Source organism: Vanellus vanellus, assembly GCF_965231255.1.
Source record: "Vanellus vanellus genome assembly, chromosome: 4".
NCBI classification, from domain to species: Eukaryota; Metazoa; Chordata; class Aves; order Charadriiformes; family Charadriidae; genus Vanellus; species Vanellus vanellus.
The window spans coordinates 8,724,511-8,834,983 of record NC_138909.1 but is presented as its reverse complement, the minus strand read 5'-3'; the positions used below and the strand labels follow the sequence as shown (position 1 = coordinate 8,834,983).

General features: G+C 37.9%; 3 protein-coding genes across 4 annotated transcripts; all 3 read right to left on the bottom strand.

Annotated features, from left to right (window-relative positions):
* Nucleotides 1-10,416: 10,416 nt before the first annotated feature.
* On the bottom strand, nt 10,417-38,851 carry HSPA4L (heat shock protein family A (Hsp70) member 4 like). Of its 2 annotated transcripts, XM_082481993.1 has the most exons (19): nt 38,625-38,851; nt 34,226-34,283; nt 32,619-32,759; nt 31,154-31,276; nt 29,545-29,644; nt 28,249-28,382; nt 27,517-27,761; nt 27,354-27,430; nt 26,008-26,159; nt 25,396-25,502; nt 24,885-25,018; nt 23,498-23,700; nt 20,804-20,905; nt 20,146-20,283; nt 19,092-19,217; nt 17,834-17,941; nt 16,594-16,713; nt 16,048-16,209; nt 10,417-15,615 (listed from the first exon to the last, which is right to left on the bottom strand). In XM_082481993.1, the coding sequence occupies exons 1-19, from the start codon at nt 38,729-38,731 to the stop codon at nt 15,421-15,423; spliced, it is 2,532 nt and encodes an 843-aa protein (XP_082338119.1). In that variant the 5' UTR covers nt 38,732-38,851; the 3' UTR covers nt 10,417-15,420. The 2 variants fall into 2 exon arrangements, with proteins under 2 accessions (XP_082338119.1, XP_082338120.1); XM_082481994.1 differs by lacking the exon at nt 20,804-20,905.
* A 2,018-nt stretch (nt 38,852-40,869) lies between these two features.
* On the bottom strand, nt 40,870-49,622 carry SLC25A31 (solute carrier family 25 member 31; the record flags this gene model as incomplete). The annotated part of the gene is given in 10 exon segments (XM_082482447.1): nt 40,870-40,915; nt 40,917-41,056; nt 43,860-43,928; nt 43,932-43,963; nt 43,966-43,984; nt 44,233-44,244; nt 44,248-44,337; nt 45,615-45,731; nt 48,221-48,348; nt 49,493-49,622. Coding segments are annotated over 10 exon segments (783 nt in total).
* Nucleotides 49,623-52,888: 3,266 nt separating this feature from the next.
* INTU (inturned planar cell polarity protein) lies at nt 52,889-98,988 on the bottom strand (the record flags this gene model as incomplete). The annotated part of the gene is made up of 16 exons (XM_082482978.1): nt 52,889-53,000; nt 54,588-54,742; nt 58,493-58,682; nt 59,368-59,465; nt 59,995-60,417; nt 60,957-61,178; nt 62,235-62,297; nt 63,673-63,726; nt 68,868-69,057; nt 70,191-70,268; nt 70,828-70,917; nt 73,139-73,257; nt 76,964-77,167; nt 83,406-83,491; nt 93,598-94,184; nt 98,840-98,988. 16 exons carry the CDS (start codon nt 98,986-98,988, stop codon nt 52,889-52,891), a joined length of 2,820 nt encoding a protein of 939 aa, XP_082339104.1.
* Nucleotides 98,989-110,473: the final 11,485 nt, after the last annotated feature.

Sequence of the window (110,473 nt, the reverse complement as noted above, 5' to 3'; positions counted from 1 at the left end):
TCCACGACCCATCACTGTGTACTACTGGATTTCATTTAATCTCTGTTATTGAAATTCTGAGTGTCATCTGATTCATCATCTATGATACCCAGCCCTCTGTTTTTGTGATGACTTCTAATTCTGTGTTACTGTTAAAGCTTATTCTTGCATCCCTCATGCTTTTATAACAGGGACATTGATGGTCTTCTCAGTTTTCAATATTTTACACCTCTGATGAAAAACAGTTCTAAGCCTTCTTAGGTTCCAAAATCTTCATATCAAAGAATTGTATTTTTGCTGAACTGAGACATAAGCAACAGTTCTGTGATTATTTTCTATAAACAGGGGTTTTTAGCGTAGCTTTTCTGCTTGCCAGTCCAAATTTCAATCAGTGCCACCCCTATCTGTCTCGGTGTGTATAAGGCAAGGACTTTCACTGAGCTTCAGTTTCTTCTGATCTGTTGAGTTGTTTTCTCGTGCTGACATTATACTCTGTAATATTTCTCCTTCTAATCATACAAGAACACTTTAGCCTTATCTAAATCTGATTCTCTCTCTTGTGGACTTTTTAGCATACCTCAGTGGAGTATCTGAATCCCAGTTTGGAATCCCCTAATTATCTGACCCTATTTTATTTATAGTAGTCCTTACATCATCAACCTGTTATACGGACTCAACCATAAAATCAGTTGGGTTAGGATTTTTGCATTAAATTATGTTTCTCTTTTGGGATCCAAAGTTTATACCAGCCTTTTTTCAGACATATCTTACTGTAAAATATGTTCAAGAGAGAAAGAAGGAAATCTCTCCATGTTACTCTGCTGCAGCTGCCGTGAGCAGGTATACTCAAACTACATTGTTTTCTACACAGAAGAGAAGGAAGAGTACTGGTAGTGTGTTTGCCTGGGCAGCCCACAGCTCTGCAATTCCATCTCCAGGGATCTGATTTCCATATGAAACATGTCAAAGGACAATGACTCTGTCTTGCCTTTAGCTAGGTTGTCTCAGTGGCTAATTACCTCCACTTTAAATCTATGCATTTATCCTGCAGTGACTTTACCTACCTTTGGCTTCAAGCCATTTAGCTTTGTGTTTCTTTTCTGCTAAAATACAAATCACTACTGTCATCCTGTTTTAACAAAAATGTCAGGTGGTATTAGGTCCAATGCTTTTCAAAAGTCTAAGGATTTGATGTTGTATTTGGTTTGTAATAGGACTTCTGACTAAATCAAGGAGTACACCTGCTGTATTTGGTGCCATTTCTGTGACATTGTGACTGGTATTTGTGGTGCTAATAACCTTTAACTTTTTCATGTCTTCTACGTTGGTCTGCCACTGATGTCAGATTAATCCATCCATATCTCAAGCCATTCCATTAGCCCTTTAAAAATGTAATTACAGTATTAATTTATTAGTAGTTATCTGAGGATTCCCGAAGTTCCAGCAGCTTGGATAACTCCTGCGATAATCTCTGTATATGAAAGAATGGAGAGGTGGAGTCATTTAGATGATAATTTCTGATTATTTTTTTCCCCTCCATTTTATTGCTTCAGAAAAGTGCCAGTCTTTATTCTTTATTTCGCTCCACTTTAAGTCTAGAGCCAAAAGAGATGTGCAGTTTCATTGTAACAATAAATGAAAACCATACGGTCCTCTGGACAGATATTTCCCAGTGAGACAAATACACTGCTTGCAATTTCTAACTTTTGGGTTTTTTTAAATCTGGATTGTGATTTGAGTTAACCTAAAAAACTGTCCAATATTGCATGAATATATACAGGTCGATTTTATTTTATGATGTCTTACTTCCCAGACTAAGAAGAGCATATCATGCAATTAGAAACTAGAGGAGATATCTTTTTTCACAAAAACATTGCACTCTACAGTAGTGAGTGGTACTCTGTTGAAACTGTTCTGATTACTGTATTTATTTATTTAGTGCCGAGTGTTATAGAATAAGATTGCTTTAAAAGTCTAGCTTTTCTGGTGTAATACAGAGATGGTCAGGCTGATGCCTTGCACTTAGTGGAGATTTGCTGGCTATTAACAGTATTCAACTAAATATTATTCTCATACCCAAGAAGGCACAAATGGTTTGAAGAATGATTCAGTCATATCCTCCCTCATCCCCTGAAGAACTGGGAACATGGGTGAGCTTTTAAAGAAAGCTCATTTAGATGACATGGCAAAGTTTGATGAGTTCTTCGTTACTTCAGATTTAATTTTTTTAAGTTTGCATAACTTCTCACTTATGACTGCTTTAATATGCAAGAATGCTAGAAATAACATGTTCATCTTGGGTGAAGGGAAGAAGGAAAGGAATAATGCATCATTCACTTTCTTAAGACAATTAAGGTGTGGCACAGGAAAGTGTTGAAAGGATACCTGTCCGGTTCTGCTTTGATGTGTTAAATTTATATTCTAAATATTAGAATAAACTATGCCTTAGCTTCACAGGCATATGCACAAGAGATTGCTGTGACCTGCCAGGCAGTGAGCTCATCAGCAGCGTGCTTGTGCTGGGAGTGTATTTCATCAGCACTGCAAGCTGTTGAAGCAAAGAAGGGCAAGCAAAGCAGTCCAAGCACCAGGGCTTGTCCTACAAGTCTGCCCGTGTGCGTTAGCAATGTGATAAAGTAAATGCAATTCTGCAAGACTTCTTCACTGGAAGCCAAGTCCAATGACTGTCAAGAAGAAGAATAACTTATTTTCAAAAAATTGAAGTTTGTAATTATACAGTCACCAAACATCACTAGGTTAATTCCTGGCCTAATACCACTGAAATGCGTATTTTGTTTTTGTATTTGTCATGACTTCCCTGTGAATGAAGAGCCCCTTCCGGTTACTGTCTCAGCGACATCACACAGGCAGTTTTCTCCCATATTCTTCATTCTGGGTGGTAATGCTAGAAAAATTGGGGAGGGAAGGACTGATTTACCCAAAACGTAAAAGTGAATCACATCCAACTTATGTTTGCAGTGTTTTTTTGTTGTGTATTTTTTATTCATTTATTTTATTCAAGGGCAAGTATGTGATCATGGAGGCTTGGATGCCTCTCTCTCTTTCGCTAAATAGAATTATGTGTTTCTACAAAGAATATAAAATTTTATCAAACGAAAATTTTCTTTGTTTTGCTGCCCACCCACACAAATGCTTTCAGAGTTAACCTTTCAGTAAGAAAAAGGAGCTTATGAAAACCTTGCTCTTGTTATTTAGAATCATCTGTCTGATGAAAATTTGAGTGGTGAAAAGCAAAGTTTCTGTCAGTAACAATTCATTACCGGGCACTTGTTTCAGTCTGGCATTTCAACAGTTTTATCATTAATTTTGCAACGTACTTGCTGGATGTTTGTTGTTTACAGTGGTCTGCAGTCTTCACATCGTACTTCTTATCTTAAACATAGTAACATAATTGCAATAAGTACATCTTACAGATGAGCATAAAAAAGTCTCGCTACTTCCATGCTTTAGCTTAAAAGGCACCATGCCAAAATTTGTGAGAACAAAACCTCTGTATCTTGATTATACTGAAGTTTGGAGCAAATCTCATTAAAAGTTTTTATCCTGATTGTGCTCGATTAGGAACATATGACCTATTCCTTAGGGTTATTATCCATGCCTTCAGTGTCTGTAAATTTATTTTGTTTTCTAAGTTATAAACCGACAAAAAAATTTAATGTTCTCCTATGACTCAGAAGATAATCTGGGAAAAAAACCAACCCAACCCAAACCAAAAAACTCTTAATTTTTGCCTTATGCAAGGGGCATTCCACCTCAGAGTTTATCTGTGCTTAGTTCAGCCTCCCAAAATGGCTTGAGAAGAATAATGCAGCATCAATTTATTGCAAATGCATTTTATTCATGTAAAGGCTTCAGCCTACAATTTCTTTCTCTTTTCTTCCTGAGCATCCCAATATCCAAAGGTGGCACTAGCCTCCAGTTCATACGCCGGTGGAATTTTGGCTGTCTTCAGGTCTGTGAACCTTTTAATCTCTTGTTTCTTTATCTGTTCTCTTGACAGCTGAGTGACTTGGTACACTGGAGATGCAACTTCATAGATACACGTTGGCTGAAGCATATGCTCAGTGTGCTTTGGTGTCTGAGGATTCACTGGTCTGTTGTTTTTATCCTTGCCCAATGCCAGCATCATTTCCGCCCCCCCTCCAGATATACTGCCTAACATATTAGTTTATTTAGATGTTCACTAGATGTTTCTTTGGTCTTCCTTATTGAATATAGAATTGCCAGCAGTGGGTGTAACTGCCAGTGTTGACAGCTAGTTTTATTTGCAAACCTAGACCTCTCCCTGAGGCACAATTCCTTTGTTAATGATGTTTCCAAGCCATACGGAATTATGCAACAGTCATGAGAGCAACTACTGTCTTATGTCATATTTTAATCCTTTCTTATATATGTTTTCAGAATTCAGATCTTTGCAATTACCTGTACGCTGAGCTTACTGTGACAGATAAAGTTTGCATCTGTTTCATAGAATGCAAAAAGACCCGTGAATAGAAACCAACAGAATTTTGAACTGCACTTTAATGCCTCCATGCAGGATCATAGTAAGCAATGCTTTCGATAATAAACGGACCGTTCATATCTGAGCAGTCTTTTAAAGTTAAAAAAAAATACATCTTATTGAGTATAGATACTTTTAAGACCTCTGGGTAAAATAGAGTTAATCTGCCTTTGTAGAATGTACTGTTTATTTTGCTCTTCTGTCAAAAGAGAATGAATGGATGTACCCCCTGTCTTTGTGCTTCACACTAGCAGTGAAGCCAACTAAATTGTAGGAGGAAATGTGTGCCTGTCATATGCAGCATAGTATTATTAGGTGTATTTATTTGTACTATGAACATTTATGGTCATCCAGTGAGCCACCAAGAATTGCCTTCTGTCACATGAAGCGTAGAAGTTCTCTGAGTGAATAAATGATCTGAAGTGATCATCGCTATATTCCTGCGGTCCAAAACAACCTGTGACGTTCATGTAACTGCAGAGGCTTGCCCAGCTATAACGTCCTCAGCTTCCTCTAAAATAAGAGGGTCTTTGCAAAAAAGAGAATTAGATTTCTGTCAGTTTTAGCAATAGAACTGATCACTAACTAAATTAATGTGGTTGTTTTGCATCATCTTGACTGAAAATAAATGTGAAGTGCCTGCTTAAACCACGCAACTTCTCTGAAGCAAACACAGGACAGCGCTTTCCAAGGGCAGAAACTGTAGTGGACTATTTTTGGCTGTAAACATAAGCAGCTGTAGTTCCACTGAAGTTAGAGAAGTTGTATTGCTTTGTACAAAGGTTCAACTTGATTCCCAGATTGGGGTTTAAAATTTTCAGAAACGGTGAAGTTGCATTTCTTCTGTGACGTTTCTAGCTTAATAGTAAACATCCTTACTCATCATGAGTAGGAGGAAAAATAAGAATAATGTTTTTTTTTTCAACATTAAAATTCACATACTGTCAGGTTATTTTTTTTCCTGTGTGTTCCAGTCTCAGGAATACTTTGACCTAATGGCTTCACATGTGCACCACTTCTCTTAGAACAATGCATGCCTAGTTTTCAGTAAAGTCTGAGGTCGGGCCTGTGTTTCAGGGCCTGTGTTGAGCTTTGTGCTCATGTGGCTGCACTAGTATTTGAACAAGGCAGTTTAAAACTGGCAGGGGTATCTTTACAATATGACTGAAGTTTGGAGGTATGTGAAGCAGTATGTAGGCTTAGCTTTGAATCTCCTTTCTTAAACAAAAGCCTATGCTCAGCTTTAATTATTGAGCTGTTAGTTCTCCTCCCTAATATTCTCTCCTACCATTAAGAGACCAGACTGGTTTTCCTTGGGAACTTTCCACAGCATGTTAATGCCCATGATAGTTTATTGCTTAAGGCTGACAAACTTTAGCTTTGCTCCAGTGCAGTACAGTCTCTGTTTTTCCTTTCAGTAGCCCAAGGTTTGTTTTTGGTTTTTTTTTCCAAACTTTTTCCACTTCAGATTCCACATGTGGCTGCTCAGGAGAATGACATTTCTCTTTTAAGCATGCTCAGAGGGAATATGTGAATTTAGATGTGAGAATGTTTGAGTTGTGAGAGACTAGGATTTGAACAAGTATCTTGAGACCTGTGTAATTTTTGAGGCTTTGCCTCACACAGGAAAGGGCTGTGATTCTCATTTGTCTGTCTGATGCTGAGTTCTCCAGAGGGAATGTCTGTTTCAGAAAGAAAAAAGAGCTGAAAACTTCATCATCCTGTAACTGACTCTGCCACTGCCATGCTAATCAAGAAAAAAAATACAAGAAAAAAATTATTTTCTCACCCTACTTCTGTGCTAGTGAAGGTCCATTTATTTCAGAGAAGGAATTTTTTATTTAAATCTGCATTTTTAAGAAACAAGTCAAACTTGTCAGCCATGTAATTCAGTTTACTCATCTGTACAATTGACGACATGTTTCAACCTTAGCTGAGGAGTGTGGGTGGAGTTATTTGTAATGTAAGTGAAAGAAAAAATAGTTTGTGCAAAGAATGATTGTTTCTGAAATAGTAGTTATTAAATATATTCTGGTTTGAGTAAAATCCTTGGTATGTCATAAGGCTTTGTTTCAGTGACTAATACATTTTTATGGACATTCCAACTTTGAACCTTCCTATCAAGTTACTGGCCCTGCAGCAATGTCCCTAAGTCTATGTTACAGGAATATTATGTTGCTTATTTAAATGCTGTCAAAGCCAGATGGATGTTCTGTTTTTGCTAATTGCGTTGGACTACAATGCCAGCATGTGGTACTCCAGTGATATTACTCAGTGGATTTTCACTGTTTATGCCAGCATAAGCTTTTTTCCCCCTCATATCTTTTGTACATCTTAGTGATGTTACTGTATTTGTAACTTTGTGTGGTATAGTTGAGTCCTGTCTCTGTAGATACTGAGTGTGAGATTCATCCCTGGTTTACCACTAGAGCCAGGCTGATGTCATGCTTATATTGTTATGGCAACAATTAGGTTTTGCTAATTTAGCTGATGCCTTAATTGTAAGTTTCTGCCATATATGTTACTGTATGGAACATAGTACCAGATTGTGCCGTGTTCTTAAGCAGGACATGAATCTCTGTGAAAGTAGCTTTTTAATTGGCTTCTCTGAAAGTTCAGTGTGTGTTCCTCAGTCACCCTCTCAATACGTTAGTCTTCTGTATTTGAAAGTGGTGTCTTCCTCACTCTTGACTATACTTACTTGTTTGCAGCCTTCTTTGTAACTCCATACATCAGTGGATATCACTATGTGATAGATGCATTGACTATGAAATGATCTTTGTGTCATTGCTGTAGAGCAAAGCAATTGCAAAAGCAATTATTATTAGTTGTGATTTACAGTGTAGTTGTGTTTCCCCTTTCTTCCCTGTTCATCGAACTTCTCAATGGCAATCAAGTGACTTATATGCATATCTGCATCTCTTTTGAAAATGAAACAACTTTTCTATTCTTTAACTTTACAACAGTAAAGAATAGAGATTCTAGATGAGTTCAAGATCCAGCCGTGCTCAGTGTTTTGCATGTGCATATTGAGTATTTTCCCTGAGGAACTCGGTCTACATAGACTTGCCAAAAAGGAGGCTTGTTCATAGTCAGATTGGAAATTTGTAGCAGAGCTGTGGGGCTGTATTGCAAGTTCTCACTTTTGACAGTAATAGTTAATGTCACATCCGTTACAATAGCTATAAAATCCATTTAGCAAGAAAACACCTTTAAAAGCTTTTTTTTTTTTTTTTTTTTTTGTGTGTGTGTGTTCTCTGTGAACCCACAAATATATTCTCGCTATAACAGATTATCTCCTGAGATTATGAAGTCTTGCATTTTCAACAAAAGCGAAGCACATGTTTGTTAGGACAAGAATACCTTTTTTATTTTTGTCCTGATGCACTTAGGTGGACTAGATAACCTCTAAAGCTTCTTTCCAGATGCATTTTCTGTGCTTCTTTGGATTGTACAGCACTTGTGATCACTAAGCAATAGTTTCTAATAGAGAAAACTTTTGCAAGTCAAATTCTGTGAGAAAGGGGGGTCTCACTCTTGAACTGTTTCTTAAGAAGACTTAGCTTGGTCTAGAATTATCATTAAATTAATCACACAGTCTTCACAAACCTTGCTTACATCAATGAAAAGAATTCCTTGCACCAAAGTGAAAGTAACAACACAGACGAAGGAGTTCCCAATCAGTGCAGATACTTACGGATTTGCACTTCCATTGTCCCCCCTTAGAAGTGGTGTTCTGCCTTGTAAAGTGATACAAACTAAAACTAGAGGACAGGTTTTTCTGTGCAGCAACACTATTGTTTGGCTACTTAGAGATAATAACCAATTTAAATAAAAATCTATTCAGTATTTCCCTAGGCTATTATGTCAGAAATTTTGATTGACGCCATTTGAAGTTATTTTTGGAAATTTTTAGTTGTAACTAGCACTTAGTTACCAAGCAAGCTGCTGGATTTGCAAAGAAGCTGTATCCCTCGGGCAGTGATATCTGCTTAAGGTCATTCAGGTGGATTTGAAGAGTGTAATAAAGGATGCAGTATGAGATTTGAAAGCTTCCTCAACAAAAGAGCATTTACATTGTAGTATGCCTGACTGAAATCCTAATAATACTTTTTTTTTCCTATTTTTCAATTCATACTTCACCATCAGGGCATGTGTCTGCTCCTTTGGCTTTGAAAATCATTTTATTGACATTATCATGAAAACAAAATGTCACCTGAACATAAAGATGTAATTTATTCATTTGTCCATTTGTTTACAAAAGATTTAGATCAGCAGTTTAGCATACTAAGACAAATGACATTTCTCAGTGGCCTTTTTGTGGCAAACAGATCATTGTGGTGTTTTTTCTGACATGATACTAAAGGAAAGCAAAACAAAAATACTTCTCTAATGGCTTGTTATATCACCAAGATGATGTAGCAAGAAGTTACTTGAAAAATCAGTTTCTGTTGTCAGAGCACAGTTAGTTTGTCTTGGAAAAGCACTGTCATGGTAATTTAGCAAATTGGACTGTGGTTGTTTATTTCTTTGCAAGCAAGGACAAATGTAAATACTGTATTTCTGTCATTTAAAGCTGTAGGAAAATTATTTTAAAAATTTCTATAGTCTTGGCAACTTAGTGAATTTAGATACGTTTTATATTTCTACATGTCAAATTATATTTATAAATGTGTATTTTATACTTTCTGTAATGTGGAAGAAAATGAAACTTTCCCATGATAAACCAGGTCGAATAAATAAATTTGAAATCTACGCCCTTACAATGTATGTCAGTATTTTAATACAACTACCATTAGTGTGACATCATGGCTATGTCTTTAATTCCCTGAGAGTTTCAGCTGGCTACCTTAAGCTTCTTTCCACTTGCACCTAATTTTGCTAGAATAATTGATTTTTCTCTTTTGCAGCATAATGGGAGAATGCATTTCTTGATGATGAGCATCCTTGCACAGCTGGTAAATACTGGAGTGTAAACCAGCTGATTTAGCAGTCCAAGATGCTCACACAGCAAAATAGGTTAAGGGCAATATTTCTCCTGTACTGACTGTTGTTAAACACATGGAGTTAATTTTTAGATCATACATTTTTAAATATGCACATATATATGTGCATACATACGTGTGTATATCTCTTTTTTCTTTTTATAGGAAGGACCTATTTTATTAGTTTATTTATTGAGATCCAAGTATGCAAAGCCTGAAAGAAATGCAGGCTTTGTGAAGCTTTTAAAGTGTATTGAGGAAGATGGGTATAAGCATATTGAGTCATGTTGTGTTGTTACATTTGTATAGGTAACACAGATATTCTACAGTCATTACATACTGGTGGAGGATGGAGGGATGCCCATTGCACTGCTCAGACACGAAAGAACTCCTGGAGAAAGCCCATGGACTGCTGCTTTACTGCTGCACTTCAGCATCTTCTCAGTGAACCAACAATGCCCAAAGCCATCAACTTCCCCAAGTGATTCAAGAAGCAGGAAAACTACTTCAAACTTGTTTGTATGTTGCAATAAATCATTTGTGAGAGACTAATAACTTGAAATTTGGCAATTTATGCTCATCCAACTGCACAAATGTGACTGCAGATGTGAAAATGACTTCAGTTCCCGAGGCAAACCAGTACTGTGTTAGGGCTGCAGTGGGTGAAGACTCATGGTGTTCACTGGTAACTCAGCTGGTGGAGTTTGTTGACAGAAGAGAGACTGCAGCTGGCTGGGACAGAGAAGCACAAGAGAAACCACACCTGACTAAGCAAGCAGGACAGGGTGAGCCACCAAAAATGCCTATTTCTTACCTGTGGTTTTTAGACAAGCATACATTGTATCAACCCATGAGATCAGACAAAGCTTCTTTTAGGAATATTGATGTAAAAATGAGGTCTTGGGTGGTCATTTATGGTTCAAGTAGCAGTTTATATATTTATTACAATTATACACAACCTTGACAATCTATATTGCCATTCAAAAATAAATTGAAGTATTGTCAATTTGCACATGATCTGTCACTAAGAAGAATCCCATTTACATACATAGTAAACATTTTGCATACTTAAAACACTGCTTTAAATTCTAACACTCCCATCTCTTCCCTCCCCCCCTATCCTGTGGAGATATGTTTCAGCTGTGTAAACGAACTTTTCCAACTATGCAACATTCAGGGACTACCACCTTTTTTTTATTAATTTAATTAAACCATTTCAGCACTTTGTAGAGGTGGTTGGTGGATATAGCTCTTAATTGCATTTTTGTTTAGAATGAGTCTTCATAGCTCACGTTGCAGTCATTCCTGCTTTGCTTGATCTATTTTCTTGACCAGGAAGATGGAAAACAGAATTTAGTAACTGTATCAGGTAAGTCACATGAGCACATGCCCCGTTTAGTATTCTGCAGTGCTAATAGTCACATTTAGTTGTTTTCACTGTTATTTACATGTGTAATAAGTAGTTGAAGTCTTCACATACAAACTCTTAGTACGTTAGAGAAAGTATTTATACTCCAAATGTTACCTTGGTAATTGAAATGAAAATTTACGAGGCATTAACTGCCTTTTGTTAAGCAACATGTTTTTTTACTACCTCTTTGACAGACAGCTTCTGTCTTCTGGTGCCTGAAAGGCTAGAAAACTTAGCGCAACAAAAGAAAAAAGTGTAAGAGGCAGCATAATATTCTTCCATCCAGTTAAAGGAAACTCGCAGTTCATGGTAGCTAATGTAAACATCCTTAGAGCATGTGGGCACTAAATTGACCCACAACTGAAGTTTGGGCACCTGGGCTTCAGTTTAGAAGGGCTGACAGAAGTCGGCATATTAAAGTGTGGTAACACAAAATGAAAGCCCTGTTTTGAGTAATGAGGTTCATGAGAACATTCATCTATGGGAATTGAATTTAGCTTCTTTTCCTACAGCAGCTGGCTTGGTGCCTTGAACCCGCAAATGCAGCGCATTTGTAAAACTGATTTGTGTTTTTGGCAGCCAGTGTCGGTTAACTGAAAGGCATGGAGAAGCAGAGCATTGAGAAGTGTAAAGATTCCAAGGTGTCAACAATACTTGGGAAGAAAAGCCTCCTGCCAGCTCCTCACCCACTTCCTGAAATAACACTTAAATATAATCCTTACAGGGAAACCCCCCACTTAAATACGGAGTATCTGAGAACAGTTAGTAACAGGAAAAATCCATAGCAGAGGTTAGAGCCCAGCACACTGAGATGTTTCAAAAAATATGAAATAACTTCAAATGCTGAAGATAGAAAGGAGTCTTGTCAACAGACAGATCGGATGCTTTAGATGATCAACGGCTTTCACTTTTAAGCAGAAGAACAAAAACTTCCCACTGCACAGGACAGCAGCAGTACCCTCCGGCTGCCCACCAGGCATGCAGACTGCTGTATGCACAGGCCTGTGCGCTGCAGAAGTAGCATGGCAGTGACTGCGGTTCCCCTCCAGTGCTGCCATACCTGGCTGAGACAAGGGCACCTTCCCCTTCCTCCTGCCACCTTGTCTGGTGAAGCAGGTTAGGTGCTTCACCCAAACGGGATCCAACTGCCTACTGTAAGTTTTGCAAGCATGCCCCAAAGGCAGTGTTTAAACGGTGAAAGAAGGACACTGCCAGAAGCAAATACGGGAGAGGATTCTTCATTCAAATTCAGACATACATTCAAATTCAGCCCAACAAGGCAGGCAGCTCTACTGGGTTATTTTATCATGTAGCATCCTTCACAGTTTAAAGAAAGAAGAATATAAAAGTTTAACTTTAAGGGATTGTTAGAAAACTGTTTATGTTACATCTGAATGAAGTTCAAAGAAAATCCTGAAGTTTAAACTACTATAATAAGAGATGTGGAAAGGAAGCCATGGATCAGTTGTAAAACAGCTAGTAGCAACTTAGTCTAGTTAAACAAATTCATTTTAAAGCTATTTCTTGAGCAAGTCCATTAATGTTCAAGACAGGAAAGAATGAGCCCTCTTTAAAGGAAAGATGTTACTAGTAAAATAGAACACAGTATGCTGTTTTGTAACTAAACTTTTACATGAAGTTGTAGACTGTGATTAACAAAACTTTTTTTTTTTTATTTTTAAAACAAAACTCTACTACCTTTACAAAGATAGTGTTGCTTCCTGTTTTTTCTTCTTGTGGGATGGCTGGAACATTTTCAAACATTAGAAACACGTCCTTCTCTCAATAGAAAGTCTTAAGTAAGACAGTAGCAACAAATACCTGCTTTTAAAATACACAAGATGCAGAGTAGCGTACTACTGTTGGTTCCCTAACAAAACTATACTCATTCTGGTGCTGCCAGGGTAGCCACAGGGTAACTCACTTGTTGAGTCAAACACACAAAACCTCATCTTCAAGTTAAGCACTGCTTATATAACTACTTGAGAACCTTAAATCTGTGTCCTGGTAAAGTTTCCTCTTTGTAACAGAGAACAGATTACATATTAACAAGTCATATGCTCACGTGTTAATGTGAAGCGCACTGTGGAAAGAACAATTTTGCCCTTCCAAATGGGATTCTTAACATGTACATCAGCAACTAGTTGCTATCAGCAGCCTGTGGGTAGCATTCCTCTTCACCAGGGATCTAGAGACAGAGCAGATGCACAGCAAAATACCCCTATTCTAGTAAGAAAACCTTACTACAATGGTCTTAACCATATGTGCTTTTAAGCTTCCTGTAAAATTATTATAGCCTTTATGTGTAAGAATTGCCTCAGACATTTGTAATATAATATTAAGCATCTGATGACCATGAGCAGAAGACTTTCTGTTCTTACACCTGACCTTTTAGCTACTGGAAAGCTTACACTGGAGATTTTCACTGTTTGAGCTCTTCTGCCAGGTATCAGGAAGTCTACTAGACAAATAAGTGTGTAGATGGGTTTTAGTAAGTCAAAACTTTAGAATGCTACTCACTACACTGCTGTGGTAAAGCCATTAAGATATCCATGATGTTAAAGCCTATGGGACCAAAGCTAGCTCAGTCACATACTGATTTAAACTTAGGACAGCTGACACTGAAGTACAGTTGCCCCCTCAGTGCAAAAGACATGTGACTACAGCAGCAGAATTCAAGACTGAGGTTGCAGTGTAGCTGCAGCTCTCTTCAAGGTCACTCAGTTTTTGTTCAAGGGCTTTAAATATGTAAACTCAAGGTGCCAGACCATCCACAATTGATCGTGTAGAGGAGGAATAGTAGAGCAAAGTACGCACATCTCAGTCAACTGATGTCAGTCATGAAGATACAATTCTAGCATTTGCGCTAGTTTGTATACAGCTATAAATGATGCTTTCTTTTTCTGTGGAGGTATTTTGAGAATATAGTTCACCTCTACCAACTCTAGCTTGGGTCATGGACTACTCTCTTTGTAGCATAAGCAGTGGTGGAACATGAAGGGCACAGTTGGAGATAAAATGGCTGCCAAAGCCAGAAACAAGAGCAGTGACCTTTGTTTACAACCTTGTACAGACAGGAGAACTGCTGCAAGAATGCCTTATGAGCACCTGAACATCTACATGCATTTCTGCGATGGAGTTCAAGTCACCAAAGCGTTACACTGCAACTCATCTCAAGACTCTTATGCTGACTTAAGTACAAAACCACTGTTCATAGAGTAGCCCATTCCTATTCTGGTAATAGAAAGGTTGTTTACAGTCAAAAGAAAAATGACTTGCTCTTGCAAGTGCTGCAGTACCTCTGACTGACAGAAGCATTCAAAATATATGAACATACACTGGACCTTGACAAAGTCTAAGACGCATCATAAGAAATAGTGACTCAACTGTGTAATACATTATAGACACTTTCATTAGATCAAGTAAATGACCAAAGACAGTTGGTAAGCTATGCAAGTTCATCAAGTAGATTCCATCTTTGGGGTAATAATATCCAGTTTGTAAGCTCTTTTGTTTCTATCCTTGACCAGAAGGTTTACGTGCCGAGGACCAAGTCTTAAATAAGCTCTCAGTATTTCTTTCAAGTTTGCAACAAACAGCATTTAAGCAACCTGAAAATCAGGGCGCTAATATCCTGCTCGCATAGCACAATTTCTGTTGTTTCTCCTCCTCAGCATAAGATGTGATCAAGACATAGATTTCATTCAAAACAAAAGAAATGGAAATAGTAACATGTGCAATAAGACATTTTCAAGGGAAAGCTATCCAACAGTCCTTGTATATTCTACCCCTTCATACTATTATCATTAGCATCATCCTATCATAAGCACAGTACATTATGTACAGCGATGTGCACTGAGACCATTCACTTAATTTCAGCACATGGCATAGCCATTATGCTACCATTTTGTAACTAAGATTGTTAGTGGTATGGGAATCTAAAAAGTGTTTAAGCTTGTATTATTTAGTTTATATGAAAAAGACCGTACAATTCTCATGGTACATCAACAAGATGGACTAGTATGCCAGCTAACCTCTATTTTAATATTTAAATTATAACAATACAGTAACTAGAAAAGGTCAGTGCTTCAAGTGACAAGTTTTGCCACTTCGATTCCAATATTTTTCCAAAATAAAGATGCAATTAGATCTACACTTGAGCATCAGTAGTGCAATACAGTATCCTTTCCTGAATAAAGGAGCTGAGGTTTATCCACAATAAAAGCTTTAAATAAGGTAGATTGTTGCCATTTATATATCAATTCTGTATGTTTGATATAAAATATATTGGGAAAGCTTAAACTGACTTATACAATCTACATTTGGCTAAAGCTCCACATAAGCAGCATCAGTGGAAATGAACATCAGAGGTGTACTTAATATAAAACACTTTCAAAACTACTCAGCAACAAATGACAGAAGGTTGGCCAAGAATAACTGAACATCTGAGGTGTGTACCAGACAAAAAGAATGGACCCTGTGGTTTCTTGCACTATTTTAATTAAGTAAAAGAAATGCAAGATTTAGTCCACTTCCATTTCTCCAGGTGGTTTGGTCTGTTGAGAATTGTCCTTCGCTGGTTCAGATTTTGTTTCAGTACCGCTCTGTCCGTTCACTGGTCCATTGTGTTCGCCATTAGCTTTTGACTGCCCATCGTTGGGAGGTTCTATCTTCGGTTTGGGCTTGTATATAATGGGATTACAGAAGTTATCCAATTCCTAGTTGTAACAGAAGCAAGAGAGTGGTGGTAGAGTAATTGCGTTTAACTAGAACGTCTCAAATTTGCTTCAGGCTCATAACAACCTGGAATTCAATTGTCAAGGACTGGACTTCTCAATTCTATAAAGTCTATAAACTTAAAATAAAACCTTTCACTAGCTAAAGAGCTGTTAAAAGTCTATATGATAATCCATTTTCTAGCCAGCCTGGGGCTGTAACACGGGATAGTTTAAAAAGGGTTATTCAGAGGTCCTGCTGTAAATCAAAAGCCAGAAACGAACATCCATAAAATACTGCTCCCTCTCTATGGAACTTTTCATAGCTTTAAAATCTTTGCAGGTGTAATATTCTAGCTCAACTCAGAGGCCAAAATCTTGCTAAAGAAAAACTTACTGGAATGCAACATCTACAATGATTTTTTTTTTTTTTACCTTAGATTTTGTCAGTATTTCTGCCACTTTGACAACTGGATCCTGAGTTAGACTCAGTTTGTTCTGGGCATTCATTTTGCTGTTCAACCAATTCATAGCCTCACTAATGTATTTTTCAACTTTTTCCATCTCAGCAGGATCTAGGTGATCGTATTTTTCATCCTAAGGAGAGAGAGAGAGTTATATCCTCAATTAATTTATGCTTCTCACCCAATTAAGAATTTCATGGACACATAACAGAATAGGATAATGTTGCTACAACCTGATAGAAAGTTTTTAACAAGCATTTTGTATGAAGAATGATGTAGAACAAGATAGATAGGACATTATTTTTAGACATTTGAAATTTTCATCTTAAGCACAGGTTAGTAATAAAGTTACAAGAAAAAAAAAGCATCTGAGATTTACTGTAGTTTGATTAACTAACCCCAATAGATAGTCTTAAAAGTTCTTTGGAGCAGAAGCACAACGGTCATTTTAAAGCAGCTTAACAGGTAATCCTGTAAGACATAGGAACAGTTAATTCCCTAAATAATTTGCTTCTACCTTATTTTTGTATGCTTCTACTGCCTTCATAAGGAGCTGAATCTTCTTTCCCAGTTCATTTAAAACTTTTGGTCTCTCTTCATGTTCCATGTACCTTTCCTGAATAGGCTGTCCAAATTTCTGGAAACACAAGCACAAAGATCTTGACAACATACAAGTTTGCTTTAGTCTGGTCTAAGACTAAAATGTGGCATTGGAAGGAAAGCTGCCTTTATCTCCTTCTCTCACCCATTCAAAAGCTTAACCTTTGTGTTTTGCTTTAGTGCAACAACAACAACAAAAAAAGCCCAGAAGTTTAAACACAGGAGTAGTGCCTTTCCTTATTAGGCTTAGTATTTCACAGTTATTTTCAGCAAAAAGAGCATTTGGAACAACGGATTTGGAAGAGAAACAAGACAGATTTATGTGGATGGTTTAATTTTTAAGTAGTTCATCTGAAAAATTCTAGTTTTAGCCATTGTCTGTTTTTTTCTTCTCTTGGGATACCGGTATCCAGGCAAGACGACAGTTGCCAGGATCTACACTTCTGTTTCCATCAGATATATTGCCCCCCCCCCCCCCCAAGGAAATCTGACTTGAGAGAAAAGAGTTGGAGCCCGAGAGCTAGAGACATACTTAAGTGTGTTACAAACAGAGTAGCTAGTCATTCATCAGAATTTATGTTTTCCCATGAGATCTGAAGAATTTAAGGGTTATTTTTTTTGTCATTACTAATCAAATAATACAGTGGAAGTTACTGTTAAAGCACTCTTCAGCCTTTCTCATTAGAAATTACACCAAAAATTCAGTTTTATGATAGAGCTATAGAAGACCACTGAAAACGTGAAAACCAGAGCATCTATTCTGGAGTGTACTTCTGAATACCCAGAGAGCAGTCAAACTACTCAAATGGCTCTTTCAGACTGTAACAAGACTGACAGAAAATTCACACAGCAATTAATTTTATTGTCACTAGTCAGAGTCTGCTTCGTTTTGACTGTTTTCAAATTAGGAGCACAACTGACATTAAAACAAACTGTTTCTAGTTCTAAGTATTATGTTGATTTCATAACTGAACTATGTCCAGATAACCTGAATGTCTGTATTTAAGTTAATGGATTTACAACACTCACATGTGGGTATGCACACACTCATCCCTCGTTAAGAGTGCTTTGCTTACTTAGCCATATATATTTATATAAATGCCCCCACCGCCAAACACACACACATGATTTTTCTGGAAAGTAACTTAAAACCTTACTCTTAATTCCTGAAGCTTATCCATGTATACTTGTTTTGGCTGGTCTTCTCCATCTTCATAAAGCCAGTTTTCTGTGTCCTCCAACATCAAGGTCAGCTTATTTGAATCCTATGAAGGAAGTTAGGGATACTCCAGTTCAGAAGGGAATGCAACAAATGAGACTTCTCCCCATAGCACAAAGAAACCTCCCTACCCAAAACAGGGTGTGTTATCAGTTTAAAATAATCAAAGTGATAATGAAGGAAAATGGTACATAACAGACTTCACAGCCAAGATTTTACAGAATAAGAGAGGCAGGACAGCCCTACTAATCTGATTTGCAGGTAGGTTTATGGGAGTTACATAGCTTCAAGATTGATTTTGTAAGAAAGCACGTGCATCTCAACATCCTTGCATGTTATCTTTACACGGGAAGTTCTGCTTCTCGGGTTCTCTGATAGCAGGATGGAAGAAGAACAGACAAATTTGGACATCTACATATATACACATAGTTAAGTTACAATTGGTTTAGTTGGACTCTACTGTTTTTTTATCTATCTACTGGATTTTATCTTTAATTATGCAGAAATAAAGTTCTTGCCTATCCCCATAACTTAAGAGGTTGTGTTGAAATTGGTATGGGAAAGACAGCCTCACACCCTTCAGTTTATACTGGAAGGGCACCTGTACTGCACTGCTGGCTTCATGAACAGGTAATCCAGAGAGAAGACCTTAAAACTGCTGCTGGGTTGCTTGTGTACCAGCTGCTTTTATTTAGATGGCTGTTACAGAGAAATGACTGCAGGACAAGTTTTCTTTCAATGCTGCTTTTGCAAAAGCCCAGTGTATAGCTTTCTTCATCACCTTTACTTGGACTTGTAAGCAGGCAAAGCATCACATTTCTAAGTTAATGAATTTAGACAATAAAACAGAGCTACAGACACTTTCTGCTCATTTTCATTTTACTCCTACCCACTCACACCATTTAAAAGCTCATGGTGATCTGTCCTGCTCTCCTACATCCACCATAGGACTTCTGTTTTCCACCTCCATCCCGAATCTTTCCTTGCCACTAAGAAACTTCTCAAAGAACTCTGCATGCTTGCGCATCAAATGTCAGGTGTAAGTGAAGTTCAAACTACACTTCTGTGAAATTAATCTATTTCACATTCCAACACAAGTCCAAAAGACCCCTGCAACCTCCACAAAACCCGCACTCAAAACTTATAAATACAGAGGAATTTTTTTCCAACAGTTGAAACACACAGGTGAGTCTTACTTCTTCAGTGATGAATTTCTCAAAGACTCCACACAGTTTGTCTCTGAAGTCATACACATATTCTTCAACAGCATTCTTAGCATCATTTCTTTCTTTTTCAAGCTTGTCTTGCATCATCATCTTCCCCTACAGTGAAGAAAAGCTTATTTAAAACTAAAAGCATTTTAAGTGTCAAGCTTAATGATTACTCTTTTGAAATTGTACCACAGAACTTTGCGGAAGCCTGCTAATTCACAATTACTGATTAAAATCTTCACCTTTGTGAAGAAAAATCTTCACCTTCACTGCAGCCAGAACTGGAACAGGGGAAAAATGAATTCATATTTGGAAGGTGTTTGGCAAGTGCTTCAACATAAACGGATCAGGTATCAATTACAATCTGACCATCACAGACAGGACTAGAAGTAGAGACAAGTCTTGACTCTGGTTTGGAAATCACTAGGAATCATTCTGCCCTACAAAAATTGTTTTATACTTTATTCTTCAGACTGCCCATCGTTCAATAGAGGAGCATATGCTGGTGGGATCTTCATAGACATATCACCCAGAATGTTCAGAAAGGATCCTCTGAAAGGCCAGTTTTCTACACATTGTAATACTTCCCTGCTGATGGAGAATTTGAAGGGCAAAAACGTGATATAACTAAGGACGCAGCTTCCACAAAGCACCAAAAAACAAGCAAATGCTACTCCTGACCAGTATCAGATCAGACAATAACAACTAGCACTCCTGTAACATGCTGTGCAGCTTCTACTGGCAATCCTAGCCATTTCCTGCCTAAGAACAGAATCAATACTTCAGGTAACGACAGGCTCAGACTTCTGGGTACTTCAGTCTAGTGAAGCCAATTAATTTCTCAAAAAACAAACAAACAAACAAAAAACAACCCTACCCCAAAACCAAAACAAACCCCAACCAAAACAAACCCCCTTAGAATTAAGGACAACCCCCCAAGGAATTCTAAATTAGGTAAGAAGTTTATGGTTGCAAATACCCTCTGGGTAATTACTTACAGTGACATTAATTTGAGTCATCATCTGTTTATGCTGCTTACCTCATTTTCTATGTAACAATTGATAAGATCTTGTCCCAGTTGTCTGTAGAGGCTTGCCTGGATAGGTAGGTCAATACTCTTAACTTTTGCTTTAGCCTTTGGCTGGGCTGGATGATCTTGCTTGTCTCCAGAAGCAGTCTATAAAAAGATTTACACTATTGAGAAACTTGCAAGAATGGAAATACTATTACATTTATGCTCAAAAAGAGAGACAATTGAAAGTAGTATCACAGCTAAAAATTAATGATATGTAAACTAAGCACCTAATTATTCCTCTGCTATTCAGAATCACCACTACCTTGGTTTTGAACCAAACCAATGGAATTTAATTTCTTTGAACATAATGTGAGGAGATGTTGAGGAAACCTGCTCAAAAGCTAAAGGCACCACATATTCTTCATCACGTTTCTTAAGTTTCCCACTAGATTCTACCTTCTCTATAGAACTACGTTAACAGAAACTTACTTCAAAGTCATAGTCATATACTATGTAGAAAACAAAAGTGTTCAGGTAGGATTCCTAACTTAACCATTTCAATACAGCTGCACTCCTCTAAATACAGTTTGCAACTAGTACGATTAGTAACTTTGAGAATACCGGGCAAAATAAAGTCTAAGGGAAGCAACATTACATTTCCTTATCAATACTGAATACGAACTTTTGTTTCGGTTCCTGCATTTTCAGTTTCCTCATCTGCTTGGTTCTGTTGTTCAGCTTGACTTTTCTGAATACCTTCATCTTGATCAACCTGCATTTTATCCTAGAAAAAGAGTTACATAACTGAATGCAAAGGTTTGCTGTACGATTTAAGACTGACATCAATTACAGCAAATTACAAGGACTTAAGAATCAATCTTCAGAAGTTTTGATTCACTATGTTTAAACAGGCATTGATATAGTACTTGTATCTTTCTCTTTCTATTCTGCCTGTCCCCCTTGAAATTATGTCGCCATCTGTCCCCTGTTAAAGAATTACACTAAGCCCTATAAATACTCCCTTTATTTTAAGTTAGAAATAAATACATATAAGATGTATGTGAAGAACATTCTAGAAACACACCACCAACACAGACAATAACAACATGTTCTCTATGGAACAGCCAGAACTTTGACCTCATATCACTTTTCACCTAAACTTTACAGTTTGTAATCCAAAGTAGTAATTTAGTCATCGTAATCGTTACCTGCATCTGTCTCATGGGAACCATAAAAATCAGTTTCTGTAGTAGCCTCTTGGAGCACATGAACAACTGCCTTCCCCCTGTGCCACCCCAAATTAAGGAAGTTTCACTTAAATTTATCTGTAATTCACCTATGCCTTATTCTAAATTTAAAGATCTTAAAGACATCACTAAATACTAGTGCTGATCACTTATTTAGTTTAAGTGATAAAATTCCCTGTTATAATTGCAAACAACTCTTAATAAGATAGTAAATGATACGTCTAAAGTTTTCAGGGTGACTCCAATACTTGGACATCCAGAGCATCAATAAATAAGGATAAATAGTAAGCTAAGGTCAGAAAGGTCTAAGATTACTTCCATTACAGGGAAATTAAGATTTCTGTATTCAAAAACTACATATGCATGTAAAATAATTGACTGTTAAGAGTTCTATGAAGTACAAGAAAAAGTTATTTAAGGATTTCAAACTGTAGCGCAGGTACCTATGTTGCAGTTCAGCCATGTTAATTGATTCAGCAGTTTTTTTATGATAGAAGTTGAAAACAAGAAGGCTACTTTTACCAAATTTAAGTTTTGTAACTTCTGAGTAGAAAAAAAAAAAAATAATCCTTAATTACTGTTCTTACTGTTCACACAGAAAAGGCAACAAATGGAAGGAACTGTTTTGCCTACACAGAAAAGCTAGAGGGGGAAAATAATACATATATACACCACAAACCTCCTCCTCAGAGTCGAGGGTATCATCCTCAATAATGAGAGGTAATTGCTGACAAGCACCATTGTAAAACAGAAGATGCATTAGATGAGTAGAAGTACTACAAATTGAAAGCCTGAGGAGGGAAGTGGTTACTCTGGTACTGAACACACTGTACTCATCACAGCGACCTCCACATGCAGCACGCCTATTACACTAAATGCCAGCTCTGTCACTTTCAACCCCTTTTCACCTGTAGGCAAACATCAGGTACAGAGCACTTGTCCACAAGGAACTGCATCGTGTTTGGCATTTCAAATACACCCCAATTCCTGGAAAGCAATATAATACTTAAGGGGTTGCTTATATCAATTATGTAACGCTAACTGTTTAACCACTTGCTCCAATTCCTGCAGTATATTCAACTGAAGTGGGAAAAGCTGCTAATGACAAATTTTAAAAGATAGTGACAGGAAACGAGTTCAGCCCTTCCCCTAAATAAAGTTGCCCAGTGTTTGCTTTCTGTCCAACCTTGTTCCCCAAGGAAACCTTCCCTCAATACACCTGATGGCCTGTGAGACCAGTCACTGCTGAGCACTTTGCAACCTCAGAAAGACAGCAGGAGTGTGAAGTGGCAGCTTGCCCGCTGCTTTATCCTCTTTTTCTCTACGCCATCATCTCTCTTCCCTGTGAGCTGTGACATAACCAAAATCCCAAGGTATAGAAGGGCACAAGCAAAAAAGAAAGGCTGCTGAGGCCACCACTGCTGTGGCACTCCCAGCTGCAAAGCGCTCCCTGGCACCCACTCCTCAACTCCGCAGTGTCAAATGCAATAGCTGCACCTCGCTGCACTGCACTGCTCTCAGTGATCTGCTTCCAGTATGCAGTGCACCATCAAGAAAGCTGATCCTCCTTCCACTAGGATGAGAGAACGTCATTTTGTTAATTTCTCAGTATTAATCACAAAGCTGTTGCACATTTGTTTCCAGGAATTTTCCCCTAGGGGCAGTTTGTAAGAACTGCCAACACTGAAGTACATAAAAAAATGCCCTTAGTGAAAGAATGTTTATGAAGAACAAGTTTTCCACATATAAAGAAATACCATATATTTTTGAATTAATGAAAATGTAGTACCTGAGGGGGAAAAAAAAACCTTTACAATTTATTCGCCAACAGATCTCATTAAATAGGTTGCCATTTGATAGCAACACTAGATAACACTGAGACTAATAGAGAGATACTAAAGAGCAATGAAAATGATCAAAGTTTTCTTTAGAATCTGGTTTTACATTATTTTTTGCTTTTAGTGCCACATGTCACCATGATAGACATGAAGAAATGTGTTACATAACTGAAGAAATAATCTAAGGGTGGGGAAGTAGTAATTGTCAAAAGCTATACACTATGATTTAATCTCTTAATTACTGGCTCTGTCAAAATTACAAGGAGTGTAGATATTTACAAGTTTACATACCAGCTCATCATCTCTGCCTTGGTTCTTACTTGATGATTCAGTGTCCATGGGTGTGTCATTCTGATCTCCCTCTACGTTCGGCTTCTCTATTATAGAAGCATTAGCCACGCTGAAAAGGCCATGAATATTGACACGCACTTTAACCTTCACTTTTGAATTGTCGCCATCGTGTTGCGGACCAACATTTTGAATAGTGAAACGCCCTTGAAAAAACAAATATGGTTTTAATTGTTGTTCCAAAAAATAGTGGAAAAGGAAAAAGAGATATAAAATACATTCCTTGAAGGGTGTTAATTTAAATAGCAACTTCACGTAACTTAAGTAAACTATTTGGAAGCTTCCTACTTAGCTGTCAATTCTACAATGTAAGCCACAGCTAGATAAACTAAAACCTGGTTCCCCTATCATAATTATAATCAGTTAACTGATAATTAATAAGATGTTTTTGCTTTATCTGTATTTTAAAAAAGTCAAGATTACACTTCGTTAGGTGTTCTACTTCTCTGTTGCCTTCTCTAACTGTCACACTAGAGAAATTATTCATCTTGGATGGTTTCTTCGTGTAACTCAAACTTTGCACTGAAAAATAAAGTGTTAACAGAGATAAAAGATTCTATTTGAATTTGCTAACGTGGATGCACTAGACACTTTGGAGAATGAACAGTGCTTATCAAGGCTTCTGGAAGCAGTGAGGTTGATGATTTATTTTGCAACTTGCTTGAAATTTGAGTGAAAATGATGCAGACCATGCATGTGTAAAGGAGAATGTTCTTTCTTAAAGACGACAGACTTCTTGCATAGACAGCTAAATAGGCAGCACCAAGTTTATATTGGATTCATAAATCAGGAAATAAATTGTTAATCAGTTTAAAGACCTTGAGGAGTCTACTAACTGCAAGTAAGGTGGTATTAGCTACCAGGAAGTTTATTCATACCATCTAATACTTTAGACTCTACGACAGATGCTTAAGTTCAGGAAATTCCTTTCTTCTATGTTCTCCCATTAACAGAAAGAGACATGACAGATAACTATCTAGTGCTTGCAGGTCCTCCAATACAATTTCTTTGAAAAATCCTTATCTATTTTATAGAGGTTGAAAGATCCAGACAATAGAGTACTAAAGTCTTTGTACCTACTTTTTTTAGCATTCAGAAACAGTGAAGACAGACTTCATTTTAAGTACATTTTTTTAGGAACTGCCAAAAGCAGATGTTGATACTGTTTGATCACTGCATTTAAACCAAGACAACTGCGCTCAGCCTTTCTGAACCTAGGCTTTTCTATAACCTAGGAAATATGGAAGTAACATATATCTTAAAAAAGGAGAACCACTTTTCCCATGATCGACAGGAGTTGGGCATGGGCATTTTATTCACATGTCCTTACCTATTCTGGAATCAGGATAAGGCACTTCATGCGGATGGGTATAGTAAGCTTCCAAGTCAAAAGGCTCTTTCTTGTGAAAAGTAATTACTTTTGAGAATGGAGCAGCATGGTTCTTACTGAAGACTTCACACTCCCTGCAGCAGTAAAATATTAAGTAAGGTTAAACCACTGAGCGTAAATGGATAATCAAAATCAAAGTATGTTAAGGATCAGCAACCGTGCTAACCAAGCAGCTAAATAATCTAGTTTAAGTCAGTTTATGACAAGAGTTGCAGGTTGAAGGCCTGCAGGTCTCAAAGCTGGACTACGCATTCTATGTTATGCTTCTCAAAAATTAAGCAACTGCACACCAATGTTTTTTAATTAAATGATTTCCAATTATTAAGCAGTAATCAGAAATCAAGATGTATAACGCAAAACAAGAAAATTAGAACTTGCATAACTCCCATAGCTCAACATTTTTCTTTATATACACAAACACACACTTTTTCGTAGGCACCATACAACTTACCCTGTTCCTTCTTCATAAGATGATTTCCATCTTAATGTTATAGAATAAGGGACAACATCTGTGATGGAAAATTCACGCACTTTAAAAGCTGGGGAAAGAATTGCACACTAGAAAACAAAGACCAAAATTTTATTATATCCCTGTAGTAAAATAAATAGCAAGCACAATAATTAATATTTAAGTGCAAAAAGGCTACAATTCATATAGGTCACATGGAGGTCCTGCTTATCACAGATTTTTTTTAACAAAAACTTCCTATGCTTAGTAGAAAGTTAACTGAACTGAAAGACAACTAAATTAAAGTAGTAACAGATGCTACTTCCCCAGTGATTGTCAGTAAAGATATCCAGATATCCAAACGACTACAAAGAAGCGGAACAGTGCAATTTGGGTCATCAAATTTGACAGATCTCTAACAAGACCATCCTTTTAAACACGACACAGCAGCAAATTAGCAAATGTAATACAGTCATTTCTGACATAGTTACCATCACCAGCTGCTGAAAGAACAGCTATAGTTCTGCTATAGTACCTTTTGCTTTTGATTAGTTGTATTTCATTAGTACGTGATGTTAAAGAAGCAATACTGAAGTTTAATTTCAGTAACTATACCTGCAAGGCACAGCCTCTTGCAACAGCTTCATCAGCATTTAGCGTGGTGCTTATCTCTTTACAGAAAAAGTTAGAGATCTGTTCCTTCACTGCTGGAATTCTAGTAGCCCCACCTACTATTTCTATACTGTAGATATCTTCACGCTGAAGTTCTAGAAAAGAGAGTATATGGCCTTAAGTTATCATCAAGACATCAAAAAGCTGTCTTTCAACAACAAAAAAAGATAAGAGTTCTCTTATTATCTAAGCACAAGCACTCAATATATTCAACGATCGACAAGATCTTTAAAACTGTATTTGTCGTGATGTGTCCTATTCAAACTCTTTGTCCTTCCTGCAGGATACAAAGTTTTCTAGTTGCATAATCCTGGAAAAGGCAGAAGCCAAGCATCAATGAGGACAGCTGTTCCTTAAAATGCATTGTTCATGTGCATCCCCTTTCTGGTGTGCACGAACTCAAGTGTGTGTAACTGGGTTTTCTTTGGCAGCCCTGCGCTACTGGACAATACCTGCCTGCCCCCCCCAAGAGCAAAATGAAACCCAAATATACCTCATTTTATGTTGGTCTAATTTTGGTTGCCAACAAAGAAAAGCGAAAACCTTAACTAAAAATTTGTAATAAATATTAGACTGTGCTTGCAGGGTAACTTTTTAATTCTAAATTCGAAGGCGTGTATAAAGTGATCTCAAACAACTGTCAATCAAACAGCTCTGTTCAGCAGTTATTCAGATTCTTACTCCCTGTACCAGCTAGCTAGTCGAGTCACAAGATAAGCACAATTCTTCCCTTTCTTTTAGTTGGAAGATGCTGGAATTAGGGGTAAAACATTTTCCTGTGAAAGTCTAATTCTCTCCTTCGTACTATGTTAGGCAAAAAAAAAAAAAAAAAAAGTTATTTGCACATGCTTCAGATAATAAATTCTTATTTAAATATACTGCCAAATTCTCAGGTCAGTGAGGACATGTATGTATCACATATGGAACAGGCTGGCCAGACAGTTTCAGTAAAGAATAATAGTTTTTCCCATCATGGTTTTGGTTTGGTTGTTTTGTGTTTTTAAATAAAATAATCTTTCAGAGTGCCAACCTGTTCCATTACACAGGGTGAATGAGGGTCAATAAACCAAGGTTGCAGAGTGACATGTGCACTAAATGAGGCAGGAATTAAATCATGCATACATGACAAGCATATGAATGGAACTTACATTTAACTTTTCAGTACTTAGCTTTGCAATTCTAATAAATACAAAAATATATTAAAAAGATAATCATTAGAGATTTAGGATAACTGGATTACTAGTTACTTTCTTGAACCAAAAGTAGTACCTAAATTAACTCCTACTTACTAGCTTGATCCATGGCTGCTTTTAGAGGAGGTTCCACTCTGGACAGAAGGGCAGCACACATTTGCTCAAACTGAGCTCTGCAGGAACAGGGAAAGTGTTTCACATTGTAAGACAGCTTAGAGAGCACACTTCACTGCACTTCAGCGAGAGTAATGCCCAGTACCTGTTCATCTTACTGGAGACATCAAGGTCATTCATGAAGCACTCAATATTGAGTGGAAGGTCAGAAGCATTTGCACTCATAAGCTTCTTTAGTTTTTCACATTCCTGATACAATCGTAGCAGCGCTCGGGGATTCTCTTTTACATTCAGTTTGTATTTTGTCTTAAATTCTTCAGAAAAGTAGTCTACCAAAGCCTCATCAAAATTCCTACCACCTATGAAAGGGTCAAAGGTAGTAGCCAAGACCTGCACAGAAGTGAAAGGACAAAGATTAAAAGTTGCTGGACAATGTTTTTGTTTGGATATAGGGATAGCTTTCATACAGACACAAGTTTTCTAAGTTAACATTGCTCACCATCTTCTATGCAGTTACCAGACAGAACTTAAAAAGACCACTCCTCAATATATATAATATATATATAAAATATATATACAATATATAGATACACTATATATATTATATATAACAAGGCACAAAAACTATGCAGTATATTTTGAAAATAAAGTACCACACTTTGGGGTACTTTATTTCTGCATTTTATAAAAATTGATTTGCTACAATAACCAAAAAATAACAGAGAGGTTTTGCATTCAGCATTTCAAAAATATTTGATAAAGACATTTACTTAGTTAAAAAACAAAACAAACACATTTCCACAGAACAGTTATTTTGAATATTGCTCATTAAATACTTCAGGAATACGGGATTTTAGTGTATGACCTAAAATATTACCTTCAGTTTTCCCTTGTTAAAAGCACAGATTGAAACCTGATATGCAGAATGCCCCATATCTACAAAGACCACATTTCTTGGCTTCTCTTCCAAGGCTGGCAGATCTTGCTTGTATATTCCATAGGCTAGTGCAACTGAAAAACACCGACCCACAGAAGTTAAGGGAAAGCTGTATGCAACTGTAAAGCACACATTAAAAGCACTATCAAGAGATGCTATTTACTCTTTCTAAACACCTCCACTACTCTGCTCAAATAGAACATAACTTTTGACACCTCTCCTTCGAAATGCCTTACTTTCAGTATCTTTTAGCTCAGCTTTGCAAAATTCAAGCATGCTTAAGAGATAAAAAAATAAAATTACTGGTTTAAACTGCTCCAACTTTAGTTCCTAGAATTCACCAAGACCAGAGGAGGGCAGTAAACAAATTCTAGAAACAACAGTTGTACCAATGCTGCAACCGACAGGATTGCCATAAGTTTAAAATGTCATCCCACAGACTTATACTTGACTTATTTTGGAAAGTTACACAGTTCAAGTCGTTTCTAGATATGATCAGCAAGTCTGCTTTCAGAAAAAGCTCCATAAAATGCAGTTTGTGTAGAAGTAGCTTTTAAAGCATACATATTAAGTAGTTAAAAATCTTTGGATTACACATTTTAAATTTTTCCTTCAATGTATTTAACTTCAAATAAATATTAGCTTACGATAAAAAAGTATCTCTCATACTTCCATGAGATTTATTTTACTCCAGCACACCCATCTCCCAGTGAGCTGGAAACAAAGTTAGAAGACCCCACTACACACCCATCCTGAAGAATGTATTTGCTGTAATCTTTCAGACAGATGCAGGTTACATCTGATAATACTGTACTATACTATTATTTCATACAACAATTGAGAATTTAGGTCAGGTACACACCCCAGCTGGATCATTAAGAGACTCTGAAGCTAGTTCAGGACTTCCTGATACAGCTGCTGCAGCTCCATGGTACAGCAGAGAGGCAAGCGCAGATACCAGCTTTATTCCAGAAGCAGAATAGCTATTTTCAAGTGGTGCTGTATTCAAGTTAGCAAACCCAAGCTCTCATTATGTCTCATAAATGCTGAACACCACGCCATCAAAAGAGTTGCTGTGCTTCCAGTTCCCAAGCTGGATAGGGCAGTACTAGCCTAGATAAATTTTTCTGCAAGTTCCTAATTGTGTAACAGGAGTGTGTCATCGCCCTGACAGATTCAATAGCCTGAATGGGTTAAAAAAAAAAAAAAAAAAAAAAAAGCGTTGCTGCCCTTTACCTGCTGTAGTTTCATTCATCAGCCTCAGACAATTTAATCCTGCGATCTGTGCAGCTGCCATTACCGACCTTCTCTCAGCATCAGTGAAGAAACTGGGTACCTGTTTCCAAAAAATAATTACATAGGCTATTATGAAGCATGGATTTTTTAATTTAAAGAAGTCAGACTTACCCATTAAGCAACCCTACGAATTTTAATACCACAAAAAACTGTTATAAGCTAACCTCAGATTAATAAGGCAGTCTGAATAAAACAGCTAGGGGATTCATTTTAGTGCATATTTTAATTAAAATTTCAAAATATGATAAAAATGAAGGTACATCCAGAGTTGTTTTAAACAAAGTAGATTTAAGCGTCAAAAAAACCCTGAAAATGTTTTCTCAGATTCTTCTGATGAGTCTTTGATGTGAGAATCATTGCCAGTTTCTGAAAACATTTGTGCTGCACAAAGTCAACACAATAAATACTCATACATAGCCCCAAAATAAGTTACTGCAGAAGCACTACAGTGGTGCTGGAACTAAACTTGGTGTTGAACTAAACTTTGTGTTACAACTGAATCTGTATCCGTTCAGTTATCACCTTTGCACAGTGCCAGCTTACAGTGCACTACAATACTCAGTTGCACCAGAAATAGCGGATGCACATTCACAGTCCATTTAGAAACTGGCTGCAATCAGCTGGCATTATCTTCAACTTCAGTCAAGCTTAAGACACACAACTACATTCGTAGTGTATTTTGTTAGCTACCTTTGTGGTGTATTACCAAGGATCCTTGTTTGTGTGGGAGGTATTCTCTGTTAAGTGTCTTAGTATACCATAAGGAAGGAAAAAGATCCAAGCAGATTTCAAACAGCTGAAGTATACAGCTTTCCAGTTCCCATGCCTCTGTCTAACAGAGAGGGAATAACCCCAACACTTCATGCCCAGACTTCTCACCAGTGCAAGAGCAGAAGCGAAGCAGTAAACAAAGACAATGTGAAAAGGAGACATTTAGGACTTTGTATCTGGAACAAAACCTCTTGTCTTCAAGCTCCTCCCTACTCCCCAGCTGTGGGTGAGGACACTAGCTAAAAAAAAAAACAACACAAGTAAACCAGACAAATAAAAAGCCCTTTTCAAACAAATACAGGTAGTTTGGGCTTCTCAAATTGCCAGTATGACCCTCAGAGCCATAAAGTTCAGGCAACTCTTAACTACACTACAACCCAACAGTGTTCAACTAAGTATAAATGAAGAAATTTAAAAATCAACCTGGGAAGGTTCTTTGGAACTGAGGAAGATATGCTTGCACATAGGACGTTCCCATTCCTAACGGGAACTACAGCAATCAGGATTACTATACGTAGCACTTGGAGTTACCCAGTCTGGATCAACTTAAGTAGTATGTTCTTTCTAAAAACACACTCTTGATTTAACAAATTTCTCTTCTCACACATGATTACAAAAGCATTCTCAGTTGGAAAAGTCTATAGTAAAGGCTCATTTCTGGGGTGATGCGATTTCTATCCACTACTTGTATCTCTTACCATTAGCACCATAACATAAATAGTACTAGCTTACATAAAGTTAGCTATAGAAAGATTCTAATCAATATATTACAACTTACTGAAATCACACAGTCTGCCACTGGTTTCTTCAAAGCACTTTCTGAAGTCTCTTTAAGTTTGGCCAATAACATTCCTGTAATCTGTTCAATTGCAAACAGTCTCTCTTCATCTAGGTATCTCACCTGAAATAGAGAATTGCAATTCTGTAATAGATCATCTCAGCTTTTCAGACATTTTTTGTAATTTTGAGCAATAAGACCCAAGTCTAACACCAGATGCAGGACACAAATAACTCTCTGTATTAACTGATGCTATGAATTTGTGCTACCTACAACAAATCGTAACAGTCCAGTTTAGTTAAAAATTGTAACACCTGCATTATCTCAAAGGGTTTTCTGGGGTTTTAATAAAAAAACCCAACCAAAAAATACATAATGAACATAGAATCACACTTGTCCTAACATGAGCTAAACCCAAGGATGTTGGAGCAAACACAAGGAATATTTGCTTCCTGCAAGGGTCACTCAAGCACATGAGGCGGGGAAGGGGCAAATGAGGCAATTCTAACCGCCCTGCCCCGCTCAGGAAACACACCGGCAATTAGTATGACAGGAGCAGGTATATAGAACAAAAGAAACTCACTGCGTGTGGTATAAAGCCCTGCCAGAAAGCAACTCAAGTGGACTAAGTGAGGACAATTGGGAGAGTTGCTTCGGAAGTGCACTCCTGATCCAAACTAAAATGCTAAAAGACAGACACATTCAGAGACTGAAGCCTGAACTTTGAGAAGAGCAGCTTCCACCAATTTAGTTTCGAATCGAATTAAAAATAACTTGTTCGGATTACATCTTCAGAACCTCATCTTGTTTTCCTGAAATTTGGTCTCTGCATGTCTGCAAGATCTAAATTCAAATGAGACTACTAGTCACACACTGTAATTATAAGTATTTGAAGGCAGATCTAGTAAGGTAAGGTGAAAAGCTACTAATGTGACTACAAAAAGCTCATACAATTGTGAGAAACCTCAACAGACATCTCTGAGAAAGTACGATACTTGAGCAGATGTTACTGCAGGGAATAAAATGTTTTTCATCTCTTGGTAACAGCAGATTTATTACACTCAATTTTATTGAACGTGAATGAAACAGAATCTCTTTTAGGGTGACAGCTATTAACGTTTTATAGCACACCTGTATGGGAGACAATGCAATATCATTTTTACACAATGTTATTACTAAAAGACATGAGTGCGAAATACAGAGTAAGTACTCTAGATCTTCCTGAACACTTAAAGAAGCTACTGAATTACAAGGAAAAATGAGAAACATAGCAAAACTATGCTAAGGCAGGCTCTGTAAAAAATAAAAGGTGTCAGTCACCTGACATTTCTTTTCAAAATGAGTAAGAATATATTTAGAGTTTTCTTCAAGAAAACAAAAGTCAATTCAAGTACAAAGTTAAGGGACAAAGGTCCAAGTGCTCATCTCTACCACTAAAGATATTCTGCACAGAGCTTTATCTCACCTTTACTCCTACAGAACCATTAGGCATCTTTTGCAGTTCATAGGGAAGCTTGGCCCTTTCAGCTTGTATGTGAGGATCCTCAAATGCTCGTCCATGCAGCTTTTTGAAGCCATGTAATGTATTTTTTACATTTGTGACAATCTGTGGAAAAAATATTTTACTTTTAATTACCCACGACATGCAGACTATAGAAGACCATCCAGAAAGAAACTCATGTTATGTTGGGCTTAATGCACGCATTGAAGACCCACGTCAAGCCCCACCCATTTACTGGGAAGCAAAGGGTTGGGGGCGAGAAAGAAGCATCTGTTTTTTAATCTATGGTCTCCATGAAAAAAATTCAAATTTATTTCCCTCTTTAATATCCATTAGCTTACTGCCATCAATTTTCACCGTACCTTTTATTTTAGGTGAGCTCTCTGATATAGTATGCCATATTTGAGATCATATTACATATTGTTGTAATGACTGTCTGCAGGCACAAATTAAGTTATTACCTACATTAACTTTAAATGAAGCTCCAACAAATTAAGGCATTTCACTTCCTGTAAAGTTCTCCTTTAATTCAGATCCCATCTGGACATAAAGCCTCCCTACACTTATTCTCTCATCAGTATTTCAACCTAATTACTTTAAGGACAGACTTTTAAGTAAAGAAGGGACTGGAACAACCAAATCCTAACAAGCGCAATATTTAAGCTATTAAAAGAAATTACTCCAGGGTAACCTTCTCCAAAATAAACTCGTCTAGTTTACTAGTCTAAATAGCAAACTCGATAGCTGGGAAGAGTACTGACAGAACACCTCACCAACAAAGTTCAGGGGTTAAGCTCAAGATAAAACGTGTAAAGTTTCTCAGAATGAAAGCGATACAGCCTCTGCATACACTGACTGCTCATGGTATTACTGGTGGGCTCTGTTACCTTTATACCCACCAGGCAAATTTCCAGTTACCCACATTCTACACTGAGGGGAAAGAAGGCCTCAGCATGCTAACACAATGGATGGATGCAAAGAAAGTGGGCAAGACATGATCTATTTTAAATTTGTAGATTCACACTGGCTATTTACAAATTTTCCTTCCAAAGGAAGGTTGTCCTAGGTTGGAAGTGAATTTACAGAGGATTAGAGAAATTTTGCTTCTGTTCAAAGTTCCAAATTGAGATAGAAAATTAATAAGATGTGTTCATTTTGCATTATAAGCAACCACTATTATCTATACCAAACTTCCATGGTTCAACTTCAGTTTCAACTTTCTAAAGTGTAAGCACAGTATTCCTCCACACCCCCGATGCAGATTTAATTATGAACTCTATTCTTGCTCTCACGAGTAAACAAGAAAAAACTAATACTTTACTGGAAAAGAAACAAGGTTTTATGTTTCTTCCCATTTTTTACTCTCAATGACAAAACAATGCAGAAACACTGTTTCTATTTTAATACAGGGAATATACTGTTGAAGCAGTAACTGTAAGTGTGAAATGTACACTTATTGTAGAAAATTTACTTTAAAACAGAAAAATACCAAGTTTATTAATTACTTTTCTTCCCACAGTTCAACAGGAAACAAATCAGGTAAGTAATACGAGAGCTTTTGATCCATTTACCTGGCTCTTTGCTGCATTCCCAATGGCACGGGTCTTGGATCCTAAAGATATACATGCTCTAAGTAAAAACAGAAAACAAAAATAAAGTCAGCTTTAAAAGAAAATATCATAAAATATTTCCATGGTACTTTAAAACACCCACAAAAATTGAAGTAGCAGAATATCGTTGTGGTATTTAACAGCATTATTGCATGAAGCACCAGAACTTGCAGTGGAATTCTAGTTATTTTGTTCTTTGCAAATTAGTTTAGAAAACTGCAAGCAACCACAATTGTTTTCATAACAACTGCATTTAAGGAATTCTTTAGAAGCTTATGTGTTCTATAGATCTTATCATGAAGGTAAGGAATTGATGGCTACTTTTGGGTCACAGCTTATAACCAAAGGATCCTGTGAAACTTGGATTTAAAAACCTGAAATTTACCAGACAGCTTCTCTCAACTCAACAACCCTAAAGTCTGACAGTACATCACACTGTAAAAGCCATTAGCAACAATAACCATAACACAACAATAAAAACCCACCTATGCCCAAGGCAGCCAAACAGCCCAGTCCTACAAACTGCTGAGTACTTCCCATGGCTGAGGACTACCAGGTACACACTGCAAACAAGCAGAAGGGGAGGGAGATGTCTGGGAACAGCTCCCCACCACAAAGGGCTTGGCTTGGGAAGCTCCAGAGTAGTCCACAGCCCCCTGCAGCTTGCTTCTTCGCAGGCTTACACTGAGCACCCCTCTCAGCCTCACCTCTTGGCTCTAGCAAAGGCTGCCCCAGGTCCCCAGCCACCATCTGGCCTCCTCACTACTTACTGCCTCTGGAAACTTTTTTTTTTTTTTTGAAGTTACTAACGCCAGAACTTCACTTTACAGATTTGAACTAGAACTCTGTCCCCAAAAGGGAACTGATCTGGCTAAAACCATTCACTAGGAACTAACAGATACAATCCAGACTTCATACGGTTCAAATTTAATTGCTTAATGAATGCATAAAGGTCACTATAGTCAATTGCTTCCTGCCTCCTCTCCATCACCACTACAATGAGGGCACTGTATGTAATTTGATAGTATTAGGTAGCAACCTCTTCTGCTGTAACACCACACTGAACATGCAAAACCAGATGCAACTGCTGCAGACAATGCATTGCCCTACATTTTCAAAGATGTAGTTCAGTTTTCACCAACAGCTTTTACAATTTTTCATGTTGCTTAACACTACAGTTTCCAATTATACTTTATAATAACTAAGAAGCGTCGGATAAAAGAGTAATTCAGAAAGGATGCAAATGGTTTACAAGATTTATATCACACCTTTTCTGTGTTGGAATTTGACTCTGTTGACAGACAGCATTACTTGCAAATACCCCTATGCAGAGCATGAAGCATCAGGTCAGAAGCTACTTTGCCCACCTGAGTTCCAGCCATGGTTTACTTTAACTACTCAGTTCTAGCACAAGGAGATGGATGGTTTCTCTCCCCCTCCGCTGACAAGCGGAGATGTCAAAAAATAAAACGTGCTCTTTTTGGCTCCAAACACTTCAGTTTTATCTAAGACAGCCCTTTAGGAAGCACATCTCCCACAGGATACAACAAGTGCGGCAACTGAACTGTCTCCCCCATTGCTACCCTCAGCCTGCTTTGAAGGGAGCTTTTGAACACTCCACAGCCTTTTCTAAAGGTAGAAACTCTTCACCAGAAGGATGCTTCAATCCTTTCCACACATTGTTTTGAAGAAGACACTACCTCATCATTTTAATTACAGTTTGTGATTGCACTAATTACACATGGTCTGAAAAAAGTTACTAGAAAATTATGAGCTATCAACAATCAACTGTTTTTCCACAAAACCACAGTGGTGAGGCACAGCACCCGAAAGGGCCATTCGGCATGAGTTTAAGAAGCCTGGCTCACTAGAAATATGTACAGCAGACCTGCTGGACTTCCCAGTTCAGAAAAAGCCAAGTGTCAGTTAACACTCAAAGAGATGCTAAGACCAAAAGCCTTAAAAAGTACAAGTTCTACTGAAACGATGGCTTAATGGCAGAATCTTTTTCCTTTCTTTCCAAAATACTTGTGCTAAGGCTTCAAAGATGATACGCATTTTACAAACACTAACAATCTCATGCTTTACATTGCAGGATGTAGGTTTTAGGCAAAGAATATTAATAAAGGATCACCCAAGTTTTTAACAACTGGGACACTGGATTTACGACTTGACTGTTGTACTAAATTGTGATAATACAGATCTTTCATAAGTCTACATTGCTTTTGCCTGTAGCACCGAAGTGTGCTTACACTAACGCCGTACTGTTCATAGTGGTACTGCACAGATACCTGAACCAGCTCCAAAACTGGAAGCTGGCTGCACTAATTAGCCTTGCCCAGAAAGAGCAATTAGCCCTGTGCTGTACAGCACAGCCAGGACTGTCTTATCTTTAGGACCTAACCCAGTATCTTTACATGGCTTAAGAACATACTGCCCACGAAAGTTTACTAGCTTGTCTAGAGCTATCTCAGATATTTTTATACCTCACTACACAGACACAACAAACATTAAAACTTTGTATTTCTGGGAGTAAGTCCCAAGTATCTGGGACATAGTCAATCAATGTTAAGTAACTTCAAGTATCTAAATGATGTAAGCGCCTCTATAAGAACGTGTAAATAACAAGTTCATTTACTGTGTTGCTATGTATAATAAGCAGAAAAGTTTTGATGATTTAAGAGTCAGATCTGCCTACATCACTCAAACCCTGTTTGAAGGAAGGTTTAGTTACTGTGATAAACTTCCATAACAGTAACAAACCTCGTATATTTCTATTGACTTTCTTGGTTTGCCTCAACACTATAGTATTAGAAAGGGAGTTCTTCATGTTCTCCTACATTACATTTTGGAGAAAGAGAAGAAAAAGCCAGGAAAAACATCACTTTAAGTGAGATAACTACTGCCTTAAGTATCTGTGCACTCCAGATGCTCTCTTGCTAACTGGTTTAAACCCCTTTCGTAATCACTTTGCAAATATCTTGAAAGTACAGTTACTCAGACCTTGATGTGAAATATATTACATGCAGGGAAACCTATGTGAAGTCTACCTGAAAAGAACGCACTCCAAGAACAGCTAAGAACTGGAAGTGCTCTTCACCAGATGGGGGAAGGAAACTGCAGCTGCCTAAGAATTCTCTGGACAATTTCAGTGGATTCCTCGCACAGAATTTGAAAGGTCCCAGAATTTCAGTTCTCAAAGTACGTGCAAGGATAATGCCTTCTTGAAAGTTACCACGAGAAGTATATTTTTATAAGTAATAAAAAGAACTTTAAAGAACGCTCCCGTTAATACAGACAGTACACATTTTAGCACTTAACTTCTTTGTACTTTTAAAAATCTTTTTAGAAAGTAACCCAAAACTTGTGTTTCTCTGAGATCAAAGAGATAACAATGCTAAAGTTACTACGGCCTCACAGAGCAGAGACAGCTTTCCGCTGTTGGCTACAAATTCCTTTTATAACAGGAAGCAGCATCCAAACGCCGATTTTTATGAGTACTATATGAATTCCTGAATCCTCCTTCAAAATCCGCACAGATGGAGCTCTGAAAGTCCTAGATGTATCCCATAGAAACAGAGAAGAATCTCCACCTACTCTTGCGTATCCCATCATCACGGCCGGTGCCCGCTGCCCCCCCTTCCCTGCAGGACCTCGCCGTTCCACGGCCAGCAGATGCAGCGCCGTGCAAGTACGAACAGGTCTGAGAAGAGGGAAACTCATCGCGCCACTTCCCTGTTTCCCTGGTGAATCAACCTCCTCCTCCGTCTCACCACCGCTCCATCCTCAAATTGTTAATGAAAACGTTTCAAGCCCTACCAACCCCTCGAGAGTTGGGGAAACACACGCGCTGAACAGAGATCTTTACTACACCAAATCAAAGCGGTACAAGGACGGAAAAAAGCCCCTCGTTGTGCCTGCGGAGCCGCGCGGCACATCCCGCACGGCGCCCTATTTCAAGGACGCAGGAGAGTCAAAAGCTGGGGGTGGGGGTGTCCCCAGGCGCTTCCCGGAGAGCCTCCTGCCCCACCACACGCGTTTCGGCTCCTACTCGAAAAACGTTTCTCGTGTTCCCGAGACGGAGGCACTCGGCCGGCCAGAGAACGAGCGCCAGGCCTCGGCCGCCGGCCGGTGTCCGGGCGCCGGCCGGCAGAACTCCGCGCCGCTGCCGCCGAGGGAGCCTGAGCAGCGGCCGGGCCGGGGCCTTGGAGAAGGCCCTACGGGGAGCCGCCCGCCCCGGGGAACCCAGCACGCAGGCTGCCGGGGAGGAGGAGAGGGAGAAGGAAGAGAGGGCGGCTGTGCTCGCCGGTGCGGCGGCGAGGTGAAGCGCCGTGAAGGGGTCCGAGCGGCCGGTACTCACGGGGTGCAGCGGTCGCTGTACTCGTTGGCGATGGTCTCGATACCGCCGCTCCGCGCCACACCGATATAGCAGTTGAGGAAGCCGAGGTCGATGCCAACCACGGACATGGCTGCGCTTGGTGCTTCCCGCCGGCCTGCGACTATCAGCGGCGACCGTCTGGGCTGCTGCTATTGCTGCTGCTGCGGGAACCCGGCTCCTCGCCCGTCTCTTCCCCCACTGCGGAGCACCGGCCACCAACCGGCGGCTGCTCTCCTCTGCGCAGGCGCGCTGCGCCCGCTGGCGGGGAACCCGCCAGGCGCCGGCGGCGGCTTCGGCACTTTCCGGCAGGGCTCGGGCCGAGCCGGCTGCGGGCGCCGCGCCTTCCAGAAAGATCTGGAAAGGGGAGGGAAGATGGCGTTATCTAGAACGTCAGAACGTTACCCACACGTCAGAGCCGCCGCGGGCCACGCCCTTCCCCCCTCTTAAAGGAGCCGGCAGGGAGAGGCGCAGATGGGCGCGGTTCCGTATAAAAAGTTGGTTACAACAGGATGTAATTTAATGTGATTATAGCAATCCAGGGCAATTAGCGCTGGGCGGTGATTAGGCCAATTAATACACTTGTCCTCGAAGAGGTCTGAAAAACCGAGTATCTCTCCTGGTTTCTATGGTGTCATTTTAAATATGGAGTACTGGAACTCTACAAACTACACCGACAGGCTGGCAAAGCGCCATTCAGTATTTATTTGCTCCTAAAAATGACTTCTCAATTTCCCCCAGCCCTGTGACATCGTCGTGACGCAGCACGTGACGTTGCGCTCCATGGCTTTGTTCCATGGGAGAGACTAAAAATAAGTGCTAAACCAGCTTGGCGTCCCTGTCCAGAGCAGTGATTTTCTCCCCGTGTTACCGATTCAACCGCCTGCTGAACAACCAGGATTCTCCCAGGGAAGGCAGCAGATGCCTTTTCCTTCCAAAATCTCCTGAAGCCCGAGAAGCCACTGTTAAACAGAGTTATTTGTAACACAACTGCTATTTATTAATACAAGCAATTAACCACCTTGTTTTTCTTGCTGGTGTCAGGAGGGGGAAGGCAAAGGGGGTGCAGCCCCCCTGCCATCAGTGGCCAGGGAGACACATCCCGGCTCGGGGCTCTGCTCAGCTGTTTCAGTCCCTGTTATGGAACCAGCTGTGGGTGATTCAAGGTGTTGCAGTATCCCCCTTTCCCCAGCTCCGCCTGAGGCCCCCTCCTGACTGGAGACACCCTGGACCAAAAGACGATACGCAAATACTCCTGTGGAGCCAGGCGATGCCACAGAGCCAGGCCCAGAAGAAATTGGGCAACCTTGCAGCCACGCGACAAGCCACCTCTGCAGAGGGGTGGGCATGTCTTGCATCTCGGATCTCACGTCCTCGTGCTGCCGCTGCCGTGTTGTTTCCAGCAGCTGGTTCCAAGTTGCAGTCAGGATCGCAGACGTGTGTAGACATCCACAACAGCGATGAGAAAGTGCCAACGTTCTCTGTATTTGCTGTGTCAAGAGTAAGACTGTTAATGAGTTGGAGATGAGATTGTAAGCAGGACAAGCCAAACTCTTACAGCATTTTATGAAAGTCCTGTTTGTGTGCTTCAGTGTCACACTGATTGCCCAATCTGCAAGTATGAACAAAATTCAAGTCAGATTAGCCACAAACTTGCCTGAGCATATCTCCCCCATCACCTGCTGTCACTGCAGCAGTCTGGGAATTGGTGGTGTCCGAGTCTTTCCTGTTCTTGGCCTGTGGATCACATCTGATTTTTAGTGGCTGCTGTCTTGATCTGTGGTTTGAAATACCATGAAAGCATATAAACAGGCTAGAAACAGGTTTTCCTTTTACTGTAGAAGCTGTAGGCAGGCTGGTAAGTACACGTACTTACACCAGGCACTGCTGACAGACTGAGGAAGCAGCTGTTACCAAAATATATTCAGGTACATGGCGTAACTTAAAAGTCAAGATGTGTAACATTTAGTATGAATAAAACTGAAACATTGAGAATTTGAAACAAGAGGTTTCTTGGATTAATTTCTTGAATGAAATGTAAACGGTAGTCTTTAGTTCCCTGAAACAAATTATTTCATTTAGTACATGCTTAGTCACAAAAACATCGAAATAATTTCTTTAAAGTATTGTTTGTATAACATTTAAACTAAAAATAGGCTATGCAAACAATGAGAATTCATGAACACTGTTCAAACAAAATAGATGTTCACTCACTATTTTAACCAGATCTTCAACTCTCTGAAACATTGAGGTTAAAAATGTCCTTAATTTTGTCAGAGAACTAGTACTAAGGCTCCTCCTGTTCCATGGAGGATATTGGAGAATACTCCATGGCAGAAAGCATTAAGCCCCTCTGGCTCATGTGTTTTCATAAAGCAGTCAACGGTTCCTTTATCTTGACATTCCGTCTCCCTGTGCTGCACACAAAATAAGGACAAATCATTATTGCGCTGCACTGAGAAAGAAACTTATATGGCCAGTAAAATTTGTCTTTCTTTAGTGAAGAACACTAAGGAACTTTTTCCTTATGTTTCATTTACTGCAAAGGAATGATCTTTTAACTAATAAATATTTATCTGATGTAATGCTCTGCTGGCTTGTTCCAATAGCTAAATTTAGAAAGGCTGTGATCCTTCTTCTGATGCTTCTTTTAAGCTTTACTGGGCAAGTAGAAAGCTTAGGAATTAAATGAGGTCACTCCAGTCCTAAGGGTGCTCTGAATTGTTTCAATGCTATTAAAACTTCCATGGCTCATTTTTTTCCCCCTTCTTTAGTACCACTGAAATATTTTCATACCAAGTAGATTTCAGTTCATTTGTAATCAATAGAGTCCTCTATAAATGTTAAGGTCTTGACTAGCATGATAATGTAAAAACGTAGGAAGGCTAAGAAAGAGCGCAATCCAGTGTTCACCTAGCCCACCTCCTGTCTGAGCATTAGTTTGCTTGACAAATGAAAACAAAGCAAAAAGGAGGATTTGTTAGAGACCTCAGCACCATGTTCACAAAAACTTGCTTCAAGTGCTTACTGGTATAGGAAATAAAGGATGTACGAGTCAGAGCTGAAGTACTCAACTTTCCCTTCAGCTTTTTCCAAGTGCAGTGTGGCTGAAAATCACGCCAACTCCTTTAAGTTTTGAGTGGAGTAGAGACAGCCCAGAGGAATGTTGTGTAGCCATTCTCTGCACAGCGGAGCACTTGGGAAATACTCTCGCCCACTGTGGAACTCAGCATGATGACGACAGCCCATCCCTCAGATACACTGAGTAACACCCCAGCTCTGACAAAGCCATTTTTTGTAGACGGGCTTGGTGAACTGTCAAACAATTCCTGTTTTGCAACTGCAGTCTCTTCAGGATTTGAGGACTGTATTAGGAACTGACACTGTTTTTTGTCTTCACTAGCAAAAAACGAGTGCCCTTTTTCTGGTGAGATTAATCCCCAAATCCCTATCTTTAGATGAAATTCTACTGGAAAAAAGACCTGCAATACCCAGGTGAGGTTCTAGACTCTCAAGAATAGCAGAAGGATAATCTTGCCTTTGTGATATACTCTGCAGCTAATGAAGTGATGTTTGAATTTTCTGATGAAGACAGGGTTACATGTTGTTACATCTTCTGTTAGGAATCAAGGTAGGAGGTCACTATCGATTTCCTGACCATAATAAATGTAGGAAATACATCTGTGATAAATATTCACATGAATCAATTAAATAAGCATAGTAACATAGCTAAAAAAGCATTTAAAATATTTCTGTTTGAATTGACATGAGTATATGCAAATGAAAGGATATTTGGTAATAGTTATTACTGCTTAGCTGACAGAAATCAACTTTGCTGAAAGCAGTAACTGTACTGTGCTCATCATTTCAAAAAGTTATCCCATCTGACAAATACAATTTAACTGAAGAATTAAAAGGTGATAGATTTAATTCAGGGTTTCCCCTTGGATCAGAGTAAGCATCCTGATAAGAAACTGATGAAAATCATACTATTTAGCTTTATTTGTACCTGAAGCTTCAAAGCTACTTGAATGAAACAAGGACACCACATGAATATATTTATACATCCACGACATATATACGTTCTCTCATTCTCATCCTCTTCTGTGCTAATAAACCCATTACCTCATTGCATATGATTATAATTTATGTTTTTAATCTTGATACTATTCTCTATCCTAGTGGTAAGTTAATTGCCAGAAATACAGGCAATTTTTTGGTAAAGTCTCAAAGAGCACAGTACTTGGGAATAAAGACAGCATTAACTGTAGATCTACTGCTGATTAAGCAGATACACCAGAATCCGAAGACAGTGAAATCATATTTAGTCTGAAAGGAAGAAGTCAGTAGTGCTAATGGTGCTTGCCCACTGTAAGCTTCAAGGATTTCTGTTATTTAGGACAGGTTACCAGAGGTAGGCAGGCATTACCTAAGAATCTAAGTATCCCCTGGGATTTTTTGAAAGCACCCAAGCAAATTCTACTCCAACATTTATTCTGATTTTCTTTTGACTTTCTGGAATACTGTGAGAAAAGGATACTCTTGAAACAAAATGTAGAGACACTTCTTTGGAACTAACAAGTCCTTTCTATTACCAGCTGGCAAAACTTCCTCAGGGATGCAGGGAACAAGGTCCTGATTTTTCAAGAGCAGTTTTGTGTTGTTTTCATTTCGTGTTTGAGGATGATCTTCATATAATAATGTAAATTCTTGCTATGTACTTCAAATGCTACTGAACTACCTAGTAAAATTACCTAATAGCTAGCAACGAGATCCAGCATTAATTACTAATAATACACTATGATACCCATCATATGCTAAGAAATAATTCTCAGTTTGTGCTGAGCTTTGAAGATTACGGATTCTACCTCGCACCTGAAGAACAGCTGTGTGCCACAAAGACTATTTTTCTCACTGCATTAGCTGGGCTAATAAAGGATATTATTCTACCCACAAACCTGTCTTTAAATATCTGGATTCTGAGTAGGAAAAAGACAACAGATTCTGTTTTTCTACTAAAAGCTCTCACCAAGCTGCCAACTTTTACCAGGCTCCCACAATAGTATTATTTTATTTTTTTTCTTGTCTTTCTGGAGATGTTTCCACTTTTTTTCTGAAGAGTCTTGCCTGCTGTAAGGCTATACAGCGCTTCAATTAGCACATCAAACTTCAAAAATCCATTAAGTAATTTTCAGAAAAGGACTGCAAGCTAGACTGTACCTGCATCATCATGCATCTCCTGACAGTGTCAAAAAGATAAGATAGCATTCCTGAGAACAGAGTCACAACTTAAGCAATGAAAAAGGAAAGAATGAATAAAGTTGTTGTGAATTTGGCAATAAACCCTGCAAAATAAAACAGAAATGGAGGCCTCTACACATTCTGTGTAAAGTATGTCAATATCAAGTATAATTTTGATGATTTCTGTTGTTAATCCTACTGTAAAAATACTTGGCTCTTCAGTAATATACTCGATTGAGCACAAATAACTGTAAATATAAAAGCTGTAACTAACCACCTCATTAGTTCATAATAAATATTTAAAATATCATGAGAACGACTGAAAATGTGCATTTTTGTTTGTAAAAGCTACCTCAATGGTATCCTAACATCCAAAATAGGAGGCTCCGTATACAATAATTCCCTGTACTGAAACACAAAAACCTTTGTGCAGGCCAGGAAGTCCATCCAATCGTAGAATGGTTTAGGTTGGAAGGCACCTTACAGATCATCTAGTTCCAACCCCCTCGCCATGGGCAAGGACACCTTCCATCCTTCTTTGCAATTTTAATAGTGCAGTCACGAAGTCCCTGGCTCTGTTGCTCAGCGGCATCTAATAGAAAAGAAATTTGTGGACATTGTTATGCTCCACAGAAGCCCTTCTCTTCAGTACAAACTACTCTGCGTGACTGAAACATTTATCATTATCAAAATTTTATGAAAAACATAGTAGATCGTTGTTTCCTCCACTTATGAACAAAGCATAAAGAAGAAATTGAGACACGTGGATGGATGAACACAGTTTGTTCAAACAGATAGTAGTATCCAGTTGCTGAAACACTTTCAGGTCAAATAACTTCCATTCCAATTTTGTCCCCATTCAGCAGAGTGCTTATGTATGAATTCTCTTACCCTCTCTCTGAAAAGAATTTTTTCTACATAGTACTATGCTTTCACTTCCTCCCCACACATTCATACTCAAATTTATTAGAAGTGTCACTCATTTCAGCCTTTCCTTATAGCGGAACACTAGCCACAAGCTGTGACAAAGTTAAAATATCCACTTTTTATACCTGTAGATCTTCATCTATTTCCACATTCCGCAAGTAACTACTCCCAAGCTCTTAGGATTCCCTACAGGTGAAAAAACAGCAAGCAATAAACAGATCTTTGAAGGAAGATCTTCAAGCTGTGCACCTCCTTATCCTGAAGATATCATGAAAATATTAATTTGTCCCGAGTACAGGGCACAGAAAGCAATAGTTAGAGTCAAGTTGCCAATTCCTGGGACAACCCTGCACAGCAGACAGTAACCAGAGTTAACTTGTCCCATTGCGGCAAATCAGGAAAGCCAACAACAATACAGAAAGCATGTATTTCTTCCTCTCTGCTGCAACGCCTTCCAGACACTGTGTTCGGGAAATTAATTTTATCTATTTGAATGAATGAAACATACATCTAGGGATATATTCTACCCAAAAATCTTCAGTTGATATTCTTGATGTAGAACAAGGATGGTCACTACCATTAGCACTATTTCCAAAGAATCCTCTTTCACTCACCTTCATCCTCTCCTTTTCAACAAAGATCTTACGTTTCTTAATATTTTTAAGTTTGTAATTGTACAATGGTAAATTTTTAAGTAACAGAATTCTACTGCTGTTGGATATTGGTCTACCTCTGAAACGAAGTAAATATAAGAAACCTGAGGCACATCAGATAAAACTGGAACTGCCATTTAAGAGATTTGACTACCTTCCCAGTATCAGCAGCTGAATGAGTTTGTATGAAGTCTAATGGGTACTCTACACACATGGATGTTGCTTCTGCTGCTCCAGCAGAAGCCAGGTTTGCCAAAAACCATTTCCAGAACTGAAATAAAAAAATTGCCATATGCAGTTATGAAAATACAGTATTACAATACTGTAATACTGACCTTTGTTGTAGATACTAAATGAAACTTGAAAGCATGAGGATTAAAATCTATCTAAAACATTGTCTTATTTACAAAATAATGAAGAAACATGCCGGTCTCAGAGTAAGACCTGTACTAGGGTATTTAAACATTTCCACTTGTAAAGATTCCCTGGCTATTCTTAAATTTATTAAAATATATTTAAGTTATTTTCTTTTCTAACTTTTGAATTATGTGGTGCTCTTGTGACCCAGATAGCAGATAACACCTTTCTCATCTACCATCCCCCAGTCCTCCGTAACAATCAGCCTGTGAATCCCCCTGATACAACAATTGTGCATCAACTCTCCATGATACGGGAACGGGGAAACATAAAAATCAACGTACTTACTTTCACTGTGGCCCATACTGTTTACCAAACAAGAAAAACCTAATCACAATACAAGAAACACTTTACATAACATTTTTAGGTGGTGATATCTGACAGAGCACAGGTACATCTAGTGATGTACATGTAGATGTACTCAAAATCACTTTTTATTTGCTGGCTTAGTATCAGCAACACTGTAGCTGTAGTAGTATGGAGTCCAGCATAGCTTAAGTGCCCTAATATTTTATTAAGTTGTACAGAAAGCTTTGCAACCTGCCCTAGCTCGTGTTGCTGCATAAACTGCTGCTAGTTGTAGTAGCAAGCAGGAGAGGGGGCAGCTGCAGTCTGAAGATGTTTGATTGTGCCAGTATTACCGTCAGTACCAAGTGTATGGCACATAGATATACCCTGTCTTCTTTAACAGAAGTTCCTTTGCACTTTACAATCTAAAGGTTTTAGTAATTATTTTTTTTAAAGGTAATCCCGCTAAGCAAAAACTAATGCATGTAACCACATTGTATTCCCCATTTCCTATCCTGCACAAAACATGTAAGAAAGCACCCAAAGACTCTAAGCTTCAACCATGAATACGCTACTTTGCTAAATACTATACTTCTAAAGAAATTAATCCTGAGTGCTATTCATGGAATGTTTCTAAAATTTGAGTCACAAGCTCATACACATGTAAGCCATCTGGAAACACTTCTAGGAGACGGAAAGGAGATTGGAAGAACTATAAACACTGTGTTATTTACATCATGCATGTTTTCCTTTTTCTACTTTAAGAAAAGAAAGAAAACAGCAACCTTAAACTCTTTACATACAAAATGACTGTAATTGAAAAAGGACTGCTTAAGAATTTGCATGCAATACAAGGAGATGATTAATCAGACTTTCATGACTGACAGCATTCCTCCTGGTCAGCACCACCAGAAAAGCCTGTGGCAAGGAAAGTTTCTGGCACTGCAGGAAAAAACTGTCAACAAGAGAAAGCACAGAACATTGGATTTTTGTTTAAATTATCAAAACCTAACCAAAGAAATCCTAAAACAGATAACATGAGACAGACACAAATAAAGTAGATTTTCCAGCTATTTTCACATGAAACAAATTAGATACGAAGAACTTATGTTCCATTCTGCTGATATGAATGATTTTTATGTAAGTTGTCAAATGCCAATGTCAACATTTCACATTCCAAGACCAAGATTTCTTTCAATTAATTCCATGGGTGTAGACCTCTGTGTCTTTCAAGAGTCTGTCCAAGTTAAGGGACTTCTCCCAAGTACACAAAATTGCAAGGTAAGGCAGCGCAGCCCAGATGTTTAATTGCCTTTTTGAGCGATAACCTAAAACTGTTGCTCTTCTAGTGCACTGTACAAAACTAAGTTCTTAAAATGCTTTAACTATTCATAGGTATGTTTCTAGCTTTACATGTAGCAAGAAATCAGTTTTCAGTGGGAAGTATTACTTATCTATCAGCAGTCATATGCACTTTCCTATTTGCAAGTTTTCTGACACATCCTAATGATGATCAAGAAAATAATGTGAAAAAAATTAAAGTGAGAGACTCCTGCTTAATGATGCAACCCAAGAACTTAACCCATTAGAATGAAAGCAGCTGTCATTTCACGTGAGTGAAATTACGAACATAAAAGTTTTTGAGAACAGAGTACAGGTTAATGCAATCTTAACATAATTGGCCCAGAAACATAGGTGTTTGTCCAAGTCCAAAATTTTTAAGATACATCCTAATACTTGCATCAGTTAACTCCAAAATAATTACGCCCTGAACAAAACTTTGGCAATTCTGACTACAGTTATAAGCAGTTATTTACATGCACCTCACAAAGTTATTAATCATTAAAGATCAAACCCCAGATTTCATTACCTTAACAATATGCTCCAGAGTAAGCCATGCTCACTGTTCTCCTCTTGTTATAAAATAAACTCATTACAAAATCTTATCACTATGTCACCACTAAGTACCAACCATGGTGAGAGAAAGAATTGCACAGCTCTTGGCTGGATCTAGTTTGTTTATTAAGCAGAACTAGTATGCAAGAGATTATTTACCTGTTTTTCTTCATCCACTTTGGACATGAAAATCTGTTTGTTTGTGTACTTAAAAGCAAAGTTTAGAGCCTGTGTTGGGAAATACCGCATAACAGTTGCCAAATTGCCACGCCAAAAGCTGAAAAAGCCTACAGAAAAAGAAATGGATCTTTAAAATAACATTTCCAAAGTTTATACTACACCGAGTACATCATACAATATTCCTTCTATTGTATCTACTCTGGTATGAGCTGTAACAAAGGCCAAAGATATTCCTTTGCAGGTCCTTTATTTTTCAAGCATTTGGTATTGAAAATCTGGATTTATTCTGACACTTACCAACAGATGTGTGTGTTCCTTGTTAGCACAAGAAAATGTAAAACTGCCAAGTGAAACATGAATAATGCTGAGAAACAGGTAACATTTCAACGTCCTTACTTCGTACATTTCTAAGACGAGGGATACCTATGTAAACTGCAGTCCACAAACTGCAGAATGGAAGAATATTTCACAGAACCGTGCAACTCTTTTCCTGAAGAAGCCTGCCTATGCATTTTCCCTTCCATAGGGGGTGCTCACACTCCATATTAAAGCAATGACCAACGGCTTATACGGGTATCAGAAATTTCAAACGACTTTTGTAATGATATTCGTCTTCTAAATTAAAGAAAGGATCCCGTTGGACACTAAGATAAATGCGTAAGAAGCTAAACGGAGCTAAGGAGATAGTGCACAAGCAAGTTTTACGTGGATCATGAGAAAGAAAAAATAAACGTGAGGATGTCCACATTGGACTGGCTGGGCACGTTAGACTTTTTGCTAAGCAGTGACAACAAAGTCATTTCTGTAATGCATAGCCACGCTCTTCATTCAGAATTCTTAATTTTCTTGTGTTCCCGTGGATGAAAGGCAAAGCCTCGCCAAGACAAAGAAAACTCAAAACTGCGTTTTCATTTCTCACTTTGATCATGCTTTCCTATGCGTTAACGCGAGGATGCCAAATAAACGCTGCTTTTGTAAAACTGTCACAAGGAAAAGGTTCAGGGTATTTCACGCTGTCCGCAAATAACCAACGAGCATGACCTCGCCACTACCAAATAAACCCCAAAAAATCCTGTAGGGGTGTACCCAGCCGCAACCCCCTCCTCACCACCTCCTCCACCAGTACCCGCACCCCTCTGAATGCCCGTGGTCTACGATGGAGGATCCATTGCCATCGCTTCAAAGGTGTTTCAAAAAGCTTTTGTTTTTTGCAAGGTTTGGGAAAGAGGGGACAAGGCCCAGCGTCCCTACTGGTCTCCCTGGGGACGCGCACCAAGCAGTCCGCCATCCCCTTGTACTGCCGATCCGCCCAGTTCTGCTTGGAGGCGGCCTGCACCTGCAGCAACACCTTCTCCCTCACCACCAGGGGCATAGCTGCCATCTTGGAGATGGCGGCCACCACACCGCAGGCCAGCAGATCCTTCCCGAAGGAGACATGGGGCCACAGAAGTCCTTGCCCCACAGAGCCAACATGACGCACGGCACCACCCGGACATTTCCTCTTCTTCCTGAAAAGCACAGGGACAGCGGGCACCAAACTGGCTTCTTTTCCCTCAAAAGTTGATGCTCTCAGGGTACCCAGGAGCTGAGCCCTGCTCTGTCCCCCACCGTTACCCGGCTGTGAGGGGCGGCTGGGCCCGGAAATGGCGCCATTACCTGGATCCCTCCCAGGGAGTGCTGCCCTCCCACAGCTGCTTCCAGAGACCTCCAGAACTTTCCAGAAGCTTCTGTCAGCTGTGGGGACCAGCCCCTCTCCCCCAAGCAGGAACTAGGGAATGAAAACCTAGGTAACAAAGGGTAGTTGTCGATCATATTGAGTTGTGAGTTAATAAACATTATATATAGCAAGTAAATGAATTTTAATCATGTCATTTATACCCATTCTGCTGCAGGTCAGAAGTACCAATTCCTTCTACATTGCTGATAGCTTTTTTTTTTTTTTAATTGCTTTCCCTCCCCTACATTTCCTGACTTTATGACTAATGAAGGCATGAAACACTTTATTTGCTCAGTCAAAATGTTTTAATTGTTGTTTGTAAATGCTAACTTTTGGTTCTTGCATTCCCTTGACATTAGTAATTTCAACCCTGGTACTCCACTGATTTGTTGTATACCACATTGCTTTGCTAATAGCTTTTGGAAGTAATAATTTAAAGGCAAAGAAATTAATTTATTTTGAGCCTTAATACTACCATTTAAACTCCTTTAGTAGCTTCTCTGTATCTATTCCTTTTAATGTTAATTCTATACACTGATTCATAGCTATAATCTTCCTGAAAACTATAAAGCTACAAGATTTGTATCAAAGAAAAATCTGTGTTCTGTAGGAAATGAAATCCTATCATCCTTTGGGGCTCTTTTTAAACATACTTTTAAAGATCTGTGAAATACAGCCTTTGCTCAGTTGACTAACAAAGTAACCAATAAAAATCTCCTTCGGTGTAGTGTCAACATGATTAATGCAAATTTTGCAATGTGTTCTTGCTGAACCATAGTTGTACCATACCAGGATGCCCTTAATTCTGTTTAAGGTACGGTTTCTTGTGAAGGCGCAAGCCAATCTAAACAGCTCATGGGTACTGAAGGGGTCCCACCTTCTCTCAGTTCTTTTCTCTGCACACATCCACACTGTTTCTTCTGCCTGGACTCAGTTGTGTGTTTGTCCCAGCTGAGTCAACCAAGTTTAACCCACTACACTAGCAGCAGAGTAACCTAGATCTGACTAGGCACAAGGATCTAGATAAAAGTTAGCTGTCCTCTTTTTAAAGCATTCAAATATCTTCTTTTTTAGCATTCAAACCATATAGCCCAGCCTTTAAAAGATTGAAAGAAGAGACAAACATCAGCAAAATTAACCTTTTCCATACACACTTATGTGCACACACACAGGTTCTGTAAAAGCTGTTAAACCTGCTCAAAGCAGCAAAGCAAAGACTGCTTGCTTTTTTATGCGCTTTCTTCCATTACAATGAAATCTCAGGTTCAAACTCCACATATTTTAGACTTTTTAAAAGGTACTGTTCAGATGTCATCCATATTGTTACATATTTTTATTTTTCAGAGTAAATCTCACATCACTTGATTTACAGATGTGGATCAGATCTAAAGCACTATTGATATTACTCAGTTTTGTATGTCTCAAACTGAAACACTCTCTGTTTCTCATCTTCTAGGAACCCTAAATTCTGGACAAGGCTGATTAACAAAATCTTCAATCATATGCTTAAACTTCAGGACTAAGACTTCTACTGCTTGGAACTAAAGCAACTGTTGAGTGATTCACGACAAGTTGTGAATCACACTTGTGAGAGTGGGCAGTTATAAGCATTTGATTGACTGTTTTAGAACTACTCTAAACAGTGTCATTTTGTAGTGAAAACAAGATCTAAAGATTTGATCATGACAGCCTATGGAACTGAAGTTACTTTCCTGAATACTTAAACCTTTTTGATCCCATTGTTTAAAATGCAACGTTAGTCATGCATTTTATGAAAAGCACTCATGAAAAGCAAATAGAAACAGCAGAAAGAAAAAAAGTGCACTGCTGACGTGGAACAAGACTAAATGCTATGCAGATGACCATAAGCGTGCTGGCTGTGGGTAAAAAGAGCCCCCAAAATCTTGCATTTTAAACTAAACTTTAGTAAAAAAAGCTGTAGGAGCAGCTGGTTTGTAGATTACAAACATTTTAACAATTTGTAGGAAAGCTGAATTTTGTAGAAAAATTCTGATTTTGCAAACATCTTGCCTTCTCTTGCCTTATATCCAGCTGTAAATTGTACAAGAGCTAGCTAAAAAAATATTGTTTAAATAAACAGAAGAGAAACTATGTTAAGCGAAAAAAACAGAATACCACTTTACTGGTCTTTGCCAAATATACTTTTTTTATTAAGAAATTATGAATGAAATATAAAACTAGCTGGGTCCATGCATAGGTCTTAAAACCATCACCCCCCTGTCCCCCATCTTCTTCTGTGCCTTCAAAATTGCATTTTAACAAATATAAGTATTATTTATAGTTAAAACTCATGAAGTCAAGTAAAACATCAACCATACTATAGTGCTCGAGTGTGCAGGAGGCCGTACTGGCAAAAATGATAAGCCATTAGTTTTGTGTGGCTAAGTGCCATGAATTGGCTAAAAGATTTCTTTCTGTTTTGATTAATACAATGTCATTGAAAACATGCAGTATTTTTCATGCCCTTAGAGGAACAAAGTTTTAATTAAGTGGAAAACTTTTTTTTTCCCCCTCCATCACCAATTGCCAGATAGTCAGAGAGTACTTTGAGGATATCAGCTTATCATTTTACATCGTATAATATACACTGAACAGCAGTGAACATACAAATTATGTGATGTTTTCATATAATAAAGTTATGACCTGGATAAGTAATCTGACAGTACATAAAAAAAAAAAAAAAAGATTTCAGAGAAACAAAGTTCTTAAGTCTTCAATTGATGAGGTCATTAGAGTCATCACTGAAGTTTTACCTGTGTCATTACCACAAGGTAGATTTGCTTTTTTAAAAGCATTTTGAAGATATGCCATGGGTGAGCACCACAATTGAGCTCACTTCTCTTTATGCTGATAGACTTTAAAGAGATGACAACGCCCCTCAGGATGGCTGAACGTTCAAGGAATCTCATCTACGTAGCTAAGCCGAAGGACAGTTTAAAGGCCAGTTCAACAGCAGCTTCTGTGACTGAGTCATGAAAACAGACATAACACTCCTGAGGTGTCGGATGTAGAATAAGTCTCCTGGAAAAAAAAAAAAAAGAAAGAAAGAAAAAAAGAGGTGTTAGCTTTTTCTCCTCAACTGTGTAATATGTTCTCGTCGTACTCAGATTTCAGTAAGATGTTAAAAACAACCGCTGTGTAAGACAGCTAGCAAGTTTCTGTGGCTCTACTGCATTATCTTACTTCTTTCAATACATTCCATTTTTAAATCAAGTTATTCTTTCATGGAAAAAATTCTTCAGGTTTTCAGGCTCTGTTTGTATGGTAGTGGTGTGTTTTGCAGTGATCCAAGTTTCCAGGCTACAAGCTGCAATCAAGGTACTTGTGAGCAAGCCCCAATATTCACATATTTACTGATTTTTAAACTTAATATGTCTGGATAGGTACATTCCCACACGCCAATCTAATAAGGTCTTTTAGGGAAACAGCTAAAATAGGAACACTGTTAAAACCTGTCATAACTGTGTGCAGAATTATAGTACACCATATAACTGCAAATACTAATAGACTGCCTGTGATTTAACATGTTGTTTGATAATGCAGAGACTGAAAAATGTTTTTGAAAAGATATCATTTATCTTCCTTTCACCCCCTGTCTATACTGAATTTGGTTGTCATATGGTGAAAGCATAGCTTCCATTTAACTGGGTGTTTGCATTTTTCTTTCTATTTATCTAGTAGGAACACCAAATACAGAAGATGAATGTAGAAAAGGAGACATCCCATTGACTGATGGCTCCTAATATGACTGCTTACTGCAGCTAAAATGTACACAGCATAAAATATAGCAGATAGAGGAAAGAATAACATATGAGCAGTAGGGGCTAAAGAATAGGGTTTACTGGCCTGGACTTAAACAATTACAAGATCCGATGCATTCTGAATTGTCAAGAAATGATACATACTACTTTCTCATTACACCTAATTTTAATTACTTCAAAAAATGTATTATTCTTAACATTTAATGCCTAGGGCAGTATGCTGTTCTGTCATGCGAATAAGGCTTAGCTATGTAGCAATAGCTATAGGCATCATTAAGAAAAATCAGTAAAATTAAGTTTCAATAACAAGATAAATGACAATCCATTTGCAATGATAATGGCAGAACTTTGAAAGCACTAAGGAAACTCCTTCTCCAAAACATCTCAAATATACTGGTAGGTTGATTTGATCTTCTAAATGAAAAAAAACCAACACCCAACCCCAAACAACCAACTACAATTGTTCACCTTACTTCCTTGTATCACTGCACAAGCATTATGCACGCAGGCAAGACAGGTGGGAGGGAGAGGTCAGAAGGAGCGTGAGGAGCACAAAGAAAGTGTAGGATATTACGAGTACGATTACAGCACTTTAGCATGTCTGTGTATCACAGTGCGGCACTGCAAAGGGTGTCAGCTCCGTGGTGTTCACATGCTGGCACGGCGCTCACCTGTGTGTTTTACAGCAGGTGAAACTTCATACCAGCACAACTTCCCGGACCCCAGATCAAAGCTACCTCAGTCAGTCAGCTGATGTGCTACAGTTAAATTTATTCTTAAAGAATACAGCTGTATATTCAAAGTGGAAAACATCGGGAGAAATACATTCATTTGTCTTGAAACTCACCCCACAACCCAGTAATTCATTGTTGGTGGTGGTTTCTTCTGATCAGTCCAGTTATCGGGAGAGCACTCAAACAAAACTCCATGTTCTGTTACCAGATCTAGGTCCTCAGCTGCGTTACTAAACTCTGAAATCCCACTACCTGCTTTTTTCTTTTTCTGTAAAACAATTAGTGAAATGTTATTATAGAAGGAAATATTTTTACGTAAACACTACCAAATATAAGCATGTGATTTCTTCAGGAATCTCTGATGCATAATTTTGCTGTCAAAAAGCCAGACTTAGAAGATATAACTAACTTGCTTACATGATTCTTTTCTCCACAGTTTTGTTACTTTGGCATTCAACAGGCTTTTCCATTGTTGTACAACTTAGAGATAGACACATACTCCCTTTTTTGACTTTTTTTTTTTTCCTTCTAGCTGAACACTATTTCTCTAATGAGACATCTGAGATAATACAGCTTCTTTTAACAAGTGTGTTACAAAAGCTAAAGCTCTCATCTTTCTTTCTCTGTGTGCCTCCCTAATTAAGAACTGTGATAGTAAAAGCCTATTGAATAAACTTGGCCAGGCAGGAATTTCTTTTTGTAAATAAACAGTTGAAGCACTTTGCTCAGAGAGTTTTCTTGCTCCTACTCAGTACCAGTGCATAAGATGTATAGAAAATAAAGACATTTTTGTGTTTTGTTGAGTTTTTAGGGCTATGTTTTGCACAGAGCTTTTGAATAAACCTTGTAAAAGTTCCAGGTATTTCTAACGGAACTCCTGGTACCTGTTTGGAGAGGATCAAATTGTATGAACAAATTCTGCTTTTCCCTCTTTGCTCTGTCTTGGTCTTAACAGTCCTATGAGTCCAATAAAGCCATAGTCTCTTTCACCAGAAACACGAGGGGAAAAAGACCAGAATGGATATGGAGTTAAACGCAGGATGAATTTTGAAAGGGCTTGTCACTAGTTTAACTCTTCTCCCATTGAAGTCAAAGGAAGTTTTGTACTCATTTGTAAATGTCTATGTAATAATAAAAAAAACCCCAAGCTTTAATTTTTTTTTTTTTTTTTTTTTAAGTGTGAGAAGTGAGATGAGATTATGGAAACCCCTTTGAAACAAATCTGTTTTAAGAGAGTTGTTAAGCCAGGGCATCTCTGGATCTGCCAGTGAAACTTCTGTTCCAATGACAAGATCTAAGGAGGTGAAAGAAAAGGTTTTCTTGAAAAAAACCCAAAACACCACCTCATGGAACTTCTGTCTGCCATATGCAGAATCATAAACCACACCTTTCAATCTGCATACAATATTGAACATGTGGGGGCTGAAGGTCTAGAAGAAAAAAAGTGTAAGAAAAAGTGAAATGCACCTTAGCATTCGAGAAAATAAAAAAGACTAATATTTGGCTGAGAAAATTTCTTTTACGTTTCCCTAAACTTGCTTTGGGTTAAATTAATAAAGCATATTCTAAATTAATACTAGTACATAGAGTGGAAGAAATGTCACAATAGATGACTTCACTCTTCCTATATCTTAGTACACAAAATTGTTTCAGACCCTGTTCTTGCTAATACTGCTACTTGGAATACTTCAGGAATACTTAAGGAATATGTTAGTACTCAGCCTAATAATCTTCCCCAGCAAAAAAAATAGGGTCCTTATGATGCAATTTCCAAGCCCACATTTGTTTCTCTTTTAGCACATTTTACACCACATTATTCATACTGAAAATACTCAAGAAAAATTATGCACTAAGAGGGGATATTTGATAGAACTATGAGCATCTGTACCTCCACGTGCATTAAAACATTTTTCCTTCTGATTTTATTTAAGAGTAAGGAAATACTAAGATGATGATGAAGAAAATGAGGCCAGGGCTGCTTAATACATAGTGACATATATTTTTAGGGTTTAAAACTACAGATTTTTTTCTCAATTTAAAATTTATTCAAAATTTCTGTACACATTTAGAAGTTAAATTGTGAATTTTCAGTTCTCAAAAAGTAAGGCAAAATTAATGATTGATCGGTTTACAGTAATTTTGCATTATTGGTACAATTCTCCGAATCCTAAACTATTACAATATTTAGCTGATGTCAAAGAATAAGCAGTATAATCATACATTTCTATATTTGAGTTTTTTATCGTGCACTATGAACAAGGAAAACGTCTATCCATTCTTTTACATTTTCCTCATGCCATAAACAACCTGCCAATTTCAGCATTAATTCTAAAAGAGAAACTTTGTTCTGCAGTACATGTTCATCAATTATTTCTGATTTTCAGAGCAGAATGAACCCAGCTGCTGCCTAGTGTTCTCACATCTGAAGAAGCCAGAAAATCATGTGCTGAGGTAGCTGCGGCCAAAACAGAAGTTTTGACTTTGAAGCGTGAGTTTTTCACTTTTTATGAGCTACAACCTAATGGTTGAATCGTTTCTTTCTTTATTTTTTTTTGGTTGAACTATAAACTATCTATTTAACAGTTGTAACCAAAGGCAATTTGATGATAAGAAGTGTTTGTGTATTCTCTCTGCTTGCTTTTGGGTTTCTACATTTCCCAACAGAAGTGCCCAAAGTATGTGACTCATTGCCAAAGTCCTACTCAGCTAAACCTAAGTGCCATATAAAGTTGACAGAACAATCCAGCAAATGAACCTATTTTTCTAGCACTTAAAAATTCCTAGATGACTTACAAGGCACATCGGTCTAACCAGAAGTGACTTCTTTGGTAACTTCAAGAAAACATTAAGAAAAAATATACTATTATCTGCAAACTGCATTCATTCAATTTTGCATTCATTCAATTTGTAATTTCCCATTTCTCATTTAATTCACTTGGATTGTCACTTTAGGATCTGAAAAATGCAATTGATAGACAGGTTTATAGTTAATTATTTCTCTTTTCCAAAAGGACTAAACAGGTCACAAAATTACCAGAGATTAAATGTTATCCTAATGTGGTTTGTGTCAATAAAAATCAACTATGCAATTAACAAACCAGACTTTTAGCAAAATGAAGTGTGCATTGAACACAAAATGTCTGATCTGAAGGGACTATCTCATAAATTGTTTTTTTTTATACCTATTGTTTAGATTTCTGCATTACTACTACTACCACCGTTTTACTCCAGAGGGATCATTTAGAGTAAACAGAAATTTTGAATCAAACACAAGGTGGTACAGTTGCTGACATCAGATTGGTCCATGTTTAAGTCTAATCTAAATACCACGTACCCACATAAAGCTCTGGGAGCTGGGATCAGGCTTCAGCCCAAGTCTAGAGCAAGGCTTGAACCGGTATCTTTGTAAAGGGAAGAAGCCTTACCTATTCTGGCATCCCACCTAATCTAAAATCCAAGAGAGCTGGCAGCATAATTAAAAGGAATTGATCATTAAAGCCAGTCTTATTCTAGACAGGTATCCCTGTGAACAAACGATTACAGACATTAGAGGATGGCAAATGCATAAGCACGTTTCACTGCTCATATGAAACATTTTATGTTAAAAAAGAGGGCCCAAATTTCCTTTTGCTGCCAATCTGAAATCCCTTCCCAGCATTCAAATGGCTAAAACTCCCTCTTTTGCTACTTAAAGTTCTTGAACCCAGGGTGTGAAACTTTTTGCTAAATTACAAACAAGAATCCTAATATGAAACAGAATAAGAAAATACTATACTGGAGACATGGAGTATTTATTTTGAAGGCATTTTTGGTGGGAGAATGAGCCATAATTGCATGCGTACTTGGTTGGAAGGTCAGAAAAAGAACCTGCACATAACAGTAAAAATATCAGGAGCTTTAAAAACACCACACGTGCAAATACACCTGCTAGTGAGCTATTTAAATAATGAAGTGAAAACAGTCTTGAAATACCGAGTTGAGAATGTAAATAGAAAAACAGAAGACAAAGCTTCCATACTTGTTTCCTCATGGACTGTTGAAAAACAGAACGAATTGAAAGACAGCAACGATAGAAATTCTCAATTAACTGAGGGTGGATGGAGCCACCGAGCTGTGCTACTTCTTTGTGAGTTGGAGTAATAAAGATTCCTTGCATCGTTTCCAAAGATAGATAGTGGAAGAGGGTATTCTCTGGACCAGATGTCAACCTTAAAAAATAGGAGAATTCATTTAATATTCAAATAACTTTGACATAACTTTCAGTTAAACAACATGTACTTGTGTTTCTTAAGACAAGATTGTTTTTCTGGTAACTATAATAGAATACAGAAGTGGATACAGACATTCAAAAGGTTTCTATTTCTACATCAAAGTAATCTCAATTAAAAAAAAAAAACCAAACAACCCAAAAAACTATGGAACTAGTTAGGTATTGCACTTCTGTTCTCAAAAATTCTCACCAAAAAAAGAAAAAGGAAAAGAGAAATAAAAGCTTTGGGGGGGAAAGAAAAAAAAAACAACTTTCTTTAGAGCTCAAACAAAACACCAGAGTAGACTGTGCTGTCACAGGCAACAAGTGGGAACTACGAAGATTACGACTTTTTTGTCCTTTGTACAGCTACTTCGATACCAGGGAGGCACAGGTATCCTCTTTATTTGAACTTCCAAGGTCACATATACGGGGGACACCTGCATACATTTTACTGTCATATTCTTGGGAAACAGCCATATTTTCTAATTAAGCTCTCCATTTAAGAGCTTCACTTTTGAGATCCCTTGCATAACAAAGTTTTGGTTAGAATAAAATTATACAGGAACTTCAGTGATCTGTGCATATTCAATCCAAGTATGGGCTTAGAAATGAAATGCTGAATAAAAAAAATCATTTCTTACTTGATAGTGTTAAGAAGTTCTGTCTCTTTCTCTGAAAGGTTCTTTTTGAGGTTTCCTACATGAAATGGATTTGGTAGGGTATGTTTTTTTCTAGTGGCCTGAAAAACAAGCAGGTAGATGAACTAACAGAGAAAACAAAGCTAACAAAAGAACAGAATCAAACCAAGAAATCACCTACTTCGAAGAATATAATTTAAAAGGCCCAAACACTTGCATCAACTTATATAAATGTATTTTATAGCCTATTTAAGACTAAACCAGGTTAGAAGCAGTTGTACAAATATACAGCAATTTGTTCTGATAACTTATGTTCACACCATTATTATTTTGGGAATATTCATCAATTATTTCTGCTGATACCAATGCACCTGTGCCCACTTTAATAATAGGAAAACCCCAAATATTTGCAAGCAATGATAAAATAAAAAAATGCGATGGTTCTGAGGCTGACCCAAAGCTTCCCATGGCAACAGAAGTATTTTCCACTGAATTCAGGGGATCTTAGATTTATTCTTTTATAGTATGCTTTATTTTTTTAAAAATTACTTAAGTGAGTTTTTAAAAGAATTGCCACCTCCCCCAAGCCCACCAGAACCTTATCAATTCTCTTTGTCTTTGTTCTCAGACCTGATCCACTACAGATTGTGGATTATTGCTTTCATGTTCTGCGGGAACTTCGTTACCGCGGTCAGGTCCTCCATTGTTTCCTGTAGGGCTCGGCTTACGCGTCGTTACGGAAGAGTCACCAAACAGGGTCCTTTTGCTTGCTGGAGTGGTTACTGATTTGGAAGTATTTTGTAGCTTGCTTAGGATGGGTGAAGTGGTCAAGCTCTCCAGTTTGTCACGTGTTGTGGGAAGGAACCAGTCAGCACAAGCTAAAGGTGGAATGGAAGGAGAATCTAGCCGTTCCTCTATGCTGGCATCTATTCCTTCCAGTTGAAGTATAGTGGCTTTGACCTGATCTACATATATACAGTCTGGTCCTGGATTCCCAATAGCTTTTGATGCACAGCCTCCTGCCTCAAGCAGGACACACAGCATAAAGTGCCTCTGTAAACACGGAGGTAGCAACATTAGCCTTTGGTTTAATACACAGTAAGGGCTATATTATATTTATATCTCGTCTGATACTTAAGCAAAATACAGCACTATATTCAACACTCCTTCCTCATCTCCAGAGGAATTATTTTTTTCTGATCAAATAATGTCCAAGGAGATCTGTTATCACATTATTTAACATAATCAAGGTATTATTTACATATTCATTAGTTGTTTGCTTTAAAAAAATCCACATTTAAAACCCCCCACATTTCTGAAATGAGTTGTCTGAAAACAGAAAATCATGAAAGTAAAAGACATTTTCAACCAAAGTGAAAAGGCATAAAAATAATGAGAATTTATACTTAAACTTGCAAGCTTTACAAATGTATAAAAAATGCTACTCTGAGAAATTCTATCCCTACAATGTGAATATTTTGTAATATTACTAAATAAAATGCACGGAAAGTGTTGATCTTACTGAACAATAGACAACACACAGCAGCAAAACAGAGCACTGGAGAACGAGCATACTGCAAATGTTAACTTACCAAGCCAACTATCAGTAAGAAGTATCTTGCTTCAGGTTCCCTGTATCCTGTAAAACTTGAAACTTCACATGGCTGGATGTGATGATGTGGAAATACTTCTCTCCATATCACTAACTGACCAATCTTCTGTTCTGCTGCCAAGGGTAACAGACAATAGTGCCGACAATATAAACCTATATCAATAAGATCTTCCTTTGGCAAGTGATTACCAATCAAGTAACCCTTAATTAAACACAGAAAAGGAAGTATATTCAGTAAGAAATACAACACCACCGCTTATCACTTAAGAGTACTATTCATATAGAGATATCCATGCTCCACATGCATTGAGAGTGTTAAGCATTCTGGACAGAGACTGTCTTTTTGGTATACAGTTGTACAACAGATAACACTGAGTTTTTGCACCACATCTGAAGAATCAAAATACTGAAATATAAACAACAAAACATCAGCGTATATGCACGTTATCAAAACTGAGCTGGGAAATGCAGAGCTTTAACAGCTTGCAAAACATCTACAGAGTTAAGGTACTTTAATTCTCATTTAATACTCTCTCTAGTGAAAGATCGGTATTTCTGGAATGAATGCAATTTCCAAAGAAGATACATACTACAACAGTATTTCTAGCACTAAGGGCATTATAGTTAAGGTGCTGTCAGGGTAGATACTGCGCAGTTCCATTTGTGCTAACAGTTTAGTCTCATAACACTACCAGCATAAAAACAACTGCATGATAAAATCCTTAAAATGTAAGTTTCCTTAAAGCAAAGACTGTTATCTTCCTCTTTATACTGCTCAATACACTGTCTACATTTAATAAAGATAAGTAAATTTACAAATGAGGCCAAAGTGAAAAAAGCTGTCAATCCAAGATATAAAGATAAGATATATCTGTCTTAGATATAAAGACAGATGAAAGACAGATCACCTGTTCCCTTTGTTAAAAAATGGCAATGAACAAAAAATAGTCCTACTAGAATATCATACAGCCTCACTTGAATTTACTCTTATTACTTTCTTATTACTACCTCCAATCCTTGGATCATATGCCGCAAAATTCCCATAAGACAGTTTCAAACAAGTATTTTGTTTTACTGATCTACATGATCAATTTTTTCTATTATGGTGTTTGAGTTTTAGGTCTGTTACTAGAAATACACCTTTAAAGCAATTGTATATTTTTTCATATTTGTGAGATTCTGGAAAGAGTTACTTGATGACTGAGTTAGATTTCCAGATGGATTTTTGTAATCTTTAGGCCCTAATCACTAATACTACCTTGTAGAAGAGACAAGAGCCCATAATCGTATATAATCTTCTCATGTCATAATAATCTTCAGACTGTAGAAAAAAAAGCATAGTATCATTTTTAATTCAGAATTTTTATTTTATTTACCAAATGCAAGTCAACTAATTCCAGTCAATTGTAGTCAATATCTTATTTAATACTTTCATTGTTGACCACTTATTATCAGTAAGGCAGTTAATACTGAACGCTTAAGTGAAATACCAAGTTTTTATTGATTTTCATGTCACTACATTTTTCTCTTAACAATTTTCAGCTAAAAATAGCAGATTTCCTATTTAGTTCTTATCTGTCCATAAACTATTTTTGTTAGGATATGCTAATTCTCAGAGTTCTTAACAGCAAAGTAGCTTAAGCATAACTATCGACAGCAGAGGCCATCCTAGACTAAAACTTCTAAGTCAAAGCATTTTTTCCCCCAGTATTTCACATTTTACTGAGAATGTACCCATCCATTGATCTTTTAATCTAGATACCCAGTGTTCTCAGATTTGTAACACTACCTTTAGGTGGATATAGTGTATTTTAAATTAAGTGGATGAAATAAATTTCTGCACAATAAACTACAATTATAAACATTGTTTTCTGTAAATAATCATCCAGGTTGTTCTAGTACAGCGATTTATTTATTTTGTTCTTTTACAAGACAGACTATGTGTCTGCCTACCTTGTATTTTAGGTTTTAAGAGTCATCTTTTGTAATTAAGAATATGTATGTTCCAAATTATTATGCTAACTATGTGATCAAACAAGTTATATTTATGCTCAATTACACTATACCTATAGCAAAAATAATTTAAAAATAACTGTTCTGGAACATGAGTTGAAGAAAGCTAAGATCAGAAAGTAAAAGTGAAATTTCAATATGATTACAGTTTACTGTCCTATACAGCACAGCAAAGAGTATGCACAGTGATACTTAAGTAAATTACTATCTTCTCCTTTAAAGGTCTGAAAAATGTGTGTAACAAGTAATTGCTTTCTGTGAATTGGAAAATTAAGTTCTTGGTGCTCCATAGAAGTTTTCAGGTTTATTCACAATTGCTTGGAAAGGAGACAGTTATCTATATAAAAAATGAAACGTAACAACAATCAGCTATGTTAAAATTATACTGTCCTTGTAGATATCCCATGGACTTAAATTATAGTAAATGATAGGTTTTCAGTGACTACTCCTATAGGATGATAATACAGTTATTATGTTAACCATGGAGAGAAATTCAGGGTAAACAGAATGGGTAAAATTGAGCTATCTGAAAACAAGGATAATGTGGTATAACTTTGCTTTGACTCCCACTTGATTAAAAAAAGTGGATGAGTTTGGAATTAGTGCTTTTTTTAAACTACTGAATATGACATCAGGGCAAAGAGATACCGTGCAATGCAAACAACAAAAATAAAATGTTTTACCAGCTCTGCAAAGTCAGCTGCTTCCAGATCACTCAGTGCTGTGTCGATTTCCATCTGGAATGTTTAAACAGTACATTTTAGCAGAGATTTCCAACACATTAACTTACAATAATAGCATAGTTCGCTCTATCTTGCTAGTCTCAGAAGATTAGGATTCACAAGTACAACGTGAACAGATAAAAACTTGCACATACTTTTCAGTAGCAATATCAAATATCAAGAACGCCTCAATTCGTCAGATTAAAGAAAAATCCTTCTTAATTGCTGTGTATTTCCCTCTTCTTTGAAACTGTAAAATTTCTCTGCTTGTGTGCCTGCTGAACCCACTGTTCAGTATAAAGGAGATGTCACTCTTCCTCTCAGCGTGCTTTAAAACATGAGGTCTAGGGACTATCCCTTGAAGGCTAGAGACAACTCTGAAATCTGGCAAGCTATTGTATCCAACTGAGTTATTAGAAAAATCTTTTTCACAATGGATTTAGTTTTTGTCTCTATGGAAATTGCCAAAACTTTCTCACACATCATCTTTGTTCTACTGAAACCGCTTTAAGCTCACTTATTTCTCTAACTATAAAAGCTGGTGGTTAATCTAAGTTTTACTAAAAATACTTTCCTTTAAAGAACGTGGTACTAGGCACTGAAGTTCACGACATAAATGTGCTTCTTAATGAAAAGAACCTAAACCCCATCATTACAAACTTCTTGGGCTGTATTAAGAGGCTGCCTCTAATTGAAATACAGCCAGTTCTTCAAACAGAGAAATGTCAGCAAGGCTGTTGGCAGTCGACAACTAACCAGTCTCTCAGCTTTTCCCCAGTTAAAATTTAAATGGCTTTCTGCCCAATGAAGAACTGACATTTTTAGTTTTATATTCCTCATGGTATATAAAGATTTTCATCCAAACTTAACTGGAAATTTCATCTTCTGCAACAACAACATTTTTCTGGAAAATGTGGATGATCCCAGACAATTTTGGAAAGCGACGTCTGTATCATAAATACAAACTAAGTTGTTTTCTAAATCTCTTTAAAACCTATAATTTGACAAGAAACAAACACCCTGAAAGCTAAACTACAGAACAAAGCATAAGAGTCTCTCAACAGAAACTTGAGAGAAAAGAAAAAAGCATGGAGGGGAAAAAAACAACCCTGATCACCAAATAGGACAAGGAAAAGTGTCATTTCTTGAAAAGGAAAAAAAAAAAAAAAGTGTGACAACAATTAGAAGTGCACTAAGTTGCATTTCAAATATATATTAGGTTGCTGACTGACCATATTCTACCACTACGTGTTGCATAAATGTTTTATTCCCTTCAGTTACGGAGCATGTATTTAGCAAGAGAGTAGATGGGCGTGTTACAGGACTATGCGCACACCTCTACATTTTTCACCTGGATAGTAGATTTATCTCTGGAGTTACAACATGGAAGAAACTTTTCTGAGACACTCCATAAATATGTACTTCTGTACTAAAACATAAATAACAGGGTGTTCGTACATACATATTATAAAAGCAGAAGTCTGACTAAAATAGTCGCAAATGCAATGGCCTCAAGCACATTTAGCAAAAATGTATTTAGACACATAGTACGGGGCAAGGTGGAAAGAACTAAATCATTATCAGTCTGTTAATAAAGATAAAGGAGAAGACAATTCATATTAGAGAGAAAAGAGAGAGAAGGCCACACGAGCAAACAAATCTGTTTGGTAACAAACAGCATTGACTGAAGCATAGCTTGCAATGTCCATGGCAACTTCTATTACTGAATAGTAGCAAACCTGAAATAATTCTGCAAACCCTGTCAATAGGTTCCCTTCCCCTTCAAACACACTTTTATGAATGTTCTACATGAGGTCTTACTAAACATAAAAATCAGAAAACCAAGAAAGTTCTAGTTAATATTATCCTCAAATAAAGACCCGATAAATGAAAGAATATGCCACTGCAGAAGTATGGTCATTTTGAACATCCAAACTCAGTCCTTTTGCAAAGCCATTCTGAGAAGCACTTTCAATTTTCCATAGTACAGCCTCTTTACTTTCAGTGAGTACAATATTTCATCAGCAACAACAAAAGACATGAACAAGTTTGGATAATGGAGTTTATGGTCAGCTCAGATTAGAATAATTGCCTAATAATTAGAACCAGCCTTAACTATGTTATCTACAAGCTTACAAGTATTTGGTGTCTATCCATCAAAGAAAACTCTCAGTTTAAAGTTTCCTGGCTGTTTCATTTGCATTAAATCATGGCAAATACTCATTAAAAAACAAACTCTACCATGACAAGACTAACATATTCTAAAGATCATTATCATTCCATCTTCTTTTTTTTTCCTGTGAAATTTTGTAAAAACCGCCATGCACGTATTGACTCAAATATGATATGCAAACAACTCTTCACATGATAAAGAAAATATCTTCCTAGTTGTAGAGTTGAAAATATTTAAAAATCAAAGGTACATGTGAATCCTAGATTCACTAATGTTCAAGAGGATGAAAAATGAAAATACAGTGAATCTTTCTTTTATCCACTTTAGGCCCTGAAGTGAAATGGCTGATAATCTAAGGGGTTCACTGTGCCTTACATCTAACACTTCTTGAATGAAGGACAATATAGACAATATTACCAAACTGCAATTTAAGTATATGCGCTGTATGGAAAGTTACCTTCTTAACTGGAATCATAGCTAGTAGAGTTTTTATGTCAAATAAAGAAAAAGAGGTCCAATTTTAAAATACGTCTGTCCCATTAAAGGCTGGCAGATTGAAATAGTAATTAGCTACTTAGTCATATGTTTAGTTCCTTGAATAAGACTGCATTTCATTATATACCTACAGTGTAGATACTCTCTATTTGAGCTAATCCTTTCACTTCAGGTTAATGTTAATGAAGATGAAGCCAGAGGAGTCCCAAGACATGATTCATCTAATACTAAACGGCTGAAGTCGAGCAGTTGAATTACTATTAAAGTGCCAGATTTTCCCCATTAAATAATAGGGAGAGTTCAGGATTAACACCTCAACTGTAGTCATTTACATCATAGCTCTAAAAGAAAGCAAGATGGATGCTACTGCAAGTTGCTGCAAATTCAATAATGTGAAGCTGCCTCATTTTTAGCCTTGTTTTGCTATGGGGCTAAAAACCTAACTAGGAAAAAACCCCAACTTCTATAGGATTAAAATAAGAAACACTAATAATACCTACAAGAGAATAACAACTATTCATACTGATGAGACTACAGAAATTGGATGGAAAAAAAAAACAAAACCAGGAAAGCACCAGCGTACTTGTAATATCTTTAGCCCTGTTTAAATTTTTGTTTAGTGCACTACAAAATAATTACTTTTGGATGCTTTATTTATCCAAGTGGACAGCGCTGTCTTCCAAGAATAGAGCTTTTCATTCAAGAAAACAGAGGAAAAAAAGGGAAGGGGGGGGGGGGGGAGAAGGAAAGAAATAAAAATGGGGGGGAAAAAAAAAAAAAAAAGGAGAGCTTTCATCTACTGTGTGCCACACAAAAGTCCCAGAAGGTCTTTCTGATGAGAAACTTAAAAGCAATCCTTTCATGATCACCATGCCTTAAAAGTACACATGGATTTATGCACTTCCAGTATAACTGAAAATAAAGCAGCAAACCGCACCTAGCGAGACCCAGTTATTTACAACTGAACCTATGGTCAGATCAAAACACGTTCTAGCAGTGCTTTACATGGAACACAACCCTTAGGCAGTGATGCTAAATCACTTCATAACAAACAGTAACATGAAAACAGAGAAAAAAATTGGAACCTACAAGCCCTTTGAAGGAGTAAGGGAAGTCTTCTGGTTTGTTTCTAAACAAATGCATACACAGTTGTGATAAAGAATACATTTGACACCATAATTAACAAAAAAGTATCCACAGGTGCTTAAAAAATACAAATAAAAGACTGAAAGATGATCTGGACACACAACAGAAAAAAAAATCCCACAAGAACAAACATTTCAGAGGAACTTTCCGTACATAAACCACAATTATCAGGTTTTGTCCTAAATGTAATTTCATAAAGGTTTTCCTCTACATTCTCTGAGGATTGCATCTTGTTCACTTTGCAGAACTTACTACGTTCATAAAAGGCATTATAATAAGCTTATCTGCCAACTACTGTACAACACGTCAAAGACTTGCTTATCTATGCAGAGCCAAACGATGCTGGAATTGTGTTATAGAATCTGCCACCCAGTAAGACAAAGTTTTTCTAGTTGCAACACCTGTCGCAGACTTATTTTTGCATAATTCAAACGAAATTCAATAGTCACTTTGTGTAATTGAAATGAGTATGTAATTCCAAATAATACCGTAAGTGTCTGAATAAATTAAATATGTGTTGGTCTTACAACTCCACTGCTGAAATCTCCTTGGGATTGTTCTCTCTTGTACAAAAATTATTACAATTGTTTCAAATTGGAGAAATATCACCTTTATGTATTTTGGTCTATTAACATCAGTTCTACAGAGTATATGAAAAACCAGAGTTACGTATCACATATATATAAACTCTATTATGCATCACACATATAAAATCTATTATTTTTATTTAAAAATATTACTTTACTACTAATTAACCTAATGATCCCCACGTTAACTTTTTAAAGTCATGAAAATGAGGTTTAATACTGAAAGGGGTAATACTATTTCCTGTGATCTGGCTTTTGTCTTACTACTGCTTAAAGCACAACTCAATTTCTAATTGGGAGGTAACCAGACACAGTGAAATGGTGCAGAAAAGCTGTACCTGTATGGTGTCAAACAAATGATGTATGAATATTTATTTTGATTCTGCAACCGCCATTTATAACTCTCCTAAATTACAAGTTACACATGGGCTTCTGGAGTAATATTTTCTACCTGGAAAAATACTTAAATGGTCTAAATCAAACATAAAGCTACATACCAGGGGCTGCTTTCCCTACTGCATATGCTAGTTGTTAGGTGCCTGTATATATATATATATTTTTTTTTTTTTTTAAATAAAATTTAATTCATTTGTCATTATGTTCTCTTCCTAGATAACTCTAAAGTTACCAAACTACACTCATAACAGCAATCTGTTTCCTGTGGGAATGATTGCATAGTTCCAAACTCAAATAAAGGATCCTGTAGGAAAAAGGGTGGTCTGGGATGGGCAAAGCACACCTGAAAGTGACATTACCTTGATTTCCTGAGGCAACGTCAGCCAGCGCAAGCCTGGGAGATTGTCTAAGAATAAGGCACTGCAGGTATCATAGTGTTGAGCGCTGGGGTCGGCATTTGACTTGAGCCTTGCAGGCTGAAGCGCACGCTGGAAGAACAGGTTGAAAAAATGATCCAGGCGAGAAACATTTTCCACCTGGCAAAAAGCACTGAACAAACATGAACTCCAAGTTAGAATAACACTGAGAAACTTGTAGCTTGTTTATATAACCCTCTGTGCTACAGAAGTCTCTTTACAGTGTGATACGACATTTGGATTTTTTTTAACATTCATTTTTAACACGAAAAACCCCACTATGCTAGTATCTACGCAGTACTTGCAAACAAAGGAAAAACTGCCTTGCTGAAAGCAGCATAGCATTATAGTAGACGTCTTAGAGCAACTTAAGATGAGACAACGAGCAGCTTCATCCTTTTGGAAATTAAGATTATTCTTTTTCTTTATTTTAGTAATTTAGTTAACTATTTTTGATGTGTAAAAGATCTTATTTTCTTCAGAAGACACAAAAAAGCACTTTCAAATCGCCTCCAATACTTCTATCAAAATCGAGTACTTTACACCTCAGATTTGAAGGTAAGCTTTTTCTGAGATGCATTTAAACAGTTGCAGGGATTAGAAGTAAAAGTTGCTCCTCATCATGAAGTGACATTCAAAACGTCATAAGAAAAAGATGCGGCCTGACACTATGCAAGATTGTTCTTTCTAGAACAATCTTTCTGTGCTGTTCAACACAGAAAAATGAAGACAAATATTAGGCTTTTCTCTACGGCACACACACTTTAACCCTGAATTGAATGCAAGCATATGAATAGCCTACCTTGGCAATTTTATTTAGGTTACAGTCAGACTGAAAATTTTCTGGGTGTTTTCCAAATGCACAGAAAGACAGTCACTCTGCCAAATAAAGTTGAGAAGTCTGGAGCGTTTACTTTATTAAAAATATAACACTGATTCATATGTATGTTTTACAGACGGTGCTTTAACACAAAGGATAACATTTGCAGAGCGCTGTTGACATCCACAGTGCCTTAGATTATGTGAAGGATTTAACCTAATCAAGGACAAAACTTTCTGAAGTAACAAAGACTGTTTAAAAAAGTGTCTAACTAGTGTTAAGACAAACTAAAAGGCAAGGAGAACATAATCCTGTTGTATTGTGCAAGTGTAAAAGAACATGCAAAGAAATTCCATGTAGTGTTAAAAATGAACGCGACTAGCTTTTTCAGTGAGCATCAATGAAAAGTTAGTGACTGAAAAGAAAAAGTTTTTGAAAGAACTGACCTGTCTAAAGAACTGTACATGAATTTCAAGGTCCTGACAACATCTTCAATCATGTTCCTCAGCTGAGAAAGTGGCACGCTAAAAAATAAAATTCAAATGCACACCTATAGCATCTTTACTATGAATAAGCACAGGCATCTTCTGAAGAGCTGTATTCTTAACTAGTGATATATTGCAAACAAAAATTTATTCATCGGACTGTATGAAATACATCCTTTGAGTGACTCGCCCATGATGACAGAGACAGTAGTAAAGGGCTGGGGCGTGGGGGGAGAGTCCTCCTAGAACACATAAATATATAATATTACTGCTGTTATTCAGTAGTCTCTAATCAGGACTTGACTTTGTCAGATGCAGAAAATGGCTGTTTTATAGCCTACACATATTTCTGAGATCTAATGAGACCTTATTCCCTTTAGAGGAAATTAAAAAGAAGCTGTAACAACAGATATATAAAAGATATAAACAAAGTAAATAAAAAAAATGGAATCACCGGTATAGGAAGTACTTATAGTAAAAAAAGTACATTGTCAGCCCTCCCTTTCTTGCTTTTTTGACAGAAGAGTACAAATTGAGGACACAGAATAGGAAACAAAATAAAATTAAAAGGAAAACAAAGCTTTTATTTGCAACTCACTTTTCTTCAGGAAGGCCAATTACAAGCAACTTGTCAGATTCTTTCCAGTAAACGACTTGAACCAGTTTTTCGCATAAGAAAAGCGAGGAACTAGAAAAATGAAGTACTTCTGTTAACACTATGATGTTACAAAAAGACCTCCTTTATAAGCCAGAATTATTTATATTTATATGTTCATGCATAATCACATGCATGCAGCTGCGCTAGGTACTTATATTCTTCATCGCAGAACTCAAAGACTTTCTGATTTCTGCTCCAAACAGATCACACCAGTAGTAACAACGCTTTCAAGTATACAAATAAAAAGGATGAACAACTGCTACTGAAGCGCCACAGTCATCTTCTAAATGATTCAGATTTTCTTTAAAGGTCTTCCTGGCATATATCTCCCTAGCTTTTAACAAAATCAACTCAGAAAATCAATGCCATTTCAGTGAGGTAACCGGAGGAACCAATGAATGTTCTGAACATAGTTGCTCACAAAATCATTTAAAAAGTCCCCACACTTTTTGAAAACAAGCCCAAGAGGTGTTTGAATGTGTTACCTCAGTGATAAACATAAGCTTGAACTCTCATGCTATCTCCTTGGACAGAAAATTGCTCCACAAAGCTCAGCTCTGCAGGTCACGAGAAAATTTTTATCCTTCATGTAACCAAAAGTGCTTTCCAAACAAAACAAGTTATATATTTATAATGCAGTTAACTACAAAGAAATAAACATCCCCATCCCAAAAGATACACAATACATGAGCAGGCACAATAATCATAATTTACTCTTCTGACACGAAAAGCTTCATAGCAGAGCTGGGCATTATCTGTTCTATTTTTTGAAGAGATGAGACAGCCCACAGAGACCAGCGGAAGTGCTTTTATATTTTTAGAACTCAAAAATGGGAAATTGAAAACCTTAACAGGAAAGGTGAATCTACATTATCATGGATTTCTGTATTGTTTTTCTGATGGTACTGTAGGTATAGAACATCAAACAATGGACTGATTTGTCTTTTGGATGTGTTTGAAAATCTGGACATGTTCAAAAATGCTTCTATACGGGAGACTTGCCATTAATAATGCAGAAGCATTTAAGAGGAGTTAACATACCCTCAGTGCTAATTGAAGTGGCACTGCATTACAATACTAGCATATGCAAAAGATCAAAAGCCTGTGTTTGATGCCTGCTGCTAAAGGAGTCAATCCACATTCCTACTGATCACTACATCAGTAACGCAACTTTTAGAAATCAACTAGAAAGTTAGAAGCATGGTTAAAGTACAGTGTTAAAACTTCTTACTCAAAATAGCAGGATACCAACGAGCCTAAGAAAAAAATAAATGAAGAGAAACAAATGCAAATAAAAGTAAATTACCCAGTATTAATTTTCTGGTAAGCAAAAATATTCAAAAGCACATCAAGAACTCCTTTTAAGGAAAAAATTATCAGTGGAAAACCCAACTCAAATATATCAAGTAGGCTTTTTGCCTTTTGAGGAATTCCTTATTATTGCCAATGTCGTTCGCTACTGCTTGCACTCTATTCTCAGGCCTGAAATCCCACTTACATTTGGCTTTTTTATACTAATCCAGGTCTTGTGTCTCACAGAACAGGTACTGATGTGCAGAAGAAAGTCCTGCCTAAGACTCCCAAGAGATGTAAATTCATATATTAATGGGAAGAAGTGTGACACTGAAAAGCAGTACCTGCTATCTCACTTCTAATTATTCTATCAGAAAAAAATAATCTACCTTTAAATATTCAATAATCTCTTGACATATCTCCACCACCCCTATGCCGCTCCAAAAACTCAGAAGTCATTTTTATTAGACTTCTAACTTGAGTCCTGGTCTGTGGATACAAAAATCTTTCAGGTGTTACAAGCTGAATGTGAAATAAAATTAATTGAAAAGTAGCAGGCACTCATGAATTTAACAGAATTACATTTTATCTTTAAAAAAAATTTTTAAAATATGATTGAAGCTGTTGTAGAATTTCCAGTCTGCCACAGTACAGTGCCACAGAAGCCCGGTTTAGATGGGGATGTTTTAAGAGATCTAAGGAGGGATCTAAAAACAACTACAATGAACTAAAAATCCTAGTCACTGCTATCCATGACAAAGAAATTCCCCCAAATCAATGTACATCCAGGCTGAGCAGTCCAACTTCCGTCACGCTGTTCTAGTTAAAACATTACTGTCTAACAGGGAGAGTCACTCTTGTTTTGTCTAGACTTGATGCATGACCCATGTGTGTCTTTCTGTAGATATATGTATCATATAATAAAAGTAGTAATATATTACATTTCAAATACTTTTACCTGATAATCTGGGTCCCAGTAACACTTTCCAGTATGTCAGACAGTGTGAGAAATATTCCTCTCACACTTTTCAGTTTTTGGGATGCTTCTGATATGGGGTACTGATAAAGAATTTCTTGCTGTGAAGAAAGTTAGATGTTAGTTAAGCAAAGCAAAAACCAAAACCAAAATCACAAAAAAACCCACCCACAGAAAGCAAGATAACAAATTTTTGTCTTGGCATCAATTGTTTCTTTTTTTTTTTTTTTTTTAACATGAAAACTTTTATCATATACTTTCACATGGTATCAGAACAAGCGGTTGACTGCACAGGCATACTGGAAATTTCTAAAATGCAGATGAATGACAGTTTTGACTTTTCTATTTTACAGAAAAGTAGGACTTATTTAGAATCATTATCATATGAAGAAATAGAAAATGACAAACAATATTGCCACTGCATTTTACAGCTTAAAGTGCTCTGTATGATTCTTTCAATATTTAAACTGTGAATTAAATCATCAAACATACAGTTGTTTGAAACCAACAATGAGGCTATGAAAACTACCCACTTGCTTTACATGTATAGCACAAAATATAACTGAGGTATATACTCATATAACTTATACACCAGTAACAATTTTATCACCAAACCTTTGACCATCTGTGTCAGCATACTCTTAAAGACGTGATCTTGAAACTGAACATCAGATAAATATTTGTGACAATTATTTTTCTCTTTTTAACCAGTCCTTTAAAAGAAATGTGTTATGGAATCATTAAAAAAATTATATTAATTATTTCAGCAGCCATAACAATATAGTAATAAGCAAACATGATTCCCCACATTTATTGCTTTCTGCCAAATCATGATGGGCTAGAAATAATGCGGGTAGTATTGAGCATATCCAATACAAAGAGCATACTAAATTATCTTTCTACACAAACAAAAGAAACACAGACGTGATTAACTTTCCTATTTATGTCACTAACCACATCCAGTCAGTGCCAATACCCATTAGAAAGTTTTCCTTCATCAGATTATAAGAATGTAAAAGCTTCATTGCAGAAGGACCTGGTAAACTCTTTATTCTTATCCAATTTATTTAGCTCTATTTTCAAATACTCATTAGTGACAAGGATTTTTTCTTCCTTGAATCAATCTCAGCTGGAAAAAAACTGCCATTTTCTAATTACAGCACTACAAAGGGCAGAAAGAGCCTTTTTATTCCTCCTCGCTATGAACCAGGGCCTTCACACAAAATTCATTTGAGAATTATCTGCACACTTTCCCAGGGAAAGAAAAGACAACTGTAACAAAAGGTCATAGCTGCATCTTATGTATATATTAATGAGTTAGCAAAGTTCAGCACATACCACCATACAAGATGAGCTGTCTTCAAAGCAAGGCAAAAGTTCATAGGCCCATGACAATGGAATTAATAAATGAGAAGTAGCTCAGTTCTTAAAAAGTGTAAACCCTCCCTCAACCCAAAACCCGAAACCTGGACAGAGTATCTAAACAAATGGCTTATTCAAACAGCTTCCCTTTTTTATTTTTCTTTAACTAATTTCTCAAACTGAGCCTAAATAACATGTAAAAAAACCCAAATTAGTGCAGTCTTGACAACATACGAAAGGGCTAGAAAAAATTTTGTCAAAATGGTGCCGACCAGCTAAAAACCTCCTATAATCTTCAAACACAGTGCACTGACAATAGATGCTTTAAATTGCATCTCATGTAAGATCAACAAAGAAACAACAGATGAAGAGACAACTATGAATTCTTAAAGATTAATTCAGAAATTATAAAACCAGAGAAATGCTACAGGAAGTATACGTCAGTGTCTGTATGACCAAGCTATCTCAACAGCTATTCAGTAATACCTACTTTGCATGTATGCTAAACACATGCTTCCAGTAACACTATCATGTAGGAGGAATATGAACATTTCTTCTTTTAAAACACAGTAGCACCAAAATTAATTCAATCACATAGAGCTGTTTCAGTGTATGCTGGCACAAATAAGGTATCATTGTAATACCTACCTTGAACTAAACCATAAAAAAGACAAGATCAACCTTACTCACTGAAACCACTATCATGGGACACTCCCCACACGCATGCTCACATGCTAAATTATTTTTAATACTGCTTTCCTTTACAGTTGAGTAGTAGAGTAGGTAGAGCTTATAAGTCTTGGAGCTCATTAATTCTATTTTTGTGTGCCAAAAGCTCACAAGTGGAAGAATTAGTTCCTAGTTCTAGTTGCCATTGTTTACATGGATGTGATCTGCATACCACACCTCCTTTGGCTATGGGTAAAGCAGCTTAGTAAAAGATCATTATATTTTTATTGTGCAATATGGCATAGGTGTATATAACGGCAGTGCTAATTTGTAGTACCACTGGAAATTAAATCTGGAACAGTACATCTACAGGATAAATGTCACTTACTGTTCACCAAATGAAATTATAGACAAACGCCTTGAAGAAGGCTACATTCTTTTGGGTAGAAATGTTATAATGATCTGGATTACACCAGCAAAGCATGTCTCAACATTGGAGACTATTTGGGGCTGTACAACTGCCAAGACTTCGAGGAAGCAATTCTTCCATGGTATGAAGGGAGAACAAGTGCATTACAATCCCTCCTTTACCTCTGCTCAACATTCAGGGTTAATCCTGTTTCTTGGGAGAGTATAAAGACATAATGGGGCAAGAAAGCAGTACTCCATTTACTCTGAAGTGCAGGAATCACAATTAGGCATTTGCATATCTATTCACCTACCAACAGAGGAGCCAGAGGCCCTGAAATAAGTTATTGTGGTGATATTTCATAAAGTTTGTGTGAGCGATCAGGAAAACATTGGTCTTTAAGTCTACAACAACGGTCCATAGTTGTTATGTCCACACAACATAGCAGTCTTGTACTACAAACTTAAAATTTGAAGAAAAAAAAAAGAACAATTTGCAATATGTAAGTGAACCTTGATAAAGCACTGACTGGATCTAAGGATTAATTTCAGGGGAGAGAAAGCAAAATGTCTTTCTTTTGGTCCTCACTCCATCACTGTCCCACAATCCCAGTGCCTGGGGACTGGCAAAACTTGTGCTTCATGTTATGTCTCCACATCAGAGTTAATATATATCATTGGGGCACTACGCTAAATCTAAGGAGAATTTACAGAAGAGAAGAGTCTTTTTCCAAACGTCTGTTCCTAAAAAGTCCACTTTTTCCATTTGTCATTTTTAGATCAGGCAAGAGGCCAAACTCAGTCCTCCACCCTGTTCCGGGTCTTCCCTGCAGTCTGAGTGGAGCATTTGTTCATGGTGTAGCCATAGCTACAACATCTACGCAAGCTTACAATGGGTTATACGGACACTGGCAAAACTCTTCTGAGGAACACAAAACCAAAAGAGATGTGAAAGAAAGCTTTATGGGACAAAGGAAAAGTACTTATGTATGAGGACTGCCAACAGCTCCTGCTGGGGAAAATTTTTTTGACTAGGTGGATTTCATAGTTGAAGTTTGAGAGGCACATTAAAAACATCAGAGTGAGCATCTGAGAGACAATAACGAACCACAAAGTTTCTCTCTCCTTTGTCTGTTAACACCTCTAGTCTGCTCTTTACATAAAGACATTCAGCAGTGCTGAAGTGATTTCAAGTCCAATTAGAGTTTGCCAGCAGTGACGCTAACTTCCCCCCCCCCCCCGAATTTCAGGCCTTATTTCTGTCAAAATGGATGTTAGCAAGGTTTTTTATTCTTGTTTGGTTTTACATCAAAAGGCATAGCAGTTGCTGTTGGCACCTTTCATCTTCAGTTTTGTTTAGCCGCATACCTCATCCTTAGATGTTTCAGAGTCCAGTTTCGTTGCGAGGAACATAACAATATGAGGCACGTCTTGTATAGCCTGTTGAAGGTCCGTACTATCTTCTCCCCACAAGAGCCGAACCAGATTGTTCATACTTGACTGCGCCTGTTTATACCTTTGCTGAGAAGTTCCTTCAGGCTCAAATATCGATGTTTCAAATGTCAGTTTAACCTATTGAGAGAATTAATTATTGTGAAAATGAGGCTGTACTTACAGTTATGTTCTCATATCGGATGAAATGGATGCTGTTTCAGCCCTTTAAAAGATTACGTTTTCTTAGCTTTACTGACAAAGATGTAAGCATTCAAGAATTCCTGCTGTTTCAAGAAAACCAATTATATATTCAGCATTACACAACCAGCTATTATTAAGGACAAAGCCAGCTATTACATGCTCCGTGAACTATGTGAGTAAGCATGTGGTTTGGTGTGTTTTCATACCTAATTCTTATGGTTTTGAGACTGGAAAAATATACTTACTGCTCTGGGTTTGTTTGAATACAAAACCTATTACCATGCTTTTGAAACACACACAATATCTGACTTCTTTCAGAACGTCAGCACTTTCATAAGTATGTATCCTCAAAGCTCTTTCACCAGCATTTCTTTGCTATTTTGACTGCACCGACAGTTTGCACAGGAAAGTCAATTTACATTAGACTACAAAAGTCTGTAAATTTGTAATACTCATAGCAATTCTTTAAATCTGTTCTTTTTAAACTGTAAAGTCAGCAAATAATAGTTTTGTTGCCCTATTTAACAATTGTACACAACTAGCAAGAAGCTTAAAATTGTTTACATCACTTGCTGCAGTCTTCAGAAGAAAAAAAAATAAGATCAAAGTACACAGCATTATCTCAAAAAAATTCTTGAATTTTAGATGATCAAGCTTACTTTGTCAAAAAATTACATGATGTTTACTTTTTTTTTTTCCTAAATAAAGTAAAACCCAGGAATTTTAGAATAAATGCGCATTTCCTGGCTCAAAAGCAACACAAAATCCAAACTTGAATGTGGAAATATGTTTCACAATTTGTTTTATAGACGTCCTTTTTATGAGGACTGTCTCACAAAAAATGTATTTTTTAGTTATGCCAGCAGTGGTGGAATGAAAGAATAATTTTTTTTTGTGAATGAACACTTCATCCTAAGTATGAATGGAGGATATATGAGAAATGCGTAGCTCCTGACTGAGCATAAAATGGTAATTTCCGAGAAGAATAAATGTATTTATTTTCTTGGATGATACCTGAGTTTTCATCATTGTTCAAAGTGACTGAAAATATATCTGTTTGGACTAAGTAGGCACACTCTCAGTTCCCTCTTTCATATGTTTTTACTCAAGATTGTTTGCCTGCCTTAAAAGTATCCTTAACATGCCTATTGACTGGGAATTTTTAAACATAATACATCAGACCAAATCCTGCCCCTCTTTAAAGTCAGTGACAGCTTAGCTTAATGATTGATGCAACAAAAAAGGTTTATATTCTCCCAGTTGCAATCAATTTGAAAAGTCGAAGCAGAGGTAATTTATATATTTAAATGCAGATAATTTACATTTTCGTACTTGTGTATGTGTAATATACATACTTAAAGAGAGGAGTGCCAGCAAGAAATAATGATGCTTTAAAACACCCACTGCCTGTCAAAGTAGATCAGACAGAAGTGCCATCGTCGGCTCTTCCAGCTACAACATTTATGTTGCTGGCTGCCACCTTCCCATTCTACTCTATTCCCTCCTAACACTTCTCATTAATCTTTTCCTCTCCTATTTGGCTGCTGTCAGCTCTTTTCACTTCTCTCTTCCCATTCTCTGGAACAGCACTGCAGTCGATCCTGCTCTCCTGGCATGTGCTACCACTTCCTTTTCTGAAAGTAACTCATCCCTCGCTCTCTCCTCATCATTTCAGTTTTAATTCATTACACTGCATATTAACGGGACTCGAGGAGCACAAACATCCAGCGAAGAAGCAGCGGCTTTTTAAGACCCAGTAACTTGATCATTCACAGTTTTATACATGCATGTTTTCTTTCCTGGCATTCTGTGACTCAGTTCTCTTTCTTTGTCACACCATCTGCATGTATTTCAGAGGGTTTTTCTCATACCCTGTTTAACTTCTTGCAGATTTCCTCAAGGGTCAATAGTTATTTCTTTTAACTTCTACTACATCTTGTCTGTGGACACTTTTTCACAACACTTAGGCTACAGTCTCTACACTAATGACAAACAGATGTAATTCTTGCTGCAGCCTTTAGTCTCTCAATTTAAAAAACAAACAAACAAACAAACCCAAGACAAGTCAGTTTGTCTTGTCTTAGAGACACAACCACACAGCCCTCTAAGCAAGAGCTCGTAACAAATAGGACCAAACAACTTTAACTCTCCCTCCTGCTGCAGGTATCTGTGCTGCCTCCCACATCACTGTGGGCAATACCACACCGCTCAGATGCGGTCACTATTTTGAGAAAAGTGTCTCTGCACAATTTGACTACAAGTTCCCTTCCAAATCTTCTTGATTCTACCTGAGAGCTTGAAACATGACATTGTCTGTTCATCTTTACTTCTATCCAAGTTCTAATCTATTCCCTGACTTTAAAAAAAAAATGCTGTGAAAAATACTATGTAGGCTGGAAAATGCTGTAATAAAAAATGACCAAGAGACATTTCTACATACCCTAAAAACTATTGTTTTTTTTGTGGAGGAGAAATGTATCATCATCCCGAGCAGTGCACAGGATCTGATTAAATATGTGACTACTGAAGTACCTTTTTATAAATACTGACTATGACATCTTTCACAACTGATTCAATTTCTCCTAAAGAGAATCAGTTCAATGCACAGCAGATAACAGAAAAGGAAATGAAATGAAGAATGGGAAGAGCACAGAAATATTAGTATTCCACTCTAAATATATAGCATGAACACATTCGCAATATTTAGAGCAGTTCTCAAAAAGAATTTAATCGAACTGCAAGGAGGCACTGATGAAGGCGACAGGAACAACAAGCTATGAGGTACATAGATGGGGATTTTTCCACTAAGAAAATAGTGACAACAGTGGAACATGACAGAGCTCTCCAAAGTTATGCAATGATACGAAGAATAAAACATGGACAGTTAACTACTACTCATAATACAGGAAGCTGGGGGTATGAAACGCACCTAATTCGATGGCAGTTTAAAGACCAGAAAAATGAACACAACACACAAATCAGTTATGTAAATTGTTGCTACAGGATGCTGTGGAAGGCAAAGGAATTTCAAGAACTATATTAAAAAAAGAAGGTGGTACAAACCTGTAAGTGATCCAACAAGTCCCTAACTATTGACTGCTAAAAGCTGGAAAAGTATGATGGGAAGGTCACTCTGTATTTAATTTGTTTCTTAATACTCTTAAACGTTTGTCAGTGTCAGAAACAGAAAATGCAGCTGTTAAACTGTTGGTCTGACCCAGTAAGGCATGCTTTCTGTTTATCTGCAAGCAAGCTGTGCGTCTTAGAATATGGATTTTATTATAGACAGAGCTGGTGGCATCGCCTGCCTTTTAAGATTGCCTGCCATTTCCTGTTCTGTTTTCCACGTGCTTATGGTTTGCGCAACTGTAACTCAAAATTTCAGGCTGAAATTTCTGATTCTGAATGTCTGCCTCAGGCTGAATATTTTTAGAAAGTTTTGGGTAAAGTGGTTCTGCAACTTCCGAGTATCAGGATAAGGAAAAGTATATACTTTTAGCATATCGTTCCCTTCCTATTCTGTCTTCTCTTGCTTGTGGTGATAGGAAACGGCAGCTATTTTGATTACAGAAATGTGAAATTGTATAGACTGCAGAATATAACTTTATCATATTATCTCAAGCATGGATTGAGGGGTATGCTTTGTCCTGTCACATTCAGTGACTGCTATAGAACTTCTAAACGGGGTATCCAACGCTGATGCAGCATTTGGACTTCTATTGCTCAATAAATACACTAAACTAGCCCTTATATGCCTAGAAGCTCGTTTGCCTAAACTGAGGTAAGGAAAACAAAATTCTGGAAATATAATAATGAGAGATGTTATGCGACATGCTGCAGCTGAGAGAATCTAGGTGATTAGTTTTTGAAATTACTTCCAGTAATTTGTAACACTGAACCCAGAAAAGCAGTGATTTTGCTTATAACTACAGTAAAATGGCTTTAAAATGCATTTTTTTTATATTTTGCAATATATGATGAAAAAGAATACATTAACAATTTTGCTTGTGTAACAACTGCCTTTATTACTAAATCTCAGAAACAACAACCCTTAGTTTCTTCAGCACCATGAACACAGCGTTCTACACTGCAAAAACCCCACAACTGTATTTAAATTCTCCACTGGTCTATTTCAGCAATCACTCTTCTGGCTTGACTCAAGCTGCACAGTAAAAAAGGAATAATTGCACTTTAATAAAAGGTTTTGGAAAGCCAACACAACAAACAGTTATACATTTCAAGCAATCGCTGTCTATTTGACAGATTTACTGACAATGTAAACTTTAATGTTGCATTAGAAGTAACTACTATATAAAGGGTTGCATTGCATTTTAGCAACTAGTCATATGTATACTCTAATCTAACAAGGATACAATTAAATAAACTACATAATCTCTGCTTTTTTAATCATTCTGTATTTAATAACAGTTACAGCAACTCCGTATTTGGTCAAAGACAGGCAAGACAAGGCTTTTCTACCATGGAGCTCTGCCAATGCCTGACCACAACTCTGGTAGCTTAAGCAAGCTTCATACTGTCAAGTATCTTGGAAAGCTTCCTAAACTGACATGCTAGTACTCAATCTTACTGCAGTTGCAGATGTAGTTCTATAGGCACTTATACTATGTAAGTTGCCAACAGAAGCATGTTTAACAAAATGTAAAGTTTCCACTTCTTTTTATCTCTGGACAATAAAACCGTTCTATTATTATAAACTCATATAGTCTACCTCAAGAAAAACTACCAAGAGGTTACAGACACACTGTAAGAGACACTATAATTTTAACCTGCCCCATCTTGTACGTACAAGTTGCAACTTTTACCTTGTGTTCCTGTCTATCAGGAATTGGATTTAAGTAGAGTAACTCAAAATTCTTAATTTTACACTATCAACAGCATAGGTAATGAACATTCTCCTCGTTTAATCCTGAAATAACTACCTAAGTCTTTGTTAGTTATTCAGTTCTTCATTATGGCTCCAAAATTACTATTCAGCTAGAAGAGAAGTAGGTTTTGGGTCGGAAAGACACATTATTCATCAGGTCAGTTTTGGGTTTTTTTTGATATCACTTTTTATTACTGACTTCTATGAATCTTCATCACTATTCAGTTTTGAAAGATCTTAAAAGTATTTAAAAGCTCTTAAATACTCAAGAATTTATTTTCCTATTTAAATATTAAAGCAGTATCAATCTCTCCATGTAAATAGTTTTAAATATCTCTAATAGCTCTACTTGTTAATTTAGGCTTCTTTTTACTCCCTTGTGTTTGTGAGTCTTTTATATTGATGAAGAGATCCTTATGTTATTCAACTATTTCTGTATCAGTTGTTGCTGTCTTAAGAATAGTCACTGACAAAAAAAAAGCCACTACTATTCTGCAATTGAAATATTTATTTTTAAGCTAGACATCTTGCTGCATATGTGCTATTGCCAGTTTGCACATCTCCAGCCGTACCACCCACCAGGAACAGGCATCGCGATATTACAAACCTTGTCCTTCATTTGCTGAGATCAGAGTATTCAAAGTAACAACTCTCAAAGGAACCATAATTGCCATCTTCGCCCATAACTACAACTATCGCTAGCTAAAAGTTTGTGCATGTCTGAAAGGACTTACTTCCCTTTATTCAACAAGTAGTAATTAATTTTGATGCCACCCGTAACATAATAAAGTTGTTTTCTGAGCAGGAAAAGTAATGAAACTTGATTTTCCATATGTGTATGTACTAGTTCTCACAGAGAAACATGAATACTCAGAATTCTGCAAGCACAGAATACCTTGATTCTCACACTGGGAAAAAAAATCAGGTGTTATGGTTAGTCTAAACCTACAAGTATGCTGCTACCTCTTGCACTATGTTGCATATGCTTTCTAACTCTGACTGATGACAAACAGAATACGCAACAGCTGGAGCATGCCTAACGTCCCTTAATGGAACATTAGCTTGAGTCACTTACTTGTACCTACCTATTTTCACAAAACTTACCAGAATTGAACTCTGAAATTTCTACTCAAAGTTTCACTGAAGTCAACTAACGTGTCAAAAAATTAGATGGGGAAGTTGTAAGAAAAAGATTGTCTAAGTCCTGTTTCCTGAGGAAAAAAGGCTAGAAACAATATTAATTTTTACAGAGGACATTGGACATTGGGAATAAATGTTCAACGACTGTACCTGCATAGGACCTGGAATACAAGACAAAACCCTTTCTATGTTTTCAGAATTCACATCAACATCATTTACAGCAACTAGAGCATCTCCTGGAGAGAAAACAGACAAAAGCATGAGAAAGTTAGATGGTATTACATCACAGTACAAAGCCAAACAGTTTTTTGTTTTAAAAATGAATACAACATTCAAATAATCATAAATGTATTTTTGTTACATTTAAGTAGATTTTTTCTACATGCAACATTTACTATGTTTAGAAACATCAGTCTATTACCTCAATGTTCTTAAAACCTTACTGCCATGCTTGTATCATTTTACAAAAATAACTGTTGAAGCCTCTCCCCTCCATCCAGGCTTATATCACTTTTGTTACTGGACCAGAAAACCCAACAACTTCACCAATCAAGTTATGCCCAAGAAATATTTTTTTCCCCTCTGAAACCACCTCTGTTCACCTGCCAATCCTTCTCCACTGCTACCTCTATTGATATAAACACTACTGTTTCTAAAACCAGTCCAAAACTCACCCTTCCTGTAGCAGCTTACAAGTTCTTGGCCATCACTTATAGCAGAGGTTGAGTGTTCGCTGAGCCTAACTATAGGAGAATCCCACCACCCCTCTCTTTGAAGCAGCCCTGGCAGTCACCATAGTAACTCAGCTCAGTTCACTACACTGGCAGAAAACCATTCGCTTTTCTGGCAGGTGATTTTTGTAACCCAGATGCTTGCTTAAGTAAGCGCTAGAGAATGCATTTCCTTTGAATGTAGGTGAGTATTAATAGGACCTGACAGGATCCCATCCAGAGTACTCTTTACAATTCCATCTACTCGAGCTCAAGAAAAACAAAATCAAATAAGATCAGATACACAGAAGTAATACTGCAGTGACCACGGGAAACAGAGAACCCGTTTCTGTTGGTTAAAAAGGAGGTGAGTAAAGGCTACGCGTGAAAGCAGCTACAGTAGAAATCAAAAGGCTCTGTAGTCTCAAGATAGAGAATTTCTAGAAAGGTTTCCAATAAGGCTATCTAGGGTAAAATACCTAAGATGAGGCAACATAAATTTGTGAAACAAACAATATGAAGTGACTGCCAGTAGCACCAGGATATAGGACTTCACAGTTCATTAGGTCCTTTCCAGTGCCAAACATTCAATTTCAGAGTAACAAACCAGGCCGTATTTTCTATGTGGTACTTAGGGACAAGGTTTAGTGGTGGTTTTGGCAGTGTTAGGTTAATGGTTGGACTCCACGATTTTAAAGGTCCCTTCCAACCTAGACAATTCTATGACTATCTGATTTTCTTTGGTGGCACTTTCAGTGGTCTCTGCTTTCTGCCCTACCAGGTGAAAAACTTGGTTAGTTTACAGCTTGTATCATCTTCTGTCTGTGGAAATGGAAGTAAAAAAAAGAAATTAGCTTCTTACTTAACATTGAAAGTGACTTGATTCCACGGTCATTCTTATTCCTTACAGGTGTGAAGTAAAAATACTGAGAGCTGCTCTGGAAGAGCAGATTGAAAACCAAACCAAATTTTGCTTGAGCTGCACAAAGACTCCCTCAAAAAGTACCTCCACATCCTCTCCAAGATTATTAATATTAGCATTTAAAAGTGTAGCATGTAACATGAGACATTTAAAACACAACTGAAAAAAACAAGAAAGTTTTGACTGAGGTACTGTGTTTTCTTTCAAACGAGGTGCTCTTGAGCTGTGTTTTCTAAGGAAATGAGGCTTCTACAATTGTACTATTAATAGCTTTGATTCCATTACTAAATTTTAACCAAAGCTAGAAGAGAAGGCACAAATCACATTACATTCTATGAGTTCTCTTAATGGACTACTTGGATAGAGAAGCCCCCCTCCTTTTCCTTCCTTCTCCTGCCCTAGGTCAGGACAGGCTCATCACCTGTCCTGTCTGTGCTCCAGGCTGGCCAGTCCCTACAAGGGCAGTTCAGAATCAGCCACCACAAACACTGACTTACCCAAAAAGCTGTTAGAGGGCAGGAGAGGGAATGGTATTGTAAGAGCAGTACGAGGTATCCCCATCAGTGGGGAAAGGTACGAGGGCAGGAGTTTTCTGACCAGCATAGCATTTCTGATGGGATGTGGATATAATGTAAATCCAAAGACAGTTGGACAGTTCATTATTTCCTCTATTCAGTTTTATTTATTATTTGTATCTACAATTATATCTCATCACACTTAGGTGAGTCTTAATGAAAAAGGTGAAATAAACCAACAGGTCCCTCACAACCAGTGTTGCTATGCTTGCAACGTTCAGGGAATTACATGAATTCCACAACACCCTGAGCAGATCAGCAGCTGCAATCGTGACAACCCATCCTTTTCTTCTGCACCAGGACACATGAAAAGCCAGAGGCAGCATTACAGCAGTATTCAACTACACCTGCAATAGAGAAAACCTCAGCCAGCTAGTAGCCGCAATACTCATTGCTCTTCCAGGCAGTGTAAAGGGATTAGGAAAAAAAATACGGATTCATAGCATATGTGCTACAAAGCCTTGACTTGTCAACAAAAATGTGCACAACTGCAGAAATAAAGCACTGAAAAACTGTAAGGTTAAGTACATATTTCAAGTTTTCTGGGGAGAAGACTTGCTCAGCTCAAAGTAACACAGTGATGATAATGACGTGCATACTAAGGAAAAGCAGAACCTGTCTCTAGGGTGTCTCTATTTCCTGAGAATCTACTAAAGTCAACAGAATCCGGAAGTTTAGAAGAATTCTGACAGTTTATCATTATTTCTGTCTTCTACCTTGTTGTTAAATACTATCAAATACAACTGAAATTCTTCACAGGTACTAGGTCGATTGCTCAAAATCAGTGCAAAACACAAGGCCAATGGGGAAAGAACATTCTTCTTAACTAACCATCAGTAAGGAAATACAGAATTCTCTCAAAATGCAAGCAATATTCCTCTTTAATATACTAGACAACAACCAACTGCTGTTATTTTACATTAAAACAAAAATCATTCCTACTCTTTCCTACAGCAAAACCAAGAAAAGATTACATTTTATTATACATACAAAAATGTTATAATTCCTTGGAATGAATTGTTTTTTATTTTTTCTATTTCAAGTAATAGTAGCTCTCTCCCTAACCTCTATGTTTCTTGATGTGCAGCACAATAAAAGTTTTAGCCTATCAAACCTTCAATACAACAACAATTCAAAGACAGGAAAGTTGAAAGTTAAACAGCATCTAAAAGCAACTCAGTAAATCCATGCCAGAGCCTCAGGACTTGAAAATTAGTAATCAAAAGCAGAGCATTCAGGCTACTCTAATATAACAAGAAGTTAAAAACGGAATTACTACATTCTTTGTTGAAAACACTGTAGTACCATGTATTAAAGATTATCATTCACAAATACAAGAGAACACATAAATTGCTCTTGTACTAATCTGGAATGCTGTTTAAACAGAAGTTGTTTGTGTTCTGTTTGTTTTACTAGAGACATTACAAATTCTGCTGTAAAGACAACAGTAGAGTCATCTACTCCACAAAGACATTCAAGCCAGCTGCACACATTTTGCGAACACTTACACACCTTCGCATGTAAGGGAATATTTTTGAACCACATCTCCCAGGGTGGAATATACAAAGACACTTTGAAAGGAAAAGATCCATCAGTATTTACATGCTACATACTCAAAGTGTTTTATTTATTCGACACCTAAGGTACATATGTAAAACTTTAAATGCATCAGTAAATATTTATTCCATTCAATTTGTAAAAATGTAATCATGCACCATAAATGGAACAGCTGTCCAAAAGACACAGCCAAAGCAGTCTTGTAAGGCTGCCTTCATTTTGCCAGAAAATACTCTGTCACTGTTCAAGAACTGCAACTTGATGCACAACTCAGAAAATCTACATTGATCAGTGTGGACTTTCCAGAATCAGGGGTGCATATGGCAGGGTGTTTGCCTTTTTTCCTTCTTTTCTTTTTGCCAAACACAACAGCATTCGAAGAGTAGACACTATGAAGGAACAGAATGAGACACATCACTGGCACAATAGGAAGTATGTAAAATTATGAACACAGAATATCTTAAAGCAGAACACGACCACAAGATCTACCCAGTGTGATAATTAATGCCAGCAAAAGAGTTTATATATGCAAGTGTTTTTTTGTTAGAATTTCATATCTACACATTCTTTGAGAATTGTTTCCTCCCCTTTAGCAGTGTAAAAAACTTAAAGAAAGTGAGACTGACTTAGGTCTTCAGACATTAAGGCCATCAAAAAAATAGTGCAAATGTATAACGTTTTATCTAATTACACTTAATGCTTCATCAATTTAGGTTAAATGAAATAAAATGGTAAATGGTGTTTGCAATTGTTTAAGATGATCTAACTTGGTGGTTTGCACAGGTAAATAAAATTTTCCCAAACGAAAATATTGCTGAATTTCAGATCTAGAGAGGCACTTCAGTAGCAGAGAGAAAATAGTTGTACAGATGATACTGCAATACATTTTTCCATCATTCCTGTGCTCTATGAAGTGGGTGAAAAACCCCTTCAACTGACTTTTCTGAAGTACAGAGATCAGAGCGAACTTCTTCCTTTTTGCTGCAGTAGATCTATATACTTACATAAACAAGAAGCAGACATTTGCATGAAATGTTGTTTTCAAACTTGATATAACATAATGTAAAATTTTGCTTTGTTTTGTTTTAGCTTTTTCAACAATATGGTTGCATGCAAAACTTTTACTGGATAATACTATATAGAATAGTACATAACCTGCTCTTATTGCCCTGCAGTTCTACCAGCCAGTAAGATCACTATTGTCTGTCATGAAAGTCACCAGCCTGTATGTTAAAAGATGAAGAATGTTAGAACAAAGTCTCACTCAGTTCCAGTTTTAGAGACACTGAGCAACTGCAACAGAATAAATAAATTTTCTTCAGGCAGCTCCAGAATATCAGACCTTGAGTCAATAAGTTTATCTTTAGAAAAATACATTCTTCTTTAAGGAATAAAGTAAGCTTTTCTTTTTTTTTAATGCCATAATAATGAATAATCAAGCTTTTGAGTTCTATCACTTATTATAAAAAGATTCTCAGTCCACAAAACTAAGATATCCATGTCCTCCACACAATGCCAAGCAGAACTTTATTTTATTAGAGTGATGGAACAGAGAGAGAAGAGAGGCAGAAATTCTTTCCTATTTTCTTTGTTCTGTCTTTCCATCTTCTCGTTACAAAAGACTTCTCACATCCAGTTAGTATTAGCTAAGAACAGTGTATCTTGACCTCAAACACCTAGTTTGCATACAGCTGATGAAATTATTCCTGCTTTTTTAAAGACGAAGTTTAGAAAAGTCTTTGGGACTGCTGACATCCTCAAAATGTTTATTTCAAAACTGCCTATCACTTTGCCATATGAGGCACAGGTCTATTACTTTTGTTAAACATCCACTCCCTAGAAATAAACCTGCAAGCACCATTTCTAAAAGTAGATCTTCTTTGCGTTTAGCCAGGGGACCCTCATGGGTAAGCGAATACAACTTCCATACTGTAATAGGAAGTGAACATTTTTGGCTGAATTAAAATCAGAACCATGTTGTTCACATGGGAGAGGACGGAGGACACTTTTCATGAAATCCTGATATTTAGTTTCCTCTGTTCTTGGTAATGACTTGGTGGAAGTACTTATAAATGTTCACATATTCCTTTCCAAAAAAGGCAAAGTATGGAACACATTCTACTGAAGAAAGCCAGATCAATTACTTGCTTTATATGTTAGCAGGCTGCTTTTACCCAAACCAATGCTGTTAGGCTTCAAGAGGAGATTAAAGGAACATAAACGACATCCCAAACTCCACAGTGAGAGCACAGCAAAGCTTATGCAAGCTCTGCATTTCTATCTTGCGTGCCCAGCATCTCTACTTTGGAGAGCCTTTTCAAAAAGTACACCGTATATGGTGATTCCTCATGAAAATCTCAAACTCTCACAGTATTTTGGTCCTTTCAAGGACATTTTTCTGACAGGACTCTTAGTTCCATGGTCTGCAAATGACAAAAACAGCACTTATTTTGACTGTCAGAAGATGAATGCAAGTTGCTTCTTTTTACGTAAATGGATTACTGTTTTAAACAACTCATCTATGCTATAGAAATTTAACAGATATACTTGGCTTTCTAGCAATGATGGCCTCTTTTACTAAAATTTCAGAACACCAACAGCGGTATCTGCATTTTTACTACTAAAATGAGCAATGATTACTACTTAAACATTTCTTTATTCAGGGAAAACAAAGAAATAATCCTCCCACATAACATCAAGAGAATTATTGTATTAGAAAGCCATAGAAAACCATTTGTCAGTAAATGGGATTGGGACCCGGACCTTTCAACTGAAGCTTGCAACAGCAGCCTGCATCTTTTGCATACCTGTTCAAAACTGGATTATTATAGCCATTCTTTAATATCATCCAAGATTAATCCCTGTCTCAAGGTAATTTTCACCTTTTTTTTTGAGAATTGTGCCTACTGATCAGGTGATTCATGCAAACCGTTCAGATATTCGGTGATGAGAGCAGTAAGAACAGAAGATAATTTCAAAGAGGGTAACAATGGTATGCTCTGCTAGTGAAAAGAGCTTTCCTGTGTTTTCAGTGTCATTGGAATTACTTCTCCATTTTGACTAAAGATGATAATCATCAGCATTTATAAGAAGTATCCCCTGCTGTGAATCGGATAGGTTTCAATTTGAAGAGAGGAAAAAAAAATATCAAATTATAATGGTATTTCCTGTCACAACCCTTATTTGCCCGGATCTAAAAGTGAATATTTAGCAGAGCTTGTTATCTTTGAAGATACACTCAAAGATGAGACTAGTAAGTTCTACACAGGAGAACAAGCTTTGCATATTGTTAATAATAAACTCAGGCAAGAAAAACAATTTGCCAAAAAAACAAAAGACATTTAAGAAACATGAGATAAAAGCAACTCTATTTCATCTTAACTAAAATGAAAGTGACAGCAAGAATATAAAAATCAATGAGGGCTTTTTTGTTTTGAAAATTTAAGATGGATGCCGAACGGCTAAATATAAAAATAAAATAAATGAACTGATAAACAACACATGGATAGAATGGCATCTTTTTACAGAGTTACAAAGCAGCAGGGTTTTTTTTAGCTCACAAAACTGTTGTATTTACTTTCATATGGTCAGCGCCTGCATTCTACTTGGTTAATAAAGTACAGCAACAAGACTTATGACTTCCATATGCAATCTTAAAAAAAATTAAAGCATAGTGCACAAATAATAAACAGATGTTTTAACTGTTCAAAGCTATAAGGGATACACATTTCAGAAGAAATTGAAGAAGTCACCTGAGCAAAGTGATTATTTAGGGGGGACAGAGCAGTTATTTCTACTAAAAATGTTAAAGTAATAACCACTTTCTGTTTATTCAGAGTGAAAAAAATCACAAGAGTTTAGTCTCCCTTTTGATTCAACCCTGATAGCCATTTAAGTGGTCACCATACTTATCACTGACAAATTAACTAATTTGCCAATGAAAATACAAAGTAATCAGTAACTTGGTTATTATTTAGCATATTACAAACCCAAGACTTGGGAAAAATAATCTAGAAAGCTCAAATTTTAAATAAGATGGGAGAGTGAGAACTCTCAGTTGGATGTGACTGGCAGGATTTTGGTAGCGGGGTGCTGCAGGAGTGACCCACATGGCAGGAGGTCACGAGCTACCTTGTGCTGCTCGTAGCCAATTCCCTCAAGAGCTGTGGCCTGCAGAGGATTCATGCTGTAGTGGAGGAAAACAAGTAAGAAGCAAGCAGAGGCAGAAGGAAAACATCTCACACAAAAGCCAACCCTCCTGTGGTCTATTAAAGTATTAAAAAGCAAAACAAGAACAGGTTCATATCTACGCATATACAGGTCAATGAAGATGAAGAAAGTTATAACCCACTCAGCCAGCAGGCATCATGCTATACTGATGAGGTATTCCTCATTTGTGATGACTCAGGAAGTTGCTAACTTTTGTGCAACAGCTTCAATTTTATACTGACCACAGAACTATTCCTTACTGATTGTTTCCACAATTCACAAGAGGATTCCTAAAACTTACTTTTAACAATAACAAAAAGCAAAGTTCTACTGTATTTTCCTTGAACTTTCCGTCACACTTCAGATCCTGTGAGGATCTGAGTAGGCTATCTACTGAACTACAGTTGCTTCCAAATCAGGCTTTGGGTTTATACCATAGCTATCCCATCCTCTGATGTGCAATGCAGAAGCAGTAAACCAGACAGTTTTTTGACCAGAACAAAATTTTTGTTACTGTATATACTTTACGCAGATAGCACTGAAACCTGAGCATCTCATTAATGCAAAGCATCTCTATTTCTAGACACCACATAAAAATTCCAGAGTACTTAGTGTTCACTACAGATATATAATTTGAAAGTATTTTTATATGAAAATTATACATTTCATACTGTTGGCACAGAATACAACTCAGTTTCCCAGTTAAGAGCTGAATAACTGCAGTATGCTTAAAAGTATGTTTCCAATGTGCAAAAACAAGGCAATATCGGTTGATGATAGCCTAGCACATATTAAACTGCTAGATTCTTTAGATTAGTTTAAATGTTCTTCTATTTAAAACAAAACAAAACCACCGCAGTTTTTGTCCTCACTAGCTATGGGAAGCATCAAGTGCTGCAGATGAAGTACCATCTCCTTTTAGGAGGTTAGCTTTATCTCCCAGATCTGGTATTTGCCTACACTGTTCTGACTTCACACCCGCTCTTACAAACATGCAGTTATATACACATTTGTGTCACAAAATTAACTTACAGGTTATAAATACCCACTCTTACACTAATTAGATTAAATACCATTAAGTAGATCAAGTTGAAACTCACTCCCTCCTCCCCCTCATTCTGCATCCCCCACTTCTGGACTAATCAGTTCTTTCTGGTAAAATCTGAAAGTTATCCAATTCTCCCTCTGGAGTATTCTTTAGCATCCCTACCAAAAACATGTGCTAGAAGAATCAGCTAGTCAAAGCACGATTTGCCTTTTTACACACACAATATTGGAATTTCAAAAGTGTTCATGCTGACTTTGTGGGATTTGTGCTACTACAGTATTAAGATTTTCATGATCTTCTAACCAACGTCCTATCTTCGCTCTCTCCATACAAGGGACCAACTTCAAGACAACCTTCCACCCATTACAGATGTAGGCTAGCTATCTCACATTTACCGTCTCTGAGGTTGGGGTCTTGCGAGTGCCAAGTCCTTTTAATGGCCGCTTGATGTGGGAGTATTTCTGCTCCTTCACCACTGGCCACAGAAGTTCATTCCCATCTGTTATTCACGCTCCTGTGCTTCTCAGCCCTTCTGTGACCCAACCTTAACTTACTACACGAGCAAAAACTAGACAGGCAATTTTTCTTCTGGGTTAGTTTTCTGCCAGGTTATTTAGTTGCATCAGCTCATGGAAGTGTCTGACAAGAGCCAAACCAACACAAAGGAGAGCTGCTATACTGGCTCACTGCCTCCTCAGACTGCAGCCCCACTATGTATTTGGAGGCCGCCTGATCACAACTGCTGAAGAAGCAGTTGTTATACTTGCTAAACAGAAGAATATCCAAACAAGGCTGTGCAGAAAGTTTGTAATATATGAATATATCTTACTCAATATTTTTTTCCTCATTTTTATGGTACAAAATCTATTTAAAGCACATACAGGAAAGCTTTTTATTTAAGGAGGATGGTGTGGAAAGGAATAAAACCAAAACACAATATTTAGCAGACTATAGCTTTTCCCCAGTCCCACTTATTTACTGAGCTAATTCAGCATTAAAGGTGGTGGGGTATTTGTTGCTCCAAGTTCAAGCTGCTCAATCCCTGTACACGTAAAGGATAGTCATCTCCTTACCATACTAACACTTTCTAGTTTATGTCACACGTTCTTAAAACTACTAATATAGCAAAACTAAATAGGTAACAAAACATCAGATGCAATGACATTTATTACAAATAATCCCTCAAGAACTGACAAAATAGTTGTTGTAAGTAATTGCTTACGTCTCAGGAATATTCAAGTCAGCTGCCTCCAACCCAAAATAAATTAAAAATCATCATTTAAACGAAGTGCAGAACTTAACTATTCATTCAATTACTTACCAATCAAGATTTGACCCGTTTTCATTGCTGAACTACCTGGCACCAAGCCATGTACTACGAGCTTCTCTTCACCAATTCCTCTGTTGACTTTATCCTTCCTGCCTTGTTTTTCTGCTCTTCTGCTGCTCCATGAAGACTGATGGACAATCCCTACCAAAGTCTCCAGCAGCCTGTGCTGCTCATCTTCTCCAGCACTGTACAGTTTTCTGGGATTTACATAAACACATACATCTTTGTATTTTTGCTGAACAGTGACACCCGTTTTCTGAGCGGACTGGTGTTTCAATATGGAAGTAGGACCAGTGGAGTGCACACTACAGCTTCCACTGCCTTTCTTACCAGAATGCTTTGGTAAAAGATTCTTCTTTTTTAATATTTTGGTCAATTTCTTCAATTCATACTTTCTTTCTTTTCGTGATCCCTCTTGAATAACTTCAGCTTCATTTTCACGAAACCTGACATGATTCACTGCTGGCATTTCTGGACAGCTGTTCTGAAGCAGAGTTTCTTCTTCACTTTCACTCAATTCTAAATAAAATAATTCCCCATTTTTCTGCACACCATCCAACCATTCAGGCTCAAGGTCACTGGGAAAGAAAGAAGAATCATCAGTGACAGCTCTGATAAGGAAGACTGCTATGCAAGTGACATCTGATTACTTCAAGTAGGGAGGGGATAGGGAGCATGCAAGAACAAAAAGGAAAAAAAGAATGTTGCCTCCTGAATATTGAAAGCTCAACTGCTTTAAGTCTGCCATGAGGGTAAGAGCTCTTCTTCAAATGATGGATATAGCAAGGAAAGGCATCCCTCCCAGGCATTAAAAGAACTTCTTCAAATGCCTTACAAGAAAACAGCCATTGCAAAAAGCAATGTTCCCTTTTCTGAAAACAAACCAAAAAAACCCCACCCAAAACGATTTTGTTCATATACAAGTTTTAATTAATAGTTACATTCAAGGACACGATGGGGCTTTCTCTTAGAGAAAAAAAACGTCATCCTATTTGTTTTCTCTCACTATTTTTCCCCTTAAGCATTTAAAAGAAGAATTGTACTGCAAGCCCTTCAGAAAGACAAGATTAACATTTTAAAACCACCTCAATATAACAAAAACACACACCAACATGAAACCTAGGTAACACTTTTAAGACAAAATTCAAAATAGCATACGCAAGCTCCCATGCAAAAATACACCACAAAAAAGTAGAGGCAGCACTAGAAAAAGTTCTAGCAGCTGGAGTGGATCACTTTAAGTCACTAGCAGCAAGCCGCTGCAAAGAAAAGGCAACACAGCTACAGGATGTATTAACAGGAGTCCCATCTGCACGGCACAAAAAATTTTTTGTCCTAATTTGGCAATGGCGATGTGTCAACCATGTCCAGTTTTGGATGGTACATTTTGAGAAAGATGTAATAACTGGAACAAGTCCAGAGCACAGAGACAAATAGCAAGTAGTTTATAAACATGCTTTAAAGGGAAAGAGACTGAAGGAAATCACACTCTTTTGGCTGAGCAAAAACCCAAACAAAAATGATGGCTGAGAGGCAACAGGCCAAATGGTCCACTCCCCCACTCCAAGATGAACCCAGAGTATTACTACAAAAGGATAAGGATCAATAATGGTCAAAGTAGGAGTACTTAGTGGTTTAATTTACCATGGTATTCTAAATATTAAGAGAGCTTTTTGGTCAGACACACACACAAAAATCAGTATTAGCAGGCGATGTAAGGAACGCCTGGGATGTTTTATATGGAAGATTTTCAGGAACAGACAACACCAGTTCATTCTTCCTGACTAGATGACAAACAGGTTTTCCTTTCTCTGAATCTGAGATCACATTGATAAAAATCAAATAAGGAAAAACTAGAATGGACACTTAGATAATAATTATTATCATTAATTGTTTAAAGTTAACATACATTCACATACTTTATACTACAACTAGCTAATTTTATGGAATAAAATGCAAATTTTGTTTAGAACTTGTATTATATAATTGAAATTAATTTGAACACACAGATAAATGATACAGCTGCAAAGTTTAGCTGAACAGAGAACATTATACAAAGACACTGCACCACAGCACATTTAAGGGCTCAAAGACAACATCTGGCTGGACTAAGAATATAGAAAATATTGTCATTACTCTCTTCCTGGAACCCCTGTGGCTTACAGAACTCTATGGACGTTACAGACAAGAAACATCATGCACTTCCTCTGCGCTTATTAATTATTTTGCCCAAGTTGATAGTTTTAAAAGAAGAGCCAGCACTTGTGATAATTTGGCTATTCCTGATGGTCATGGGTAAATCAGTGTTTGCATCTTCCACAAAGTCTTACTCAAAACCTTGAGTAGCTCACTCAGGAAAGTATCAGAATGATAACACCACCTAAAGGCTGTTGGGGCCAGACAGTTACCTGATCCAACGTCTCTCCAAAGGCAGTAGGTAAGGAATAACATGACAGAGTTTTGCCTTGGTTTGTTTTTTTTAAGAAGCACTCCTTCATTCCAATACATGTAAGCAAAATTGGGAAAAAATAAAATTGATGAAGAAAACATTAGAAATTTACAAAGAAATAACATTTGGATTAGCAGAAACTCCTGTGATGTATGATAGCCTTTTTATTCCCTCTTTAAAAGGCATTGTGCTCTTTGGAAAAGCTCTTCCTTCTTTGGGGTAGATATCAAAATTTCAGCTTGGATTCATATACTCATGTTCTCCAGCTTTATTGTCTACTTTTTTAAAACTTACTACATGGACCAAGGAGGAGAAAAAAAAAAAAAAAAAGGGTTGTGTGTGGGGTTGTGTGGGTCCGCTCAAACAGAAGCAGTCCAGAGAGAAGTTCATCAAGGACGAGCACATACAGCAAAGCCACTCTACGCAAATAAGCTGATGAAGACAGAAGACTGAAAAAGTGTCACAATGGCATGAATTGCTCTCCTTGAAGGCACTATCATGAGTGTACTGTAAAGGAACTATCACTTTCTGAAAACAGATCTGTACAGATATCTAAAAAAGCAAAGTCTGAAACAAGAAATCTATACCTAGGATGACAGGTTTTTTTTCCCCCCTAACGCTGTAGTTTCACAATTTATTTAAACCAAGCTAAAAAAAAAAAAATAATAAAAATCTTATTTCCATCTCTCTTCCTTTGTGCCAAAACAAGCACTTACACAATAACCTGATCTTCTATATAGGTCTGGAGGCTTCAGTCAAAGGATCTAGAAGTCTGGAAGACCCGCATTCATCTAAGAGCAGTTTCACTGATCAGTTTCACAGATATTTGTTCTTTGGGATAAATGCCTGAAAAACTGTGCCAACTGAAATTGTCCGTGTATGGAACAAACATATACTAGAAACAAATGATCCAAGTTCTGATTCTGAAGCAAGAGAAGACTGTTCTCACCCATGGAAACTCAGAAACAATTAACAGTTAACATCTATGACCCCGTTTTCAAGCAATTAAAGAAAACAAATGCAGGGTTAAATATTTTATTGTACTTTATGATTAAATTCCACCCACGATACTTACCTCAAACCAGGACATTAAATTAAGATCATCATCATCATCTTTAGTTTTGCCAACCTTTGCCTATGCAACGACAAAATATAGCTTCAGACTGCGGCATCAATTTGGTATATGCAAAGCTGCCATCCTCTTAAGAGCTATGGCTGCCAAGAGGGGTTCTGATCCATCACAACTAGTGAAAGTGACAGCAAATGTTAAACTCTTAAAATAGACAAGACTATTTAAAAAACCACACTACTTTCACAATGGCATATGTAAGCTTTCACTTCACAGCTCTGTCTGAAAATAGGCCTTGCACAAAAATCACAGGGGTCTGACAAAGCAGCACTCCGATCACCCCTATTTCTACTCTCGCATGAATGTTCCTTGGGGTATCTTGGTTTGCCCACGTTAGCTGTGGTATCAAAACGCACGGTTTGAACTGTCAAGTTTATTATGGAAGTAGTCTTTTAATTCAGAAACCATTTCCAAAGTTATTCTTTCTTTAATTTAATCAAATATGGCTGATTATAAAACCACAGACAAATCATCTATAGAGGAACAAATGCCATTATCTTAACACAGCTAAAAGACCTTTCTTTGTACCTGTTTGCAAAACTGTACTGTTTCTTCCACCCTCTTCATTACAAGTCCCATCTTAACCTCGTTTCTATACTCAGAAGGCTGGAGTCTTATAGGTCCCACAGAAAAAAACGTCTGGACCTAAAACTAAAGCTTCACAGTTCTGTTGATGCAGTGATAGAAAAGATGCATTTCAATTTATCCAACAGTATTATACATTGTGTTCTGTGTTGAAAACTGTGGAACACGACTTTATCCCATGATCACACATAAAGAACGCCAGTAAACAGGCATTTTAGATGAAAGAATTGGAAAAGACAAAAACCCAAACACACACAAAAGAAAAGAAAAAAAGCACTGCTTCAGGCAGAAACGTGTTACAGTTGAGTTCCGGCTTATAAACACAGGAACAAAGGTAGGCAGGTGTACATCCAACACCTTTGTCTCTCACTAAGCCAGAGGTATGAGACAAATACAAAATAAAATATACTTAAACACACTTCAAACCTCTCCCACTGAAATCTTCTTTTTCTTCTTCGTGGCATTACATAATGAAATTAACACGCCAAATAAAATGCCGTTGATTAGACCGGGAAATACACATTTGAACTGTCAAGCAGAGTTGCTTTAATGCAAGGAACAGACGGAGAGTAAGTTTCTGTACAAGTTAAAAAAGAAGAAAGAAATGAAAACCCCAGTGGCTGCATACGCGACTTTAAAATATGTATTAGTAATACAGAGTTGTCTCCTCAACTACCATTTCCCCAAAGGGAGCCTACTGAAATAGGAAGGGCAACATCCCCGATGCTTAAGCATTTAAAATACACGAGGCAAGCCCCTCTTTCCCCTCTCCCTCAGGCAGCGCCCAGCGGGGCCGCGGGGATCGACCCGAGGGCTGCCCGCCAGCTGAACTACCATTGCCGGCTCCCCACCTCCCTTTAAGGGTTCTGCCAGAGACGCAGTCTCGCACAGCACAACGCGTTCCCTGCTAGTAAAACCAGCACGACTCCACACACAAACGGGCGGCGGCTCCCCCTCGACCGCGGCCGGCCCGCCCACCCACCGCCTCCTCGGCGGGCTCCGCTACGGCGGCGCAGCCTGAGAGGGAAAGCCCCCGGCCCACCCCCCCCTTGCCCCGCTCCGCTCCTTACTCGGAGCTGGCGGACAGCGAGGTGGCACAGGAGCCGCTCTCGCTGCTGCTGCTGCTGACGCCGCCGGTGCCCGCACGCTCCGCGCCTTCTCCCCTCCACGGCTCCATCCCCTCAGCAGCTGCGCTCCCGCCGTCCCCCCCGGACGCCATGACACCCGCACCCCCTGCGCGCCGGGCGGGCACGTGACCAGCGCCTAGCCCTCCCCATTGGCGGGCCCGGCCCGACGCCATGGAGACGGGGGGAAGCTTGAAGGGGCGTGGCCTGCCCCGGGCAGCCGCGCGCCGACCGTTAACGGTCGCGGCTGTCGCCCGTGAGGAGAATCGCGCCGCCGGCAACGGGCTTCATAGCACCAGGCTTTGATAAGCAGTAATTACGCTGCCCGCCTCGGAAAGGAGGTAAATTGCAGTTTTAATGCAGCATCTGGCAGAAAGGGCAGCTCGCCTGCCTCCCTTGGCTGGTAAGAATAATAATAAACATTTCAAAGTGCCCAACCTCCATGTTTACTTCCTCAAAACAAACAGCTGAGTCCCTTGAAAGTCGTTCAGTGGGTCAATATGGGACACATAATGAAGAACAGACTATTTATTTAGTGGTCTGATATCAAGGTCTCAGCAACAGTCCCATAAAAGAGACTATTAATGAAACTCATGGTCCTGGGGTGAGCCTCAAAAGCATTGCTTATAATCAAAAACTGATTTGGAGAAAGAAACATGAGGTAAATGGTAACTTTTATCAACTCAGATGGTTAGCAGTAAAATACTTGTGTGCTTTATGTTATGCTCCGTTATAATAATGTAAAAAGTCCTGAGAAATGAAGGTTACTTCTCTTCAGGTTAGCCAGGAAAGCAGTTAGGTTAGGGGAGGAGAGGCAAGGATGTGAGACACACAAACAAGCTAGGTGATTTGGCACCTTAAAGCAGTCAATGCAGTCTACAAACGCAAAACTATGCACAGTTGTGAGAGAGAGGAAAAAGAAAAACTCGGTTTTCAGGACTTAAATTATTCACATCCATGAAAAACAAGACCCATGGCAACCCTGCAGACAACTTGCTGTGTAGCTATGTCAGTAAACCTATCAGGACACGCATGGTGAATAAAGGAAGGGATAGAAAATAATTGTTGGAACATTTTTAATGCGTTGGATTTAATCTCTGCTCAGTGGGATATTTGCACAGCTTCGGCAGCGAGGTTTTATAGTCCTGGAGCACTATGTAGAAGTCACAGAATTCTGGTATGAAATTCCCGTGCTTGAAACTCTTTGTTAATAAGTGTGATTTCAAGTGAATTAACAGACAGAAATGTTTTGGACTCTTATCCGTGTGATTTAGGCTTCAACTGGAATAGTTAGAGATGCCTATATTAAATTTTGTGGCCATTCTGAAGTGTCTGTACAAGACCTGATTTTACAGATAAATCACTGTTGGGTGGATTTTAAGACTACAAACCTATTCAAAGGAGGAGACAGAAACTTTCCCTACCTAAAGAAAAAAAAAAAAAGTTTGTTCTAATATGGTTTCATTCAGTTTAAGACAGGATATGGTAGATAATTTAAGGTTTTTTTCCTATATGAGCTGGCAACAACTACCTCACACAAAGTATATAATGGTAGACAATTCTTAAAAAAAAATAATCTTTTTTGTTTCCAATTGTCAGAATGCAAGATATGTACCAATTTTCATTCTTTCTATTGTTTCCAGAAGAACAGGTGGAAAAAATATTTTTTAAGTACCCCACTTCCCAAACAATTTACTTTGTGAAAACAAAATAGTCTGCATAAACAGCATTTCCCAAAGAGCCTCATGAGTTATGATTTTCTAAGAGGAATACTGCAGGAGTTAGAATTTTAATAGAGGTAGGTGGGATACACTGTCCCTGCCCTCCTTAATTCTGCTCATATTTGCAAGCACTTTTAGTACACCGAACAGCACACTGAAGTGTTTCTGTAGAGAAGTGATAGTCTATGCCAGATGGTCCTGTGCTAGTTATGTTAAATTTCAAGTTCAAGAGTTGGTTAATTGTTTCCAGTTGTTTGCTCAATAAGTGAGAAATATAGGCTCTCTAAAAAGGAGGTGGCAGTCTTACACTACTTGCTATTTTATAGCAATAACCATATCATGAAGGAAAGGATGATGGAAGATTTTGGTCCACTGAGAGAGGTAGTTGGGAGTCACCTCAGTATTTTTCTGAAATAAATGTAGAATTTTTGCTGCTGTGGGAAAAATTAAAGATCGCAAGATATATTATATCTCACACAGCAGGATTTTATTTTAGTGAAGACATAGATTTTCCCACACAATCCCTCTTGAGAGGAAAGCCTCTCATTTCTTGTGCATAAATATTAGGAAAAGACTTGAAATAATTTGTCTTCTGGCAGATCCTTTACACTTAATGCAAGTAGTTGGGCTGTTGCTTCTCGCTAAGGAACCCATAAGCCTTCTATGCTAGGTTGCTGTTATTAACAAGCAGATGGTAAAAGTTTGACACAGTGCATCACTGGCATCAATACTACTACTCACCCTTACTGGACAACTGGTTAATGAGCATTTAAAAGTGGATAATTAAAAAGCACTCTCTTTCGCCTTAAGGTTGTTCTGATTAGCTGTTCCTGCAAGGAACTAAATCCATGTGTGGAAATTCATTTCAGAACAAGAGTTCCTTGTTACTTTTTTGGCTTAACATGCTTCAAAAGCTATTGTGCTTTAAAAATAACAGTCTACCTTGATCCATATTTATATTCAGGAGTAGATCATAGTTAAAGGAGAACAGTGTGTAGGATACACCAACAAGATATTTTCCTCCTTTATTAGAAAAGACCAGTATAACTGGGGCGTAACTCTACTTTTTGGTACTGTTGCATGGATACTTATCAACTCCTACTCCAACCACTGTCCAGTTTAAACTACTAACATTTTTCCATGGTTACATACAGACAGCTGATTTTTTCAACCTGATGACGAAGAAATGAAGCTGGAGTTAACAGTCTTTCCTAGCAGCTAGATGGAAGAGCAGAGGGAAATTTAGGATTACTTATGACTTGTCCTGTTGGTTTTGTATTGTCAGGCCTGATCTTAGAAATTTTACCAGGATCTGCTATTCACTGATGATATGCCAGATTGATTTCCCCAATTCAGATTCAGCAGGCGTGTTGGGCCTGAATCGTGGCTGTAGTTGAGCTCTTCTCAACACAGGACTGAAAACTGGGACAGCGTTATGCTTCTGGTACACTGGGGCAAACTAACACTCCCTCTGCTATGAGTGAACGCTACTACTACTTGGGAGTACCCAGCTTATGCCCGTGAGGTGCCAATGCACTATCCAGGAATCGTATTGGATTTTCAACAATGTCCCCTTCTTCAGGGTCATTCCCCCTGCTAAATGCCAGCATAAGTGAGGAAGAGCACAGGCTGTGGTGCTGCTCTACATTATCTGAACAGTGCTGCAAACTGGGAGAATTCTCCAACAACTGGATCTGCCACCTTTCTGGCTCTTTTGACAATACTTCGAGACAAATCTCACTGATATACCTGGACTATAGCTGAATCTTTCTTACACTGACTACATGTATCAACAGCATTTTGAGTGTCCCTTTGTTTTCTCCCTCCCCTTCTATACCTCAAATTACATCTCTTCATTATTGACACAGAAATAAGAAGGCCTAAGAGACTTCTTTTTGGTTTGGGTTTTTTTTTTTTTTTTTTTTTTTTTCCCTTTATGCTTGTTTTCAAATCAGATAATATTTCCAGGAAGGCTCTATCAACAACTGGACAGACATAACATGGTTACAGATATAACATGATACATTACAAGCAGATAAAACTAAAAAGAAAATATTTACACTTTTGTTTAACAGTTCTGGTTTTTGCTGCTAACACCTGCTTTACTCAAACATCTGAAGAAAAACTAATAGAAAATCTGGATTGCTAAAGACTGACATTCCAGAATTTTCAGCTATTGATTCTTATTGATTTTTTATTCCTCCAGTGCACTGCATCAGAAGTAAGTTCCTCTTTTTTCAAGATTAATGACAATACAGCTTTCCCCTACCCTGCCGAAGTCTTTCTTTACTTAAGAGACAAAAGGCACACTTCACAGGCATTCCTTAATAAATAAGATTTTGTGATTACAAGGTTTACATAAAACTACATGAATAAGATTGCGATTACAAAATCTTCTGTTCACAGCTTTTCTGACATTACTGCATAGAGACCATCCACAGCAAAGTGGCATGAATTGAATAGTGACACTGGACTGTCATTTTAATTGGGGTATTTACATATAAACAGACTAAATGGAAAATGAAAGCTACCTTTGTGATCAAAGGAACAGAAATTTTGCGAGAAAACACTCCGGTGCTCAATAAATAAAATAGACTGACTGCTCTTTCTGACTGTTTAAGCTTTCTGTATCAACTTCCCTCTATACAATTGGATCACAGAAAGTATTTTAGAAGAACATAAAAACAACAGAAGACAGCAATGAAGAATTCAGGAAGACTAGTTCAGCCCATCTCATTCTTTTGGAAAACAGTCTTTGAGAGTTAAGAGTTCCCTCTAGCATGAAAAAGCAGCTGTAATTTCAAAAAAGATATTTCCTATTGGTTTTACTTCCCTTTAAATCTACAGGCTTTTTTTTTTAGGATCACCTGCTATGCATAGCAGGCATGTCAAGCATGAAAGAAAACCATTATTTGCAGTCAGTCAACATGCAAATGTTTCAAGTATGAGTAGTACCTTATTACACAGAAAGTATACTAATATAAGCAATACCATGGGGCAGCCTGTTTTTAATCCAACTTTGAAATGGGACATTTTCTGTTAAGTCATTGACAAATGCATGCACAGGGTTTCCGATATCAAAGGGTCCCCTGGTAGCATATGGCACATTTATTGCTTATCAAGCAGCTTCAGAGTGCAGTGCAGGAACAGGCTGATTCCCGCGTGCCCTCCTTGCCGCACTGAGTGTTTTCATCCTCAGCGTTCACAGGAATGGATTTTAAGAGACTATTTCAGTTTGGTGCTTTGAGCTAGAAAGAAGCTGAGTTAATAATTAGTTGTTAGTTTCCATAGCAAGAGCTGTTTGGAGTTGGCACTGGGAGAGAGTGTAGTTTTTCTCTGCAGTAGGAAATAAATCCATGTAGCCGAGAAAACGTTAGGAATCAGGCACTTTACAGAACAACTGGAGATGAGCCCCTCTTGGACACTGCTAAATGGGATGGTGTTTTCCGTGCAAAGTTTAAGCGGCTCTCAGCCAGCACAAAGGAAATAGCATTAATGGTGGCTTTGAAAGTCCTGCATTGGCCTTTTGGGAAAGGTCTTATTGTCGCGATTTCTTTGTGGGGCGTACTGTGGAGAATTGCACGTTAGGGATGGTGAAGGCAGGGGAAAAAAGCTTCTCATGCACTGTGCCTCCTGCACATCCACTTAAGGAGTGCCCATCTTGGATTTGTGTGCGAGTTAAGATATTTTTCTTTTCCTCCCCTTAAGGAGGAGTTCAAAATGCTTGTAGAATCGATGCAACAGAGTTTCCCTCTGTCAACCCTTTTCCTTCCACGTGTAAGAAATCCAGACGTAGCCCCTGGGCTCCCAAGCGGTCCCGCACGGGCTGCGGGGCACCCTTCAAAAGCGCATCAGGGGAGCTCCCCTCACCTGCAGGTCCATCGCTTCCCAAGGAGGCGGGGAACCCCGGAGGGGAGTCGGAGCCCCGCCGGCAGCCGCCCCTTCCCTTCCCGTGAGCCCCGGGACAGCCCCAGCTCCCGCTGCCCGGCCGCCCCTGCCCCGCGGCGGCGGGCACGGCGCCTCCCCTGCCCGGGGAAGGTGAAAGGAGGCAGGGACGCGGCCCTTCTCGCTCCCTGCCTCGACAACAAAAGGCTGCGGCGGGGAACCTCTCCGGAGAGCCAGGGAATCGCCTCCGCCCCCCGGGTCTCGCTGCCGGCCCCCCACCCGGGGCACTGCCGCAGCCGCAGCCGCTTCCCCGTCCCCGTCCCCGCCACTGACCTGTGCAGCAGGACGCTCTGCACCGAATCCAGGTCCTCCAGGTTCCTGGTGACGGGCCGCGGGATGCTGTACCTGCCCGCCCCGAACATCACGGCCGCCCGCGGCCCCTTCATCCATCGCTCGCTCGCTCGCTCGCTGCTCCGCCGCCGCCGCCGCCTGCCCCGCAGCACCGGGGACTGCGGGCAGCCGCGGGCAGGTGGGAGCCCTTCAACCCGCCCGCCTCCGCCGCGCCTCCCGCGCGGTCCTAGAGCCCGCCGGCGCCACGCCGCGGAGCACGGGGGAAACGCGTCCCACGTCGCTGGGGAGATAGAGGGACTGGTCCTGAAGAGATGGTGGTCTGCTGCCGCCTGCCCCCGCCGGGGGGGCTGTCCCACAGTGACCGGCCGCCGAGCGGGGCTGCCTCACGCTGTTGCACTGTATTGTTTCTCTCGGGAACTATCAAACCCTGAAAACACAAGTTTCATATAAATGCAGTGAACTAATTCCTAACTGCAGCTGTAGATTTTTTTCCCCCCAGAGCTGCATCTACAGCTCCCATTACGGGAGAAAATCTTTTTTCCCCACATATTTTCCTGTTGTTTAAAATAATGGAATCGCCCAGTTGATTCTTTCATTAAGTATTAATATGAAAAATTATCAATCCCACAAAATCTAGTTCAGTCTTTGTTTCCCTGTTTCACAAAACAGGAATTACAAGTGCTTTCATATGATTACTGAGTTACAGGACTCCTTACTGGTTTCCCATCTGCAAAATTCTGACACAGTATATTGAATGAACAGGGATGCAAATGTACAAAAGTGGTGTGACCCATATCATCGCCATTTTCATTTCTTGCCCATGAATTGCCATCATTTATGTTCTCTGCTCCCTGTTACAAAGCGATCAGTTTTCTCTAATGTTTAGAAATTTTCAAGATGTGGTCGTCACCTCCATATTTTCTTCTATAATTGATTTAAGATCAATAGCTAATAATGTCTTGCAATCAGTGTAATCAGTTATTAAGAGCATTGGTTTTAGTTTCTCTCAGTTATTGTGTCTGAGATAATTATAGCAACACAACAATGAAATTGTTTCCCAGAAATACCAGAAGAGGAGGACCATTAGCATGTTACAGAATGGATAACAAATTGGAAGCCATTGGATATTTTAGCACCTAACTGCATGGGATGTGGCCATTACATGGACCAACAGCTTCAGCTTTCCTGAAGACTTTGGCTTGAGTAGACAGTGGCAACAGCTCAGTTTGGAGAGGGTGAATGCAGAATCACGATGAGTCTGTGGCTGGGATTCTCACCAAGTAGTGTGACTCAAAAATTTAGGTATCTTACCATTTTCTGATTTTTAAAATTCTGCTTGCTTTCTTTCTTTGATACAGCTAGAAGTTTCAAGAGAAGGACAATCTCCTCTGATTTCTACTGCTGTCAAAGACGTGGGAACCACCATCATCCACTGAGGTGAGCAACAGCAGCAGTACGATTTAGGATTATGACCATAAAACCTTTGTCATGATATTCAGCACTAGGGCTATGGTGCTAGGGAAGCTGAAGGTATATCAGTTTTTTGGGTCAAAGTAGCAGTGGCTGGATGAGTTTGGGATGTACAGTATTAAAATAAGCATAATGCTTCTGCAGTGGGAACTATGCAAAGAACTTGCAATACCCACATCTTGATTTCAGAAAGCTGATGGAAATTGCATGGTGGATGTGTCCCCATCACTCTAAGAAACCACTTAGACGCAAGCCTAATGTTTCTAGGTGATTGTACCAGTGGGCAATGTGTGATCTGAAGCTTAGAATATTTCACATACAAATGTTCTTGGAAGTATGGATCAGATGACAAGGTTAGAATTTTTCCTCCTATTCATAGTTATAGCTACTTTTCTGTCTTCACAGCATGTCTGCTGTGGTAACTGAGCTGTGTGAAAGTGGGGAAGAGGCAGTGCAGGTCACTTTAAACTGTGTGTTCACCCTTGTCTTCAAAATGAATTAAAAAAAAAAAAAAGCAAAAATTATCTGATGATGCTTAAGCTAAGATCGATTAATCAAAAAATAGTTTGTAACTCCTCTTTGAACTTATCAACCTTTGGCAGCTTGGCATCTCACAGCAGTGTGGTTAGGAGCCAGAGCTGCTAGCACTTGTATGTATTTTCCTCAAGCAAATGAGAGGCACAAGTCCCTACACACACATACTGAGGCTATAAATTTTAGGCTAGAATTTCATGTAGATCTGGGACTTCAGCAGCTTATCTGGGCCGCTAGATTCCCATCAGTCCTGTACAATGTGGTTTTCCGAACAGTATTATGTAAGAGCAGCAGAGCAAAAAGCTGCAGATATTTACTTTGCTATATTTTTTTCACTCTTAGTGCTATTTTTATTCCCCGAGGGAGCAGAGATGTTTAATTTTGTACACAACAGGGGTGTGTTTTCCCAATTCACTTATGGCAACACAAAACCCACTTCTAGGTCTGGCATTTACTGGTAGAAAACAATAAAAAAACCCCAAACATTACCATCAAAATCACACTGCATTGCCAGAAGGCCTTTCCAAGATGCTTGTCAGCTTTTCTTTGTCCCTGGGTTCCTTCTCATTCTTTGTGTTTCTTACAACTACTGACCTAATCCTGCGCTTAATGATAACATCATCTGCTACTAATATTGTATTTTTACATGGTCTTAAAATTGATTGTGAAGATCTTTATTGGAATTGCTTACAACTCAGCAAAACTTAAAACATGGAAGTATAAACAAAGGAAGCCTCAAAACCTGCCAAAATTAAAAAAGGTTACTTAGATTTTGCATAGCTTATGAAGTGACAGTTCCAGCAGCACTATGGTTGCTAAACAGGCAAAATTACTAATTTTAAAATCAAATAGAATTTGATATGAATTACAACTTTTACCACATTTGTTGTGCCTAGGCAATATTTACGGATGACACAAATGGAAAATAAAAGAGGAGCAGAAATTCAAAAGTGGATACTTTCAGAGCCATTTTTTTTCCTGAATATATTTATCTTACCTTAGCTGCACAAAAGTTTCCTAAGTTAAAGAGAGTATTCTGAGCTAGGATTAATCCTCTAACACAACTTCTGCAAATCCCCTAGCCTTTGACACTTATCAGAATTATTTTAGTTAAGGCTTACAGATTGAGGTTTCACTAAAATACAAGTGGCATTTCATTGTATTTTCTGCTAGATTTTAGCATGGGTACAATAGGCCACAGGAAAAGGAATGTCACCATTCCATTTGGAGTCTGTCAGCTCTTGTATTTAACTACATATAGAGAACATGGCATTACAGCATATTTCCTGAATCCAATGAAATACATGCAACTGGAGAAAGATTAAAAAGTGCTGCAATGCAGAGAAACAAATCCGTTAGGGATTGGGGAAGAAGGAACTTTAACCAGGTTAAAATCAGAGCAATGACAACAAAAAAGAATTCTAACAGGCATCCTGCATACAAAATCATTGTAGTATGCCTGGCCTCCCCTTCCGTTTGTGGTACTTTTACTGCCAGTTGAAATGCCTTATGAAAGCCCTTTTGCTTTGTTAAAGAGCAATTCTGGTGCTTCTGGTATAAAAGAAAAAAAAAAGACATAGCAAAGTATTATGATGCCATGCTTATGACAGAGATCTCTTTCTGTGATTCTAGTGTGTTTTTTCACTTAAAGAAACAGTTGCTAGGCTCTTGGTTATGAAACTATTTCCTATGCTGACGGGCTCAGAAGTTTTGAATCATCATCTCCTTTTGGAAAAGACTAAAAGAGGTAGTAAAGCTACTTTTGCTATACTTGAAGACCTTTGACTTCCTTGACTTGGCTAGTAAGTTTTAGTGTGCCTAGGAATCAAAGACTAACCTACTTTCATTGGCTGCACAAGATGGAAATCAGGTTATCATTATTTCTGATGTATGATTTGTCATTTATGTCATTAGCCGTGAGATGATAGCACTCTGAGGATAGTTGAAATCTTTCAGAAGAGACGCCATTCCTTGCATGGAATTTGAAGGGGCAAATAGTAGATAATCAGTTCCCTCCTCTTGAGGAAACACATACTTCTGAGTCCAATATCCTGGCAGTAGCCAGCTGTGGGCTATCGTTGGCTGCTGACCCACAATGGTTTAAGTAAGAGGCTTGAATGAAAGTGGTTGTGACTGCATCTGAATAAGACAAAAGTTGTGACAAGATTGTAAGAATTTAATGGAAATTAGAAGTGCTGAGCAGGGAGGATTTGGAGAATTTGTCTCTTTAGATCATTTTTGTTTGTAACATTTTTTGTCTTGGTGATAAATTTGTAGAAAAAGTTATTTTTTTATTCTGCTCAGTTAGACCTATGAGTAAGGAAGACTGTACCTTACTATACTCAGTTCCCAAAATAAGGGTTATTGCAAATTGTTCTTTGAGCACAATGTTACTTTCCTGGCTATTCTATCCTTCCTCACCTCTTTGCTTATAAAACTACCCCTGTAACAGAGGCAGCAGAACAGGCACTGAGAATGTACGTACTAGCTGCAATTCATAGTCCAGCATATTAACTTAAGACCCTGTCTATTTCCATTTATTTTGTTATGCCAAGCTATAAACTGTGGCAGCTGAGTGTCAAGTTCACATATCTATTGCATTAAGCTATGGTAACTGAAGGGATCCAACAATGAGGAATTAGAGACCACATTTTTTACTCATCTGAAAATACAGATTTGAGAGCCTAAGGATTTTTTTTTTTCCATCTGACAGGGTCATGTGTAGTTTACCTTTTACTTTTCAATAGGAGATTGTTTACCTTTAGATGTAGTAGGCAAGCAGGGGCTCTACATTACCACATGGGATAAAAACCCATAAGGGAAACTGATCGGTTGGTGCTAACTGATTGCTCTGTGTTGTGTTATATTGCCTTTTCTGGTAAGTGGGTTCATTAACAAATATGCTTCTACTATCTTAGAAACTTAAGAATAACTGCAAAGATTAGTAAAAAATAGTGATTTGCATTAGCGAATATAGTTCTTCAGTATCATCAAGAACGAATATGCATAAATTCTGCTATTATGTTTAGAACCATTCTTCAAGCTTGTAGTGGTTTATCTCTAGTATTACTTGATATTCTGCTGATTAATGGTGGATAGTGGTGGCAATTTTGTGTAGAGGATATTTGTTCTCAGATAACAGGATAAGCTCTCACTCACCAGAAGATGCATACTCAGGCTGCTACTGCCTGCCTGTTGCCATGTTTGAAAGATTGAGGGGTGGGGTTGGTAGGGTATTTTTGCCAAGATGTTTCCAGGCTTTGCTTCGGTTTCACAACCAGCTATCAAGGTTATAGGAAGCAGAGGCAATACTATAGTTTTCACTTCTGACAGGATCAAATATGGATATCCACCTCTGGATTTGCTTTTTATTCTAATTGAGGATAGATGCATATTAAAAAAAAAACAAAACAACAAACACACAGAGATTTTGCTGTTACTGCATCACTTAAAGATTCTTCTTTTCTGTCTGTATGGAAAAAGCTGGGTTTCCCAAGTTTTTGGCCTGTTAACTCACTTGTATTAGATCAGCACTGCACTGCAGAGAACAGAAGGTTTATCTCTGCTGAGCTGAGTTTAATGATCTGCCCTTCTCGGAGTGCAGGAGCACTAAACTCTG

Bases quoted from the DNA above. Each gene is read 5' to 3' on its own strand.
- HSPA4L (XM_082481993.1), bottom strand. From the start codon at position 38,731: ATGTCCGTGGTTGGCATCGACCTCGGCTTCCTCAACTGCTATATCGGT. The intron at 34,284-38,624 runs GTGAGTACCGGC...GTTTTTACTTAG, and splicing joins TACAGCGACCGCTGCACCCC to AGCATGTATATCTTTAGGAT. The intron at 20,906-23,497 runs GTATGTAAACTT...CTCTTTTTCTAG, and splicing joins AAGGCAGAGATGATGAGCTG to GATAAAATGCAGGTTGATCA.